Source organism: Bacillus rossius, chromosome 2, assembly GCF_032445375.1.
Source record: "Bacillus rossius redtenbacheri isolate Brsri chromosome 2, Brsri_v3, whole genome shotgun sequence".
NCBI lineage: Eukaryota > Metazoa > Arthropoda > Insecta > Phasmatodea > Bacillidae > Bacillus > Bacillus rossius.
The window spans coordinates 31,056,977-31,201,155 of record NC_086331.1 but is presented as its reverse complement, the minus strand read 5'-3'; positions in this window follow the sequence as shown (position 1 = coordinate 31,201,155).

The window sequence follows — 144,179 nt, the reverse complement described above, 5'->3', positions numbered from 1 at the left end:
TACAAAACCGTTAATTATTTTCTATAAAATTTTGTTGCATGTTGGCTAATAGAAACATGGTTACCAAAAATAAAATGCTGCTGTCCCTGCAAACTATTTGGCATAACAAAAAACCTAAAAACAACTTTTAGCTGGTAAAATCCTATTTTTTTACTGTGTAATACCTTATTACATAAAAAAATACTAAATATATGGTGTAAATACACGTTTTGTCATATTCACAAACTCTATTTTAATGCGTGCTTAGGTGAAGCATTATATTTATAATTTCCGAATAAATTAACTGTAGAGATTTAACTATTTTCTGTAAATGATTATAACGCTTTGACAACACTTTGAAAATTATTTATTTAATTGTAAATTTTTGTGTTTATGCATGCAGTTGGGTTACGAAAAGTTGACATCGCTTACGTAGCCTACATATCGTTATTATTTAGATTGATTTTAGATGTAATAATTGCTCCAGTGACATAACTGCTCGTATTATTAATATTCCTGTTGAATTTACAACGTTGTAACAATAGGTTGTTCAACCGTTTTCATTATATAGATATATATAAAATATCATACGTGTATGAAATATGTGCACTTCTTTGGAACGTGTAAGAACCTGATTATTTCTCCAACAGTTACAAACAATTAATTTGCTCTAAAATGTAAGCATTCGAAAAAATAATAATTACGTCAGTATGCGACTAAGTTGCTTTAACTAATAATATGTAAGGTGCAATACATTTGCGAATATTGAGAAGAACGAATGCGATCTGTGACTATAATCAATCATTATGGAATAAAAAGGATGTTATTTTTAAAAATTAATATTTCCAATAGCTATATAGTAATATCCTAAAGTATTTTTTAAAGAAACAAATATATTTTGACTTAGATAAAAATCAACAGCTTGTGCAAAATGAAATTTTACAAGCTATGTTAGATATAACAGAAGTAGAACTGGAACCGCCCAAAATACCATGTGATAAATTACAAGCCAAAATTAATTTGCTTGATCACATAACTTCGTTGCTAGATATATAAAATAAATCGTATTTTGTATTCATCTCAACTTTCAGAATGTATAAGTAATATTTTCTTTCAAGGAAACGATTTTATTTATACTTTACTTATGATCTCAAAAAAAGAAACGTTTTAGAGCTAGTGAAGTTTAATTAATGGAAAACATTTGCCCCATAAAGATGTACGTATTACAAAGTTCAGAAGCATTTGTAATTGGTTTAATTCCGAGCGAACATTTTTGAAACACGTAATAATTAACCGAAGAATACGGTATACGTATTGATCGGGTGTAAAAGGGGCGGGTGAGGACGGATAAAGAGTGCGGGCGGGAAAAGGAAAAAGGAGTGGCGAAGGTTGGGAGCGAGGAGGTGGGGGGTTGTTTACCGTGGCCGTGGCAAGATGGCGCCCGCGGACTAGAAGAGGAGAAAACTGTAAGGATGCGTAGACGCGTCCTCGGCGCGGGCGTATAAAAGGAGTCGTTCCTTCGTCTTGAGCGGACAGAGCGGAGGGTGGGACCGTCTGGCTCGCACTTCGCTCGTCTCTCGGCGCACTCACCGAGCACTTCGTTCTTCTCTCGGCGCACTCACCGAGCACTTCGCTCGTCTCCCGGCGCACTCACCTAGCACTTCGCTCGTCTCTCGACGAACTCACCGCGCACTTCGCTCGTCTCTCGGCGCACTCATCGAGCACTTCACTCATCTCTCGGCTAACTCACCGCGCATTTTACTCGTCTCTCGACGCACTCACCCAGCACTTCGCTCGTCTCTCGGCTCACTCACCGAGCACTTCGCTCGTCTCTCGGCGCACTCATCGAGCACTTGACTCGTCTCTCGGCGCACTCACCGAGCCCTTCACTCGTCTCTCAGCGCACTCACCGCGCACTTCGCCACAAACAAGCACCTGTCCATCACAGTTTCAGGCGGTTTCACATGCACACAAAAAACACCAAACTCTTCATTTCTTTCTGTAGGGATCAGTGCAGATTTTGTCGTGTCTTCACGAAATTCTTTTACGCCAAGTGAATTAGCAAAATAAAACTTCTTTTCAGATATAAGGTTGGTAGAAAGGTAGTTTACCAAGCGGACCACACGACGGCTCAGTTATCACTAGCTCACCCAGGATAGACACGTGTGTGTTATTGTCGGCCAGAGCCGGTAAGGAGAAAAAAAAACCTGCAGACATGAAGAAAGCATGTTGAAGTCTATAGCAAATAGTAACATTACCTGAGATAATTCGTAGTCTCCAGTGATGAGATAGGGGCCTATTCAATTTTTTTTTGTTCATCAGCATGGCCATTTATTTCTCATTGTACCACAAGCTGTTGGACGTCCACAAACAAAAAATTGAGGGGGGAAACATTTGTCATTTTATTTTGTGATGGACAGTAATAGGATCACATTTACGTTTTCGATGGTTTTGAATAAATCACCCTGCATTTCATGCAGACCCCTAAGAGTCAACGAAAAACTAGAACAGAAAAACCAATAGAATAACGGACGACCCAGTGAAGCCATGTCTCTCGAGATTAGAGATATAAAGGACTGCCCGAATATCCTAGTGGGCAGTGAACTCATGATATTTTCCAGTCCCTGGAAATAAAAAAAAAATAGAAATTATAACCGTAACTGACGCGGCGCCGAATCTGCAAACAATGAACATGTAGCGTTGTTCCGTGAGATAACTCAAATTTCGTAGATCTTGAGTGAACTGCCAGGTTTGAACGATCTTCGGGGAAATTAAAAAAAATCGATGGCCTACATCTCCGGGCTGCTTCAGGTCTTCGGGCCGCATTCATACACGGAGTTGTCCTCCGGTCCACGACAGACTTTGAAACGAAGACGTATCTAACTGCGGCTGACCTTCAGTCAACACGTCCAGAAGACCTTAGACGGAACACCGAGTGTGCTGAACATGGAACGTAAGGAGCGCGTCAAGACCTGGGAATCCCCACTGTCCAAAATAGATGATTGGTTTTTTTCACGGAGAGACGTAATACACACGGGATGAGTCAGAATTCGGCGGACAAACATCAGCTGCAGGTTCATCACGACAAAATAAGTTGAAAACCTCTATACGACTTATCATCTAACGTGCTTCTCATATAGGTACGTCTTTGAACAACATTTTTATTGTAAAAAAAAGAGATAGTATGTATATAAGATGGAACTCCGAGCGTCTGAAATATATATTTTTTTTAATTGAACGAAGTTCTACAACCACCGAGAATTTTTTTTATTTTGCTGCAGGAAAATTGTTTCATTGAAATAATTCTAGGTTGTTGTAGAACATCATTAAAATAAATAATATAATCCCGTTGATAAGTGCTGTAATGTTAAATATATTATTTACAGTAAAAATTTTGTTTGGCCCCAACTTCAAACTTGAACGTGGGAAGAACATTGAACCATATGTCGCATGGCATAGGGGTACTCGATTTTTTTTTTTTCCGTGTTGAACCTGCAGCGGTAGTTCGCGGGTCGGAATTCAGACTCACCCTGTTGGCGTGAGCACAGAGCAGAGACCAGGCGCGCGGACCCTGGGTCGACGGGGGCAACTCCCGGCGCGACGCGGCCCACTGCCGACAACTGCGAGCCGTCGGCGCGGCCACGGGCCAGGCCCGGGGTTGGCAACATTGCGAGGGAGCGCGTGTGTGCAGGGGGTGTGGTCCGGTCGGCCGGACGCGACGGGGGTGTGTGAGGGGCGGTGAAGGAGGGGGGAGGGTGGTATCAGGCGCCACAGGGAAACGGCGGTCAGAGGAGGAATTAGGGCGCCCGGGGTGGGATGCGGGGTTGTTTCAGGGAACCAGCGCGAGCGTAAACGCCCGTGAAATGACCGGAACAGGAAAGAAAAAAAAAACGTATCATCGGCGTTTGTGTTGATGCGATGTACGCAGACATGCAAACGAACCCGCCGATAGCTGTTTGATTCATTTCCTCACTTTCCCCCCTCTTTCGGTGATTAAAACAGTCCAATCCAGTTAATCCGAACACACCAGAACCGTTTTCTTCCCAACAGCATATCCACGCACAAAAGTTCAACTTTAAAACACATGATCCAACTGGAAAACATTTCAGGACCAGTAATTTTATTTTTTTTTCCTTCTCGGCTGAAAGAAAACATTCGGTGATGTATAATAAGCTTTCCAGATTAGCTAAATCGTTTAGCTAGAGAAGTTTTGATTTTAAAGGTTTTTGTTCGGTTGCAAAGTATATTTGTAGCACATCAGGTTGTCCCGTACTCAACGTCAAGACGAGAACAGTTGAAAGGCCAGAATATTACTGTTCTGAATTTAAAAATATATTTATAATTCAATAAGTTTCGTATTTTTCGAAATACAGGGATATATCTTTAAAAGGTTTTAAATTTCTACCCTGCACAAAATAAATAAATACCGTAAGTATTTTTTCTGTAAAATTAAAAATAACACTACCATTGATTAAAATTCAAAATAAAATTAAATACAGTACTTTGACAAGAAAAAAATTGGAAGATTTAATTTGACTAGTCATACTGTAAAACAAAATACTTTACTAACTTAGCGAGTTATTTTAATATGTGGCTAATAAAAACAAATAAATTTCTACATAGGTTAGCAATTTTTTTACAGTGTAAATAGTCATAGTTACCGGTTAAAAGTTTTTTTCTCTATAAGTCGTGAAAAGAAATTTTTTCGCTCAAAAGAAGACCATGTTTAATTTTATTATGAATGAATATCAAAAGTAAAGTTGTTTATTATTGCGTAGGCCTACCATAAAATTTTTAGTCACTGAATATAATAATATGGTGCAGAGCGGGGATTAAAAATATTTTGAAAAAGTTCTTAGAACTTCAAAACCACGACACTTTTATAATTTTGTTTTTTGATTCAAAACCATAATTAATTGGCCTATCAACAACTCTCGTCTTGAAGTTGAGTTATGGAATCCTATACCTATACACCTGTTTCACCTGGAGCGCTCTAAACAATAAACAAAAACATGTGTTGACGCACTCATGTACAACACAGTCCAAGGTAATAAACCAAATGATCTTACAGGGAAATGAACGGAAATTTTTTGACTGATCATTAGAGATCTGTAAAATTCGCGGATTCATTTCGCGATAGGATAGAGTTCAAATACTTTTGACATTATTTTGCTTCAGTCATTGGGCCACAGTTTATCTGAAGGACTCTGGGCCAATGAAAAATCTTTAATAGAAGAATAAGCGAATCACGATCATTCCAGTCAACAGGTGTTACGTGTCGGTAACCAATCAGCAGATGTAATTTGCACGAGTGCATAGAGGATCATGGAGTCTATCCTTTAGGGATTTGAAATCGCGAATTTTAAAGGTCTCTACTGATCATGTACAGAACAGTTAAGTGAAGCCTGGGGCGAAGATAAGAACGCAAAATTCTCGGTTCTAATAATAACTATGGTTTGGTTCCGAAACAATTCACCTTCGATAATTTGCAAATTAATCACATTTTGGTGGAGAAAAATAAAATAACTTCAAACAACTAAGCGTTTACTTAAAAAAAACCATAGCATTTGTATTCAAAGTCAACAAAAGAAAAATGGAAGATCATCGTTTCACTTATATGATTAAAAGTTTCACGTTTTTATATTAGCTTAAGATTCCTGGTGTTGTGTTTAGTGGAGTCAAGGTATTTTCTTCGTATTTAAACCTGCATATCTTTTAAGCTATTTTTGGTCTTGTCTGGTTTGAAAGTCGTCATAAGGGTTTGTTATTAGCTTAAATATTACATTTTTTGATGTTTAAAATCTGTGGCCCGACTGTCAAACATGCAAGTGATTGAGGCACGTAATAATTAACTGAAGACCTATTAAGGGATTTAACGTAATAAAACCGAATTCTCAAAGGTTCAGTGACATTAAAACTATACTTATTTGAAAATTATTCTGGTTCTCTGGCTTATGCTGTCTTAATGAAGCAAGGGAAGACAAGACTTGTCTAGGCTCTGGTACATATCACTGATTTCCAGAGAAAGTAAAGTTAGCTGAATTACAGTAAAATAATCAACTAAAATAGTCGAAAATTTTAAGGTTAGGTCTTTCACGAAATATTTGTGTGGAATCCACCGGTAGCTTGTAATGCTATCCTATCATTAGAGACCAGTGAATTTCGCAGATTCATTTCGTGTTATTCTAAAATTCAAATAATTATACCTTAGTGCTGCTTCTGTCATTGGTTCTCTGTTAATCTGGAGGGCTGAGGGCCACTAGAGACCCTCACTCATAGGAGTGTCGAATCACAGGCCACCCAGTCGAGACGACTCACAAGTCAACAGCTAATGTACAGGTGGCATTTGCCCGAGTGTGTAGAGGATATTGGAGTCTATCCTGGAGGTCATTGAATTTCGCGGATTCATTTAGTGGTATGCTAAAATTCAAATAATTATACCTTAGTGCTGCTTCTGTCATTGGTTCTCTGTTAATCTGGAGGGCTGAGGGCCACTAGAGACCCTCACTCATAGAAGTGTCGAATCACAGGCCACCCAGTCGAGACGACTCACAAGTCAACAGCCAATGAACAGTTGGCATTTGCCCGAGTGTGTAGAGGATATTGGAGTCTATCCTGGAGGTCATTGAATCCGCGAAATTCACGGGTCTCTAGCTATTAATATTAGGATCCGACATCCGAAATTTTTGCCATCGTTTTTATCCGGTAAATATATCAATAATACAATTTTTACTTGCAACGAACATCGCGATCTATAAAGATTCATAGAAAAAAGGTTTTTACTTCTGACTAAGTTAGTGTTAAGAATCTAAATGCCATACAATTAGGGATCTTGTTTATTTGTTCAGAAACTTCGGGAAAAAAAATTTATTATTTCTTTTGAAGTGGTCAAAAATTAAAATTATTTTACAATTTTTGTAGTAAGCTAGAAAAACTAGCCCGATTCATAATCTTCTTTATTTTAACTAACTTATTAAAATAATTTTGTTAAATACATATAAGAACCTTTAAAGAAATTTATTGAATGAACTCTATAATATAGAAGATGTAACCAAAGATTCGGTTAATTATTTTATTACGAAAAAAGAAATGTTCTTACATCAAATTTGAACTAATCACTTTCAAATTCTCTCCTTGGCTAGCGATGCGCACTTATCCTCCTGTTTATTCCACGACTGGAAGCATTTCTGGATGTGGATAGACAGGAACCTTTTGTTTTCGGCCAAAAACTCGCATATAAGAAATGAGGTGTGTCACGGCACTTTGTGAGGAAGTACGGTGCCATGACCCAAATTTCTGGTCTCCGTGTAGCAAAAAAATCTTAAGGTTAACGCATTGTTCTAAAACCATGATGAGAGATATGGAAATTTCGCGCATTCGTTTAGTCGCAAGATAGAATGTAAAACTTCACACTCTCGCGCTGTATTAATGATTGTACAGCAGTTATTTGGACACGCCCCTCTGCGACCGTGAACCAATGACTATGAAGCCCAGCTAGGAGAGACGTAAGCGAATCAGATAGTACCAATTAAATATGATCAAAATATTCTTGCTAAGAAATCAACCAATGGGAACACAAAACATGTTTTGAGCACATCCATGACTTTGAATTCCACCCTGAATGAAGCTTATTAATTGAAATAGATGTAGAGATCACGCATCGTATCTTATTATATCATGCAATAACCAATCACCAATCAATTATATATATAAATTTAAAATTTCGGATAAAATATAGAATTACAATTAAATTTTAATAATAATATTTTACTCACTTTGGAAGCTTAAATATCGGTTTGCGTTTCTGCTTGTGAAATATAATTTTACTACAATTAATTTCTAATGTGATGTTAAATTTTTACTTGAGTATTCTTTATTGTTCTATGAATTCATTCACTACAAGTGTTCCATTCAACCCTCAATAATAAATGGAATTTCCTATAGTGTGACATTATCTCCTAAGTGCCTGAAAAAAGGCTCTAAATTCACTTTTTTCTGTATTCATAACTAGAGTAACGGAAATTTCGCGGATTCATCTGGCCTATGGATAGAATTCAAAGTTATAGGTGTGCTCGACCCATGTTTACTTTCCCATTGGTTGATTTCTTAGCGAGAACATTTTTATCCTTGTTATTTGGCACTACCTGATTCGCTTACTTCTCTCCTAGCTGGACATCGTTGGATCACGGTCGTAGAGGGGCGTGGCCAGATAACTGCAGTCCAATCATGAACACAGTGCGACAGTGTGGAGGTTTGCATTCTAGCTTGCGACTAAATTAATGCGCGAAAACTCCGTGGCTCTAATCATAACACAAGAAAAGATGAATAATAAAATAAGGTAAAGGGACAGATAGAGATAAAGAGAGAGAGAGAGAGAGAGCATTTACACAAACTATTCAGGACTAACCAATTAAAAAGAATTAATCACTAACCTCACGATTCTGTCAGTTATAACATAACATAATCGACTGCTTTCCAGCGCGCCATTAAATATTCGACAAGATGAGTTTTACCAGCAGCATTTTCTATGAATACAAACAAACCTTTTTACAGCTAATATTTCCCTCTCCATTACTGATCTCAGCTCCAGCTGAAACTTATGAACGCATTGATCTCAGGGTCAGAATTGAACCATCCCTGAAATAGTTACCATGACACAATATTTTGGGACGTGTTGATTACATTATTGGTGACACAAATTCGAAGAGGTGCTTTCACACTTGTTAATTCTAGAGCCAAATAAAAAGCACCCATTTTGCATATCTTCGCCAGGTAATGGAGAAACATTTTATGGTACCATCAGGTGTAAACTAGTGTAGAGAAGTTGGTCGTGGTCCCTTCAGGAGACAACCAGCTGCCTTACATTAGTTTACATTTAATGGTACCATAAGATGTTAGCATTTTTAAGTGCTATGAGAACTGATTGTGATTTAGACTAGAAAACCACATCAACACAAATAAATTCCAAACAACAGTAGCCAGATCTGGTACTACGATGTCCATAGTACCCTACCGCATCGCACGGAAACCTATCCTGAGACCAAACTAACATTTTTTATTAAATTTAAGCAAACAATAAGCAGCTAATATGCTACGTCCAAATCAGTTATTTTTCATTTCATTACTCTTCAATATATTGATATGTTTGCCAAACTTGATCTATTAAAATTTATTAAATCCAGTAGCCTAGAATATTCAAAGCTTAAGTATTCCTCGCCCTTGCTTAGCAATACCCAATACGCAGAGACCTGTAAAATTCGCGATTTCAAATCCCTAAAGGATAGACTCCATGATCCTCTATGCACTCGTGCAAATTACATCTGCTAATTGGTTACCGACTTGTAACACCTGTTGACTGGAATGATCGTGATTCGCTAATTCTTCTGTTAAAGATTTTTCATTGGCCCAGATTCCTTCAGATAAACTGTGGCCCAATCACTGAAGTAAAACAATGTCAAAAGTAATTGGACTCTATCCTATCGCGAAATGAATCCGCGAATTTTACAGGTCTCTAGCAATACGTAATACTAATACTATACCATTATCAGTCAAAGCCTCACCAGTCTATTTTGATGGAATTTCTTCTTCTCGAGTTTTGATACCAATAACTTGAAATCTCGGAGTCTGTATCACACACACACACACACACACACACACACACCAGCCTGCAATCACTTAAGTTTACATTATCTCAATTACAGTTTAAAAAGAAAAATACTTTGGCTGATATTTTTGTACACCAGTAACTTAAACACAGTGCAGTTCCATCTTCAGTTGACTATCTTGAGTTTGCAGAAGGATAAATAAGGCTTTAGTTTAGATAAACATGCTCTGAGTTCAGAAGGAGATTGGTCGGGAGAATTATTTACAACACTTTTAGTTTCCAATTCAATTGATTTTTTTTCTATTTTTATGGCTAGATACTGGAAAATTTCACAGATTCATTTCGTGATATGTTTAAATTAAAATAAATATACATTTTTACTGCATTTGCTATTGATTCGCTGTTCATCTGGAGGACTCTGGGCCAATTAGAGACCCTCAGCCAAAGAAGTAACGAATAACAAGTAACTCAGTTGGCATGAATCACAAATAACCGCCAATGAACAGGTGAAGTTTTCCCGAGTAGGTAGAGGATAGTGGGATTTATCCTGGAGGTCATTGAACCCTCGAATTTTTCCAGTCCCTACTTACTGCTTTAGTCACAATTATTTTCCTGAATTTTTTTTCTCTTCAGGCTAGACTTAACCCTGCTGCACGTAATAACTCATTTTAGTGTGTTTATTAGTCACTACTTCGGGCAGTAGCTTTCCATTCTCTGTACTAGGTCGCATACAATTGGGTATATAAATCTTCTCCTTGTTTATTACTGGTAAAAATATGTTCCAGGGGGGTTCAAAACAACTGTTGTCCGAGCAGGTAGGTGAATAGGATCTATAAGTATTTCAAGTCTATTTGGCTGTTTAATGGTTGCACAAAATCCTCGTTGCTCTACTTGTGGTTGCTAAAAGTATTTTTTACGTGGCGAAGCCGGTCCCACGTGACTTTCCCGAGTCGCGCTGGCTAGCGCACAGTCACGTGGATCAGAGGAATTACAACGCAGACTCTTTTTCCTTTGTTCTTTGCTAGACCTGCACATATTTAACGAAATTTAAAAAATATATTACCTATTGTTAGAGACCCGTAAAATTCGCGGGTTCAATGACCTCCAGAATAGACTCCAATATCCTCTACACACTCGGGCAAATGCCAACCGTTCATTGGCTGCTGACTTGTGAGTCGTCTCGACTGGGTGGCCTGTGATTCGACACTCCTATGAGTGAGGGTCTCTAGTGGCCCTCAGTCCTCCAGATTAACAGTGAACCAATGGCAGAAGCAAAACTAAGGTATAATTATTTGAATTCTAGCATAACACGAAATGAACCCGCGAATTTTACGGGTCTCTACCTATTGTTAGGGACACCTGTATTTCGCGATTTCTTTCATGTCAAGGTATTTCACAAAACACTGTAGCTTTTTCTAAGAGTCATGGCAAATTGCGAGGGTGCAGCAGTACGGTGACCACATTCTCATTGGCCCCGTCAAGAGCGGGACGACACCTCTCTCCGACCTCAGACAATAACTAGAGACCCGTGAATTTCGCGGATTCAATGACCTCTAGGATTGACTCCAATATCCTCTACACACTCGGGCAAATGCCAACTGTTCATTGGCTGTTGACTTGTGAGTCGTCTCGACTAGGTGGCCTGTGATTCGACACTTCTATGAGTGAGGGTCTCTAGTGGCCCTCAGTCCTCCAGATTAACAGAGAACCAATGGCAGAAGCAGCACTAAGGTATAATTATTTGAATTTTAGTATAACACGAAATGAATCCGTGAAATTCACGGGTCTCTACCAATAACCACAGGAGAAAAGCTACAGTATTTTGTAAAATACCTTGACACGAAATGTATTCGCGAAATACAGGTGTCCCTACCTATTGTCTATTGTTAGGGACCGGAAAAATTCGCGTCTTCAATGAACTCTAGGATGAACTCCATACTTCTACGCACACTCGTTCAAATGTCACCCACTCATTGGCTGCTGTCTTGTGAGACGTCCCATCGTAGCAGCCTGTGATTCGATAAAGCTTTGATCAGGTGTTTCTCATTGGCCCAGAGTCATCCAGGGGAGTTGTGAGCCAATAGCAGAGGCGGCACTGAGGTATAACTATTTGTATTTTAGCCTATCGCGAAATGAATTCGCGAATTTTTCCGGTCTCTATCTATTGTCATGTTTCAGCTATGGTAGCAAAAATCTAAGACAAACTTAAGTATATGTCTCTTAACTTATGTATGAAATGGTTTTTAAAATTATTTTGCAATACTTCAATAAAAAAATTAATTTTTGTGAATATATTATATAATATGTACCAAATTTTATAAAAATTATTTCATATCTGTTACCTGTTTTACATTAATGGTAGAATTTTTTACTCATACGCGTATGTACCCTTCCATAGAAACTTATATCATCTCAATCAAATCGTTCAGGCATTGAAAAAACTGGCTATATACGTATATAAAATACATTTCAGTTCATACTTAATACTGTATTTTTAATATGTAAATAGCCAATGCCAGTATTCAAACACACAAACATAGTGCACGATACGGCCAGTCCCTTACTATTAGGAAACGGATTTGGGTCTCTTATCCATTGCCGGATTGTATCTTAAATTCCGCGTCTGGCGCCATTGACTCGTATATAGTCATTTTTGTAATCATTGGGGTATTTGTTAGGAGAATTTCTTTTAAAATTAAACGGAAGTCGATGAAACAAAGATGGTGGACCCACGTGTAGAAAATTAAACCTGTATAGAGTCACTTTCGTGTGCCAATGAAACTTTATGATAGTGAAAGTACCCCTGAATATATTTTTTAAACCAAAATACTCATATAAAAAAGTAACTTCAATTTATAAAATACATAAGGAAACTGGAATTACAATTATTGTTATAGGTACATATTCTCCTTAATATCTAAGATGCTTAGGGGCACAGAGGTAGAGCGCACTCTTGGTAACATTAAGGTCCAAGGATCATATTTTTTACAGAAATGTTTTCAAATATCTTTAATAACATTAAAATATAATAATTTAATAATAATGTTGAATAAGCTCAATAAGGTTAAGGTTTGTTTGTGTGTATAACTTAATGATTTCAGTCGTTTGAACAAAAATAAATACAGCCTACATACATATACTTAGTGTTATAAAGTGTGTTTTAAAAAGTTTTAGGTTAATATTTTAGTAAGGCTATAAAAGTATAACTTCTAAAGTTTGTGGAATCTTTATAACATAAACTGTTTAGTGAATTTTAACAAAATGAACCGTATTTTAATAAAATTACTTTTCGTAAATAAGGGCAAAACTTGAATTTAGAATTTTTCAGTCTTTTTCTATTTTATCGGAGCCGTTTCAAATAGTTTAAAATTTCTGTTTGTTTCTTGCTGCCATCTGCGGTTGATGGTGGCAAACGAGGTTTACGATTCAGGCTGTGAATTCTAGCGGTGGGCGCAGAAATTTACTATGTGATTCGTAGCTATAAATTTTGGTACGTACTAGAAAAACTAATGGTTTATTTGTCAGTATATTTGTCAAGCTCGTTATTATTTTAAAGAATTATACTTTATATTTCGTGTCCGAGTTTCGAATTATAAATTATTTGTAACATGAACAACATGAGAACACATGAATTTGCTTGTTACCGAGGTGAGATGTTTACACATCACTGGCGATTACTGTAAGACTAGCACACATTTTGTTTTCAATTGGCAAATATTTTTTGCACATAAAAAATACTGTTTTTAGACGTGAAATATTCATATAAAATAGACATAGTATTTTTGATGTGAACTGGAACTCTCATTAGTGGAACTTATCGAAAACACGCTGCCAAAATTAAATACCGTTTTATAATAATGAAATCTCGGCCGATTAGATACACGCGATGGAAAAATTGGCGGAATTATTTCGTAACAGGGTAGATTTGAAATACATATATTAATGTGCTGCATCTACTATTGGCTCACATATTATGGGAAGTACTGTTGGCCAGTGAGATACCCTTGACCAAAACAGTGTCGAATTAGATAGTAACCAGTAAAGAGTTCTCATTACAAGAGTCAATGAACATGTACCTATTGCTCTATTATGCAGACACCTGTGGAGTCTTTCCTGGTAGTCAATGAAACCGCGAATTTTTCCAGCCCCTACCGAAATATTAATGAGCATTTACAATACAGCCAATCCCGTCCATTGTGGCAAAAAATTAAAAGTGCTCTATGAAAACTTATCTTCCTGACTGTACGGCCTTAACACCAACGCTTAGCTTTCAAAGTACATTCGTAGAGACCTGCAAAATTCGCGGTTTCGATGGCCTTCAGGATAGACTGCACATTCCCCTGTACACTCGGGAAAATAACGCAAGTTCATTGGCTGCCGACTTGTAAGTCGTCTCAGCTGGTTTGTCTGTGATTCGATCCTTCTTTGGTTGAGGGTTTATAACTGGTTGAGATTCGTCCAGATGAACAGTAAGCCAATAGCAAAATTATCTAAGAGGTATATGTGTTTGATTCTAGCCTATCACCGAATGAATCCGCGAATTTTGCAGGTCTCTATACATTCGTTACAGCTAATCTGGGGTCAGAATTGAACCATCAGAATTCTAACTCCACAAATTATCTGGAACTGTGGTGCACTTGCAAAAGGTGATGCAAACACTAGTGCTTGGATTCGAAAATGGATTTTAAAATGTTATTAAAGTTTTCTAACCTATGAACACAGACGCAAAGAAATATTTTTTTTCCATTGCTGGCGATGTACCCATTCATGGTGAATGGTTCTAGACAGCTGGGGACATGTGACTAGAATACCTACTTGGCATGCATAAGTAGAGACCCGTAAAATTCGCGGGTTCATTTCGTGTTATGCTAAAATTCAAATAATTATACCTTAGTGCTGCGTCTGCCATTGGTTCACTGTTAATCTGGAGGGCTGAGGGCCACTAGAGACCCTCACTCATAGAAGTGTCGAATCACAGGCCACCCAGTCGAGACGACTCACAAGTCAGCAGCCAATGAACAGTTGGCATTTGCCCGAGTGTGTAGAGTATATTGGAGTCCATCCTGGAGGTCATTGAACCCGCGAATTTTACGGGTCTCTATGCATAAGCTGTAGAGAATTTCACATCTCATGCCATCACTTACTTCCAGAACGGTCTTCAAACATCAGTTTCTTTTTAAACACAAACTGTGATTTTTTAAGACTATAAAATTTCAAGAATTTATTAAACTACTCAATAAAGTTAAAAAAAAATTAATTTTGATACGCCTTCAAATAGGCCACAGGCCTTACGGAATGACCTGACCGAATGGGTAGAGACCTGCAAAATTCGCGGTTTCGATGGCCTTCAGGATAGACTGCACATACCCCTGTATACTCGGGAAAATAATGCAAGATCATTGGCTGCCGACTTGTAAGTCGTCTCAGCTGGTTTGTCTGTGATTCGATCCTTCTTTGGTTGAGGGTTTATAACTGGTTGAGATTCGTCCAGATGAACAGTAAGCCAATAGAAAAATTATCTAAGAGGTATATGTGTTTGAATTCTAGCCTATCACCGAATGAATCCGCGAATTTTGCATGTCTCTACGAATGGGAACTAATTACGGACGATAACGTCAATAAGCATTAATACAACTTTCTACAAAAAAGTTTTCTTTCGTTTCTAACAATGTATCAAAAAATAGCCTTCATATCGGGAAAATATTTTTCCTCTGGATCCATCCTCTGGAAATGAACCAAATATTAATTAGAATAATCCATCCCTGTATAACTCCCAAAACGCTTTCAACTGTCTCAGACATTTCTGCTGTTTATTTACATCAACAGGCATCACCTGAATGTTCCTCGTAGAATATGTGCATTGGAAAAAAAATTATCGGGTTAAATATACTGTAGGCTAAAGTTCAGAGCTTTCTGCGTGCTGGGTACAGAAGCATCTGTACCCTTGCAGCTGACATTGCGACAACCCTTGTACAGACTGCGCAGATTATGCTTTTTTTGTCGTGGGCTCTTCATCAACCTAAATCATCGTCCAGGGAATGTTATGAAACATACTGTCCATTTGCAGAAGAAAATTGAATGAACAAGCTTTTGAATGTTAGTCCTTCACCAGTTAAGAACACAAGTTATGGTTATTTATTTCTTTTGTTGCGTCGAAATGTGATAGTTTCACGAATTAAGGAAATATACATACATATCAACCTATCCATTTACAACATAGATTAAGAAAATTTTACGACATGAGCTAGACGATTTTTATCTAATTATTTATAAGGGGTGTGGTAATGTCAAACTCAGACTGGGGAAGACAGAGGTTTCTAATGTACAAAAGGAAAAATAAACTGTGGAGTCCCCTTGATGTCAAATTGGTTCGACAAGCACAAAGTTTTCTACTACTGTGAAGTAAGGTTGCCAAGTTGCCGAATTAGCTTTTAGGAAAATTTATACACTACTTTACATGTGATTTTTGTTCATCTGCTTACAATTAAACATGAATGACGTAATGAGTTGACGTATTTTAAATACAGAACAGGATTTTTGAATTTATTGTGACATTAAAACACGTAAGTTTTTTGAACTAAGTTAATACAATTAGGATCAAAGTAAAAAAACCTTAGAGTAAAACACTTTTGAAAAGTGCTGTTGCCACTGACGTTCGTGCGTGCTGGACAGGTGTTGCCTAAGCACCTACTAAACTACTATTCGACGAGTCTCTAAATGCCAAAGAGTTACTGATTTCTTGCTCATTCACCTGTATTTTAGCTGGCAGGTAAACGCTAATAATAATCAACTGTGCTTTGTGCTCTGTGTATCGCACTTACAAAGTTAATATTCGACGTTTATCGGTGCATCATTCACAGTCAAGTCCATTACCATTACCATACAAAGACACAGGAAATATTTGAGGAAAAAATGCGTAAGAAACCAGGCTTTAGATTTTTCCGCCATTTTCAAATAGACTACAATATTTTCTGTGCTCTGGACGTACCTGAACAAATAATACACCTCAAATAACACAATAATGGAATCATTAGTAGAGACCCGTGAATTTCGCGGATTCAATGACCTCCAGGATTGACTCCAATATCCTCTACACATTCGGGCAAATGCCAACTGTTCATTAACTGCTGACTTGTGAGTCGTCTCGACTGGGTGGCCTGTGATTCGACACTTCTATGAGTGAGGGTCTCTAATTGGCCCTCAGTCCTCCAGATTAACAGAGAACAAATGACATTAGCAGCAATAAGGTATAATTATTTGAATTTTAGCATAACACGAAATTAATCCGCGAAATTCACGGGTCTCTAATCATTAGTTATCGATTCAATAGCTTAGTTGTTTGCCGAGTCGCCTTCTAATTAACTTAAGCCCCAGTAAACACTGTACGCATTACACTAAGGTGACTGAAACCGTGAACTTTTCTGGTCCTCAGCCATACATACGGACTTTAAAATTTCGCTGATAAGTGAATTTTTCTGGTTTCCAGCCATTCATACATACTTCAAAAATTTTGTGTGTTCAATATCTCCACGATAGATTACACAGTGATTTGGATGCCCGGTTGAATATGAAATTTCTTATTGGCTGCTGGCTTGTGTGACGTCGTTAGAGGGCTGCCTGTGATTTAGTAAAAAAAATTCTGGGAGTTTACTACTGGTTTACCGTCCTCCAGATTTACTGTAAGTCAGTCACTAAAGTAAGAGAAAGGTTGACATGTTTTAATTTCAGTCTATCGTTTAATGAAATCACAGGATGGATATGCGCATCACTAGAAATACGGAAATTTCTCGCATTCATTTGGTCTCCTAGTTAGAATGCAACACTTCATACTATTGCGCTGTTTTCATGATTTGACCGTAATTCTATTGATACTCCCATCCAAGACAGCGAGTCAAGGATGCCCAGTCAGGTGAACATTAAGCGAATCAGCTATTGCTAGAGACCTGCAAAATTCGCGGATTAATTCGGTGATAAGCTAGAATTCAAACACATATACCTCTTAGATAATTTTGCTATTGGCTTACTGTTCATCTGGACGAATCTCAACCAGTTCTAAAACCTCAACCAAAGAAGGATCGAATCACAGACAAACCAGCTGTGACGACTTACAAGTCGGCAGCCAATGAACTTGCGTTATTTGCCCGAGTGTACATGGGAATGTGCAGTCTATCCTGAAGGCCATCGAAACCGTGAATTTTACAGGTCTCTAGCTATTGCCGATGAACAAGAACAAAAAGGTTCATGCTAAGAAATCAGCCAATGGCTAATAGAGAGGGACTGGAAAAATTTGCTTTTCCAATTACCTCTAGTATAGAATCCACGATCCCCCACATAGTCGGGCATATGCCACATGCTCATTGGCTACTGACTTGTGAGACCTGTCAACTGGGACGCTTCCGATTAGATACTTCTTTGGTTGAAGGTTTTTCATTGTTCGTATACGCAAAATCCCCTGGTCTCTTACGTATCACTAGAGACCCGTAAAATTCGCGGGTTCATTTCGTGTTATGCTAAAATTCAAATAATTATACCTTAGTGCTGCGTCTGTCATTGGTTCACTGTTAATCTGGAGGACTGAGGGCCAATTAGAGACCCTCACTCATAGAAGTGTCGAATCACAGGCCACCCAGTCAAGACGACTCACAAGTCAGCAGCCAATGAACAGTTGGCATTTGCCCGAGTGTGTAGAGTATATTGGAGTCCATCCTGGAGGTCATTGAACCCGCGAATTTTACGGGTCTCTACGTATCACTGCGTGTGTTTTATTGAAACACGTGTTTCAAAGTGTTACAAGCCGGTAGCTCAACGACAGACGCAAACTAATTCAATATCATGAAAACTGAAGTTTTTAAAGATGTAAGTATTACTAGAGACCAGGAAATTTCGTGAATTCATCTAGCATCAGGGTAGAATTCAAAGTCATAGGTGTGCTAAACCCAAGTTTGCTTTCCCATTGGTTGATATCTTAGCGAGAATAGTTTTAGCCTTGTTAATTGGCACTACCTGATTCGGCTGCTTCTCTCCTAGCTGGGCATCGTTGGCTCACGGTCGTAGAGGGGCGTGTCCAAGTAATTGCGGTCCAATCATGAACACAGTGCGAGAGTGTGAAGGTTTGCATTCTAGCTTGCAACTAATTGAATGCGCGAAATTTCCGTATCTCAATGTATTACGTAACATTTTTCATTCAGTTTTAAAGTATAGGAGACCGGAAAAATTCGCGAATTCATTTCGCGATAGGTCAAAATACAAATAGTTATATCTCAGTGCCGCTTCTGCTATTGGCTCACAACTCACCTGGATGACTCTGGGCCAATGAGAAACACCTGACCAAAGCTTTATCGAATCACAGGCTGCTACGATGGGACGTCTCACAAGACAGCAGCCAATGAGTGGGTGACATTTGACCGAGTGTACGTAGAATACGTAGAGTTCATCCTAGAGGTCATTGAACCGGCGAATTTTTCCGGTCCCTAAGTATAGCTTATGATTTTTCAATAAATTCTTCTCGGCACTGGCTGTACGGTTGGATCTCTTTCTAGGTTACTGCAGCAAACTCCGCATGATTCCAGCGCTATTCCGACAGTAGTTTCGTGAAGAGGTGCTGATATAGTAACATTTTTTGTGCCAAACTAGTTTGCAAAACAATGTAATTTCTCCTTACGAATCACGCACGTTCGGTTATTTAGTGCTGCTATTTGGTAAAGTTAGGTGTGTAACGAGCTTCTTTCGACAAGAGCTTGAAACAATTTGGAATCCCCTTACAGCTGTTCATTATCTTCGCATCCAACAGTCGTTACAATGTTTATCCTAAGTGAATTATATTTAAAAACTTACAATACCATAACATAATTTTCAATGTTTTTCACTTTGCACACATTTTTTAAATTTAGACAGAATTAAAGAATTAACTAAAAATATTGATTTAGTTGTTTCACGAATGAAGATTAATTTTTTTTTAATTAAGTGGACTTATTTATGAGATTCTTCACATTTTCTGGCAGAAAACATATTTTTGCCTTCCAACAAAATATTTGCAATGGTAATTACATTGTTTGATATTTATGGCCTTAATTGCGTATTTTAAGGGGCTTGCATAAGAGGAAAGCGAAGTCCACACACAATAACCGGGTCCCAAAAAGCAGAAAGGATACTCGGCGAGTGCTGACTGAGATTCTGCAGCAGACAATTTCATTGTGTGCTCACGAGGAGCAGACAAGAGCTCGTGTATCACTTTGGTGTGTGGAAGCAGACACACTCGCGAAAGAACAGAGAAAATCGGTAAAATGAAGGCAAAAAAGAAATAAAAAAGGCGGTAGAACACTCACTTCCCATTGGCCAAGAGGGTAGCGAAAAACTCTTCCAAAACATTATCTTCTTCTCCCTTGCGTGACCTTTTTCAATACTTCCCCCATTCTTCCCTGCTTCTTCCGTTCGTTCGTTCGTTTCACGTCAGGCCGTTTTCCCGAGCACTTTTACATATTCTTGTCCAGCCGCGGAAGAGCAGCAGGGAATAAAAGCTAAAAACACCCTCCACCCCTACCATGCCAAAACTCCCTTCCTTTTGCGCGAAACTTTCCCATCTCACTTTTACATCTCCGTCCCGCGTATCAGCCGTTCTCTTTTTCACCCCCTCCTTTTTTTCTCGCTGCCCTCTTCGCCGTTTTATTTTCTCCTCCGCGCCCCTCCACTTTTCCCGTTTTTCTGTTCCGCAGTTATTTATTCGCCGGCGCTGCCCCTCCCGGGTGCGGCTGGGCGCTCCGGGTTATTTAAATTCGCCGCCCCTGCTCGCGCGGCAGGGGAGTCGGCGACGGGCAAAAATTTTGCGCCCCGGCTGATGCGCGGAAATGTTTTTCGGGGGATGGAAAGAGAGGGGTTGAAAAACCTTCTCTTTTTCGGGGGGAAAACACAAAAAGAGCTCGCGGCTGGAGCGTGAGGTCTGCGTGGAGGCGGGTGCGGGGAGGGGGGTGCCAGGGCGTCGCCCGCGAGCCAGTGCGCGGCGGGCGTTTTTCCGCGGAGGTCGCGCTGGCCCCGCGAGCCGCTGTCTCGCCGCCGTCTCGCCGCCGTCTCGCCGCCGTCTCGCCGCCGTCTCGCCGCCGTCTCGCCGGGGTCGCGCGGCGCAGAACCGTCCCGCGGCACGCGCGAAGAAACCGGGTTTCTTCCCGCCCGCGCCGGGGGAACTCGTTTCCCGCGAAGACAAAATGGCGGCCGCGGTCTCGGCGAGAGGCGCCTCAAAAATCCATACTTCTTGGACCTTCGCGCACGGACAGGCATTTTAGTTTCGAGGGAAAAAATCACAAATCGTTTGTCGGCTGGGACTTGACACTTTTTATGCAGAGACAAGTCCCAAAACCACTTTTACAATATAGCTGCACTTTAAAATCCCTACATTCATATAAAAATCTTGGACAAGTGTTTCCGGCTCAAATCTTCATAAAATTATATTAAACATAATGATTAAATTTCGTATGATTTAAGTTACTAGCATTTACTGCACTGTGTGTGAATATCTACACTTTTTTTTTATTTCGTAGTGTTGTGATAGACAATAACTTATCATGGTGTTATACTCATTATTGGATTACTTCCTGAAATCCAGGTAAGAGCATCTTTTTTAATAAACCTCAAATATTTTTCATAATTTTTTCAAATAATTCAATATAATAAGCAAAAAATCATAACTACTTAGATATATAGTTATTAGTTAGCTTGAAATTGAATGCTTCGATTTATTTTGTACAGTCATGTCTTAAAAATTCTTTGACAGTGTAATAGCTTATACCTGCTACTTCTATTTAAAAACAAAATTTGGATACGAGTCAAAAAATCTTGGTATTGTTTTATTTAATTAATGTTAAAGATGTGTGGCTGCAAAATAAATTAAAACTCTTTAGAGTGGTTTAAATATAGGTTAAAATTTGTAAATTTAAAACCTTAATGGAAAGTTTAAAAAAATATTATTTCCAATATAACAATCAAGTCACCGAACATTTAAAAAAGGTTCTTTTACTATATTTTGTATACCAAAATGAGCAATAAAAATATAGTTTGCTGTTATGTCTTATGGACTAATTAATTTTAGAATATTTGAAGAAAATTCTTTGGAAAATACGCAATAAATACTTTAGCTTGTGAAAGTGCATATTTATTTACTTTATTTACCTATATTTTAAGAGCAATGTTATTTTGAAAATCAAACATGTGCTTAAAAGTAATCATTCATTTCGGCTTTCACGTTATTATATTAAAACCTTACAAAATAATTCTAGTATTTCAATTCTCTATTAGACCTATTATTTCTTTTGGACTATTCTTAATATTTAACCACTATAAATTTATTTATTTATAGGTAGTTTTAGAGCTGAATCTATAAATAACTCTAAAAGGATTTCGGAAATTGATTCTAACACATTGAGAACTGGGTGTTTACTGAGATGATTGATCACGAATCGTCAAATTCCTATTTTGGTGGTCCTGTTAAGTGTCTGAGTCACAGACTCACAAATTAGTTAAAGCATTAAAATATAAAATACTACTTTTTCCTTTCATTTTGTTAAAAAATAAAATCATTAATTTTAAAATTCATCTACATTATTTTATGCAAGCATTAAGGTACAGGAATTACGAAGTTATTTATGATATAATTTGGCTCATACAGGCTCATCAATTAACTTCATTAAATTAGCTCATTTATATTTCACGTTTTCTTGTGTGAAATAATTTTCCATTTTATTTTTCCTTCTCCGTCCCCTTTCTTATGTTTATAAACATAACTATTTCTGCTCTTATAACTTTCATATTAAAATGTTGATTAAGGCGTTATAATTTTAATATATTGCAAAAGTATCTCAAATAATTTGTTAGATAAATAAAATTATTATATTTTGTGAAAATAAGCCTATCATTCTTTGTTTTTAATCCAAAGAAATACCTATAAATATTTAATGACATCATAAGTGAACAAAATGTTTTTAAATTCTTTGTTATTATTCTGTGCGACAAAGTTTCCGGTAAATTTTTAGAACCTGTTCATTAGCAGTCTACTCAGTACCAAAAACCTTTTTTACGACTCTTGTATAAAAGGAATAAAAACGTTAAATTTCCTCTGAATCATAAGAGTCGCATTTCACGGTCAATATGAAGCTTAAGTTATTTGCGATGCAATATGCCAATTTGTATTTCTTCTAGTGTAATTTTTGTTTCCTATAAACAGCATCGTTCTTCCTTGACGAATGGCGATGACATATTTCAAACTGGCCGTTTACGAACCATCTGTATCTACGCGAAGGAGCTTTTGCGCCTCAGACGGAATTTTTATTTCGTCCACTCGTAATGATGATTTTGCAATTATTTTCCGGCATAGGGCGGCGGCGTGTTCACACTTCACTCAAGTTGAAGGCCTGAATGTTTTTTTTTTCTTTTCCATTTTCGTGTTACCTTCTTTCTTGACGTGAGCTCAGCTATCGGATGTTGAAACTCACGGTTGAAGTTTCCCATCGAGTGTCACTTTGATTCAAGCATCCCACGAGTCATCCAACGTTTCCCAGTCGTTTTGTATTGTATTATAAGTTTTGATTAATTTATTTTTAGTTTCGTTCTTTTGAGGAACTAAAATCAAAGCTTCTTTTTTTCTCGAGATAACAGACTGCTTTAGTTGTAATTCAGGTGTCCGCCCTCCCTGAAGTGCGCTACTCGCGAGTCGAAGGCCATGCGGTGTCTGCTGTGGACGGGTCGCGACTGAGCATGCCGCGAGCCAAGGTCGTAGCGCCCCGACTCACTCGAGCTTCCCGCTGCAGCCGCCAGGGGCGCTGCGCGCGGTGTCTTCTTCTCTCGTCCGCTGTCTCCACTCCACCCCCTCCCCCTCCGTGCGGCTCTTCTCCCCCTCCTTGTTCCTCTCCCTCCCATTCCTCTCATCCGGCTCTTCCTCTTCCGCGCTGTCCAAGGGCGACTGCTTCTCTGTAGCCGGGGCCAGGCATTTTTAGCGCCTGTTAGACTGCAACAAGGTATGCCCGCACCTTGTGATTGGCGGCCGTCTGCTAGAGGTCTGACCGAGCCACTTGCGCACTGGGCTACTGCGATCGGTGTTGAAACGTTGTAACAATCGACACACACCTGAAAGGAACTCACCCAATCAAGAAACACCAAAGATGCGACAGTGTTTTAACTTTCAGCTAGTCCCGGAATCTTTACGCGAAACATGCACACATAGCCTTCCCATCTCACAAGTTAACAACATTTACTAGATTTATAAAATAAAATAAATTGTTGTTTTACGAACCAAACATTAAAAAGAACTAAAACAAACGTAACTATTTTATATACGTAATTTTTCTGGGGATTCACTATAATTAGTGTCAGGAAAAATTCGCGACTTCATTTAGCGACAGGCTAAAATTCAAATACTTCGCACTTATTCTGCTTTTGGTTTACAGTTTATATGAAGGACTCTGGGCAGCCAGCCAATGAACAGGTGGTATTTTTCCGAGTAAGCTAGGGATTTTGGAGGCTAGCCTACAGGTCATTGAACCCGCTAATTTTTCCATTTCCTAACAATAGTTTGTTTGCCCCTAAATATAAACAGAGCATGTAACGAGCAACTGGAAAAATTCGCGAGTTCGATGACCTCTAGGCTAGCTTCCACAATCCTCTACTCGGGAAAATGCTAACGGCTCATAGGCTGCTGACTTGTGAGATGTCTCGTCGGGGTAGCCTGTGATTCGATGGTTAGTTGTTAAATTGTGTCTCATTGGCCAACAGCCCTCCAGATAAACTGTGAACCAATAGAATAATCAGAGCAAAGAAACTATTATTTTAATTTTAGCCTATCGCGAAATGCATTAGCGATTTGTTTTCGGTCTCCATACCTATAGCTAGGGGTATGTAAATATTATTTTTGCGGAAAAAAAAGGTAGTTAATTAGCCTGCTATCAAGCATGACTGCACTAGCGATTGTTTCCTTGTAATTGGCTTAATTCTACTATAGAAGCCATTGCCCTATTGGTAGAGACCCGAAAAATTCGCGGGTTCAATGACCTCCAGGATAGACTCCAATGTCCTTTATACACGTGGGCAAATGCCAACTGTTCATTGGCTGCTGACTTGTGAGTCATCTCGACTGGGTGGCCTGTTATTTGACACTCCTATGAGTGAGGGTCTCTAATTGGCCCTCAGACCTCCAGATTAACAGAGAACCAATGACAGAAGCAGCACTAAGGTATAATTATTTGAATTTTAGCATAACACGAAATGAACCCGCGAATTTTTCGTGTCTCTACCTATTGGTCCGGGCCAGTCAGGACGCGTTTGCTTCTGCACTGGATGGCTGTGATTGGTGTGCTCACAGCAGACATGTACCTGAAAGAGACCCAGCCAACCACGAACACAGACAACGGTTCAAAATTTTAAAGCACATCTGATCTGGAAATCGTTTCGCTAAAAGTGCATGCCCTAATTATAACTATTTACTCTGGACGGAATTTGTTGTACCACGAAACTTAGCATTTCTTAAAAACAATTTCTTACGACAATAATTCTAGGAACATTGGCAAGTGTTGTTTTATCATATTTCGTGATGTTGATGAAGATAGACATCACGAAATATGGTCAACTGTTTATAAGAAGAATCGAATTGCGGGCAACCCAATAAAGACATCACTCAAGTCATTCGTAGAGACCCGGAAATTTCGTGAATTCATGTAGCATCAGGGTAGAATTCAAAGTCATAGGTGTACTAAACCCAAGTTTGCTTTCCCATTGGTTGATATCCAAGCGAGAATAGTTTTAGACTTGTTAATTGGCACTACCTGATTCGCTTACTTCTCCCCTAGCTGGACATCGTTGGCTCACGGTCGTGGAGGGGCGTGTCCAAATAACTGCGGTCCAATCATGAACACAGTGCGAGAGTAGGAAGGTTTGCATTCTAGCTTGCAACTAATTGAATGTGCGAAATTTTCCTTATCTAAAGGCATGCATATTTCGCGAAAAGATTCCGAGACTAGCTGAATGTCAAAACAATGTAGCACCGTCTGTGTTCCGTGATTGGGTGAGTTTCTTTCAGGTATATTTCGATTGTTGCAACACCAATCACAGAGACCTGCAAAATTCGCGGATTGATTCGGTGACAGGCTAGAATTCAAACACATATACCTCTTAGATAATTTCGCTATTGGCTTACTGTTCATCTGGACGAATCTCAACTAGTTTATAAACCCTCAACCAAAAGAAGGATCGAATCACAGACAAACCAGCTGAGACGACTTACAAGTCGGCAGCCAATGAACTTGTGTTATTTTCCCGAGTGTACAGGGGTATGTGCAGTCTATCCTGAAGGCCATCGAAACCGCGAATTTTTCAGGTCTCTACTGATAACAAAGTCAATCCCCTTTACGGGTAACCACATTTGCTCCTTGCTTATAACTGGTTCATAGTCATAAAGGGCGTGTCAAGAGCACTGTAGGCCAATAATGCACGTAAAGTAATCGTATGTATATGAGCTTCAGATCTGCTTTGCCACACAATGAATCTGAGAAATTCTCGAGGCTTTACCAAGCACGCATTCCAAGAATTATCATGACCCAAAAATATGCGACCCGGACAGTAGATAGTAGCCAAAGAACTTTAGACTCAACATTGATGTGTAAACATCTTAGCTCTCGGTCAACGGCATTTGGCAGGAGGAATTTCGTGAAAATGGAAGTTAAGTCGATGAACGAAAATGTGCCACAAAAATGGTGTACCCACGTGTAGCTATATAAACCCGCATAAAGCAAACTTTCGTAAACATTAGGGGACAAAAAAAACGTATTGGTGTGCAAAATTGTTCTTTATGATAGTGAAAATATCCTGGAATATATTTGGTTAACTAAAATAGTCATAGTAAAAAGTAATCACAAGTTTTAAAACACCGAATAAAACTGGCATTACAATGATTATAATAGGTTACATATTCTCCTTATAAATTCCCAAGAGGCTTAGTAGCAATGCGATTGCGCACTCATGGTAACCCAAGGGGCGTGGTTTAGTACACGTTACTGGAAATTTGATTTTTACTTTTAAATAACATTATAATATAATAATTTTTAATCAGCTCAATAATGTTAATAATTGTTTGTAGGAAGTATTTACAGGCAGATTTCTATCGTTTTAGCAAAACATGGAAACATACATATACTTAGTGTTACAATTGGTGTTTTAAAATGTGTCAGGCTAATATTTTAGTAATGCGATATAAGTATAACTTATAACGTGTGCGTTAAATGTATAATATTAACTGTTTAGTGGATTTGAACAAGATGGGCAGTATTTTAATAAAATTCCTTATAGAAAATTATGTCAAAAGCCGAAGTTTTATAGAAGCCATTTCTAATAGTTTAAAATTTCCGGTTGTTTCATGTTGCTATCTGCTTTTGATGTTGGAAAGCAAGTTTACGATTCAGACAGCGAATTCTAGCGGCGGGTGCAGATATCATATGTGTAATTCGTATCCAGAAATGTTGGTATCTGAAAGTGACTTTTATATTAATCAGTTAATTTATCACGCTCGGCGTCATTTAAAATAATTCTACGTTAAATTCCGAGTCCGAGTTTTGTATTTTAAGTTTATTTGCAACATGAACAACACCAGTACACATGAGTTTTGCACGTTACCGAGACTAGATGTTATCATATCACCGGCGAGTACTGAAAGCACGAACAAGAGCTTTGAGTTCGGCTTGGTTCCAAAGAAAAATGACACGGATTTGGCTGTTCGTACAGCATCGGTGCTGCCATTTGAAAACGGCCCATCTGAGAAGTGCTGGGTTAAACCTGGCGTGAAATGAATCCGAGGGATTCGTGGCAATGCCCATTAGACGCCAGGTCGTGCTCGTCTCGGGAGCAGGTGCTGCCGGGGGGAGGGTGGGTGTTAGAGGGGTTGGATTGGAGACTCCCAGATCTCGGGAGCCTCGCCGTGCAAGGAAACCAAGAGGTCCACCCTTCCCATTTTCTCCCCAGGAGGGGCTCTGGCCGGGCTCAAATTGTGTGTGAAAGAACGGATTCGTCCTCAGGGCATCGTTGCGCCCGTGTTTACCCCGCCATCATTCTCGGACCCACGGAGCCGGCTCGTTGGGCCCAATTAGACCCACTGAACGGTTTAATTCTCTGGCGCGAGAAGATTTCGGGCCGCGCAGGGGTGGAATTTCGTTCGGGAAGGGTTCGGCCGGGATTGCGGGGACGGGGCAGGGAGACGAACTGCATTAAGCGCCACTGGAGGGCGTGGCGACGGGGAAGAAGGGGGAAGCGGGGTCGGAGAAGATCTTCCCGCCGTCGGGCCGGGAAGGCCCAAGTAATGTAGCTGAGTGCCCCAAGAGAGGACACGGCCCAGATTTACAGCTGCGAAGACACCCGCAGCGACGAGCGCCACGACTTGGGGGTCCGAAATTGCAGCCACTCTCGCAACACCTCTCGCCTTCAGATTTCGTGGCACATACAAGGCCAGCGCCCCTAAAACCTTGCCAGAAGACAACCATGTGCCTTAGAACCATTCCCTGTTGCTTTGACCATGCTCCAAACATTGACTTAACCGTTCGTCACATTGTCCCTGGCCGAGTCCTATGCCAGACGAGATCAATTTTTTTAATACTGGGTAGCTGGTTATAGTATGGATTCAACACTTTTCTTAGTTCATTATTGGCTCATACTTATATACCCGAAAATGTCGCGAATCCTCAATGTGATATGTTAAAATAAAAATATTTATACCTTTGTGCTGCTTCTGTTATTGTTTATCAGTTGATCCAGATGTTTATTGACCAATAGGAGACCTTAAATAAGTCAAAGAATCACAAGATACACGGTTTAGACTTCTCAAAGTCAGCAGCCAATGAACAGGGAATATTTGCTTAACTATGCAGAGGACTGTGGAGTCCATCCTAGAAGTCATTGAAATTGCGAAATTTTTTTAGTCCCTAATGTAATGATTAGAGACCGAAAAAATTCGCGGGTTCAATGACCTTTAGGAAAGACTCCAATATCCTTTACACACTCGGGCAAATGCCAACTGTTCATGGGCTGCTAACTTGTGTGTCGTCGTGACTGGGTGGCCTGTGATTCGACACTTCTATGAGTGAGGGTCTCTAATTGGCCCTCAGTCCTCCAGATTAACTGTGGACCAATGACAGAAGCAGCACTAAGGTATAATTATTTGAATTTAAGCACGTAATGAACCCGCGAATTTTTCAGGTCTCTACTAATGATATAAAAAGGGTTTCAGAAGTAAAATATAGTGGTGTAGTCAGGCTGTGTGAAAGCCGTGGCGTCTGATTGGTCACAATATGTTGTGGAAGATTTTACATTTGGAATAATTGGTGGATTGTTTCCCCACCAAATTGCTGGCCAGTTGCACCAATCAGTTGGCATGCGCATCTGGAAACTGTAGTTGGCGATGAATAGTGCATTTTCACTTCTGAATGACTGAGTATATCCTGTGCGTTAACTCTGATAGTTTGGAAACACGTGACCAATGTGTGCTCTCTTGTCATATGCGTGAACGTGTGATAGGTTAAATCACGCGGGGCAACTTTGTGGCAGGGGCTAGAAAAATTCGCGGGTTCAATGACCTCTTAGCTAGCATCCACATATATCTGCTTACTCAGGAAAATGCCACCTACTCATTGGTAGATGCAGTGATTTTGCGCGAAACAATCTGTTCAGTTATTAAACTGCAATACGGTATTCCTGTGTTAGTCATTTTCTGCTTTGTGACTGAAACCTGTTTTCAAGAGAAACCATTGCCTTATTTGGCCAGGCCATTCAGAACACTTTCGCTTCCACACTGAATTTTTTGGATTCGTGTTCCGACAGTGGGAATACACGTGAAAGAAACTCAACCGATAACTAGAGACCTGCAAAATTCGCGGATTCATTAGGTGATAGGCTAGAATTCAAACACATATACCTCTTAGATAATTTTTCTATTGGCTTACTGTTCATCTGGACGAATATCAACCAGTTATAAACCCTCAACCAAAGAAGGATCGAATCACCGACAAACCAGCTGAGACGACTTACAAGTCGGCAGTCAATGAACTTGCGCTATTTGCCCGAGTGTACAGGGGTATGTGCAGTCTATCCTGAAGGCCATCGAAACCCCGAATTTTGCAGGTCTCTACCAATTACAAAACACAGACGATGCTACAGTGTTTTAACAACAGCATGTCTCGAAATCTGTTAGCAAAAATTCATTGACCCTACTCATTGGCTGCTAACTTGTGAGATATCTCGACTGGATGGTCTGTGATTCGATGCTTTTGAGGTTGAGGTCTCCAATTGGCCCAGAGTCCTCCAGATAAACCGTGGGCCAGTAGTAGAATCAGTGCAGACTTAGTAATTTGAATTTTAGCTTATTTCGAAATGTATCTGCGAATTTTTCCGGCTTCTACTTTGTGGTGATCCTCGACTTTACAACGTTACTGTAAATCACCAACATCACCTCTCAGTAAAGTCACTATTATTTCTTGGATTGATTCCTCTTTAGGCTAAACGCATTATGCCAGTGCATAATCAAGTTCTTTTAGAGTGCTCATTGCTAGGGACTGGAAAAATTCATAGTTTCGATTAGCTTCAGGATGTACTACACAGTCCTCAGCCAGTTCGTTGGCTGATGACTTGTTAGTCATCTTATTTGGTTTGCCTGTGATTCGATACATCTTTGGTTGAGGGTTTCTTATTCGCAAAGAGTCGTACAGATGAACAGTAAGCCAATAGCAAATGCATCCTAAAGGTATATGTGCCTATTTGAATTTCAGCCTATTGCGAAATGAATCCGTGAATTTTTCCGGTCTCTACTCATTGTTCGATAACAAGGTCACATCCTTTGGTCACACGCGATTGGGTTAACCAATTTTCTCCTTGTATATAACTGGTTCAGGTTCGTCAAGAGCATGTCAATAGAACGGTAGTCCAATCACTAGAAACCGTAAAATTTCGCGGATTCTTTTAGTGTCGGGCTAAAAGATACAAATCGGAAAACCAGTTCGAAAAGGATAGCCCAATTAACTAACTACAGTTTTATATTTTAACTACTTTTTACATTATCAATTAAATTATAACACTAATTGTATGTCCACAAATTAATCACTCTTTTATTTAGTCCACAGTTTACTTTCCCCACTGGAGCTCGGCTCGACAGCAGCTCTCCTTACTGATCATCTCTTACCTCGCACCTCTGTCCCAACACACTAGCTCGCACTACTTACTCGTCCATCGCACACATCACAGTCACGATGCACCAGTCTCCGCACACGAATTCCGTCGCTCGTCGTCCGCTTTCGCTCACCAAGGACTAATTCACTCTCTTCACTTCACTATCTTGGAGGCCGGTGTCGCTATTTTATACACCTCAGCCCCCTTCTGGAATTGTATCACACCCCTTCAAAGTCTCGCCTCATCGGGGTCAAATTTAAATCCGAAGCTCCCAGAACAATGGCGTCCTAATTAAGCCACTTCACGCAGGTGGGGCTCTGGGAACATGCCGAACTATCCAGAGACGCCGATAGTTCAATAAGAAAGTGGTGGGAAAGGGAAAGGGAAAGGGAAAATGGTGGAGGTAGGAGGGTAGCAAGGCGCCGTTGCTAATCCGATTAAGAGTGTAGTGCTATTGGCGGCCCCTCCCTCCCCGAGTAGGCTAACGGGCCAGCTGGTTGGCTAGCCATGCCACTGGGCTGCCTCGTAGCCTCGCCTCTAGTATAATCGTAATAGTTACATATGCTCTACCTACATTAGATTTGCTATTGGCTGGTACGTTTCTGCAGAAACTTCCCCTCTTTGGAGTTGTTAGCTGTGATTCGGACCACTCTACTGCTAGTTGGTTGTTGAGGAGTGTGTCCAAACAATTGTGATCTAATCAATCATAAAAGCAATTTTAAGGTATGAATGTTTGCCGTTTCCCTTGCGACCAAACGTATCCACAAAATCTCCGGTTCTCTACAAATCATGAATGTTAAGCAGATGTAGGTATATGTGTTTGAAGTTATTTTGCTACCAAATAAATCCGGAAAATAATCGTTGCTCCATCTTCTCAGTTTTGTTATTTTAGCACATCCCAGAGAGCCCGAACTGTAGGAGTTTGGCAGGAGAGGGGAGACTCATACTACAGCATCTGCTTTAGATGCTGTATTAATATTTACGTTACGTTAACGGAGGAAACTAGCTGTTAAGATAAACACCACCAAGGTCCTTCACCGCTATCCCTCCTCCATAACCCTCTCCAGCCTCCTGGGGGCAATAACTCTGCACTGTTAATTGAACATTAACAACGTTGCCATGTCGCTCGGATTTACCGACAGTCGCTAACGTCACGGAGCTCGGGAATAAAGCGGCCAGGCTAAAACAACGGTGCCATCACACTGTCCTCCTCATCCGATAGGAACGAGTAAGGACACGTGTGTCTGTGTATTAAGGCTGGTCTACAGTTGCAATGTCCTAAATTGTGTCTGACGGGCACCGATCGCTTATTGGTCCACGTGAATTTTTGACGTCATGGTTGGAGTCCGACTCTCCCTGGTACGAATACAGAGGTCAAGTTGAACGTTTTGACCCTATCTGTGTCCTTTGATAGCGCAGAAGAAGAAGAAGATAACTCATGACTAGGGACTAGAAAAATTCGCGTTTAACTGACCTCTAGGATAGGATCCACAGTCCTCCTCGTTTTTGAGCAAATATTCCTTGCTCATTGGCTGCTGACTTGTGAGATGTCATAACTGGGTAACTTATGATTCGATACTTCTTTGAGCAATTTAATTTAATTGGCCCAGAGTGCTTAAGATTATCTGAGAACCAATAGCAAAAGCAGCACAAAGGTAAGATTATTTGAACTTTAACATACCACGAAATAATACACAAATTTTACCGGTTCATACTCTTGATATTTCCGGTTTACGTTCCCTTTTCAAAAAGTTAACAGAAAATAATGGATGATGTGGTAGGAACAGGAAGCCAATAAGACCGAGGTGAAATATTGATTTGTTTGGGACCGGCAAAATTTGCGCTTTCAATTACATCCACGATCCTATATGCACTTGGGCAAATAACACCTGGTCATTAGCTACGAGCACATTATACCTGTTAACCGAGATGCTTGTGATTCGATACTTCTGTTATTGAAGATTATCCATTGGCTCATAGTTAGAGACCGGAAAAATTCGCGGATTCATTTCGCGATAGGCTGAAATTCAAACATGTGAACAATTCTGCTGGTTCTGCTATTGCCTCGCAGTTTAACTGGAGCTCTCTGGGCCAATGGCAGACTATTGACCAAAGAAGTGTCGAATCACAAGCTACCCAGTGGAGCTGCCTCACAAGTTAGCACCCAATGAACATGCTTGTTTGCTTGAGAAATGCAGAGGATAATGGAGGCTATACTAGAGGTCATTGAATCCGCGAAATTCTCAGGTCTCTACTCATAGTCCTTTGGGTAGATTTTAGTTCAGTCACTTAAGAAACATGAATGTGAACGAGTTTGGACTCTAGCATAATCACGATATGAATCCGCGTTTTTTGGTATATATTTATCAGTGCTGTCCGTTTGCAACCGGCGCGGCGCTTTTCAAAGGTCGAACACACAAAACCATTTGTGGCAGTGTGATTAAAATTCATTTACTTTTGCCTTAACGAATACCTAAATATTATTGAAAACCCACAACATTGTCAACTCAAATGAATATTCAAAACAGCTTAGTACTAATTATTTACATTTAATGAAAAAAGACAACGTATTTTGGCGCTATATATTTACTGCGCTCTGGGGACCTCTTACAAATCAGTAAGATCAGACATCGGACATCGCAATAAGGTAGACAAGGCAGTTTTCCGTGCGAAAATGTGACGTCATTCAATAAGGATAAGAACACGGCCTGCTCACACGGGCTTTTCAACGAAAAATATAACTCAAATAAGCGAAGAGTTCTTCATAATTTCAAATAACTGAATCTTCATGGCAACTACGCCGTTTTTCGACTTAAGAATAGTAGGTATATTTCGTTCTAAACAAAGTTAAACACACGCATGAACAAAGAATTTTCTAACTGTTGAGTTTAAATCTTTTGTTTTGTGTTTTTGGTAATATACCAAGAGTATTCTTTTGGATTCATGTTCAAATTAGGTGAACTCAATGTTAATAAAATCACGAAGATGGCCGTAAATGTACGAAGATCCCTACATAAATTGTAACCAGTATTCTTCGTAAAACGAAGCTGAACCTTTTTGAAAGTCTAGACGGGCCTTTAACGTCGCAAAGTGAAGACTTGCAAGAATTGGGTCGTTAACGACCTTCCTAGACAACAGCGGTGCCTATCAACACACTTGGACACATACCGGACTCGCAAAAAGAGCATAGATTAGCTCTCTACAAAGTAAAGCGATTTCAGTGAGGTGAACTTGCATTCTTAAGGAATTGGGTTTGACTGCGAGTCCAGCCATCTTGGTTCCCGTTGGTCATGGTTTCCCAAAAACACTTAGTGAACATTCTGGAATGGTCCATAACCCTGTGCGTAGGGACTATAAAAAAATTGATTTAGAAAACTTGCATTAGATTACTCTGTGTGCTCCTGATGATTTCTGCCAATATTTATATGGTTTCTCCATGTGTTCCTAATTATTCATCTCAATATTTTGTTGGTTTTCTCCATGTGCTATTGATTATTCCTGACAATATTTTGATGGTTTCTCCAAGTTCTTATGGCCATTCATGGATTCTAGCACAACGCAAAATGAATCCGTGAATTTATTCCTCTGTCTAATAATCGTCAGGGACCTGAAAAATTCGCGAAATCAATTCTCACTAGGCAAGAATCCAAACACGTTAGCCTTTATGCTGCTTCAGTGATTGGGCCACAGTTTATCTGAAGGACTCTGGGCCAATGAAAATCCTTCATCAAAAGTAGTATCGAATCACGAGCATCCCAGTTAACAGGTGTCACGAGTCAGTTATAATCTGCCAGAGTGCATGATTAGAGTCCCGGAAATTTCGCGGATTCCTCTGGCCTCAGGATAAAATTCAAAGTTATAGGTGTGCTCGACCCATGTTTACTTTCCCATTGGTTGATTTCTTAGAGAGAACATTTTTATCCTTGTTATTTGGCACTGCCTGATTCGCTTACTTCTCTCCTAACTGGACATCGTTGGCTCACGGTCGTAGAGGGGCGTGTCCAGATAACTGCGGTCTAATCATGAACACAGTGCGACAGTGTGGAGGTTTGCATTCTAGCTTGCGACTAAATGAATCCGCGAAATTTCCGTGGCTCTATGCATGATGCATGAAGGATCATTAGTAGAGACCTGCAAAATTCGTGGTTTCGATGGCCTTCAGGACAGACTGCACATACCCCTGTACACTCAGGCAAATAAAGCAAGTTCATTGGCTGCCGACTTGTAAGTCGTCACAGCTGGTTTGTCTGTGATTCGATCCTTCTTTGGTTGAGGGTATATAACTGGTTGAGATTCGTCCAGATGAACAGTAAGCCAATAGAAAAATTATCTAAGAGGTATATGTGTTTTAATTCTAGCCTGTCACCGAATGAATCCGCGAATTTTGCAGGTCTCTAATCATTAGGGGCATGCAGATTTCGCGAAAAGATTTCGAGACTAGCTGAAAGTTAAAACACTGTAGCATCGTCTGTGTTTCGTGATTGGGTGAGTTTCTCCCAGATACATATCGATTGTAACAATACCAATCACATTAATTCAGTGCGAAAGCAAACGCGTCCTGAATGGCTCGGTCAAATAAGGCAACGACTTCTCTTGCATACGGACGCCAATCACAAGAAATAAACCACAGGTTCGGGCGTACCTTGTTGCAGTCTATTAAGCGTTCAGATCTTTTCGCGAAAAATGCTTGCCCCTAAAGATCATGAAATCTATCCTATAGGTCATTTAAATCGAGAATATTTCGTACTTTAATCACAGATGCAATATAGAGGTTACATGTATTTGGATTCTAGCATAACACGAAATGAATCCGCAAATTTTTCTTATCTCTACACATCATTAGAGACCTGCAAAATTCTCGGGTTCGATGGCCTTCAGGATAGACTGCACATCCCCCTGTACACTCGGGAAAATAACGCAAGTTCATTGGCTGCCGACTTGTAAGTCGTCTCAGCTGGTTTGTCTGTGATTCGATCCTTCTTTGTGGTTGAGGGTTTATAACTGGTTGAGATTCGTCCAGATGAACAGTAAGCCAATAGTAAAATTATCTAAGAGGTATGTGTGTTTGAATTCTAGCCTATCACCGAACTTGCGTTATTTGTCCGAGTGTACAGGGGTATGTGCAGTCTATCCCGAAGGACATTGAAACTGCGAATTTAGCAGGTCACTAAGAATGAGTTAACCTTTCCAGTGCATGCTCATCTATTCACGTTACCATTCTTGGATCTAGGGTTTGATCCCTCCACTGGAATAATTGTATTTAGAATTATTTTGCCAGCTCTGTCTCCACATATGCCAACGGAAAAAAGCGGGGAAATTAAATTTATGGAAAAGAAAATTAATCACTACAATCTAGCTGTGCTGTAAAAGAAATTACCTAGGGGCCGATTCGATTGCTTGGTGTATTATGTTTAGGATAAGCAATGGTCTTTTGCTTATGAACTTGCATCATCACATCCACCACAACTCAAAATGTTTGTCTCAAAGACGGTGAGTCGTCTTTTGCAGACAGAAGCCAGTGGGAATACAAGTGAATACCACCCTTCAGGTAAGTGAAATTTTCTAATCAGTTTATTTATCCGACGTAAGAGCAAACTTACTAAAAATTTTTTGAAATGCTCTCTTAAAATAAAACATTTCTATGTATGATATCTCTAATTTTTTTTTTCAATCATACAAGTACGGTTTTTGTAAAAGCATGCTCATTTTATTGTAATTTATTTCTTTCCGAGATTATTTTTGCTGTAAATTGCAAGTGACTTAAAAAAAATTGATTGGTACCACGTATCTTTACATGTCTAAGTTGATAGTTTTATTGGAAATGTAGCAATCTACATGATTGTTACATAAACATTAGTCTCGTTGGTGTAAATTAAAAAATATGTGATTTCAGTGTGTCATTGTGGTCTACGTTAAGCTAATTTCCTTGGCTAACTTTTGTTATTCTGTGTTATTATTAAGAAGCAGGAAATGGAAGAATTCGCGGGGTTTCAGTGACTTTTAGGATAGACTCGACGATCCCCTACATATTCGGGCGAATGCCACATGCTCATTGGCTACTGAACTGTGAGACCTGTAAACTGAGACGCTTCCGATTGAATACGTCTTTGGTTGAAGGTTTGTCATTGGCTCAAAGTCCTTCAGAGAAAATTTGAGCTAATCAGATAAGCAATATGAAGTTACATGTGTTTGAATTCTAGCATAACGCGAAATGAATCCACGAATTTTTCCAGTCTATTACGAGTAGTCTCTAATTCGATAGTACTTCTCTGGTCGAGGGACTCTAACTGGCCTTTAGCACTCTGCATAAACTGTGAGCCAATAGCAGATGTGGTACGAATCCGGGAAATTTTCCGAACTCCATTAAAAAATTACAAAGAGAGTTGTTTTTAAAGTGCCAATTTCAAAGGTGTCCATATGAACGCAAACTATCCCAACACATTTTGGCACATGGCAGAGGATGGAAATAGGGAACTTCAAATGACTTTCGTAATAGATTTTTTATTGTAAAACAAGTTGGGAAATTCTTCATTTCACGAAAAATGTTTTCTTGTGAAATTTTTATAGATTTCCGTTTAGCTGTTTTATCAACGCCTGTTTAAAACAGTTTTGATGTTTTGGGTGTATTGCGATTTTAAATTTAAAATCTGAATGTCAGTTTTTTTTTTGCACGCATGTCTGTTTTTTTATTTTATTTATAGCCTCTTCTTTAAGCGCTTTGAGGGGAAAATTAGATTATTATGCAACGGAAATGAAACGATCTACGTGCGCGGAAGTTCAACAGGTAGCCAGACAGCCGACCGCCTGTGGCGGCTTCAACCTGTATGTATTTGCTTTCGGGAACATCGCAGGAAGTGCCAAGCGTATCGCTGTGCCAGCTAAATCTTTGCGATGGTAAAAATATACTGGAATACATTTAATAAACTTTCATAGTCACAAAAATAAAAATAAACTGAACTTTAAAATTACTTTGTAATCATTGGATTACTACCTTAGTAATTCTCAATTATTCCTAATTATTTTTTGTACCTATTAACTGAGTGGTTCAATGCGTGGGAACAAAATTGAGTGTTTCTGGGTATGATTCCCGTTAGTGGATAATGTGTTTTTTTTACTGTTTTTAGAAACTAATATTTAATTTTAAACACTAAATATAAGGAAACTGTAATGTTGCTTATTTATTTAATCAATTTTAATAATTATTGTTGTAATAACTTTAAATACATAGCTCAACCTGTTGGTTTGATTATGTTACAATAATTAGAAATATAACCTTAAGTTTTTATTTCATAAAACTAATCCTTTTAAATATGATCAAAGTAATTGATTAAATATATAAACAAAAACATACAGGCTAGAGTTATTTACCTACAAAACACGAGGAATGTCACTTTCTTTCGAAAAACCACCCCTTTCATCGTTTCCCACCCCATGAAGCAGAATTTAGATACTTACGGATGAAATTTCTCCCAATTAAAATAAATATTAATATTTTCATTTGTTCAAAAAAAGAAGAAAATCTGTCACATGAGATTTATACAAAAACACCGCATTCCGCTTTACCGCACGTTACATCTGAATTTCGGTACTTATTGATGAAATTTTGCAGACTTGATATTTAAAATACGGCAAAAATTACTGTCTACATCTGAATTTAAAAAATAACTTTCTTTCATCCCCCATCCGCTAGTTGTTTGAAATGTCTTAAATAAAATTAAGTACATATTTTGTATTTGAATTATTCTCTCTAAAAATAAAAACATATTTACAGACCGTGTAATATCGAGTAGGGTACTTCAGATTATATATATATATATATATATATATATATATATGTATGTATATATATATATGTGTGTATATATATATATTAATAAATCAATGTCCACTGTGCTGTAAAATATTTCTTCAGGTCCGAAAAATCAATTATTTGATTTTAATGATTTTTTGTAATTCTTAATTTTAAAATTGCTTATTTTCTGAAGTAAAAAATGAGTAGTTATAACATCTCACCCACAAAATGCGCCGCTTTTTAAAATGACTTTTTTGATCAAATTATTTCTACATCACTTAATTCTAAACGTGCAGCAATTTTTCTTATGTATATACAATTATTTTCACATTGTAATTTTTTTTAGTGTATGAAACTGAAAAATTCACGTATACTTACAGAAATATGTAAAATTTTACATTTACATGAAAGCAAATGTATGTATTGTTAGAAAAAAAAATTGGGCAGTAATCCTGGGTACAGATTCTTGCGCGAGCAATTTAGCTTTGTGTTCTACCAGTAACGATATTAGATAAAGTGTTTTTAATCCGTTCCCTTAATGGCTTTCTAGTATTATCTGTGCACATATATAAGAACAATAAAACCAAATAAGTTTTAATTGTTGTATATTTGATTATCTTTAACCATAGTTTTAAAAAAAATTATGTTAGTGTAAACAATCAATCGATATTTTAAATTTTGCGTCGGGTTTCCTAAGCGCGACAAGAAATATTTAGTACTGTTTTCGAAAATGTAGTTCATGTATGCAAAAATAACCATAACATTGTGCTCCACAAATTAAAATTAAATTTATTGTATTTAATACAATTTCTTGGACATACGTCGTTGCAGTTTAGCTCTGTTTGTCAGTGAAAAACTCAAAAATGCAAATTAAGAAAAAAAATTAAAAACACAAACCCACAGAAAACAAACCCAAATCAGCTATGTCAAACAGATAAACCTAACGATGAACCTAAACATAAATTCTGGACAGCACAAGGACGACAGCACAGACGAACCCATTCAATCTTAAGTATCAGAAAGCACAAGAATTACGTGGAAGGAATTTACTCATTAAAAAAAAATAACAGCACAGATGAACACAGTGGGCATATTCAACAATAACAGTAAATGCAGACAGACCTGAAGAACACAGCAAACATACGAGCACAACGATGAAGATGAACTGATACTATGGACAACACCAACGAACACAGTAGGTTTCCTATGACTTGATGTAAGTTTTTGGACATACGCCATTGCTAAGAACTTTTTCTGTTTGAAGAAAAACTAATAAATAAAATAAATAAATAAAAATACTCAAAAAAAGACAAAAAACACACAAAATTAAGCAAACAATTGCTGTTGTCAACAAGGATATGAACACCACAAAATATTCCGAAACAGGAATATGGTCAGCAAACAAACAAAGAAAAACAAAGAAAAATGTACTAAGAGAACGAAAAAATCCCCACAAATGATGACAACACAAAAATATTGAAACCCAAAATAATTCAGCACAACAGTTGAAGCGAGACAAAAAACATGACAAAACGAAAAGACAAACAAATACAATAGTTTTACCTAAACAGAAACAAGCGACGTTTCGGGAACTGCTATCTGCTCCCGTCCTCAGGCAGAGACGCACATGGTACGGAAACACAGGTGTGAAACACGGAAACACAGACCCTCGTCGCACCTGTGTTTCCGTACCATGTGCGTCTCTGCCTGAGGACGGGAGCAGATAGCAGTTCCCGAAACGTCGCTTGTTTCTGTTTAGGTAAAACTATTGTATTTGTTTGTCTTTTCGTTTTGTCATGTTTTTTGTCTCGCTTCAACTGTTGTGCTGAATTATTTTGGGTTTCAATATTTTTGTGTTGTCATCATTTGTGGGGATTTTTTCGTTCTCTTAGTACATTTTTCTTTGTTTTTCTTTGTTTGTTTGCTGACCATATTCCTGTTTCGGAATATTTTGTGGTGTTCATATCCTTGTTGACAACAGCAATTGTTTGCTTAATTTTGTGTGTTTTTTGTCTTTTTTTGAGTATTTTTATTTCTTTATTTTATTTATTAGTTTTTCTTCAAACAGAAAAAGTTCTTAGCAATGGCGTATGTCCAAAAACTTACATCAAGTCATGCACTCCCATTGCACAAATCTTTTAAAGGTTTCCTATGACAAAACAGCTGCAGGTTCATCTGTTTGACATCAGCTGATTTAGGCTTGTTCTCTGTGGGTTTGTGTTTTCATTGTTTTTCTTGATTTGAATATTTGAATTTTTTCCATGACAAACATTGGAAAACTGCAATGGCGTATGTCCAAAGAAAATTGTATTTAATTGAAATTCTCAATTGCATGAATCATTTAAAAAAAAAGTATTTTTCTCTAAGTATTACAAACTTTTCTTGGCAACTGTTTTCGAAAAAAATACTTTTGTAAAAGCACGGAAAACGTTTTCTCCGCACGCCAGCGGCGGGAGGCGAACATTTTTGTGGCGCAGACATGTCGCTGTTTTGCGCGCAGCCGTGCCAGTTCTGTATATACAGGTTATGGAATATTAAACTTGGCTGCTTCGCTAGACGTTCTGTTATAATATTGCGCTTCACGCCAACAGTGGCCTATGTGCTCAGCAGCAGGAGGGCTTCGTGCGCCTTCAGTAGAATATTTCCGACCATGCGACATCCGCAAGCAGATTTTCTTTTCTTCCTGAGAACCATTCAAGCAACATGTATGAAACGAGATTGATAATTTTCACAATCAATCAGTTTAAACAACGTAAATATATTTTATAAACAATTGTGCTGCTGAGATTAACAGAAGTTTATACGTCTGCTAGTTGAGAATCTACAAAACCGTTTCATTATCATAACACAGACATTTTTTAAATTTAGATAGTTAATTTGTATTGATCGGCCACTTCAAAAAGGTAGTTTAGTTTAACTTTTTTTGTTACATAAGAATAGTTTTCTATAAAATTTTCTTTCATACTAATTCTTTATAGCCTTCCATTGGCTTGAATAAAGACACATAGTCTGTGTCCGCAGCTTGGCTCACATTTGACAGTTCTCACATCCCAACTGCAGCCTTCAGAGCGACAACATGATGTTCGAAACCGACAACCAGCACGATGTTGTTTGCGAAGGCCATCGACAGAAAACGGCGGTGGAAAGACGCGCCGACCGCTGACACTGCTTTCGAGAGCTGTCGGTTCCTCGAGCGAGTTTTTATGGCACAGACTGTAGTGTTTATCGTCGCACTGTTTGAGCGCCGACTCATAAACTATGAGCACTCTTGGCCCGTCGCCTTGTTGTTCGGAGACCGGTCCTGTTACCGCGAACCGCAAATTGTGTTTTCAACTGCATTTCTAGATAAGAATCAATAGTAGTTTTCGAACCCCCCTCTAGAACTCGTTGCTGGGGCAGCTACGTCGACTATTTAATCATTTGATTGGAAGGACAACATTTTAAACAATGTGATGAAACGAATCCAATAAAAGCGAAAAATGAATTTTGAAACCCCGGATTTGGACCTGATTTTCGCCAAAGGAATTTGATTTCAAAACTCTCCATTTTGTTAAAATTCATTAAACAGTTAACACTTTAAAATTTTGGTTGGCGCCATCTACCGCAGATGGCAGCACCTATGCATTAGAGAGCTAAGTTGTTACACATAAAAAAAGAAAGAATATGTTTTTGTAATCATAATAAATAATCACAAATGTTAATTTTCATGAAATGTTTCAATTCGCTGGGAAAGTGGTGTTTCACTGTTAGACTCCACTTCCGTGCAGCAAGGCTGGCTTTCTGTCGTGCCTTGTGCCGGCTTTGCACGCGCGCCCTTCCTTCAAGACGTTCTTCCTCCAAGACAGCGTCATCTCTCTGTTCATTTTCCCTGACGTTGTTTGTTTAATAAGCAACATGGCGTCCGGGGCTGGAGGACGGAGATTAATTTCAAGGTGGAAGCAAAGGCTTCATGAAGACATCTCCTCTGTATGTGCGCTATTGCCGCGCCGGCTCTCGCCGCAACAAGCGCTCAAGTGCCAACACAATGCGCCCGGGGGAACTTGCGAACAAAAGCCGCTCGCTGCAGAAGGCTGAACACGGCTCGCTTTTGTCTCCCAACTAATTACTGTACTTAATTAGTTTCTGGATCTTCTGCCATCTTCGCGCCAAGCGATAAGCATTCCGAAGTTCTGCGAATCGGGGGAAAATGAATAATATCTTTAAAATATACCAAAGTCTAGGTTTCTGCAAAAAAAGATACAAGAAAGTACGCTATTATAAATAATTTCGAAACAAAGAATTTTATAGTTTTAAATTATTCGTTTTAAGTGATTTAGGCCTATACATTTTATTTTACAAATATATTAGTATTTTAATTACATTTTATGTGTGTTATTCAACATACATCATTTAAAAAGCCCGTTCGGATTCCAGTTTTTTCTCCATCGAAAATTCAAGTTGCCATTACGTTCCTCGTCGAAGTAAAAGGGCTGAAACGAGAATCGTGTAGGTACAATCGCAAGTGATAACTCCCGTTCACAAATTTTATAAAAATTAAACCAACTTTTTTAATAATCCGCAAATTATGTATTTGAAGACATACAGAATGTAAATTCCCTCCACGATACTTAATGATGCGGATTATGGGCAAAACGTTTCCATAAAAGAGGGTGTTAGGAAATATGAATCTTTGGGGTACATTAGAAACACTTCGAAACTGTACTGCATACGAAGTAAATCCACTTACTTGGTAACGGGAATGGTTGTGACCTTCAAGCAGTCATGCACTCGTGGCAATGCAGCAGAAGTCTGTTCGATACGAACTATCGGTAAATCCGCTTTGACTGTTGGAGTTCCATGTCTTGGATACAACTGCAATAAAGATTTTATTACTTATACTAAAGTTTCTGCAAACGATATACCATTTACTCAACATAAATAGTTAAGAAAAATGGCACACTAGGCCTCACAGGGATCCGAATTTCTTGCTTAACGCCCGCTGCATATTGTTATTGAGGCATTCTGAGTCTTAACACGTTTTAAAGTGAATCATATTAATATATAATAATTAAGAATTCACCCCACCAAAATTTCGTTTTGAAAAAAGTTATGACTTCGAGAGGTTTCAAAATTTGTTGAACTTGAGGTTGGTGGATTGGAGATGAATTTTCAAGAGTACGTCATTCTACTTCCGGCTAATCTCATGTATCGTACTGACAGTACCACAAGTGTTACTACTAAAGCATATTTTACATTACTTTTTTTCTTTCTGGACTAGTACTATAAGATGGTTGGTTTTTTTTTGTTCGCACTTTGCATGAGGTCCTCGCGGCGACAACATGGAGGCGCTCTCTATGAGCGGGTGTTTGTGGCGTCCTCTGTGCGCGGGTACTGACCTTATGACGCGCCCTGGGTTTTGTTTTTAAACATAGCTAGTATGGCGGCGAGGGTATGTGGAGCGCTCTGGTCGTGATTGTTAGCAATAAAGATGGCAGTGCGCTCTGGTGGCTTGTGTTGGCATTGAAGATGGCAGTGCTCCCTAGGAGCTGTATTTAAACATAACAGTATGGCGGCGTTTATTTTAAACATACTCTGTGGCGCTCTCTCGGAGTGGGTTTGGTGTTAAAGATGGCGGCGTTTATTTAAAAATAGCTAGTACTATACTCGGAGTGGTCTTTTGAAATTTAAACATAGCTAGGACTATATTCGGACGGTGTTTATTTTAAACATAGCTAGTAGTGTAGCTTAAATTCCTTATTTCTTTCTCTACCCCTCAACTGGTCTCATGGTCTCGTGGTCTCGTAATTAAGGTCGCTTCTTTCTAACCTCGACGTGCTCACGTCCCCCGGATCAAATCCCAGTCGCCTGGCTTTTTTGTACACTTCTCCTGCCTTCGGAGAGACGGTGGCACGCTCTGGGAGCGAAAGGTGGAATTAAGATGGCGGACGTCAAGATGGCGGCCTCCAGCAGACGACGTCTACTGGGGGCTGCCATCATTGCGTCAGCAATGTTAACACTGTTCCAGAACTGGCTTGTTCCCCTACTCACATATTAATCACATCTTCATTAAGTACACTATTTACTCTACACAATGGAGCTTGGCTAGACAGTGGCTCTCTCTCTACTGCTCGTCTCTTACGACCCACCTCTGTCCCGACAAAATGCCACGCACTACTCACTCGTTCGCCGCACATACAAACCCGTATGCTTCGGTCCCGATGAACCAGTCTTCGCACGCAAGTCCCGTCGTTCACTGACTGCTATAGTTCACCAAGAAGTCACTCACCCTCTTCACTTTGTACATATCCTAGCATCGCTCTGTAAGGGTCTCGTAGCACTTCGAAGCGTCGCGTCATCAGAATCTCCGACTTAACTGTCGAAGCTCCGAGAACAATGGTGTTCTATTTACGCAACTTCACGCAGTAGATACTCTGAAAACTTGCCGAACCCTCAAGGAAGTACAGAAAGGAGCCGCTGTAATCGGATTACCATGCTGCGTGGTGACGGGCGGTACCTATCCGGGAGGTGGGGCCTCCCCTGGACCTTCCGCTGGCCGGCACACCCGGCCGACTGGCCTGCCTCGTTGCCTCGCCTCTAGTATCCTCGTAACAATATTTTATCCTCTTCCACGTTTTTGTGACCAGGGGCATGTCTTTCACTCACCACCCACCCGGAAGTCAATCATTATACCTAAACCCTAAGAAAATAAGATGCAAGTGTAAGTACATTCATACAAACTAGATATACATATCTTAATTTACATATTGCGCATTGCGCCCTGAAATTTTACAAGGTTGAACTTGTTAAAAAAAATAAGCTATTTTTTTGTTTTGTGTTTTATTTCTATAGGTCCAACTAGCTGAATTCCTCCCATCGGAGCCGGAAACGCACGAACCTAAGCGGACGCGAACGAAGTGAACCGACGACGCCTGTCCGAGCGGTGAGCGTGTGAATACTCCCGAGGAAAGACAACACGTAGACGGTCACTTTTACGATCGGGGTATCGGGGTGATCGATGCGCGCGCGTCGGGGAAAGATTCGACAAAAAAATCGGTTACTTCCTCACTTTCCGGCCCCCCACCCCCTCCCCGACATAAAAAAAATGGAACTCACCTTACCGCCTGCATCCCAGTTGGCAGTCACAAGTGTCGCGTCTCTGCGGCGTGTTAATTATCCACGCGACTGCGTGGTCTCTCTCGCGCGTCGTCCTGCTCTTTGCGGCCGCCCCTCCGCCCCTGATCGGGGATCGGAGGTATCGGTAATTGGTAGCCGCAGGGGCGCGCGCCCGTCCATCGCAGCTGGCAGCTGACGGCGTGACGTCACGTCACCGGCACGCTGAAACCTGGGACGTGGCCCCACGGGGGCTGGGCGTGCCACCACACGTACCTACATTTTTACAATCGCATGGCAACAATGGCATCACTACGAAATAGTGTTTGCTTCAATTCTGGGTTCAGATTTTAACCCCGGAATCTATGCTTTTTGCTATACCAGTGTTGCCAGTGGCCCTTGTAATATTTATCTTCAGTTGGTTATTCTGTACTCTAACTGGGCTTCTAAAGTTTTAATTTGTAATTTTATATTTTTTTCTTTAAACGTATTTTTCAATGAATATTTAAAATAAATATTAAAATATATTATTAATTAATACGTCAAATTAAAAAAATTTCAAGTAGTAAAAAACTAGATTACAAATTTTATTTTTAAAAAGCCAGTTAAAACAAAGAATAACCAACTTAAGAGAACTGTTACCAGGGAAACTGGTAAAAAATTGGTTGTCTGTAAAGTCGGTTTACGGACGATAGTTTAACGTGACGTCATAACAAAACATTGATGAAATGAATAAAATGAAATATATTCGGCCTGAGACTGAGCCGTAATAGGTTTTTGCAACCAAACCATTTAGGCATTTAAAATATTATATTCTTTGAGGAAGAAATTTATTTTTAATTTTTATAACTTTTGTATGATAAAATCTACCTCTGCATACTTTTATGAATAAAATTGAATCATTTCTATTGAATTATCACTATTTTGTATGGATACAAAGGAGTGAAACGAAATCTACAATTTAATTGATAAATTTACTTTTATTTGCATTCATTAATTCAAATATATTTATTACTTTTGTAGTGTCGCGCGCGCCGTATATATTTTTACAAATACAAAAAAAAAAAAAAGACACCGCAGCGGCCGGCATTCGATCCGTCAACCTTTTGGATTGATAGCGATGCTAACCTCACGGCCACGAGGCCGTATTGGAAACAGTTGTTTCAGATGTTATATATATATATATATATATATATATATATATATATATATATATATATTTATTTATTTATTTATAAAATTTTTGTTTTGTGTTGTGTAAGTTTTAAAAACGTATGTAGTCCTCCCGTTTTTATAACACGATTTTATAACAAATACGCATCCCAAATACACCAAACTTATTTATAATGTGTTACAATATTTTTTAAAACATAGTGCAAAAGATCCCGGGTGTGATTTGAATTATTATGTGTAACTGTAAAACACCATTGTTCGTTAAAAACGTATTTGAATATTCAAAATTACTTTTAAATAACCGTACCGATTGTGCTGAAAATCGGTGGACGATCGTTAAATTACATAATATTAATAATTCCAACGACGAAAATATGATTGAAAAGTCAAATCGATGGTTGTTACAATCGAGTGGAAGATAGATGCCACGCATGCGTACAATGAGCATAACAGGAAACATCTGTAGTGGTAATCCGTAGTGGGACAATGTGCGTTACGGGACACTTTTTCGTTCGTGCAGCCGGCGTTCATCGATTTATTAGACGTTGTCACGTCAAAAATAAATAAATGTATTTGCTTTAATTAATTAATTTAAACAATTAAATACATAATAAAATATATATTTAGTAAGTTAAATTAACAAAATTAAAATGACTAAACTTCAAAATTACATATTTAAACTTTATAAGTTATTTTAAAATAAAATTAATAATAAATAATTCAAGAGAAATGTTACCAGGGTCACTGGCAACACGAGAACCTCCAATAGTATAATTTATGCATAAACCGTTCTCACTATTAACTGCGCACGTTAATGAGCATCATATAACAAAAAAAAAATGTCAAATTGTTGAATATTCGATTATCTTTTCCATGGTTGAGAAAATTATTCTCTAATGAAACATAATTTACAACATAAACTTTTGCTCCAATGTTCGTAAGAAATGCTCATATTCGAAAAAAGTGTTTCATATATGCAAAAATAACCATGACGATGTGTTGTGTTTACAAATTTACAATATCTTACAGACTATTTCTTGGCAACGGGTTTACAAAGGAATCTTTTATAAATACACACAACATGTTTTTCTGTGCACTGCCGTGTTAAAGCTGTCCTGGCACGCAAATATACAGTCCACTTCAAAGAAAATAACCGGTGGAAACTATATAGTTAAAAGTAATGTTTGTGGGAAATTGCGAATTGTGTACATGTGCAAAATCTCAGGAAATTCCTGGTGAACCAATCTCAGGACCTTTTCGGGACCTTTAAAATAAAATTAATTTTTATGCTGTTTAATCAAAGTACGATTTTTAAATATGAACCCAAACAAAATTAAACATGAGCAAATATAATACTAATTTTTTCACAATTCACGGGAAAGTAACGATTTTTTTTAGTTAAAAATATAAATATTTTTTACCTAGATAGTTTCTTCAGTTTTTTTAATTGGACGATCTCCATATATTTATATTTAACGTACGTCCATAAAAATAAAATTGGGTTACAAAAAAATGAGTTTGCAAAAGGCTGCTGGAAATTAAAGTTTCATGACTCCTAGCACCATTAGGGCCTACTGTTTCTCAAGGGACTATTTTTTTTATTGATTTTTGTTTCCAGTCTTTTATTTTCCTTAATTTTTCGTGACATTTTGGATTTCCGTGACCTGCAGACTACATGAAAACAACATTATTTTTCACACAGCCAGAACCATTTGGATCTCGCTCAAGCAATGAAGACGATTATTTACATCCAGATGTCGTTTAAACAGTTTCGATTACAACTGTGCAAGATGTTTTGCACGGCTTACTGTGAGCAGTGGGTTTTTTACTCACAGTTTAAGACTGTTCCATGGAGAAAACTCCCTCTTTAAATTATAAATCTGATATTTTTTATTCGTGGTTTTATTTAGAACATAATTAATGCTAAGTTATTTTTTTAATTACTACTAAGTAATATATGTTTTATTCAATCATCGCTGATTCGAACTGCAATCTGAAAATTAACGGTATTTGATTTTTTTTAAATAAATTACTTTCATTCAATAAGAGTAAATCACCTTATCACAAAACATTATTTACTTTTCAGCAGCATTTTTTTTTCTCATAAGCACCAAAAAGTAATTCATCCAATTGGGGATTTCATTACAGCTTATCCAGAAGCTCAATTTTATCTTGCGATTGTAAAAGTATGGATGTGAAGTGTAGATTCGATGTTTCTTTTTATAGTTAGAATTAGTAATCCAAGTAGCTTGCATCGTGTGAGAGCATATTCGTATCATTTGCAACGAGACAAGAGACTGTCCATTGGCCTAGCGTGTGGCGCACCTCGTGTCGACACTGCTAACTATGTGAGTCGTGTGGTGAAGACAATAAGCAAATATGTACCTGCAATTGCCTCCTAGTTAGTTTTCTGCATGTTAGGTTTTTGCTTCACCCAAACATGGCAAGAATGATTAAAAATGAAGTTATATATATATTATTATAATTAATGATTCAGTGGCAACACAGTCCACATGAATGTATGGTGTGACGCGTCGGAGAAATTCGAATCACGATTAGTTCTCATCTCGATACCTGTCGAGTGAATTACAAGTTACAGAAATGAAACACTCGTACAGTTAACGCCAAGATCGTTATGCAGCAAGATGAGTACATTGTGCTGGGTGTATTGTACTGGGTACGTGTGCTGGGTACATTGACCTGAGTATATTGTGCTGGGTACATTTTGCTGGGAGTATTGTGCTGAATACATTGTGCTGGATGTATTGTGCTGGGTACATTGTGCTAGTTTATTGTTGGGTACATTGTGCTAGGTATATTGTGTTGGATACATTGTGCTGGGTATATTGTGCTGGATACATTGTACTGGGTGTATTGTGCTGGGTGTATTGTTCTGGGTGTATTTTGTTGGGTCCATTGTGATGGGTTTATTGTACTGGGTACATTGTGCTGGGTGTATTGTGCTGGGTACATTGTGATGGGATGTTCTCAAAAGTTATGAACCCAGAACCATCCGGGTGTCACAGGAACTTGAAATAAAGCTACTTTGCAAAAGATCTTATCTATTTTTTCATTTACTACATTTATTAAGATCCCCATAATGGACTACGCTGCGAGTTAGCTTAGTGGAAAGTTTCACAGGTTTAATGGCCTTGAGGATAGAATGAATAATATCTCCAGACGTCCAAAATAAAGTTATTTTTGATTGCATTTCCTCTTGAGTAAAAAAATCTTTTTTTAATACTCACTTGAGTCCACCAAACCAGCAATTTCCCTTTCAGTTCTTTTTTTTTTTTTTTTTTTTTTTTCAAGCTTAGAACATTACTAAGGATGCGTCAAAATATGTTTGGCCCAATTGAAAAATCTATATCCAACGTGCAAGGTTTCAAATCATGCCCTTAGTTAAATATATTCCCATAAGTTATAATGAAAATCTCCATTGATTTTTTTATACAGGAAATTTTGACTGATAGGCTTCAATGCAGCTTGTGGTTGCAGCATACATTTCCCGATTGGCTCTTAGCTCGTTCCGCACTTAACTCAGCCAATGAGAAAACACATTCTGCAATACAAAAGGTCCGCGAGTCGCCTTAAACACACTACGTAACATATAAAAAAATCCCAAAACAAAAAGAGTACACGAAGATTTGTTTTGGACCGCGAGTTTGCGAAACCTGCCCGCGATGAAGCTGCGCCTCTGTGTGTCACAGGCACGCGTGTTTAAGAGAGTTTGCAGCCGAAGTTTGCGTTCGTCTGCCGCCGCACGCGCGCCGGCGGCGAGATGTTGACGGGCGCCGCGTGATTGGCTGCGGCGAGCCCGCGGCAGCCAGTAGCGACGCCCCTTCGACAAGCACCGCCGGCGAGCAAGTAGTCCGGAGAGGTCGCCGCGCGCTGCTATTGGCACCTGGAGCCCGCAGAACCGGCGCCTCAAAGGATGCAGGCTTGCCAACCACCGCGCAGACGCGCGATCATCGCTGTTGTTTACAGAACCTCCCCCCCCCCTAGCAACCCGCAACAACAGCCCCTAAACGCCAGAACCGAGGGTGCTCCTCAGTTCGTCTTATCCATCCATCCATCTGCCTGCACGCTAACACGTTGCAACGCAAATTCGTTTTGCAAAAAAAAAAAATAATAATAGTTACAGGTCGTTTTCTGGCTACAACAGAATAAAAGTGTTAAGGCCCTTGCCTACACTGTACACACACACACACACACACACAGTGTGCATAACCTCAGGAAAAAACCACGCGATTTGAAAACTGCTCATGATATCACAGTAGCGTCTGTTTGCGAAAAGCATTTAAGAATGCGCAGAGGGCTTTCCGTATTTTGCTTTTAAACTGTATTTTTAGGAGAGTGAAAATGGCTTAAATGCGTGTTTTCATAATCATTTGTAGGCAAGAAACGGCATATAATGTTATGGTCACCGCTCAAAATTTGTAGTATCCCTGTGCGCGATGAGAAGACTGCGCGCCAGTTTAGAGCCTTGCGCATAGAGGCGACACCGCGCTAGAAGATCCAGTGAGCGTCGCACTTATCATCCCGACTCACTAACACAAATTACACCCTTGACAAGGCAAGCCCCTTAATATAGAAGGGTATATTTTTTTCTTTTCTAATTGTTTATAATTCAAGAAAATGTGCAATTTTATCTTAGACGAAGCTTCTTTTGTAATCATTGCGTTATATCATCTGCTGCAACATTAGCCGCGTTGTACGTGAAAATACATTGTTTGGATGTGCAACCTCTCTGTTCAAATATGCTTTTATATTATATGATATTAATTTAATATTTTATTCCATGTACCAAACTATATAAATTACCACGGACTTATGTTTTATTGTTATCTGCCGTTATTTATTTGTTTCCTATTTTCTAGAAACGTATGCTCAATGATAACCAAATTACCAACATTAATTTTGCTTTAAGTATACTTTCTTCTAGTGTTCCAAGATACAATGAAGAACTTATTTTGTGGTTTCAGGGCTTTCTTAAGCAATATAAATAAAGTAATTATTATGATTTACCAGTCAATTTTCCTTTAATTTAAATGGAATTTAAAAAATAAAATAATAATATAGGCTTAAGGAAACATGAAATTTTCAGTAACAAATACAACCTATTTATGTATTATTAAGACACTGAATTTGTTATTTATGTAAGTGAACTAACATTAAAACGTTATGTTTGTAGAAATGTTATGTTAATTGTTTTATCCTCGTGTCTTGAGAGACACCAAGTGAAACAAGAAATTTCTTTTTTGAAATAGTTCCTATTTTTCAGCGAAATGGTTTCAAACAATAATTATGCAAAATTCTGGAACTAAAACACTGTTGTTCTACTTAACTTAAAATAAAATATTTTAAAAATTTACACAATTATTAGTTTTCGCCTGATTGAGTAGAAGGAGATTTATTTGTTGTTATTAAATCTGGGATGTTTCAATTTTAAATAAACTATCAGTAAGACAGATGTAATTTATTGTATATTTTAGAATAAAAATGACCTTTTTAACAAATTTATCAGAATACCTGGAAAAAATAGAGAAAAATATAATATTTTTGTATAAGGTTATATTTATACTCATAAAAAAGCAGTGTGAGTTGATATTTCAATTATTTATTTGCCAAGGACACTCACATAAAATTTTGATGTGCTTGTCTAAGCGTTGTAAAACTAATGTCTAACGTAATTAGCCATAACATTGTCCTGTACTATAACGTACAGTTTAAAGTAATTTCAGCTCAATTAAATCACCCATTTAAGTACGTTACTTAATGCTGATTTCGATAAGCTAAACAAATTATTAATATCAAGCAAACGACGGTATATTTTAAAATGTTGTAACTTTTTAAATAAATTTGGCAAAAAATGGTTGGATTCAGGAAAGTTTTCGTACGTAAAAATCAACACATTATTTTGTGTCTAGTTTGCTTTTCATAATGCACCCTGAGACATAAAGGTGAAAAAAATTTTACAACTTTATAATGGAGTTAAGGCATAGTTATCATCAACATTTTTAACAAAAAGCAATGATTCACTTGTAGAAAATCGGCACTTGATTCACGCATCGTTTGTGTTCATTCTGTTTTGTTTTTTTACGTATAGTTCAATAAGTGAAAGAATTAAGGATTCTCCACAGGTTGATGGAAGGTATAAAATCCATAACTATTAAACAAGTTTAATTTTTTCTAGTAGGCCTATATTAAAATAAAATCGTGTAATATAACATGCAAATGATTTTCCCGTTAAATTTTCTGCTTCCTCTATTGATTTTAAATTTAAGTAGTCATGTTGTCACCAAAGAAATTCATAAGCCACCAGTTTGTGTTTTTTTATTTTAGTTTTTTATAAATCAATTTTAATTACATTATTAAATTCTTTTTTTAAATATGACTGGGTATTATAGAGATAAAACATTTATATCCTAGAATACTGTATACTACAGGATGTCAGAGTTAAGGAAATTATATATTACTTTTGATAATTTGAATATTTATGAATTTTTTTGCTTCCGAAGAAATGGATCTGGTTTCAGAAAATTTCTCCACAACTGTAAAGTAGAAAAATATTAAATCGCGGGTGTATATTTATTCGCACATTTTACTTTATTTTCAGCATTAATGATAGTTGTACGACGAAAATAATACGGAATCGAAACAGAAATACTCTCGTACTTCAAACATTCTTTGTTTTTCAATACTGCAATTATCTTTGCTAACTTTATTATAAGTATTTATAGTTTTTTTAATGTTAAACCAGTAAATAAACTAAAACATATATATTATTTAATTACTAAGCTAAAAGTTTAATAAAACTTACCACATATGCCGAATAAAGATAGACATACATACTGATTTACGACACAATATATAAAAATAAAGTGAAATATTATTTTCAAAAATAATAATTTAGCCTACAAAATATTATGTTAAAATAAATGTACCATAATTAATTTAAATCACCGAGTAAAATATGTTTTTCTTTCACATATGTTAATACATGCCTAAGTTTTTTTTCTGAACATACTATGCAAACACACTGACTCCGATAAGTGTACATCTTATAGAATGTTATAATGATGGATGCCGAATTTTAATGTGTTTATTCAGTCTGAAAAGTGATTATTTTTTTTATTTCTTGAAAACATTAGAAATAAAGTATTAATATCAGTCTGAAATATCTTCTTCTGGTTATAAAGGTTTTCTAGCGAGGAGTAAGTAGTGTTATTATTAGATTGCATATATTGCTAAGGTGTATATTAATCATCTTGACTGAAACATAAAAATAAATGTTATTTTGTAACCACAAAACTGTTTAAGGTACTCGTTTCAACATTAAAACTCATTTAGTTAACTGATCCGACAAAACAATGTACTGTTTAGTTATGATTATTTTTAATTTTTAAACTTTCTTATCATAAGGTACCATCAGAATACATAAAAAAAATAGAATAAAATATTTGCTTTGTTTTTTTTTTTATCAATTATCACTACCATTTTTCTGCGATCGTCTCAGCGTAACTAGATCACGTTGACCGAGTCCAATTAATTAAGTTAATGTGCCATTTTAATTATTGGGACGCGAATAAATGTATAGCTACACTGTATTTTACTGGAAAAGCCCCTTTATAAAAGCTGTTGTCCCCAAAAATATTTAATTAGTAAAAATTGTCTACTAAATTAGTGAGATTCATTGCGATTCAGTTTTATATATATATATATATATATATATATATATATATATATATATATATACAGCAATAGCCTCTTCTTGGCCTATGGGCGTTTTGGTGACAGCTTCCATGAACACAATGGAAAGAGCTAGCTTTAAATAGAAGGATGTAAAGAAATCCTGACAACTGCTAACTTAACAAGCTTACATTACAATAGACGCCAAAACAACGCAAAATTCCCTGTTTGTGTGTGTATGTATGGAAGTATGTATGAATCGATGAATGTACCTATGTTTAAGTGTATAGGGGCCTTTATAGTGCATATATACATACACATGCATACTTCTAATGTGTGTATCTGTGTTCAACTCAATTGCGAAAAGGCACTATAAATACTAGAATAAAGGACAAATTAAAGTATATATATATATATATATATATATATATATATATTTATTTATTTATTTATTTATTCGCCCACCAGATACCTAGAGTATTAAAACTGGCATTATATTATAATGACAGTAGGATACTATAACCCAGTAAAGATATTATAAATATATAGACAAGTTTCGTAAATGGCAAAATAAAAGACAGAGTATTTATAGTGTATTTTAACTGATCTCAGATGATTTTAATTTAAAAAATATATTAACAAATCTCAGAGTTTAAGAAGATGCATGCATTCCCGCAAATTGCATCTCACACTTTCTTATAGTAGATTTAACAAATTATTTTTAAAAAAATGTACTAGGGGCCTATATGTTTTGCTAGAAGAAATGTAACTAACGCACACTTATTCAAGGACAGTGGAGTTAAAATGCACTGATTTCAGAGTGAAATTTTCTTTTTACTGCAATATAATTTTGCAACTGACAGTTTTGAGCAGTTTTCCCAATATAGAAAATCTGTTATATTTACGCAACAAAGAAATTTGTTGGGAAATAATCCCCCCAAAAATTTAGAAGTAGTAACATAATAGTTGCCTAGCGACCTACAGAACTGATCTACAGAGAATTCGCTGATTTTCTATCAACAAAAGAACAATTATGTCATCTTCGAGGAAGTTTTATTTTGCTACCTAAATAAAAAATGTGTACTAATTTTAAAAAAAAATCCCGTCGTTGCTCTACTTAAGTTCATTGTTTTAAGTTAAATAATTTCGACGAAAATTTTAGAACAATACAAAAACATTTTATATTTTTATTTGTTACGTTAGTCATAAAATATTTAGGATAAATTTAAGCCATATTAACATTCACACATAAGACGATTACTTTTGTTTATTTATTTGTTTTCATAAGTGCAGTTTAATATTAACGTAGATTATATTGGACCTCTGCTAACATATCCCATCCTTGTGTTAATCTACATAATTGCGTTGAACAAATTTTCGCTGGTTTTATATAGAGTTAAGACCAGCAAATCAATCGTGTAATGCCGTGAAACAAGCAGCGACCACTTTTTTTTAGCACTTAATGGAGTAATAAACGCAGTTCGTGCATTAATTAACTCGTATTACGTCACATTTTGTGGTAAAAGAGGGGAAATTTTGTTAGCAAACTTTTAACCTAATTTGGTCCAAGCAAGGCACAGGAAAAGTTAGCGTGTGTGTGTGAAAGTGTTACATGGGACAGGCGGTAGAATACAACTTTCCTTCCTGTCGGCATTTCTCTTTATGGTATTAAGATAATCTTTCATTTTTTAACGAACATGTATAAACGGGGTCTAGTTCAGATCAGTTCTTATTTAATTAACTATCCAGATTTTTTTTTTCCTTGCGTGTTTGTAAGGTCTAGAGTAAAAATATTGACGTAAGCATTTGAAAAAAAAAAAACCACAAAATCTCGTCTCATAAATTTTGCTGGCCATATTTAACACATGTCTCTATAAAAACGCAATGATGATAAAGTCGAATCAAATAAAACTCAGATAAAACTCTGCATTCATCAGAAAGTACTTTATTAAGCCTAGTTAGATTTGGTTAGTGTCACGATAACGTTGAAGAAAATCAGAAAATCTTAAGGATGGCAAGCGAATTATTTAAAAATATGGACAATTTAAAATTCAACGCATTCATGCGCATAAAATAATTTCCAGACGTCGTAGTCACATGTATATAACAGCTTTAGCATAGTGCTGATAATAGGTTTTTATTTTCCGGTACCATTTTTTACAGTCACAAGCAACAGAACACAAACAAATAATTATAGAAATTTTACAATTCATTTTCAAAGCTAGAAAGTAAAATTATGTATACCCTGAACGGATAAAAAATTATGAAAACTAAATCACAATAATCATCGGATTCGTTTTAGTAAATCTTCGAATAAAATTTAAAAAAAAAGTTACAAACAATTATTCTGTAAAACTGTTACCAGAATTTTTTTTTAACTTAATGTTTAAAATTATATAAGTACCAAAGTTCACAACATGTGGTAATTTAAAAAGTCAATTTGGTTGTCGAATGTTGCACGTTGGTTTTTTTTAAATAACTATTTCACTGCAGGATTTAATTGATTTTTCCACAAATAAGTACATTTGTCGAACGCCCACTATTTTCATTGTACAGGTACCAAGACGTGTTTGGTAGTGAGTGTAGCATCGCCGTGTAATGTTGGCAATGCGCGCGGTAATGTTTTTCAGCGGCGCAGCTGATGTAGAGTGGCTACGTGCTCAGGCAGTTGGGCCAGTGTTGCACGCGGGCTCCGCGCACTTCGCACAGCAGCCATATTGGATAAGTTTGGCCCGGGGGTTGCTGCCTGCCCTCTTTCCCCCTCCGACCCTAGACTCCTCTTTCTCCTTCCTTTCCGTGGCGTCGAGAGAGGGTAGGCACCCGGGCTAAAAGGGGGAGGTTCTCTAACTTAGTATCCTAGTCTTCCCATTGGTCTAAGGCACGATTCTAAACATTCTATTGGCTGTTTAGCAGAAAACCCTTTTTACAATAGGCGTGGCTTCCTCTTCCACCACCCCCGCCGTCAGCTTCCGCCTTCGCACCGCCAGAAGCCTCCCCTGCGCGTAATTTTGTGTTACTACTTTACCTAGGGCGCTTTCGCAACAAAACTACGCAGATTTTAGTTTCCAATTTTGCAATTAATTTTTTTCTCTCCCTGTCTCTCTCTCTCTCTCTCTCTCTCTCTCTCTCTCCGTTCCCTTCTGGGTTGTGATTTTTTTTCTCCCGCGACCGACCCTTGGCGATGGTGAGCAGGAGGAGTTTGACCACCATTCCACCCGCATCCTCCCTTTCCGCTGACCGCCTTCTTTTCGTCTTGGGCGAGGAAAAGGGCCGGCGGAGAACAAGGAATAACGGTCTTCCCTCTTTATTCGCCGCGGCCGGCGCGGAAAACTGCCCGCTCGGGAGGGGGGAGGGGGAAGCCAGTTGTTGGCCCCACCATCCGCCTGTCTGTCTCCCCCTCTGGCCGGGCCACGCCCTCCAACTTGCCGGGGCTGAAATATACAATTAATGATGTTGGCGGCGCTGGGGGAGGCAGGCAGGTTCTTAGACGCCAGGGCGCGAGGCGCGGTGCGCGGGAAGATAAAACACAACTCGCTTTCTGCGCGGGACGGGCCAAGACGTGGAAGAGAGGATAACCGGCGAGGGGAGGAGAGAGGGAGACGTAAAAAAAAACCAAACGCGGTAGGAAAAAAAAATAGTTCCCCTGGCCGAGCTGGAGTTGAAAGTTGCTCGGGTCTGGCCCGCACGGCGACCTTTTACAAGCGCCGAATTTTAGGAATGGGTGGTAGAGGGTTCATTGCCGGCGAAATAACTGTTGAAACATCATTTGCAAACACCAAAACACTCCCGCCGTGTCTTGGTCCGAGAAACAGCCAGCGGTGTTCTTTTTTCCTTCGTGAAATTACGCAGGTTCATCAGGAACTGATGAAATGATTATTTGACTCAACATAGGTCTACCCAATATTCCTGCGACAACCTCGTTGTAAACTATAGATCAAACTACGTTTAAAAAACTTTTTTTATTATTTATCTACCTTTTCAAATTATTATATTATTTTAAAAACTTAACATGTAAGTAGATATACTCTAGGATGAAATTTGTAATTGACCATCGCGAAGTTTTAGTAGGTACCTAATTGCAAAAATAATATTCTCTAACGCCAAAAATAATCTTTCCTGTCAAGAAATCAAGCGCGCTATTGCCTAGATACAAAATAAATGATTACGATTAATGAATATCAAATTATAATAAAGTGAAAAACATTTGGGTCATGACATTTGTTATTAGTAGTCAGTCCCACGGGAAAAGTTAAAAGTAATATCAGCATAGTTGATTACGTGTAAAAGAAAATATTAGTTATATGCAAATTGACAATGAATATAATATAATATAATGAATATAATTTCGTTAAATATATATTAATAAGAAAAAATATTGAAACATATGTTACAAAAATCATCGCTGTATGTACGAATGATTATTTGTAAGAGAAAAATATATTTAGACTATGGTGATAGAAATAAAGATGACATGTTTTAAAAGTATTTGGGCTTTTATTATAAACCTTAAGAAAGCTCTAACAAAATATTATTTTGAAATGTATTTTTTCTTTAATAACTCTGAGTAAATTTTACTCTAGAAAATTAATTTTAAACAGTCCGTTGACAGAATATATCACTTTATTTAACCGACTGTAATAAACGTGGCATCTTCTGCATTAAAATATCGAAATACTAGTTAACAGCAGAAAAGGAACATACATTTTTAGAACGAAACTTGCATCAATTAGGATTTGGTTTTTCTATGACAATAAGGCTGTAAAAAGGTTATTTAAATTTTTTTAAATATATGTTACATGGAACTAAAAATCTATATGTATTGTTAATTCAGATGGGCGTATTCACTGAACTGTAGTAATTAAATAAAAACAGTTTTTTCAAGCAACACTGTGATTTTCTCCATACATATAGGCTACTTTTTTTTATTTCCGCATTAATTATACGTGCACATTACAAAAGGTAACACAGTTTGCAAACATGATTTCAGAAACAATTAAAAAGAGTTTTTTGTACTCTATTCTATCACAAAAAATTAAAATTTATTTTTACAGTGCTGATTTAAGGCATATTGAATAAAAGATTCTTGCAAATTTACCCCATATCCAACTAAAGGGGATGAGAAACTATGTTTCTATGGTTGTTATTACAAAACAAATACTTCGTTTGGCAAAAGTAATGAAAACATAAGAGCGCAAATAAATACAATATGAAATAAAGATATATTAAGTTCAGAGGAATATGTCAAGGCTATCTGTTATAATCTACACCGACAAGCAGTAGTGTTATTTAAAAAAACAATTGTGATTTTGACAAGCCAAAACCAAAAATTTTTAACCGAGGAGAAAACATTGTTGACATTTAGATTTATTTAAATAATCTGTAAACTTGGCGAAATAGACAATCGTTATAATAATAAACCTATATTTGTTTTATTTTAATTTTTACTAATAAAATTTAATTTTGTTACTGTCTAAGATACTGCATAACTTAATGTCTAAAATGATCAAAGGAAAAAAAACTCTTTAATGCAAAACATGTATATATTTATATACAAAACTGTTCCACTTGTAGTGCTAAAAAAGTTACTAAAACCAAATTTGTGGTAACACTTCTTAAATAAACTGTTTTGCATTGTAGGGGAAAAATGAAGGTGAACACCATTTATTTAAAACTTTTATTTTGTGGATTTGTACATGATAATTTAATGTTTTTTTAGTACAAAATTTATAAGCCTCCTCTTATCACAAAATAGGTCTAAATGTTGTGCTGAAATTGACCAATTTGAACTATGATAGGGTTGCATATAACCATCACACATAAAATTAAAAAGCTTAGGCCTACTTACTATAGTGTGTTTTGCGATTACAGAAGTCCGTATCTAAACATTTAACTTTTTGAACGGGGAGAAGAAAATGTTATTTCCAGAATTTGTTTTTCCTGCCGTTAATATTAAATAAATGCCCAAAATAATCCTTCCGTGATTATACAGCAGAAGCTACTTACAAATTACCGTTCGCAAAATAGTGGGATATGGTAATTTCTTACATCTTAGGTACGTACTACTTAAATTAACGCTACAGGCGTAAAGATCTACATGTTTTAAAGTTAATGATATTCTCACCTGGAATAATGGTTAAGCATACCTACTCATTTATTCATTATCAAATATCAGAAATATAAATAAAATAATATTTTTCAGAGACCTTACACAATAAAAATTAAACTCATAATCGTTATAATCGGCTTTAGTGTTATTTTTAATCAGTGTATTATTGGCTTTGCACTACCCCCAGGCAGCTACTTAGTCTAGCTATGTACCTACTTGGCATTTAATGTGCTTATAGTTTAATATTCAACTATATTGTGCTTTTGTTGAGCCAAATCTTTGGAGAATTATGTTGACAAACCGGTTTTGACGGAAGTATTTTTGCGGAGTACTTACCTTAGTAAGTTAAGTATGTTTATACTTGTATTTTTGTTAAATATTACTAATAATAAATTGTAAAGAACTTTAGAATTTTTTATTGTAGCTTTAAAAGTTAGTGAAGGAAATTGATATTGTTTATAACAAAATATCTTAAAATAATATTTATCTGTTGAATAAAGAATGTATTACTAGCAACGAAATTAAATTTTCACACTGTAAGAAGTTGTAAGAAAATTTATCGTATTAATTTATATGCGTAAAAGTAAACGGCCAATAGTAAAGTTATTTCACATTATATTATGGAAAGGATAAATTCCTAAGAAATTTGAAACGTTAGTATGGCACTCTTCTCGTACAGTTTAGAGGTTAATAACTTCCAGTGTATGTTTAGAAACATTACCAGAACCATTCTTAGTATGTATGTAGGTTATATGAATTCAAATTTGGTGTAAAATTTAAAATAATTGACACTAAGTAAAAGTTTGTTTTCTTGGGTTCTTCACTAATATATAAAATAGGACAGTGACGCAACACTGTGTAGTTTGCCAGCAGCCTCCCTTTAGTTTGGTATGAGACACTGCTCAAGTTTAAGATTTACTAACCAAACTGCTTCTTTTTACTGTGCACATTAATATCAATGCACTGTATACCAGTATGTGCGCGTCTATAAAGGTATCCAGATAGTAAAACAAAGAAGAAAATATAAAAATTTTAAACTTCCCAGTTGGTTGTATAAGTTAACATAAAAAAGAAAATGTCATTCATTCGGTAAAATAATTGACGTCACTTAAAAAAAAGTATATGAATTAAATACGTATATGCTTACTATAATGTAAAACATTCACACTAACTAAATCAGATATTAGTTATTTATTTTTTTCTAATTTCCCATTTTAGGCACAATACCAAGAACATGGCAAAACTTTTATTATGTTATGAATTCACTTAATTGATGAAAACGTAAGATTAAAGCTTCGTGAATTCGTGTGTTAGCTGTTTATCTTAAATGGAAATCAGTCCGAAGACTCACAAATAATAATAATAAATTTTATAAAACAAATAAAACAAATAAAATTTGACAAATGATAAAACTATCTTATTAACTGGTTTGAAAATAGCGCTAAATTTAAATAGGCGTTAAGTAGCAGTGATTTCACTAATAAAAAATTATCTGTGCCACAAAAAAAATATTTTAATATTTTTTATTACCAAATAAATTGTGTTAGTAAAAATGCAGTTATTTTTTTTTTAATTTTAAATAAATTAATTTGTATTCAAGAAATTAATTTAGATACGGCCAAATTAACGTGACTATGTTTCATGGCATGTGAATGTTATTTTTCTCTAATACAACAACATATTCTAAAAAAAAATTACAAATTTCGTCCTTCTGTTGTTTGGATGAAATAGATAATTGTAAATCTCAATTAACACGGCCATATTTATAAGTCTAAGCTTTCGAAACATTCAATTTCATCTTAAAATTTCTACAAGCAGGGAAAAGCTTTACTGGAAACTAAAGAAAAAATTGTTCTTTTTTTTTTTTTGTTATTTCAAGGATTAAATTGCATAGATTTGGTGGTTTTTCAAACTGATTCGCAACCAAGGAATCTGAATTTCTTTCAGGGATAACTATTGGGCTAATAGTAAATAGCCTACATTTACGCTTATTTAAAATTGTAGTGTGATCAAAGAAGTGTAATACAGGAATTAAATACACATATCTAAATAATGCCTTCGAAATATCAAAGACTGGCAATTAAGTCCTCTGAAAGAGGACATTAAAATAATTTTGCAAAAATATTTGATCAAATACTAAGTTGCTTATTTTAGATAACAATATTAAATTTTAATAATTTAAAATAAAGAAATCTTTAAAACATCATCAAAAATATTTACTACAAAATATTCCAAACTTAAACTCTGAACATTATATCGTAAAATCCCGCATTGATTGCAAAGAAATAGTTTCATGTCACAACATACGTTACCAAACATTTCGCAAGAAATGATGCAGTTGCATGAATACGGGATGAAAGTTAACGTCTTTCTACTCCGTTGATCTGAATACAGGTCCAAATGAATCAAATATAAAACCAATAAGCGTTTTTGAACCAAACTAGTTAAATATTTACGTCCGAAATGATCTTAAATCTAGCTCTACTAAGAGAATCTGTAAATTCAGTTGAGTGATACGTATCAGTTACAGTATCAGTCATGAAACAAAAACCGTCCAATAAAAGTGATATGTTATTCTGATTTCCAAGCTAAACCAGGTGACCATAAACAAGAGCAATCAGTGAATATTACTTTTTTGACGTCCATTTTGTAAGTTTATATCAATTTGAATTAAAACAAGTAACAGTCAAAATATTTTTGATACCTGCATGAAAACAATCCTAAATGTAACATTATTATTATTTTTTTTAGATTTTAATGGAATAATGTTTTTAATTAATGGGAAAGACACAAATGAACAGTGCATGATCGCGAGCTTTGCACTGTATGTCAAATACTGAGGCATTTTTAGAGTAACAACATTAAGCCATAAAGTTTTTTGTTTGTTTGGGAAAGTTATGATGACCAATTTCAATCAAAAATAAATATATACATTTTTTACGATGCAGTTCTGTGATAGTATGACATGGCATATCTAAGGCTGTCGTGTGGTTAGAGCCAATCCTTAGAGATTTTGTGATCTTAAAATGAGTCACTGCTCGCTACATGAGTATTACGCCTCAGCGATCACGGGAAATAAAGTTCCCGTTCCTGTTGTGATTCAGTGGTGTGCGTGAGTTTTGTGATTCAGTGTCGCACGTGAGTTTTGTGATTCAGTGGCACACGTGTGTTTTGTGATTCAGAGGCGTTCGTGATTTATGTGATTCCGTGGTGCTCGTGATTTTTTGAGCTATGTTCCATTACGAAATTTAGATTTTTTTCCGAATAAATTTTCACCGAATTAATGACAAAATTTAATCTGGAAATAAAGTGTTACACCGATGGTTTTAAAAACAGAATAGCCTATTTCAGTGTCCTTAAGATAAAAGTTATCTAATCATTTATTGTTAAAGCTTATTGATTTCTTAAGGAAAATGATGGGAAGGGTTACACAATATGTAGTGTGTTATAAACAGTTATTTCATTGGATTTGTACTTTTTAAAATTTTGTTTAGCACTGTGTATACAAAACATTTTGTATTCTTATAAAACATTAACTATTAAATCCGGCTGCACTTATCTTTAATAAAAACTTTTTTAATATTAAATTTTAATATAATAACTTAAAGAAAGATTTCACCTGAAATAAATAATAATTTCGACCAAACAATTTCAAATATTTTTTTGTAAATTTGTAATAGGGAAAGTAGGGGATTATATTTTTTACAAAGCTCTTATTAAATTGCATAAATTAATTGTTGAACAATAGAACGTACTATTTAATTCGTTGTTTAAAACGTATGAGATTGATTTACACATATCATGTTTAAGTATAAAACATTAACTTTTAAATTTAGAAGTATAAATTGTTACCAAGCCGTTTCTAAGAAAAAAAAATTAGCTAATATTGAAATTAATATAAAACTATTAAAAAAATTTGTTTGGTAAAGGATAACTAAATACTTTATGATTTGTTATTTTTAAAAAATTAAAATTATATTTTCATAAAAATATTATTCACACAGATAACCAAATATATTAATAATTTTCTTTAAAAAATAAGCGTTTAGTAGCTATATATTTTCGAAAAAGTTACATAAATTATGGGTGGCAAAAACTATTCTTGAATCTGTAAAAATATATAAATATGTTAGCTAGGAAATGATAACGCAATTAGGTGCATTTATTTTTAGCTGAACACCATACAACTTACTGCAAACATTGTCTACTCTTAGAGTATGAATGTTCAGCTAATAATAAATGCAGTAAATATATTAGATATATTTGTATATATTTATATATAATTTGATACAAATACATGATTGTGCTTCAGTGTAAATTAGCTGCCTTTACAAACGTAGAGTGATCACTGTTAGTGCACATTCATTAAAAACATTTGAAATATTTTGTCTGCATCTGTTCTCAAGAAAATGTAAAAAAAAAGTATTTTTTTAGTATTCAGTATCAAAGAGACATTAATTTTTATAATTATTTAATTGTGAATTCTTTACTTTATCAACCAAAATCCTATATTCTCTTTCAGTGTAAAAGAAATTTTCAACATTATGAAATTTAAATTTTCAAAAATCTTATTCGCATAATCTACAGTTTCTTATAAATATCCGATGTTAACGTAATAACCACTATTCATTAGGAATTTCGTAAGGAAAAACAGTATAGTTAATTCATATCAGTTAACAAAAATTGAAAATTTAACCAATACTTTCAAAATAAATTTTCAAGAAGTGTTAACTGAATATATTAATTTCTAAATAAATGTGTATGAAAGATACGTAAGTCTTGTAATATTCTGTGTCATGAAAAATGTTTTAAATTTGATAGTTAAAAAAATAAGTACCAGTGATACAATTTTCTGTCACATGTAAAGCTTAACATGATGTTTGTTTACGAACACATGGCGTTGTTTACAAATGCATGTTGACAAAAGAACGGCGGCAGCAGGACACGTAGATCATTGGCACGAGGTACTTTGAGAACTGTCAAATTTGTGATAAGTCACATGACACAGACTACTTTACGTTTAAATAGGCGGAATGCGTAATGAATAACGTCCTTTTCAACCCAACGAACTGACCGGTTATATGAGAGTCATACAAGTTGTTTATTTTAATTGAGGTCAGAATGTGTACAAAAACTTTGCACAAGCATAAAATTTATATCTGTTGATTTAATAATAGGTATGTCCTTAATATATATTAGTAAACGTCGTGAAATTTAAGCTGACAATTATGATTTTCAGTTTACTCTTAAGTTTGCATATAAAACCATTTTAATTCTTTTTTTAAGCGTAAAATATATCCCTTGTAAAAGGTAAATTTATGGCAGTCATGCAACTTCATGAACTTATCCGTGAAAAAATTATATTTATCATACAAAAGTAAACTGAAATTTCAATTTTAATTACAATGCTAAACATATTTAAAAATATAGCTAACTGTTGTTTAGTATGCTTCAAAATATTTTATAAGTATTTGATATCCTGGTGCGCACAATACGCACTAGAAATTCGAAAACTTAGTGACACCTAAATTTATTCTTGAACAAGAACAGCAAAATACTGGTTAAGGATTGTATTTCCAGCACGCAAGTTAGGAAAATTTTACTGTTTTAAAATTGAAATATTTAAAATCGAAAGCTAAGGCAATCCTTTTGTGCAGAGGTGGTTACAGCGTTCACCACGCGTATTGAAGTATTTATTTATCATATTATATATTTATTATTTTATTATATATTTAAATATATTATTTATAGTTATTATAAAATAAGAACAATCATGTATAAAATACTAATAATTTCGTATTTCAAGTTTTAAGAAAAATAATAATTCTTTTTTTTTTTTGCCAAGGATATAATTTTTATGGTAGGGGACAAATTAAATTTTTACGGAATTTATGCATAATACATCTAATTGTTAGTTTGAGGACATTAATGATAGATTATAGTTGATGGCGTATGAGTTAATTTTTCAGATAGCAAGTACAATAAATTAAGCATAAATGATTCACTTTTATGTTCAGAAGTATAAATTTTGTATATTTGTATGTAGGTATATAGTATGCTTCCTATAAAAACTATTTCTTAAATTCTGGCATTTAAATTCAAAAATATGTATATTGTTAACACTCAGTCCTGTCCAAATAAAAAAAATGGTAACTCAAAATTTGTTTGAAGACTTTCTTTTCGGTCCACGGCGTTGTTAAAATTATTAATTATATTGAATATTGTTTTCTTTAACGAGCTTACTATTACGTCAAAGAAATGACGGAAATTTATAACTTTATACATGATCCCCTCACAATGACTATGACTCATATTTCACATATTCCTCACACTACCTCCCGGGTAGATGTAGAATGTGTAGCAACCAGTTGCAGAAGTTGTAGTTACGCCCACTAGGAGAAAAATTTGATTGCAGTTAAGTTTATCAAAAAAATTTTAAAAGACGTGTCGTAGAAAAAGTACCACTTAAAAAATGCGTATTACTTACTTCCTTGTTTTCAGTAGCAAATAAACATTTGTAATTATAAATAATTATTTAGTACTGAAATTTTTGCTTGCCAAACAGATTCTTAACACCTGGTCAAACTCTTTTGTTGTAGTTTGGTTTTAGAAGCCGTAGAACCTCCCAAGCTGGGTATGCGGCATTGAATTGAAAAACGTTTGACCGACAGGGAGTGGACCGAAAGTCATTTAACCGAAAAGTAGTTTCAAAGGCAGCGATTAGATAGACGACCCGAATATTTATCTTTTTTTTTAAAAAAAATAACTCTGGCAACAGGCATTTTACCGACAGACACTAGACCGAAATAGTTTGACCGACGGGTAGTAGACCGAAAATCGTTAAACTGTCAGGCAGTAGACGAAAATCGTTTTACCAACAGGCAGTAGATGGAAATCGTTTCACCGACAGGCAGTATATGAAAATCGTTTCACTGACAGGCAGTATACTAAAATAGTTTCACCAACTGGAAGTAGACCTAAAATCGTTTGACTGTCAAGCAGTAGACGGAATCAGTTTGACCGACTGGCAGTAGATCAAAAAATCGTTTGACTGTCAGACAGTAGACGAAAATCGTTTGACCGACCGTCATTTTTCTCCGACATTGCGATGGAAGGACGCTCGGTCCACGGACTGCCCACGCGGACAAACCAGCGAACGGACTCACCGGCAGCTGGCTGGACGGACGCCCAGGAGCGCCGCGCGCGTCCAGGGAACTGAAGGGACGTGCCTCCACGGCGCCGGTCCCGGAATTCCCGAAGGAGCGAGTTCGCTGCGGGCGGCGGGTTTCTCGGGACCTTCGACCCGCTTTCCCTCTCGCCGAAGATCTACCTCGCTACAGTTTTCCCACGCGCCCGCTAGTGTAGCTGCTGCTGACCCGTGGTCACTATCCCCCCCCCCCCCAACCAACCAACCTTCTAATACTTACACTTGGCCCGGGCCTGAACGGGAAACCCTGTTTCGCCCGGAAACCGGCCCCCGCTCAGGGAAACCACTGGTTCACTGGTTGGAGTCGCAAACGTGTCCTTCAGTGGCGACGAGGGACCCAATCTCGCCACACTGGACTCGTCAGTTCTTCGTCACAATTTATCACTTTAATCGTTTATTAAAACGACTAAAACGACTAACACGACAAATCGGAAAAAACTTTGTTAAAAATTATCACATTATATTTACTATGAGAACTGATTAAAATTTAATACAACAATATTAGTAATTTTTTTTACATTATGTCTTTGTAAATATACGGTTCTTTTAAAAGTGAAATAATAGGTAAACTGTTAAAATTAAAGTTTAATGACTAAATAGAGAAATAAAAAAACAATGGGCTTATCTTTAACATTTGATTAAAGAATCATCAAGTAAATTTATTAAATTTAATGTTTAAAATGTGATAAAAAGTTTTTTTAAATATGTAAAAATGTGTATTGACAAGTGACGAGATCCGAACCGGGAATTCAAGAAATGCAACATTAAGCGCTTGTACACTGAGCTAAACTGTCAACTTCTGTATCTACGAAGGATTGTGATTTATTATTGGCGTAATCTTAGGATAACCACTTAATTTTTAAGTTGACATTTTTTTAAATATTATTTTAAACATTAAAACAAAACTATTAAATTTTATGAACTGTATTCCAGTTAAATTTAATCCATCACAAAGATTTATCCGGCACAGCGGTACTCTTGGTGCGACCCGCGAAGTTCACGAAAGCGAATATATACAGGATAATGTCAGCACACGCGCTCGCCTTGTGCGTATAGGAGAAACGCGCAAGCGAATTAGACTTCAACCTGTTGTAATTAATTCTCCGGCGTGGTGCGCGCGCAGATCATTACAATTATGATGCACGCCGACTCAGACTTCACCCTCAGCGCGCCTAGAGAAGTAGCCTATAGCTCCAATACTTATAACTTAATGAAAATTAAACTCTGTTTTTCTTTTCACGCACATGTTTTATCTTTTGACGTGACAAAGTCTAATAAATCGATGAACGCCGGCTGCACGCACGAAAAAGTGTCCCGTTACGCACATTGTCCCGTTATGCTGTGTCCCGTTACGCTCATTGTACGCTTGCGCCGCATCTATCTCTCTTCCAATCGATTGGAACAACCATCGATTTGACTTTTTCGAGGCACATTAAACTTGAAACACTCCCATTAGTTTCCTACTTATCCTATCATCGTCCTATCCTAACAGAATAACACAGATTGGAAGAAGTTAAATAGCAATCATGTATAAAAGTTATAATTAAAATAATCTCTTCGTTAAAGTAATAAACATATTTGAATTAATGAGTAGATACAAATAAAAGTAAATTTATCAATTAAATTGTAGATTACATTTCACTCCTTTGTATCCATACGAAATAGTGATAATTCAATAAAAATGATTCAATTTTATTCATATAAGTATGCAATCATTTCATCAATGTTTTGTTATGACGTTGTCACGTTAAACTATCGTCCGTAAACCGACTTTACAGACAACCAATTGTTTTTTTACATCGGGCAACAGAACTCGGGATTCGGAATTACGTGGTTGTTTCTACGAAGATGCAGTTTTCTGGAACTACTATGATCTCTCCGTAGATCGAAATCGCAAGCTGCGGTTAAAATAAAAATAATACAAATTCCAAGAGCGCTGACCAACATCATAAATGTTAAGTTTATGCCAGATCTGCATCAATCAGCTCATCACGTAATATCTTCGTGATACACAGTGCAGCTTAGTGGAATATTATGTGACATGATTTGCATGTCCATCTCTCATATTTCCGGAGAACTGACTCCAATAAGGGTACAACTGGAGAGAATGAAAAAAACAGGAGCTGTCTCAATAAACGCCCAGTTCAGTTAAAAGTCAGATTATTTTTACAATCAAACCTTCAGTTAAAGTAACTATCTTTTTTTTAAAATTTAAATTTATGTTGTTTACTTTTTCTCTAAAAGAAATCAGGCCACTATTTAAAAGAACATTTTGATAAAAAACTTAGTTAATTATAACTTTCCGTAGTTTAAGTGTAAGCTATTTCTTAGGTTAGTCTAATTATTAAGTGATAACTTATTTTTTTTCTATATAATGTTAATTTTAATTGTTGAATTAATATATATATATTTTTAAACTGTAATTAAAGGTAAGACATGGTGGTGTCTGCATCCTAATTTTGCCACATGTAAAATGGCGAATAAATAAATAAATGGACCGTATAAAGTTTCCCTTATGTATTATTATTATTTAAGTGAAATTTATCGTATTTCATACAATTTTTAAGGCCCCGGTTTCTAGAATGCACAGCAGAATCGGAGGCTTGTGTATTACCAATTTCAGGGTCGATATGGTTGAATAAATAAATAAATAAATAAATAAATATATGTGGCGTGCCGTATCAACGATGGCTGAAGCTTTGGAAACGTGCGAATACTTGAGTCCAGTAACAAAAAAAATTCATTTCTAGCGATCAACGCTATTAGTCTCCACGTAGCAGCCGTATCTTGTGGTCGGTGTGAGAACGGGTATTTGTTGGCGTGGGAAACACAATGCGGACAGTGTCCAGTGCGTTTCGTTTGGGCCGTCTTGTTTGTGGTCTCTGGTCCGGTCACACCTGTTCTCCGCGCCCTTTCCTTACCGTCCCTTGGACAAGTCAGGGAAACAGAAACATACTTCAAGTCCACCACTCGTGCTTTCTAGTGAGTTCCATTGAGTGATCGCTAGGAGGGGGGGGGGGGTTGGCTCTGGACTCTTACAACTGCTAACTGGGCTGAACCAACCAGTCGTCACAGGTGTCGTGTTCTGTCCGAGCGGGTCGTAGTGCAACTACCGTCTCGCCTCAACTTCCAGTTGTCGCGATGGAAAAAAAGACAAAAAAGGATTCCTATTGTCTTCCGGCCATCACCAAATTTCTATTGCATTCAAAATAAGTTTGAATTTTTTTTCTATTTGATAACAGTTTTATTTTTTATTTGATGAGGAACAAATTAATGTAAAATTAATTATTTGCAGTGATTAGTGCGGTTATGTTTATTTTCGGCGTAAATTATTTCTTAATGGGCTACGATTTGGTGGCTGATCAGTTTTGGCTGAGGCTACCAATCGTAAGGATTCGGCCATATTTGGGCACATTCGTCTTCTAAATCCACATTCCTGCTAATTCTCAGCTTGATTAGGCGTACAGGCTTCAGCCTGAGACGCACCTGGGCCCCTCCCTAACCCAGAACCTCCTACAAAATACACCTTAGTTTAAGTTAGGTAAGGGAAAAAAATTCACCTGTCCTATGGTTCGCTGGTTGTAAACTAGAATATGCTAGTGTCACCCATGAGTAGAGACCCGTGAATTTCGCGGATTCAATGACCTCCAGGATAGACTCCAATATCCTTTACACACTTGGGCAAATGCCAACTGTTCATTGGCTGTTGACTTGTTAGTCGTCTTGACTGGGTGGCCTGTGATTCGACATTTCTATGAGTGAGGGCCTCTAATTGGCCCTCAGTCCTCCAGATTAACAGAGAACCAATGACAGAAGCAGCACTAAGGTATAATTATTTGAATTTTAGCATAACACTAAATGAATCCGCGAAATTCACGGGTCTCTACCCATGAGGCACATTCCTGTCACTGACTGTCAATTTTTTTTATTGATATCAGCTACTACAATAATAAAAATATCTTCACGTAGTCCTTATAAAAGTTCATAAAAGTTTTGCATGACATAAAATACCCTTGGAGGAAGGTGGAATCAAACCCACTAACTTTCAGCTTTTTAGACCGCATGTCTAATTAGACAAATTGCTCGAAATAGCTCTTAAAAGTATATAAAACAACAATTTATTTCGGAACTTGTTTAGCAAGTCCAATATATTCCTACATATAGCGATATCCAATATATATCTCGTATGATATTGCTGCTGTAGTTAACTAAATACGGTATTAAATATTTGTATAAACTCATTCTTATTTTGATTGATTTATAAACCATTAATGCTTAACCACCATCGTTAACTGGATACAACCAGCAGTCATTTTGGTGATATGGACTTAACAGACTGATACAAAATTCGACAAATATTGACTCAAATTATATATATAGCGAGAGAGAGAGAGAGAGAGAAAAAAATTCCATAGTTCGAATTAAAATTGTTACGTTTTATTCCCCAAAAATACAGATGGCTAGAAATGTCTGCAAACTAGCTTAAATTTACGCAAAAAAATTCAACCGAATCTGTTGGGAAGTGGTCTCGACGTTGACCATCAACATGACAGTATGTAAATTTTGGCTAAAAAATTCTTAAAGTTATTAAAACATTTGCTTATTCATATTTCTTTGGTTTGATTGATATGCGTCCTTGGTTTGATCTTTGGTCGTTGCAAAAAGTTAATTTTGTTTTAAAAATAATTAATTAAATATTAATCAATTTCTACAAAACGGCTTATAAGTCCCCGTACCAGCCACCACTAAGCTGAAGATGTCAAATTAACCACCATCTTTAAAATCCGTAACTAACAACTAAAAAATTCTAAAAATATTTTAAAACTCATAAAAAAATTACTTATTAATGAGTTGATTTACTAGATCGGTCCCAGTCCTTACTTTTTTCGTTGATCCATTCTAAAAGTAATTATTGTTCAAAATGATTATTAAATTTTTTCGCGTTACCTTGTGAGAAGCTTATCAAAATATGCTCACTAAAAACAATGCATGTATACATGACAACTGTCGATGCAAATTCACGCCCTGGCTTAACCCGGGACCCGCACGTATACGCCTGCAGGAGAACTCAGATCCACTATGGAAGTAAAAGATCAACAAAGTTAAAAACTAGTGTTTTCCATTTAAACTAATCACAATTAAATCGGAGGTATCCATTTCAGATATTTGCTTCCAAAACTTAGTAAAATGTCACATTTTCCAAATCTTGTCATAATTTAAAATCAATATTGAAAAAAAATAATGTTCCATAGCTTTTCCATTACAGCAATATTAAGCCATTTTATTTTAAAAAACCATTCCCTAAAAATAATTTGCTAAAAATAGGTATTCAAATTTTTTCTAAAATTTAAGTTGAAGAGTCAGAAGCAAACATTAAAAAATCTACCATAGAAAGCTTTTCAACTAAGACATTTCTACCTCCTTCACAGAAAGATGATTTAAAATGCCAAACATTTAGCAGGTAGGCTTTCTAAATGCGCAGCTGTAGGACATCCAACTGGACATAATTTACATAAATCACTTCTGTGTTGTACACTGGCACCCACACACAAGGCTTTGGTGCCGTAACCATTCGCGATAGGCCATTAATATTTTGCATGGCTTCATTACGTCATCTTAAAGCATTTTGTCAAAGTTAAACAAACACCGAAAGGTAGATCTGGAACCATTTTAAAAATTGGGTAATTTGAGTGGGAAGTCGACCTGAAGTCGACAAGATCGAAGACAGTGAAGAGGTGCTAACTAACCAAAAGGTGGAAACGACGTAATGAAGTATAAGGAAATTAAATTAATCAATCTTATGAAGACAATGATTATGAATAAGGATGTATTATTTCTAAAATATAAAAAATAACAGGTAAAGGATATAGCAGCAGCAGGAGATATCGAAAACACGTCATGAAAAGCTCCAATCATAAAAATCAAAAGGTTAAAAAATCTAAAGCTTCGCCAAATACAGAAAAAATTATTAATAAACAAATTATAAAATGTGCTTTTGTAGCATCTACCTCCCTGTAATTCCCTATACCATCACCACCACCTAAACATATAAAACGTCTGGCTGCCTCTGTTACAGTAGATTCTGCCTTCCTGCGCTACTGTAGATTATTTATTCCTCCCTGCACTACTGTAGGCTTTGTTTCCCAGCACTACACTATATTCTGCCTCCCTGCGAGACTGTAGTTTCTGCCTCCCTGCGCCCCCCCCCCCCCCCCCCCCCCCCGGTAGGTCGACCGGACCAGAATGTTCGGCGCTACAAGAAATACCGGAATACTCCCGGACCCAACCTCGTGCCTCGTGTTTCTTCGCGAGCCATTCTCGTGTGAACATTTACACTAACCTTTCCCGACGCTTTCCACCTTCCTTCTCGGATCCCGTTCGCTGCCGAGAAATAGCTCTGGGGTCTCTACCGTCACCAACTGCTTATAATTCGACAGGTTTCAATTCACTACCAATGTATAGGGACTGGGTATATTGCTAAATAATTTCATGGCTCATTAAACTGAAATAAGGCATGACCGCGCTGGCGATTGTTTCCCTTGTGATTGGTGGCCCTCTGCAAGAGAAGCCATTAATTATGCGTTTTCTTCAGCACTGGACGTGTCCTGATAGGAAAAATGTGCCTGTAATAATTATATACAACCACGAAACACAGACAATGTTTAACACACAGCTGGTCTCTAAATCCTTCCTCCAAAATTGCATGCCCTACCAATGGTCTATACATAGAAACTTGAAAATTTCGCGGATTAATTTCACGTTATGGTAAAATCCATACTGTTTCTGTGACTGACTTACAGTTCACCTGAAGGACTTTGAGCCAATTAAAACATTCAACTAAAGAAGTATCGGGTTGGAAGCATCCCAGGTGACATGTCTCACTAGTCAGTAGCCAGTGAGCATGTGGCATTTGCCTGAGTATGTAGGGAATGTGGAGTCTATCCTAGAGGTCATTGCAACTGGAAATTTTTCAAAATGCCTATCTATAGAATGTTTTTCATTGACTCAAACCGGGAGTCAATCACAGAAGCATTGTGAAGGTTACATATATTTGGATTCTAGCATAACACGAAATGAATTTTTGAATTTTTTCCGGTCTCTATCTATACATCTAACTGTTGTCCTGTCAACACAATTCGTAAAGAACTCCATGTGGTTTTTCAGTGTTCTTAAACATGTGATCTTTAATTTTTTTTTTTAAATTTATTAGTGAGATAATGTATCTTTTTTTTAGGTTTTTCGGTGGCAGGGAATATATCCCCTTTCCCTACTTGCACCACTATTGACAAGTGTCAGTTGTAAAACTGTTACCATAGTTTTTAATTTTAAAGCTTTTAAATTTGAGACAACTGCATCACACAAACCATACAGGAGCCATATGTACCCATATGTTAACGGTTAACACTCAAAGGTTTTCCTAAAAATCTTTTAATCTCACTGTATTTTCTATCGTCACAATGAAGCTTCTGCATGTTCGGTGCGTAGTAGATTGTTACTTAATAGTAGTACTTCTATAATAGTAGGTCCGTGGACAGGGTGCAGAGTAAGATTTGAGATTGTCGGCCGCCTTCTTGAATTGTGATGTCAAAGCGGCCATCTTGAATGATGACGTCACCGTTGCGCTTTTCAATAATGTCATCATATTGGATTCTGATGCCACAACGGCCATCTTCGATGACCTTGAACTTGGTCTTTGACCTCAGTCGCCATTTTTCAATATCGCCATCTTGAAATCGAGCGCCCAATCCCCGAATGTTGCAATTTTAGAAACGGCCGCCATTTCTAAATTATGACCTAAATGTTGCACTTTTCGTTACGGCCACCATATTGAATATCAGTTTTTAAGTTAGGAAATTAAAAAAAAAAAATTTATAAAAATGCAAAAAAAAAATACAAACAATTAGATTCCGCCATTTTGAAATTCGTCTGCCATCTTGGAAATCCGTATTTTTGATCATAAATTGAGGAAAATTTTAAAATCCACAAAACATTAATTTGATTAAATTTTGATACTTACCTTTTTTTAAAAATGGCAACGGATACATGCTCTATAGAAGCCTCCGGCAAAATGACCTCCGACCACTAATACCAAGGTATATATTACATCGGCCAGCATGACGTCATGGTGGGCATCTTGTTTTCGTCTTCTGGAGGTCACCGTCGGACGTGCTAAAAGCGACACTCACGTGTGTAATCATGTGTCCCGAACACATCTGGACGCAAAAGAAAGTTGGTGCAATATTTATTTTGTGAAGTTTGCAGTCATGGCAAGTTCGATGCTGTTGTTGGGAAGCATGTGCAGCTACTTTAAACGCAGGGTCCTCGGGTAGTTCTGATATTTAGGGACACCTGTATTTCGCGAATACATTTCGTGTCAAGGTATTTCACAAAATACTGTAGCTTTTCTCCTGTTGTTATTGGCTGAGGTCAGGGAGAGGTGTCGTCCCGCTCTTGACGGGGCCAATGAGAATGTGGTCACCGTACTGCTGCACCCTCACAATTTGCCATGACTCTTAGAAAAAGCTACAGTGTTTCGTGAAATACCTTGACACGAAATGTATTCGCGAAATACAGGTGTCTCTACTGATATTGTTTGCGTCATTAAGAAAATAAGGCCGAAATAACAATGGCCAGTCGCCTCCGTCCATCCGTCATCCGTCAGTCAACCACGTGACCTGCAGCCAGTAATATGGCGAGAAAAATACTATTCATCCATCCGTAAAATGTTTGGTAACTACATATTTTTCAAGAACGGACGGGTGAAATTATTAACTTTAAATGTCATTCTAAATTTTTTCGTGTCAAATATTTTTAGATTTGATGGTAATAAAGTTTGTTTAATGGTTTAGCTGTTTCCAAAATAATTATTTTTTATCTTATGTATGAACCCATTTCAATAGCTGTTTTTCAAAACAAAAATGGTCAGTCACTCTTAAAATGTAAAATAAATACCAAAGTATAAAAAATGCAATTTAATGAGTTATAAGTGTTTAGCTTACCTGATTGTTTAACCAAGAGAATTTTTTTTTCAAAAAAATATAAGTATTCTCAACAGTTGTCAGCATTGAAATATAAAACCTGTGAAAACATGACGCTCGGCGGCTGACAGACAGGCGACGGACGGACGCCACGGGCTATTGTAATTCAGCCTTAATGCCCCCACCTACCCGGGCACACATACATTGTGCGGAGCTTCAGGAAAAACAACTTGATTTGAAAACAACTCAAGATATCCTATCGGGGTCTGTTTACGAAAAACATTTAAGAATTCGCTGAGGGCCGAAAAGTACTTTTGTATCCGGACTAAGTTTATAAATTGTGTTTTTAGAAGAGTAAAAATGGCTACAAGGCGTGTTTTCACAGTAATGTTTAGTCATAAAACCACCTTTAAAGATTCTTGTAAGCACTTAAGGCCCTTGCACTACATATTTATCTTAATTTCTAAGCCATATAATGTTACGGTCACCGCTAAAATTTCATAGTTGCCCCCTGCACGACGAGAAGACTGAGCGCCAGTTCAAAGCCTTGCTCTTAGAGGCGATACCGCGCTAGAAGCACCAGCGAGCGTCGCACCTATCACCCCTCCCACATACACTAACACTGGTACAACTTGACCAGGCGGGCCCCTTAACGCCAAATGACGGCGTGAGTGTGGCGAACTGGGATAGCATTCCGGGTTCCCGTCGTCTCCCGGAATCAATCCAGGCGAGTGCTGCGAGGTACCTTTCCACCCCTGGGTTAGATCACTTCCAAGCTAGACTTTACGATCGACTCCATACATCTGCAAGTTCCATTTGTCTTTTAGCTGCTGACTTTGAGAAGTCTTGTGGTTAGAAGATTTTTATTGTCTCTGGGATATCAATGGCTCGAACATCCCTATGGTTGGTCATTGCAGTCAATGGTCCAATTGCAGAAGTAGCACGAAATCACAGGTGTACGGAGTTTAGCATGTTATCAAAGAAAATTGCGAAATTTTCCTTTCCTTAATGGGGTACTCTCAAAAATTATTTCTGCATCTAAAACAATGCCTTATTTGCCAATGATTTCAAATGATTAAATGGTTAAATTCATCAAATAAGTATTATTTCGTGGTTTTGAAAACGTTACAATTATTTGAGAGCATGAAAACGTGTGTTAAACATTTTTAAGTAAACCGTTTGAAGGAATAGCCTGTCTCGTAAAACACTTTATATTTAAAATATCATTCAAATAGAAAATAAATTTGGTTTTTAAAACAAAACTTTAAAAATTTTAGTTCTCTTTCTTTTTTGGAAGACATAGCTAATATTTAACTAATTTACAATGTTTAGTTCAAAGCTGTGTAACTCACAATTACATGCTCCATTTTAATTGTACGATATAAATATATGGATATTGTCTTTCAGGTTTCTCTAAATCATTTAGTAAACACTTATTATATTGATGAAACCATTTATTAATAATTTCCGTCTGTTATTAAGTAATTTTTTTAATCATGACAAAGAAATTAATTTTATAAAAGCATAATAATTTACGAAGCTATAACTGTGAGCAATTTCCAATACCTTCTTCAATCTTTTTTATTTTGATTGTTTTATCATCCCTTATGACCGGTTTGGTGACAATACACTAAGTCCAAACTAGTAAGTGAAATGACACGGATTGTTATAGGCACAGAAACTAGTACTTCGCGGCAATAAATATCTCCAAACAATGTAGCAATTCTCTTGTGTTATGGCGATTCATGCATGCTGAGGACTAAGAAACTGACCTCGTCTAGTTCGGGGAAGCACCTCTCACTGAGCCTTAGCTAGAGACCGGAAAATTTCGCGGATTCATTTCGCGATGGGCTAAACCTCAAAACGTTGTACATACTGATTCCTCTGCTATTGGCTTACAACTCATCTGGCCCTATGAGAAACACTCAACCATGGCTGTATTGAATCACAGGCTACTACGTTGCGATTTCTCACAATACAGCAGCCAATAACTGGGTGACATTTCCTCGACTATACGCCGAACTGTAGAGTCCATCCTGAAAGTCATTGAACCAGCGAATTTTTCCTGTCCCTGGACATAGCCAATAACTGGGGAAAGGAAAAACTCGCAGTTTCAATTACTTCTAGGATAGACTTCACGATCCTATACATATTCGGGCAAATGCGACACGCTCATTGGCTACTGACTTGTGAGACATGTCAACTTAGATGCTTCCGAGTCAATACTTATTTGGTTGAAGTTTTTTCATCGGCTCAAAGTCCTTCCGATAAACTGTGAAACAATTACAGAAACAATATCAAGGTACGTGTATTTGTAGTCTAGCATATCGTGAAATAAATCCGTTTATTTTTCCGGTCTCTACCAATAACATTAGTAATTTATAAAAAATAACACATGGTTTTCATGTTAGGAGAGCAGTAAAACTTTTGCCGCGAAATCCATATTGTTACAAGGTATCTAGTAACGAGCGACGAGGGGTTTCACTGGCATATCTTAAATGGCGAAGGGGGTAGGGGTATCCTGAATATTATTTTTAGATTTTCCCTAAATACTTATCATAGTTTACTAAACCTACTTAAGTATTATTTTACTGAGCACACTAGATAACAGGACGTTTTAAACCCCAAATAAAATATATTTAGGGGCAGGCATTTTTCGCGAAAAGATCTGAATACTTATTAGACTGCAACAATGTATACCCGCACCTGTGGTTTCTTCCTTGTGATTGGCGGCCGTCCGCGAGAGAAGTCGTTGTCTTATTTTACCGAGCCACTCAGGACTCGTTTACTTCCGCACTGAATCACTGTGATTGGTGTTTTTACAATCGATATGTACCTGGGAGAAATTCTCCCAATCACGAAACAAAGACTATGCTATAGTGTTTTAACTTTCATCTAGTTCCGAAATGTTTTCGCGAAATCTGCATGCCCCTAAATATATGAAATATTTCAATGTACGTATATACTAAAATTGTATTGGAAAATGTAATTGGGCCCTCTGGCTGCACCGTAGGGGCGGTTGAGTGGTTGTTCGCCGCGCAGCCCTGCCTGTCTGTCGTCGCCGCGAAAGAGGCTGAGGAAGCGGCCGGGCGGAGCGAGGAGGCAGAGAGAAGACGCAAGATGGCGGGCGCGCCCGCTGTGTATTAATTAGATCGGGCCCCGCGACACGCGCGTGGCGTAAGGGCGAGGAAGACGAAGATGGCGCTGCGGGGTAGGGGGAGTGTTAGCAGGGCCACCCACCTTCCTCGCGGGTTAAGTGTTCCGCTACCACGTTTCCAGGCAATTAATACGTCCCGAGGCCCGCGCCAGCGACGGCGCATCAACTTCTCGTCGCCGAATCCCCGCCGAAGGTGAATATTAATGAGCGCCGGCGCGAGCGACTCGCGAGCTGGGCCCGCGGTGACTGGCAAGCTGGTGGCAGCCTCGCACGGCTGCATCCCGCCTTCCTCGCACGTACAGCCGAAGTCGTTAAATACGGTTGCTGGGCCGGGGACACGAAACTACGCCAACAATCACTAAAGCCACCAGACCAAAAGGCACCAGACGGAGAGGCACTAGACCGAAAAGGCACATTAGAGAAAGGGACTAGACCAAACAGGCACTAGACCGAAAGTTACTAGTTCGAAAGGCACTAGACCGAACAGGCACATTAGAGAAAGGGACTAGACAAAACAGGCACTAGACCGAAAGTCACTAGACCAAACAGGCACTAGGCTGATCAAAACTAGACAAAACAGGCACTAGACCGAAAGGCACTATACCAGTATGCACTAAACCGAACAGGCACTAACCTGAAAGGCAACAGACCACAGGGCACTAGACCGAATTGGCACATGACTGAAAAGCACTAGATCTTATTGGCACTTGACCAAAAGCCATTAGATCGAATAGGCAAAAGACCGAAAAGCACTAGACCAAACAAGAACTAGTTCCAAAAAGCAATTGACCCATAAGACAATAGATCGATCAGACACTAGATCGAAAGTCACTATATCAAACTGGTACAAGACCAAAAGGTACTAAACCGAACAAGCACTAATCTGTAAGGCACTAGACCGAAATGCAATAGACAGAAAAAGCACTATACTGTCATAGTCATCCAAGATGGCGTACGTAACTAATCAAACAATATTTCTATAATCCAAGATGGTGACCGTAACGACATGTGCAACGGTATTTTTCAATATTTATTCTCAACTTTTTGTTAATTTTTTTTTTTTATGAATTTTAGAATCTTTTTCATTAAAATCGGATAATAAATAAAGATTTTCAAGATGGCAGTCGCAACAATAATTGTAACAGTTACATACGTCTTAATACAATATGATGGTTCTGTCTCGAACAGGCGATGCTATTATTACTTAAAACTAAAAAAATTACAAGTTCGAATATGTGTGTTATTTTTATATATAGGTACCTTATTAAATTCTCAGTCTGGTAAATGTCTCGATGGCCGTGCGGTTAAAGGCATATGTTTTCCATCCTGGAGGTCAGAGCTGCGATGGTTCTAATCACAGCGCTTCCAATGTATTTTGCGTAAAACATTAAATTTAATATGTCGATAAAGACCATAACAGCTCTTTTAGGTAATGGAATATCGACCTTATGTGATGATACAGAGCGATGCTGGCACTCTCTAGGAACAAATAGCAGAAATAAAGTCGACGTTATCCGAGATGGTGGCCTGCAGCTGAACAGAGAAATTCAATATGGCGGCTGTGACGTAAATTGCATAATGAGTGAGTGGGGCGCTCTATTTAAAGATGGTGGATCCAAGATGGCGAACCCCAAATGGATACCGAGTCAAATGTCAAGGTCAAAGGTCAAGGTCACGGTAATCGAAGATGGTCGCCGTGACGTCAGAGAAATCGATCATTGACCTCATCCAAAATCCACACCCAGAACCCAGGCGCCAGACCGGCTATCCTACACTACTTGGAGAGTAATAACAAATCCATTCCAGAAATCGGGGCCATTTCGTACAAAATGTAAAATAAATCATTTGGAGTCAAATGCAGATGCCACCATTGTAGTCAGATGGAGTTAATCCTATCATATCCCATTGATTATATCCTACTGATTGGATCGTACACCTACTGATGGTATCGTATCGTACTAATGAGATCGAGTCTCTTTGATAGGATGGTATTCCTTTGATGGTATCATATCGTATCGTGTTGAAAGTTTGATCAAATGTACGTCCTTTTCGTTAAATGTGCGTAGTCAAGTCTGTAGTCAGTTTAATGGTTATGCTTTTCTTGGTCTTGTGGTAAGAGTGAAACATTTTTCATGTATTCTTGGTTCTAAAGTAAGCGTAAAACATATTTAGTTAGTTGGTCTATTTGATTGTAACAGATTAAATCCATACAACAGGTCTGATAGTTCGGAGAGTCTTGTCCTGTCTGCTAGAAATATACCATTTGTTTGAAAGATATATGAGGTATCACCGAAGAAGGCCTCGTGCTTCGGAGATCCTTGGTCTATATGATTGTCGTTGGACATACCTGGTCTAACGGTTCAGATATGATGGTATATATGCCTAACATTGTTCATGACCTTTTTGAAAGGTATTCTATGTATTGAAAAAGAAGGTCTTCATGTAAGGCATAATTATAGTGAGTAACATATTTATTTCGTCGGACAGTTGTATTGTATAGAGTCCTTGCTCGTAGTAAATTCAACGAAAGTTAATTGGAAAATAATTGAAGCAATTATTTTAAACTTTAATTACTCTTAGCACTGACCAAGAATCTAACCAAGAACGGTACTAGTGCTAATAAATCATTACATTAATTAATGATTTTTTAAAAGATTTTTTAAATTTTTCCCGAATTGATATATTAATAAATACAGAATTTCAAGAGGGTGGTCAATGTGACGACAGCGTCTTTCTGGAGTCTGGTAGATTAGGAATTTGAGCTGCTTTTAGGAATTTCCAGAATATTTAATTAAATACAATATGTCTATCTAAGAATGTTCCAGTTATAAATTGTAATAGTATCAACAGTTATAGTTGTAGAGTTTTGGTTCAAGGTCACAAATAAAGAGTAACTCAAACAGTTTTATATAAACGCATTCGTGAGTACTGCTTTGTTGTTTTCTTGATTGCAGCGCCACCTACGCAAAATAACGAATCCTAAGCGAAAAGCGTTTTGTAATCTGCAACTTGCTAAGAGTGAGTCTGTAATTACAGTTCAACATACATTTGGTTTAATGTTCAGTTGTAATCCTCCATGTGGGAAAAACATCCGCATGGTATAGGCATTTCGAAACGACCGGATGTGTTTGTAACTGGGAAAGCTGGCCTACACGTTCACCTGACATAAACCCATGCCATTCTTCATTTTAATGTATGATTTGTTGTAAATAGTCTAAATTAAACTATTATAATGTTCCATTTAAACTGGGACATTCTTTTATGGACATCCCATATTTAATTTTACGCTAAATTTACCTTTTCGCATATACCAGGGATCGAATTAAGGACGGAAATCGATTTAATCAATCATTACATTAATAGATGATTTTTTAATTAATTTTGCAGTTAACTTCTCATTTATATTATAATAATTCCAGACTTTTGACATGGCGGCCAAGATGGCCGACAAATGACCGATGTCACGACAGTTGACATTGTGGTATTACTGCACTCTAGCGGGTAAAAATTAAACTAAGTTGGTGGTAGCACCATCAAGTAGAAGAAAACAAGATGGCGGATCCAAAATGGCTACTATGACGTTATACTGGTTTATGTAATATCTGCCTTGGCATTAGTTGTAGGGGGCATGTCTGCTGGTAGCCTCTGTGGAGGACAGATCCGTCGCCATTTTTTCCGCGCCAGGTTCTAACCGAGTTCATTCTCCATGACGTAAGTACATTTTTATTAACATTTAATTAAAATGGTAATTATTATTTTTTTATCAATTTTATTCAATTTTTCATATAATAATTACGGATTTTCAATATGGTGAATGCCGTCACCAGGTGATGTAAGTGCGTTTTTTATTAAAATTATAATTAAATAATTTGTTCTTGATTTTAACTTTTTCCCATTTTTTTGCTGTTAACTGTTGCGGCTGTAATTTTGAGCCCCGCAACTAGGACAGAAGGAACCCCCTAGTGGCAGACCAACCGTTGAAGTTCTAAGCGTCGTAGGTGGCCTGCCCTCCAGGTAACGCCCAGCGCAGCTAATGTCATGTGACCAGGAGCTTGTCACGTGATGCACAGCAGCCACGTGACCCGGATATAGTTCCTGCTCAATACCCCTCCGCCCGCCTCTCTACCCTCTTGTGGAAGGCGAGGGCGGGTGGCGCCAAGAAGTATAAATATGGGCTGCCCGCGTGCAGTACAGAGCAGACGCCGCCGACGCACCGAGAGTGAGGGAGATCTCCGCCGAAGAACGTCGCTACGTTGCCTTGACAACCGCCACCAGGCCGTCACTCTACCCGACTGCGAGCCGACTGAACTGGGTAAGAAGAATCTCCGTAAGGTTGAGTTCGGACTTAGCTCGATCTCCGGAAGCAGTAGAACACTTCAGGGTGAAAGTGTATCAACAAAATAAGGTCACTCGCCCGAAAACTAATTGACGCAACTCGTCGTGCGAGTTGGGGAACTCGCAAGGGAGAAATTTTTTTGAGAAACTCGCTCTTTGGATTTAGATACTATTGGATGGGTAGAATAGCATCTAGTACCAAAGTAGTATGTAAATGGGCATACTAGATCTGGCGCCGGCGCGTGGTGCCGGTGCCGGTGTCCGCCATCTTGTGTTGTGACGTCACGGCGGCCATCTTGGATGGATGTGACCTTGACCTTTGACCTTGACCTTGACCCCGGCGGCCATTTTGGATCCGCCATCTTGGATCCGCCATATTGGATGACGTCATTGTGTTCTCGAAAATTCCGGCGATGTGTTTTCTGCCATATTGGATGACGTCACCGTTGCATTTTCCGTTACGGCCGCCATCTTTAACTTTGTTATTTATTATCCGATTTTAATTAATTTTTTTTTAAAAATTATAAAATAAATCAAATAATAAAATTTTAATAAAAAATATTTAAAAAACAAACATTTACGACACGGAGTTCGGAGACCTTGGTTCGAACCCGACGAGTGCAAAAAAAAAATTAAAAATGGCGACCGATCCTTCCCTTGTGGTGGGTGCTGGCAGACTGACTCCCACCACTTTTATTCAGAGCATATATAACATCATCTAGTATGACGTCATGACCGCCATCTTGTCTGCGATGCTGGAAGCCACCATCTTGTTTTCGGCCGCTAGAGTACGCTGACGCCATGTTAGTTTAACTCTTACCCGCTAGAGTGCAGTAATCATTTATTATTGCTGTGACACCCGCCATCTTGTCATTCGGCCGCCATCTTGAAAATCCGTAATTATTTAGCTAGAAATTCGGGAAAAGTTCCAAAATTCATTAAATAAATCACTCATTAATTTACATATTGATTCGATGGATTTCTGTCCTCGGTTCGATACCCGATCGATGCAATAATGTTTAATTTTATGAAAAAAAAACAATAACTTCAATAAACCATGTTCAACATTCTTAAAGAGACTTTAAATCCTCTACTACCATCATCCTATAAGCCATCAAGACCAACATATTGGAAATTCGTTATTTTAATGCTAGAGATTCGGGAAAAAGTTCAAAATTCATTAAATAAATTTGTAATCTATATACTGACCGATTAGATCGACTAAGCTCCTTGGTTCGATCCCTGGATGATACAAAACAACTTTAATTTTAAAAAAGTACCACTAATGTGTAAGGTTTGAGAAAATAAAAACACCGCAAGTTCTATTAAAAAATACTTTTATTACATACATACTACACTACTACAAGTACAAAAAAATTACACAGACAAATTACTAAAGCCTTGTGGATTTCTCGACGTCTGCATCTGCCACCCACGAATTGAAGCGAGGTGGAAAGCCCCACCACTTGACGTAGGACAGTCCATTTCTTCGTTTTATAATCTTCTCCACCAAGTACGTATCGGGATACAACGTAGGCTGAATCTCTTCGGCATAGAAGCCGCCATGGATAGGTTTGTGGTCCAAATCTTCGAGGTAGTAGGTCCTAGGCTCTGATTCACGAACATGTGTCACACGGAAAAGTTCGGGACTCCAGTTCGCAGTGAAACCTTTCTCGAAGATACCTATCTGCTTGGAGATTCGCACAATGTCGCCGACGTTAGCTTTACGCTTTCGTGGATCTTTCTTCTTCGTGTTGCGAAAAACTGTTTGAAGCAGGCGATTATCCTTTACGTCCTTTGGCTCCATTTTCGTGGTAGAATGCACAGTGGAATTATACTCGCTTATTAGTTTCGGCAAGATGTCAAGCCACTTGTAATTTCCGTTAGCCGTGAACTGCCGCCACATCTTGGAACGCAAAGTTCTGTTAAACCTTTCGACAACGGAGGCTTTGACGTTACTAAATGTAGAGTAGTGTTTGATGCCATACTTCTTCATCAAAGCCTTGAAGGTCGCATTGTAGAATTCTTTCCCGAGGTCCGTTTGCAGGTGCGACGGTACACGTCCATCACGCAAAATATTGTTCATGGCCTTGGCTACGTCAGTTGCAATCTTTGATTTGACAGGTCTAGCCCAAGCGAACTTGCTATAAACATCGATGACTGTCAACATGTACTTGAAACCTGTATTCAATCGGGAATACGGTATCATCTCAACAAGGTCCGCCTGGAATAAATCATCAATTCCACGAACTATGACTTTGCGACGAAGGTATTTCCGTCTAGCAGGAGCATGAAGTTCGCGAGCGATTCCGGTTCGACTCATTGTATGTAGCCGGCTTCCTTCAGTTCTTCAAGTATGGAGACTATTTCGTTGATGTGCGAATAGTTTCCTACACTAAGCGATGCATGTAGAATTCTAAGGCGATCAACTAATTCATTAGGGTCGTCCCAATATACATAGTCAAATGTCTGACCACTTTCTAGCTTTTTTAAACCTTCGCCATGTATTGTTAGTTCACTGAAGAGATTAGCGAGAATGTCGATTTTTTCATGATCTACGTCTTTATATACACCACTATCTGGATCGTTATCGCGAAAATGTGCATTGGTTAGCTCTAGCAGTTTTTTGTACTCTTGTAAGTCGTTGTGAGAATATCCTTTAGGCTCCCTGCGAAACAGCAATTCGTACAGACCCGGAGTCCCGCGCGTTTTGAACTCTGCTACGCGCACGATATTTCCTGGTAGAAAGTCTATTTCTTTAGCACCGAGGAACCATTTATTATGTTTTCTGTACACTCCGTAGGTCGTGTCATTATTCCGGCTCGTAAACGATATCAGGTATGGTCGGACCATTGCATTAACGTGATGTCCCTTTTTCGGTATTTTTTTCTTGTGCATGGACTCTGTACTTGTTAAGTCCTCTTCTTCTCGATCTGGTTCATAGTTTCTCTTCTTTACAGTCGGCATTTCATCTTCAACTTCTGTCTTCACAATGAAGGCTGGTTCTTCCTTGTTTTTAAGTTCGTCGAGGCGACTAGTGATTGGTTTAAATATCTCCTCATTTTCCATCTCACGTGCAAGTCTGGTTCGTCTAGCAAGTAAATATTTTTCGCGAACAGACTGTATAGCTCGATGAAGGTCACTGGCCAGGTCCGACATTGTACTGGCTGAAAACTTTTTGCAAGACCTCCTTTTATACTTTTCTATTCGTTCGCAGAAACTTCTTTCTTGTGTTTGGCCAAATCTGAATTTGTTGACGATTGAGATAGTGATGCTTTCAGACTACTTTGAAAAGTCCTCAGATCGTCCCGTCTTTGTGCATTCGAAACTTCGATCATGTCGCGAATGCGAGAATCCGAAGCTTCCACGCGCTGGTCTATGGCTACGAGGTACTCAAGTAATTCCTTTTTCACCCCGTCTATTTTTTGAGCCAGTAGCGAAATGTATTTGCGGATAACGTCGTCATGAGACTTGAGAGCAGTACGTAAGTCTCGACTGCTACGACCGAATTTCTAAATGCTATGACTCAGGTTTGGTGATAAACTGATCGAAACCTCGTCTGTACCTGCCCTTATATAGACGCCAGTCTTTGACTATAACTAGGAATCCGTGTTCTTCTTTCCAACACAAGGAGCATATGTCTTTGAATTCCTGGAATGTCATGTCGGTGTTTACGTGATCGTCGTAAGCGTGGCGTAAATTAAGTTCGTCCATGCGAAACAAAACTATGACATTTGCGTTGTCTCGTAGGAGATGTTTTGGAATACGACTGTACGTCTGACACAGGTAAACGCAGTCTACCTTGGCGTGTCTGCCCATGGAAAAGTACTCTTGTATTATGCCTTGTTTCTCGCACATTACATCGTCGAAAACAAACACGGAATTGGCTTTTGCTTCGCTTGGAGGTACAACATCGGTATTATCGCTAAACGGAAAATACTCCAGACCATCCACGGATCGTAGAACAGTTGCTAGGCGCTGGTACTTTGGCTGTTGCAACGACTTGGAATACAAGTAAACGTTCTCGAACCGAAGACCATTTGGTTCCTCCAGTAAACTCAGTAAAACACACGTTTTACCGCAGTTGGACGGACCCGCCATTATGCAACGTACGGCAGAAGGCAACAGTAAGCCATGTCGTGATTCACGCGCACTAAATACATCGTCTTGCGTAATGCGCACGGGCAAACACACGTCTTGCTTGACGACCTGCATTGTACTAAAGTAATTGTATAAAATCAAACACATTTATACTTTCTGGTCAGTTGTGCGTAATGACTCGAAGAGGTAAGAACAAAAAACACATCGGCGCGGGACTCGTGAACTCTCTGATAACCAATCTACCATTCGAGCTACACATTCCCGGCTACAGATTTTGCGGCCCCGGCACGAAACTAGCGAAAAGATTAGCTCGCGGTGACGTGGGCATTAATTCTCTCGACGAAAAGTGCAAGCAGCACGATATCGCATATTCATTAAGCAAGGATCTGAAATCCAGGCACCGGGCCGACGAGATATTGGCACAGGAAGCCAAAGATATAAGTAAATCGTCGAACGCGGGACTAGGAGAGAAAATCGCAGCGTGGGGCGTATCTAAGATCATGAAGGCAAAGACGAAATTAGGACTGGGTGCTCGTCGAACCAGCTACATCAAGTCAAAGACTAACTCACGCAAGACCAAGAAGCGCAAGATCGGTGCAGGCGTGCAAAAAGCCAAGCAAAAACTACAGACTCTCGACAAGAAGATTATAGGAGGATTTCTTCCTTTGCTTTTGCCTGCATTGGGTGCTCTCGGAGGCCTTATCGGTGCAACGAGCGGTATAGTGCGGGCAGTCAACACTTCGAAGAATGAGCGCAAGCAGTTAAAAGAAGCACAGTGACACAATGCCAGCATGGAAGCCATTGCCATCGGTAAAAAAAACGGCGCAGGACTGTACTTGCATCCTCACAAGACAGGACGAGGCATGAGAAAGAAACGTGTAAAGAGAAAATCCTAAGTTCCCTACCGAAACGACCGCTCACCAACGTAGATTTAATAAAGTACGCACGCAAACTGAAAATACCAAATTTCCGCGGCGTGTTTATGCGAGACACTTTGCCCAGCAAGCCAAAGACACGTGAGTGCGCCATAATTAATTTAGACACGTCGGCGGGTCGCGGCACGCACTGGGTGGCGTACATAAAGTCTGGAAAAAAAGCTACTTACTACGACAGTTTTGGAAATTTACGACCTCCGCCCGAACTGCGACAGTACCTGGGCCGGTCCACTACGTTGTTTTACAATTACGAAACGGAACAGAAGCCTAATCAAACAAACTGCGGACACTTGTGTCTTCGCTTTTTAACAAACAAAAATTAGCTGACAAATAAAAATTGCTACTTAAAGGTTGTGCAGTGATGTTAATTTATTAGTCATGTCGATAACACTTACCCTGACAGGTCACGCATCTGAGCTGCGGGCGGTTCATTTCCCGCCTCTGGATTTAGACGGAGAATGGAGCATCGGACTCGTAGATTTTCAAACGTATAATGCCATACCTAATATCGACGAAGAAAATTGCAAGATCTGCTTCCTGAAAAGTGATGGGACCGCTCATGAAATACGGTTACCTGTTGGCTCTTACGAAATTGACGACATTGCAAATTACATCAGGGATATGTTACCACAGGATGTAGACTTTCAACTGCGTGGAAATCCAAACACTCAAAAAAGCATTCTAACATGCAGTGAAAATGTCGACTTTACGAAACCTGGCACCATAGGTACCATGCTCGGATTCGAATCAAAGGTTTATGATACGGGAAGAACGTACGAATCTACACGCGCAGTAAACATTTTGCCTGTGAATGTCATAAGAATAAACTGTAATTTGGCAAGTGGAACGTATCTCAACGGAAGACTAAGCAACATGCTGCACGAGTTTTCGCCGATGGTCCCGCCAGGATATAAACTGGTCGAAGTACCGCAAAGTATCATTTACGTTCCAGTCGTCGTGAAGTGCGCACACGAAGTCGTCGTCCGAATCGTTGACCAGCGAGGACGATTGGTGAATTTTCAAGACGAAGAAATTACATTACGTCTGCACTTGAAGCGATGGGCATAAAGTTCGTAACACCGAACAGTTATAAAAGAAATCGTATTGGCGTGAACAAGAACAGTTCTCTACCAGACATCGGTGCATTAACACCTGACAACATAAAGTATCTTCTCAGTATTGGACAAGTGCCGAATAAATATGGAAGACGAAATCCTCAACGTGGAAGATCCAGTCATTTTTGATGACAGCATTACGAAAATGGAATTGCACGAGTACCAGCCTTTCCTGCTCGGACCGTACGCACTACCATCGGAAGTACGCATTGCAGTACAGCACCAAGATATTTGTACTTTACCTTCGCAGTCATTTCTACGTATAAGAGGCACGCTTACAAAAGCGGATGGTACGCATCCGACAACGACGTCAGTATCCTGCAATGGTATTCTTCACCTAATCGAGCGCATTACTTATGTACTCAATGGTGTCAAGGTAGACCAGACGAGAGATGTAGGCATAACATCTGCTATGAAAAATTACCTTTCGCTCACGCCAAATGAACTGTCTGCTGCAAAGATGGCCGGTTGGGCTCTCGAGGATGAATATAAGCTTCCGGTTTATGCCGAAGGGAAGTTCGAAGTTTGTGTTCCTCTGTCCATGCTTCTTGGATTCGCTGAGGACTACAAGCATATAATCATTAATTCGAAACAAGAGCTCGTACTGCTTCTAGCCAACACGCACATTAATGCAATTGTCACCGCTGCAGAAAACCCTCAAGATGTCTCCCTAACACTACAGTCTATCGAGTGGATGCTGCCCCACATCCAAGTGAGCACCGTTGAACGAGTCAAGATGTTGAAGAACATAGAAAATGGCAAGAATTTCGATGTGCCATTCCGATCCTGGAGCCTGGAAACTTATCCTGGCTTGCCTCATAGTCAGCGTATCAATTGGATAGTAAAGTCCAGCTTCGCTACGGAAAAACCAAGATACATCATCGTCGGGCTTCAGACCGGAAGACAGCTCAATGCAGGAGTAAGTCGCTCCGTATTCGACAACTGTCAAATACGTAATGTAAAAATATTTTTAAACAGCGAAAGTTATCCGTACGTTGACATGAACATGGACTTTGAAAGTGGAAGATTTCTTCTAGCATATCAAATGTATGCCAAGTTTCAGCAAGCTTACTATGGGCGGAGACAGTCACCGATACTGAGTCCCGACAGTTTCAAGAACAAGGCACCGTTAATGGTGTTTGACGTTTCCAAACAGGATGATCGAATAAATTCAAACATCATCGACTGTAGGATCGAGATAACGACTAGCGGAAATATTCCGCCAAACACCTATGCTTTTTGTCTGATACTTCACGATCGGCTTGCATCGTACAATTGTCGAGACAAACTTGTGAAAATCCTGACATAAATACTGTTTCGTTTTCGATAATAATTTAGTTACGACCGAGCATTGCTAGCGACAACATGTACTGCAACCTGCAAGGTTTCCAGAGCCAAAATGGGTTCGTGCTCAAGGAAATTGCCGTCACTCACGACGGCCGGACTCGAACCCGCAGCTTCCGACCCCCGTATCCGTGGAAACTACTAGACGAAAAAAGTAAACGGTCGAACGAATGGCTATGTAAATATTATCACGGATTAGAGTGGGACGAAGGAAAAATTCCGTACCACCAAGTGAAAAACACTATTGGAGATTTACTAGTTCAAAACGAAATAATCTACGTTGCCGGACCCGAACAGAAGAAATGGCTACGAGAACTGTGCGACGTTGGAGCAGCTGAAATCGTAGATATACAGACCGACTACGGCTGTCCTTCCCTGCGCAAGCTTAGTGCAATATACGACATGCAGCCATGTGACAAGTTTGAACGTGTCTCTGCCTGTACAAACTCGCAGCTAATGCAGAAATGGCACACACAATGTTAGTAGGAGCCTGCATATATAAATGGCGTACATACGTACGTGCCTTCAGTTGACGTTCGACCTGCAAGAAGATGTTTACATTTCATCCTGCTAACGTGTACGTGAGCGCAAGACCTAGCTTCAGCAGTGTCGAGTACAGCTACTGGGATTCCGGATATCTACGTACATATACAGAAACCTGTGATGGAAGTGCTCAGCATTGGCGGTTTGCGCACTTTCCTGTGTCCTACGAACCGACTCAGCAGCTGGTAGCTTGTTGCGAACCTGGAAACTGTGCCGTCTATCACATGAGACCACACACAATCCTTCCTGCTAGCATCGTTGAGGTAGTCGCCTCGTCTGCATGTGCAACACCAAACATGAGCGTGTTGCAACCTGTTGCGACCTGTGATGCTTCTACGCAGACGCCCAAACGGTGTGTGTCTCGTCGCAGTTCCGGCAGTGAATCTGTCCCAACTAGCACTGAGCCAAAGCCCAGGCGTAGACGTGGTCACAGACGTCATCGACCATGTCTTGTCGGAGTTGTCAACGTCACAGAAGATGACCAGCTGGAAACCTGTGTTCCTGATCCTGTGGCCTGCAAACCAGTTGGAACCGGAGTCAACGAACCAGTTGGAACCGGAGTCAACGAACCAGTTGGGACCGGAGTCGACGTGTCAGTTCGTGCGGCATTAAAGACTTTGCTTGTGAAAATGCTTGATTCCTTAACCTAATATGTATTTGTGTAATTTTTATAAATAAATGTGTAAAACTTGAACTCGTATGCTTTTTATTTCTACAATTTTTAGGTACCTAATAGGAAAAAAAAAATTTTAAATACAGACATTATTTTGACTCATGAGGTATACCAGTAGACCACGGGTATATAAGCGAGGTTCAGACGACTGGACCCGCAGTTCACCTCTGGTCGCGGTGCAGTACGGACGTGCTCTCTCCATTAAGTTTCGTGAGATTTAGTTATGTCGAGCGGAATAGAATGTTTACCGACAGCAGCTGGGACCTCGATGGCAGCAACGATGATGGAGTCGGAGATCCCGATACCGACTGCAGAGGAGACCACGGCGGCGGTGGAGATCCCGATATCTGCTGCAGAGGAGACAACGATACGTGCTGTTCCATCATCAGCTGATGTTTCACCATCTGCATTCCAGACTTCAATTCATGAAGAGCATACATCGCATCAATGCAAATATTGTGACGCATCATTTACTTTCACTTCAAATGCGCGCAGACATGAAAGAAGCAGCTGTCAGAATAATGCTCAAAGAATACTGTTTCAGTGCAAAAAGTGCAATAAACTAATTTCACGTCTCGATAGCTTACATCGTCATTATAAAAAATGCTCCGAGACGTATAATGAACATGGTTATTGATTTGACTCATGTGTTGTACCGGCTAATGAGACTATATAAGTGAGACCCCAGGTGATATGGACTTCAGTCCGTCTCTGGCTGCGGTGATGAACGGCTCGGATAGTTAGACTTGTATAACATAATGGACCAGTATCTATCTATTCTTGAGAACTCGATGGCATCATTACCAGTATCAACACCAACCTGGATCAAAGGTCTACCATCATCAGTGCAGAGCCCGATGACAACGATGTCTACAGCTACACCTGCTCTCTCAGCACAGCGGGAGATTTCGACGCGTGCAACATCTTCTGCAGAGCAGACCTCAACGGCTTCAGAAGTTAACATGTCAGCAGTGTTACAATGGTTGCCAACAGTTCCAGTGGCATTGATGAAGGAAGGTGGATCCAACGGTGTTCCATCATCCGGCTGCACGTACTGCGAGAAGATCAAAAACTTGAAATTACGTGATTATGTAATACACAATTGTAGTGATAACTCTGAACGCATTAAATATCAGTGCAACAGATGTTTAAGCAAGTTTGTACAATATGGAAGATTAAAACGGCACCTCAGGAATTGTGATAGACTGGCTGTACATTCATCGGAATCAAGCTGTATATTTTGTAACAAAACATTGGCAAATATTCAAAGTGCACAACGACACGAAATATATCACTGTCCTTTTAATGAAGTCGATAATTCTGCTTTGTGTGCAAATTGTGGTGTACCAATATGTCGACCTGATAAACTGAATAGACATTTAAAGTCATGTAAAGGACTTAGTCTGTATAGTAAGAAGACTGTTTCAATCGAGAAATCCACAAGGCTTTAGTAATTTGTCTGTGTAATTTTTTTGTACTTGTAGTAGTGTAGTATGTATGTAATAAAAGTATTTTTTAATAGAACTTGCGGTGTTTTTATTTTCTCAAACCTTACACATTAGTGGTACTTTTTTAAAATTAAAGTTGTTTTGTATCATCCAGGGATCTAACCAAGGAGCTTAGTCGATCTAATCGGTCAGTATATAGATTACAAATTTATTTAATGAATTTTGAACTTTTTCCCGAATCTCTAGCATTAAAATAACGAATTTCCAATATGTTGGTCTTGATGGCTTATAGGATGATGGTAGTAGAGGATTTAAAGTCTCTTTAAGAATGTTGAACATGGTTTATTGAAGTTATTGTTTTTTTTTCATAAAATTAAACATTATTGCATCGATCGGGTATCGAAACGAGGACAGGAATCCATCGAATCAATATGTAAATTAATGAGTGATTTATTTAATGAATTTTGGAACTTTTCCCGAATTTCTAGCTAAATAATTACGGATTTTCAAGATGGCGGCCGAATGACAAGATGGCGGGTGTCACCGCAATAATAAATGATTACTGCACTCTAGCGGGTAAGAGTTAAACTAACATGGCGTCAGCGTACTCTAGCGGCCGAAAACAAGATGGTGGCTTCCAGCATCGCAGACAAGATGGCGGTCATGACGTCATACTAGATGATGTTATATATGCTCTGAATAAAAGTGGTGGGAGTCAGTCTGCCAGCACCCACCACGAGGGAAGGATCGGTCGCCATTTTTAATTTTTTTTTTTGCACTCGTCGGGTTCGAACCAAGGTCTCCGAACTACGTGTCGTAAATGTTTGTTTTTTAAATATTTTTTATTAAAATTTTATTATTTGATTTATTTTATAATTTTTAAAAAAAATTTCATTAAAACCGGATAATAAATAACAAAGTTAAAGATGGCGGCCGTAACGGAAAATGCAACGGTGACGTCATCCAATATGGCAGAAAACACATCGCCGGAATTTTCGAGAACACAATGACGTCATCCAATATGGCGGATCCAAGATGGCGGATCCAAAATGGCCGCCGGGGTCAAGGTCAAGGTCAAAGGTCAAGGTCACATCCATCCAAGATGGCCGCCGTGACGTCACAACACAAGATGGCGGACACCGGCACCGGCACCACGCGCCGGCGCCAGATCTAGTATTCCCATTTACATACTACTTACCAAAAATGTATCGCCGGTGATGTCACCATTTTAACTCGCCGGGCGAGTGAAGAGGAAGCGATCAGAACCAGGTTATTTGTGCTAGAAGGGCATATCTAACAGGGAGCAGGCGGCAACGAACGGAAGTGCCGGACTGGCCTAAGGCAGGCTGGTATGTGACGGTGTGTGACAATTACCCAATCAGCGACAAGTGACATGTGTGTTGGTCCCGAGGAATGACTTGTAGTGTTCCTGATACGTAATCGGGAGCGCCGGCGTGTATTTGGTAAGACAACGGCAGTGAAGGACCTTGCTACGAGTGTAGTGTCACTGGCCAAAGAGTGTGGCCTCTCTTTCGCCCACGAGCTGAAGTCAACACAGGAGGAGTCCTGTGGGTGTTCCTCGCCGTCGTCAGCGAACACCGAGTGGAGTGCCACTGTACGTACCTCGAGGCGAGTGACCGCTGGGACTAGTCCGTACACTTCCAGAGGGGTTTTCAGTTTTCATGTTCTAATAGTGTTTCTGTTGTAAGTTTATCTGGTCTATATGAAACAGTATGTTATAAAGTAAAATAGTTTTGGTCATGTCTCATATTTATTGTGTGTCGCAAGCGCAATATTTTTCCAATTACTAATGCGTAGAGACCTGCAAAATTCGCAGATTCATTCGGTGATAGGCTAGAATTCAAACACATATAACTCTTAGATAATTTTGCTATTGGCTTACTGTTCATCTGGATGAATCTCAACCAGTTATAAACCCTCAACCAATGAAGGATCGAAATCACAGACAAACCAGCTGAGACGACTTAAAAGTCGGCAGCCAATAAACTTGCGTTATTTGCCCGAGTGTACAGGGGTATGTGCAGTCTATCCTGAAGGCCATCGAAACCGCGAATTTGGCACGTCTCTACTAATGCGCAATGCTGTAAGAATAAGCCCCATTTATATACCTATTGTGTGAATTATTATTTAATTTTGACGAGTAGGGCTCCTTAAGCATCTAATGATCATAGTTTTCGGAGCAAGCTCTATTATATCTTGTACAAAGAACTCCAGTAGAGTTTTCAGGGCTCATATATTGTATGGTAAAGTCTTTCATAATTTAATTTTTTTTTCTTAGCTAATGTTTGTCTTTCATTGCACACTCTATTGTTGGCAGTTTGGTACCGAAAAAAATCGTTGATGGTATATACATGACTGTTCACCGAAGCAAGAGAACATGTGCTGTTTTTTAACATATTTTTTTGTGAAATCAATTCAGTTGCAAATACCTGTTAATTAATGCGTGTGTCTCTCATCACAGTTTTTGTGTTCACTTTGTTTAAACACCTTCTTGTTGTCCCTCTCGGATTTTCGATATGGCCGACATGACATCATCATTTAAAATGAAGGAAACAAAATGGTGGAATTTTGGTAGAAAATAAAATGTGGACATGATATAATTCAAAATGAAGGAAACAAAATTGTAGAATTCTGTAGAAAAGAAAATGGCGGACATGACATCATAATTCAAAATGAAGGAAACTTCTAGCATAAAAGATGGCGAAATCCAAAATGTAAATTTCAAATTGGCGGCTGGGATCGAGGTCAAAGTCATCTCAAATGGTCACCGTGATGCCACAATTCAAAATGGCAGTCGGCACCAAGCACCACTAACCAGCACCAGGGCTCGGACCTACCAATATATACTACTTCAAGTTTTCCTGTTTAGAAAATAAGTATAAACCATTGTGACATGTGGCAAATAATCATCGCAATTTTTGTAAGATGTATTTACACGATAAGATGACATCTTAAGTTGATATTACATTTAGGTTTTCACACAGTCTCTTCGTTTTTGGTATGTAGCCACAGGTTATAACTTATTCCCCTGAATGTCCACGCATTTCAATATTTCCACTACCATCTTCCAACAAATATTTTCCATTTATATTTTTTTGTATTTAATATGTAACTGAGTGCCGACGAATGATTGTATGGAACAAAAAGTTTTCTAATCCTGCGGCATTGCTAACAAGGATTGCCTTTGTTTCCACCCACCTGGTATCACAATCAACAACAGTATACCTAATAGTATAATGTAAGTACTTATAATCAGACTTTTTTTAGGAAATTGACCCAAAATACCCACTCCATTACTCTCAAACTGTTGACATAACGGTAATGTCTGTAACATTTTTATTAGTAAATGTTTCTTACTCTGACAACCCCTTCAGCTGTATACAGTAAGGTTGGATTTATTTTAACGTGTTCGTCCAATGGTAACTTTCGAGTGATTTTGTCGTAGTATGTACAAAACTTTCAGTGGCCTCCAAAAGTATGGTTATTGTGACATTTAATCTTTTACACTCCCAAGTACTACCATCAATTTGTCTCTGCCACCTGGACTTAAATTATTTAGATAAACTACGCCCAGAACTATGGAATAATTTAAGCATGAAAACTTTTCTTATAATTAAGTTCTGATGGTTGATGGATGTCACTGCTTCGAGGTTAAATAACACTACCTGTTGCATTTTGGCTAAATCAACATCCTACATGACAAAAAATAAGTTATCCCAAAAACTTTACTAAGTCATTTACCATCCTAGTTTTTACCGCATTACCACTCAATCTGTCCATATGACAATTATCTTTATCACTATTGAAATAAAAAGGTGAATACGTGCACCACAATTTAATATCAAACGTTGGCAATCACCTTGCACTATGCACATTAAAATTCAACTTATTAAGGCAGCACAAATTGTGGTGATCAGTAAAATTTTTTAAATGTTATAAGTATATATAATGTTGAAACTGATACAATAAACATATTAAAGACTAACAAAGAAGAAGAAAGTTAGGATATATTGTCTCAGCTGGGGTCAGAATATGACTAGCAAAAACGATTTGCTGCACATTTCCATCAATTATTTGCAAAAAAATTTCAAATTTTCCATTGCTCTGGCATCAGTATTCTATTGAATTGTTTAATTCTATTGAAAATGAGGCAAAACCTAAGCTTAAGTTAATTTTTATTTCAAACTTTTAATTGTCTGCTTTTTTGTCTTCTTCCCAAATGACTTTATGAGGTTTATATAGTGGCTTCTCTGCCGAAGGTCGGCGTCGTCTTATGTTCGTTAGAAGTTCCGCCTTGGAAAGGTATCGTAGCCCTCCGAAGTGACGGGTAATAACTCCAATATTAGAAGTTGATTTATTTACAAAGTTACACGTATTGTAAGTTTATTTTATATGTAAATTATTTACTTGAAAAGTCAGGATGCCACGTCCATGCTTAAACAAAATTAACGATTTTTGTTATATAGGTGTGCGTCTGTGTGTGAAATTTGTGACAAGACAATAAATATTGGCTACGATTCTTGTTCTGTGAATTTAAAAATTACAAATTTCTCTACTTTGAAGGTAAAATTCCCTATCTGAGGGAAAATAACCAGTTTTAGTTCTCAAAATTCCAATGGCTTGAAAATTCCTTAAAGTGGCTTAAATTCCCTGGCGACAAACCGTTTTAAAACGCCGACGACATTACCTTGTCAATTAGGATGCCATGACCGCCATCTTAAATTATGACGGAACTGTGGCAATTATCGTTACGACCGCCATCTTAAAAATCCGTATTTGTTATGCTACAAAATCGGGAAAAATTTTTAAATTTATAAAAAACACTTAATTAATAAAATTTTAATAAAAAATTGCGTCGTTTTGAATTAAGACACCACCGTTGAACATTTCGTTACGGTCGCCATCTTAGATTCTAGAAATGTCGCATCTTTCGTTACACTCGCCATCTTGAATGTAGGTATATGATGTCATCGTTGCACATTTATTTACTGATGCCATTTTGGATTCTAGAATATTGCAATTTTCGTTACGGCCGATATCTTGAAAATCTGTATTTTTTGTGCTAGTAAGTCGGGAAAAATTATAAATATTATAAAAAATTCATAAAAATTTAAATAAAAAACCTCACAATCTTGGATTATGCCGTCACGGTCACCATCTTGAAAACCCGTAATTATTATAAGAAAAACTTAGAAAAATGTTAAAATTTAGAAAAAAATTATTATTCAAAGTTTAATAAAATATTATTTTTAAAACGCACTTATATGTGGAGTCCCCAGTTCAAACCCGAGGAGGAAAAAAATGACGAAAGATCCTTCCTCCACGCAAGCCACCGACAGAAAAACCTCCCACCACTAATGCCAAGTTATATATTTCCAGCCAGTATGACGTCAGTCCGCCATCTTGTTTTCGTCTGCTGGAGACTACCATCTAGTTTTCGTCTGCTAGAGTGCGCTATTACAATGTTAGTTTAATTTTTACCTACTAGAATTCTACCAACCTTTCCCAGCCTGGTTAGGTTTGACCATTCAGAGAAAGGCTCGCAGTGGAAGTTGCCCTGAACCTTAGGCTCAATGATGTCTTACCTCAAGGTTGAAAAATAGTTAGGCACAAAGGTAGGCCGACTGAACAACCAGCTCACAAAATTATAAGAAATATTTTCTTTTAGGTTAACTTGAGGGTAATATTTAAAAATAGAAACTAACTCATTTTCAGACCATCATTTATATTTGATATTTAAAACAAACTTTATGAGTATTACAGTATTACTTAGTTATTTATAAAACTTCATAAACAATAAATAGAATATCATGAGTTACATTTGTTACTTGTTACATTTGTTACTTAAATTAAAAAAAAATATATGGGGCCCCAAAACATTAAATAAATTATTAACGTTACTTTAATTCATAAATTTATGTTAGCAAAACAAAATAAAAAAAAACAATGAAAAATTTATAAAATGAATTTAGGTAGGTTGTCCACATTTATTGCAGAACACATGCTTCATGCGAAGTATGAAAACGAAGAATCACTTTCCTGAATTCATGAGTGAGTGAATCCCGTAGCCGTCAGAAAAGAGAGGAGAACATCCTCTACTCCAAACAAAGGGTTACAAGTAGTTCATAGCATGGCCGGCATAGGGAAGCACTCCAGATCCATTACTCGTGGGCCGCTATAAAAACATTTCAAAAACTAATTACATGGTGAAATATTTAAAAATAAATGTCCAGCATGATTTCCAGAGAAATCTGCGAAAACTCACCCAATTGGCGGCTACCCAAACTTGAAACTACCGCATCGATGCGGTGGATAAATTAAGAGCAGAAAATTAATACAGTTTTTCACATGATGGTCACCAAGAAGAAGGAAGTGACCATAGATGGCATAACACAGTTAGCCAAACATAGTTACAAATGCACAATTTAAAGAATAGTTCCGAAAACTGAATAGCACACTGCCTTGACGAAAATATAATAATTAATTAAACTTTAAAATAATTAAATTTGTTCAGAGTTCTTTTCTTTGATTCTTGATGCACTTAAATTGGATAATAATTATGTGATAATAAAATACAATACAAATGGTCAGAACAAAACATACCTTCACTTAAAGACAAAATTACAAATAAATTACCCCCATAACAGAAATTCTTAAAAAAAATAAACCAGCGTTCAGTTTGCCGAAACAAAAAACAACACACAAAGAGTTAAGCAAAAACGAGTGTACGCCCAGCTGAATGCTGCAATGGCACACACTCCCTCCCTCAAACCACAACATAGCAGGTGCGTGACAACAATCACTAAAATCCCCAAAACATTACTAAGTACCTGACAATTAAAACAAAACAAAATTACATACACACAGCAAAAACTTATTCCACCGAGGAGGATGAAGCTAGGGGAATGAGGATAGTAGGGGAGACCGGGGCTGGTTGTAAAAGTTTCGCTATTTTATTTTTTATCTGATCATGGATAACATAAACGGCACTTCTGACTGAGCTAACTTATTCAGTAGTTATTCTACTTTTACAAAACAATTTTTACATAAATTTTCCTCTAGCATATTTTTCTGTACAAATCTAAAACCTCGGAAGTGTAAAGTGTTACAACCTGCCCCGAGGCGGGGCTGGTTGTAACACACATTGGGGTAGGTTGTAACAACATTACTACAAGGTAAAATATAATTTTTACTAGGATTACTTATAACAAATTACTACTTATACAATATATTTCAACAAAAAATTATTATTTTTTCACTTGTTTAACTTCAGTTTGTCAAATATTAAATGAACAGTGGTTCTCACTCAGAGATTTCATCTGATTGGCAATTATGACAAATATACATTTTAGATTTTTTTGCACAAGAAAAATGCGACCATAACTGGCAGTTTAGACAACGAACCCACTCCTCTCCTGGTTTGCTTGTAGAGAATGATTCCAAACACACTAAACAAAAGCACTCGCTTTCTTCATCTGATGAGCTGCACTCTGCTGATCTTCGTTTTAGAGAACATTTGGGCGTGGATTTTGCAGGCATGCGCGTTTGTGATACATTCCCTTTTTTCTTAATCAAGCCTGGTGTTCCTCGTTTCGCAAATTCTTCTTCAATGGCTTTCTTCTCTGGAGTATCCGTCAAAATGGCACTTTTCCTGGTCTTTCTTCCTCCTTTCCTTTTCCTTGGAGCGACTTTAGGAAGAGGTAGAACCACTTCTGGAGAAAACTTCTCTGGTGTGTGGGAACAGTTAGAAAATGATTGAACTGGTGTTCCTTGTGAATCCCTGGACACATCGTGTGAACAACTTGGTGCTAAGTCTGGATCAGGCCTGTCTGTCACAAACGAAGGAGCGAAATCGGCATCCTGAAATATTTCCCTATTATAAGGATGTATTCCACATTTCTCAAATCCTTGTTGGATATTTCTTGGCGTTGTGGCAGTGGGAAAAGCTATCTTTAAGATTGAGGGAATATCATAGATTGACATAGGCTTAACTGTGCTCTCTGGTGTTTTGTTGTTCCTCAACCATGCATCCATTGCCGTATTGATCTGTTTTTTGAGTGGGGCAAAAACACTTCGATCAAGTGGCTGAAGGCGATGAGTGCAGTGAGGTGGGAACGATAACATTACAATGCCATTTTCTTTGGCAAAATCTAAACAGTCAGGAGCTAAATGCGACTGATGATTGTCTAGAAGGAGGAGGATAGGTTTCTCTGGGCTCGAACGAATACAAGAAACAAAATGCTTAAGAAAAAGCAATAACTCTACCTCCGTAGTCCAGCCAGACTTATTTGCAGCACCTATACATCCAGTTGGACCATCTCTGATGAAGTGATCATAATACCTTACCCTAGGAAAAATAAACATAGGAGGGATAGCATTTCCAGCAGCATTTACTGCTACAGTTAGAGTAACTAACTGCCCTCGTTCAGATGATGTCATTGCTCCAATTTGTTTTACCCCCTTTCTTGCTACGATTTTTGAAGGATTCTGGACAGTAGTGACCCCGGTCTCATCTACATTCCAAATGTCATTAGCTGTGAAAGAATGGCGATCATAAACTTCAGAGAGTTTGTCAAAAAATTTGGAAACGTTGGCACGATTAAAACTAGAAGCCCTTCCCAAACTAGTTGCCTCTGGAGTCCGAATGGAAAGGTCTGGGTGGCGCTTTAAAAAGGAAGAGAGCCAATCTGCACCTGCTAGTTCTTTGTCACTCCATGTGTTTGGCATGGTAACATTATACTTCTTCCCACATAAGAATGCAAGATGACGTACATCACGTGGAGTGAGTCCAAAATATATGTCAGAACATGTTTTTATGTAGGAAACAAGAGCGATCTCTTGCAAAGGTGTAAATACCTGTCTGTTCCCATAATAACCAGCCAAAGGTTTCCACTCCTCTCGAAAATTAATATCGACTGCATTTAAACCTGAAACAATAGAAAAACCATACAGGCCTATGTTAATTTTGCTCCTGTTTTCACATAAGAAAATCTAAACTACGCAAAACCATATTTTTGTACTAATACAATAAAAAACGTTTACAACCCATTGTTGAGACGTATTTATGTTAGAAATCAAGCAGATGTAATTAAGAAAATTCATTAATGAATGCAACTTACGTTTGTTTTTCTTTTTTATGTACCTCCCAAGTGTCACATGGCAGATGTTGTACGTTTTCGCAGCATGCCTAACAGATCGTCCTTCTCTTACAACTTCAGCTGCTTTCTCCAACATGTCAATAGAATATTTTCCTTTGTCGGTTTTTCTTTTGTAGTTATGCATCTGAAATTAAAATTTGACTGGAAGTTATTAATTACATCTACAAGATAAAACCGTTTAAAATGTATTTTTTTCTTTCATAAAAGACTTAAAAGGAACAATAAATTAGGTAAACGTGGTCACGGGGTAGGTTGTAACAGTACATGGGGCAGGTTGTAACAGATTAATTTCGCTGTTACAACCTACCCCATGTGACATCATTATAGAACACATTTAATTTTACCATATAGTTTGTATTTGTTTCCAATGCCAACAAAACATATCAGAACCTAAAGCTTAGGAGATTATTTTGCCCCGAAGACATTTTCTAAACTCCCTATACATTACGTACAATACGAATGTCAGTCAAACAAACAATATTTACTTACCTCGTCCAAAAACAAATTTTTCCTTCTTGTCGCCAGTGAAATCGTCCGACTGCCACAGTGTTACCACTCGCACTGAAGGCATCATAATGTGCCTTGATGGCTGAAACGATGATACGCTCTTGTGGCTGGTCGTGGAACTATTCGCCCTGTTACAACCTGCCCCTGTTACAACCAGCCCCGGTCTCCCCTACCTGAAGGAATGGTTGGAGTAGTATTAGGTGGGGTTGTCGCATTGGTCCGCGATTTACACCAAATAAACAAACTGAGAATAAAAAACCTACCAAAACTAGGCAAGAGAAGGCTATAGCAATAGAACTTATATAAAACGATGACTCAACAACCGTGTGAGGACGCAATAGGTTAGCGACATCTTTAAAAGAAACACCACTGGGTTGAGAAATTAGTAAATTATTTATGCCCTTAACCAAGGAGGTATTTAATGTTAGGTTAGGCAAAATGGGAAAACTTAAGTGACTTAAATTAAAGTTAAATTTTGGAACGTGTACAGAAGGTAGTGATAAATTCAAATGTAGGGATGAGCTAACAGATCCAAAGGTTCGAAAGAACGGACTTACAATATCACAGTGTGAAGCATTGCTGATATAACCACTGCCCATTATGGACATGGTGAAAGGCTCAAAATACATGGTAGAAGTTCTACACAGAAATGTAACATCAATAGAGTGGTTGGTAGTGAAGATCCATAAGGAATTAGTTTTTTGAAAAAAGGGAAGGTCCAACGGGACAATGGACTTATCACAAAATTCCATAAACGATCTGCCGAGGAAAAGATTAAATTCACAGTTATCCATGTGGGAATCAAAAAACGGAAAAGTAGGAGGGCACAGGATGATACCATGTTCCTTACAGTCAGCGAGTAACTTAAAGTTAATTGGTGCGAAAAGTTTCCTATCAGGACTAACCAGTAAAATATCATGAACTTTAAGAAGTATATAATGATGTAATTTAGAAAAGAAAAAGGGAAAACTAAAAACATTATAGAATTCAAAGCTGCTGTCTTTAGTAGCCAAGGGTACATTAACAATAACTTCCAAAGAATGATTATAGATCACCGCTTGAACATGACAAAGACCATAAAATAAGTGAAGATTTTCAATAGAAACTGGGGCCAACATATACAATGGCAAAGAAATCAAGTGCTGAATCTTATCTAATAGCTGAAGGAAAACATTGGGTACTACTAAGGTTGAGCTTAACTTTCCATGCACACTATTTTCAATGGCTAGACATAAGTCACACAGCTCAAGTCGTGCGCTCGAGAGAGTTTTACTGACTCTAAACAGAAGGGTATTTAAATCAATTCTGAGACTTATCATCATCATCTTATCCCAAACTTCATGAACGGTGCTGTTAAACAACTTAAAAAATTCATTGTAGTTGTCCAAATAATGTACTGCTAAATTTTTAATGAGTTTAGTATTATTAAGCACTCTCGCTTCCAAATCCTTGACAACAATCATATGGTGGAAAACACTGGTAGCAATATCTTCTTGATTTGCTGTTACTGATTTTAAACGTTTTTCTAACATCACTAGGTCATTATTATCTAGAGTTCCAAAAACTGTTTTGAGCACTGTACCTCCAAAATTAAATAAACCACGTCTTTCGCGTGTGTCCCTTCGGGGCAAAAGTGAAGTTAATGCTAAAATTTCTGTTTTGTATGCTAAAAAGTTCTCCCGGAGCTGCGGAATGACAAAAGCAAAATCTTGATTCATAGAAGATTTTTTGGAAGACTGTTCGTTATTAAGTAGAAGAACTTGATTCAATGTTGTTTCCAACTGTGCACTTTCATCGTGTAAATTAAGTAGATCAAAACTCAGCACAACAGAATAGTAACTATCCGAAAAATGTAGCTCTTGACCTTTCTCAAACAGAACACCAGATTGTAATTGTTTTACCGTGATGTTGGCAACCAAGGCGTGGATGCATGTGAGAATGCACAACCGCCCAATCATGGCGCAGAAGCACAACGTTGTGAGTCAGACGGGAAAGAAACACAGGGACACTGGAACATGAAACCAAAAGGGTCCAAGGTGGTAAATAGATGACAAAAAAAATTACTTAACATAACATCTACTATCAAACCAAATTCATTACCCTTATACCATTAAAAAAAACTAACCAAAAAAAACTTTATTCTCTTAAACTACATAACAAATATATCAAAGGTTGCAACCGACTTAAAATTAGTACCATGGGTTTTTTACTTATCTCTTCTTGTTACTTTATTAACTAACAAAGTGAATAGTATAGGCCTATAACATGTAAATTAAAGTTTCCTGGGTTGTCAAGACTAGGATCGGTGGGTGATCAGACCACGATCAACTGAGTCACAGACCCGAATGAAATGCAAACCAACAGTGAGCACAAGGTTAGGTTCTGCAGCACCTAAACAATGTCTATTCAAACTGAAGGTGGAGAATAACATCTCTTTAAATGTGAAATGTGTGCTCTAGTCACATATGCTCCTGATTCAGGGATAACTAGGCTTACTGTGACTGGCGTGAGAAAGCGTTGGATTTGAAAAGGACCTGACCAACGAAATGACAATTTTGCCATTTTTTTATCCACTGCTTTGCTTGTGGGATGAGCCTTGCAAAGAACTAGATCACCTCGTCGAAAAGGATTGTCCATTCTATTCTTATTATATTTTAAGCGGCTCCTTTCGTGAGACCGTTTGAGATTTTTAAGGGCAGAGGCCCAAACTTCCTTAATATTTTTAGGGTTTTCTGGCAATAACTCTTTCAGACACCAAAGATTAGATAATGGGTTGTTTGGAGCAAAAGTGAACATTAAATTGAACGGTGTAGTTTTGTGAGATTCATGGCGGGAGTACTTGAATGCCATTTGAAGCCAAACTAAATTTTTGTCCCAACTACACTGATCTTGCGCATGGAAAGCGATTAACGCTGATCGGAGGTTACGATTGAACCTTTCCGCATGCGAAGGTGGAAGGTAGTAGGGTGACAAGGTAATATGGCGTATGCCATGGGTGAAACACATGCTCTTAAATAATTTAGAAGTGAATTGGTTACCATTATCAGAGACGATAGATGTCGGAACGCCAAAGTTTTGGAAAATACAAGTCTGAAGAGCTCGAATTGTAGATGGTGCATCTGCCTTTCTTAAGGGAATGAGCCAAACAAATTTTGAAAAAGCATCAACACAGACCAATAACATATTGTTTCCATTTTTACTTCTGGGCAATGGACCTACAAAGTCAATGAATAATTTTTCCATAGGTTTCTCAGATACTTCAGACGACAAGAATCCCAATTGTGTGTTTTGAGCAGGTTTGCTGAGGGCACAAAGACGACATTGCTTAACTCTGTTGGAAATTTCACCATGCATACCTTTCCAGACAAAATGCTTTCTTATAGATTCGATAGTTTTGTAAATACCAAGGTGGGCTCCAATAGGTGAAGAATGAAAGTATTCAAACACCACAGGTTTCAAGACTTTAGGTAGCACAATACGTTTCTGATTATGGCGAATTTTAGAATAAAGGATGTCTTTAGATAAAAAATAAGGTTTCTGTGGAATTCCAGATTTAATTTTTTTAACAATATTACTCAATTCCTCATCTTCTTCCTGGTAAGACTGGATGTTTTTGAATGCCAATAGAAAATCAGTCACGAGGACTTTACAAAAGTTTTCGCTTGAAGGTTTGTTAGATTGGTTTGTATCAAACATACGTGAAAGGGCATCCGCCACAACATTTTGCGTTCCTCGGATATGCTGCACCTTGAATTTTAAAGAGGATATTCTCATGACCCAACGACCAATTTTACCTAACTGTCGGGGATGAGCCAAAAGCCAAGACAAAGCCTGGTTATCAGTTTCCAACAAAAACTCTGCATGCTCTAAATAAGGCCTAAATTTGTCGATACCAAAAACAACAGCTAAACATTCAAGTTCATAAATCGTAGATTTCTTTTCCTGTTGAGTGAGAGTCCGGGATGCAAATGCAATAGGTTGGCGACAACCATCAAATTCTTGCGCCAAGACTGCTCCTACTGCTGAACCTGAAGCGTCGGTTTGTAAGATGAAAGGTTTTGAGAAATCTGCCATACGAAGAATTGGTGGACTTATAATGTCATTTTTTAAAGATTCAAAAGCCTTTTGCTGTTCCTTTCCCCATTCGAACTTAACATTTTTCTTTCGTAAACTGTTAAGGGGAACTGCCTTTTCAGCTAAATTTGGAATGAACTTGCCAAAAAACTGAATCATGCCAATAAATCGGGCTATGCCCTTAACATCCTGTGGTGGAGGAAATTCTCTGATAGCTCTAGTGCGCTCTGGATCAATAGATATGCCTTTAGATGAAATATTGTGGCCAAGAAATGAGATTTCATGAACGGCAAATTTAACCTTTTGTGGATTCACTGTTAAACCAGCCTTTTCAAGGCGAGACAAGACTTCTTTGAGATGCTGAAGATGCTCTTCGAAATTTTCTGAATACACAACCAGGTCGTCCAAATAGTTGTACACAAACTTAAATTTTACATCATGGAAAATTTGATCTAATAAACGTGTGAGAACTTGTGCACCCGTGGCGAGACCAAAAGGTACACGTGTAAACTGATAAAGGTTCCATGGTACACAGAAACTTGTGATTGGCTTAGACTCATTTTTTAGAGGAATTTGATGATACGCTGAATTTAAGTCAATGGTAGTAAAATATTTTGCTTTAGAAAACCAATGAAATGCTGAATGTAAATATGGCAAAGGCACTGACTCAATCTCAATTTTCTGATTAACACGACGAAAATCAACAACCATTCTTTGTTTACCATTGGGTTTCGGGACCAAGAAAGCAGGACTAGCATATTGTGAGGTAGATTGCTCAATGACTCCTTTGTCTAAAAGTTGTTGTACCTCATTTCTTAAGATATCCATTTGGGGAGGTGCCAGACGATAAGGATGACTTTTAACATAGCTTTTATCATGGAGTTTTATTTCATATTCCAGAAGTTTAGTAAGTCCTAAATCTGAAGTTAAAACTTTGGGAAACTGTTCACATAAACTTTTAAGTGCTTGACGCTGTTCATCATTTAAATGGCTCAAAGGATCACAAGTATTACTACCGTTTTGGTCAACACTGATTTCGGCAAGATTATCCTGACTCTGATTACTATCTGTAAAACATATCAGTAGTATAGGATAGCCGGTCCGAGGACACGGGTTCTGGGTGTGGTGCCGGTGCCGGTGTCCGCCATCTTGGATTGTGACGTCACGGCGGCCATCTTGGATGGTTGTGACCTTGACCTTTGTCCTTGACCTTGAATTTGATCCTCAAAAATCGCCAAAATCCTCCAAAATTGGGCAAAATTTGCCCAAAATTCCTCAAAAATCGCCAAAATTTCCATTTCTGTGGAAAAAAGTTCCGCCAAAAATTCGCAAAAAATTCCTCAATTCGAAAATCAGGATTTCGAAAATCCTCAAAAGTCGTTTTGCCCTAGAAAGAACCCTAATTCCTAAAACTGGCTTAAAACTCCTAAGAGATAGCCGCTTATAAGCCATTTCTAGGAATAAGGATACCATGACCGCCATCTTGGATGATGACGTCACCGTTGCAATTTCCGTTACGGCCGCCATCTTTAACTTTTTTATTTATTATCCGATTTAAACGATTTTTTTTTAAATTTATAAAAAAATTCAAATAATAAAATTTTAATAAAATATTTATAAAAATCATACATTAACGACACGGAGTTTGGAGTCCTCGGTTCGAACACGTCGAGGTCAAAAAAAAATTAAAAATGGCGACAGGCTCCTTCCTTAATGGTGGCTGCAGGCAGACTGACTCCCACCACTTTTCTTAAAGCAGATATATCGTCACCTAGTATGACGTCATGTCCGCCATCTTGTCTTCGTTGCTGGAGACCACCATCTTGTTTTCGTCGGCGAGAGTGCGCTGACGTCATGTTAGTTTAGTTCTTATCCGCTAGAGTGCAGTAATCATTTATTACTAAGGTGCCCGCCATCTTGAAATTTGGACGCCATATTGAAAATCCGTAATTATTTAGCTAGAAATTCGGGAAAAATTTCTAAATTCGTTAAATAAATCACTCATTAATTTACATATTGATTCGATCCGCTCCTGTCCTTGGTTCGATACCCGATCGATGCAATAATGTTTAATTTTATGTAAAAAATAATAATTTCAATAAACCATGTTCAACATTCGTAAAGAGACTCTAAATCCTCTACGACCACCATCCTATCAGACATCAAGACCACCATATTGTAAATGCGTAATTTTAATGCTAGAGATCCGGGAAAAAGTTCAGAAATCATTAAATAAATTTCCGATCAATAAACTGATTAATTAGATCGACTAAGGTCCTTGGTACGATCCCAGGCCGATACAAAACAACTTTAATATTTTAAAAAAGCACCACTAAAGTGTAAGGTTCGAGGAATTAAACACCGCAAGTTCTTTTACAAACATAATATTTATTACATAATTTCTATTCTACTACAGGATCACTTACGAAAGCCAGCAATCTTATAATCATTTAGTTCCGCAGCGGTGTGAAATGACTAATTCTTAGCTCCAATCGGTTATTACTTGACAGAGTCCAGCCAGAACCTTTACAGACATAGTCCACCTCTTCTTGACAGAGTTTCTGGATACCGTTTTTAACAGTTTGCTTCACATCATTAGAACTGTAAATTACTGCAGCCGATGTCTTGAATGCACACTTCTTCACTTTGTCATCGAACGGATATGGCTTTCCATATATACAGTCCAACCACAAGTTATATTTCAAAGGTCCGTTTGTTGCTACATCATCAGTAAGCTGATTGATTATCTTCTGTCTGATATCATCAAGAAAATTACAAATGTCCTTCGACTCACCGAACGTATTTAGATAATAGTAGTCTTTCAAAGTTCCACGAAATGCAGACTGCGCCAAGTAGAAGCCATTATCGTTCACTTGTAATGCTCCGAACACAGTCTTAGGTTTAGTTCCATGTTCAGACGTCATAACAATCGGTTGCTGGGCATCTGTTTTTTTGGTTGTACGCTTTCGTGTCTCCAATCTAAAGCGAGGAGCCGAAATGTCGGCAGGTAGTTCAGCAGTAGGAGCACAGACTCCACCTTTACATTTTTTCGCATGATGTCGCAAACTGTCAATTCGAGTAAACCATTTAAGGCACTCATCACATCGAAACTTCATGCGAGAAGGATTCTTCGTGCATTTGCTCCGCTCATGTCTTCGTGCATCATGGGAAAATGCGAACGACGTATCACAGTAGCTGCAAGGATACCGTGGTGATGAAGACGATCCCTTCAGACCCGATCCAGATACAGACGTTGCAACAGTAGTACCATTTCCAGGCATTCTCTTATGCACATCGATGCATCGTTGTTGCGCCGAAACCTTTACTTTCTGCCGCACAGCAGGACCTTTGCATGCCTTCATGTGCGTTTTCATATTATCTTTTCTGGCAAACTGCTTATGACATTTCTCACAAACAAACATTTTACGATATAGGTTCTTGGCACATTCGCTCCTCTCGTGTCGCCGGGCATTGCTGTTGTTTGAGAAAATCTTGTCGCAGTAACAGCACCGATGTTCGCTAGTTGTCAAATCAGCATCCATTGAAGTCTCCATCGAGGTCGTATCGTCGATCGTCGTGGTTTCCTGCACATCCAGCTCAGTAGTCATTAAGCTATCTTCTGCTGGTGGTATCACATCTGTTGAAATCTCCTCCAATGTCGACGTCGTCGTCGTTGCCAACGGGATCTGCTCCACCATTGTCGTCGCTGACGTCAAGGTTCCCGTAGACGATGGTACAACGTCCATCGAGTTCGGCGTTAAAGTCGGTAAAGATGCCATCGAGTTCTCAAGAACAGGTAATTACACGACTTATGCACCAGATGAAATAATCTAGGTGATCCTTACACCGTCGACGACAGTAACAAACTGAGCGACCTGCTGTCTAGGACTCGCTTATATACATGCACCGGATGGAATAATACGCAAGTCAAATCAAGAACCATTTACTATAATACTAGAGTCAAAACAACATTAAAAATAGAAGGACCATCAACGAAAAGGCAGCACATTTGGAAGCACCGACAACGAAAAGGCAGCACATTTGGAAGCACCGACAACGAAAAGGCAGCACATTTGGAAGCACCGACTACGAAAAGGCAGCACATTTGGAAGCACCGACTACGAAAAGGCAGCACATTTGGAAGCACCGACTACGAAAAGGCAGCACATTTGGAAGCACCGACAACGAAAAGGCAGCACATTTGGAAGCACCGACAACGAAAAGGCAGCACATTTGGAAGCTCCATCAACAAAAAAAAAACAGGCAAAAAGGAAGCACAAGTTACGAGATCTATGTCTTAGTTAGAAATCAGAATACAAGAAATAAAAACATTAAATTCTTATAATTTAAATTATTTATTTTATTGCTTTACACTATACAAACGCAAGTAAAACAAGCCATTATTGTATGTAGCCAGCATTCCTCAGTTCCTTGAGTATGAAGGATATTTCTTTGATGCACGAATAGTTTCCTGCACAAAGCGAACCATGTAGAAGTCTTAGCCGGTCAACCAATATGTTTGGATCTTTCCATGATGTGTAATCATTCTCTTCTACCACCATCTTCCTTGCACCTTTATAATTATTATGATCTCTGGTGTCTTCCGTTTTACCACCAACCGCAGGGTAACTTTCATGTTTGAGACGGTGATCATCACAAGCTTGATCAGATTTATTTAATATATCACGTCGTTTCCATCGTTTCGGTCTCAGGACACCGCCACATTCTTCAATCTTGGCAGCTTTAGGTGCTTCATCATAGTCTATGTCTTTGTAAACAGCCTCAGAGTCACTGTAGCAATCACCGTAGAAGGAATCGTCTTCACCCAATTTACCGTAATAATAATTCGATGTTGATGATGTTGAAGTGTCTTCATCGTCTTCATGCTTCCTTTTTAGGAGTCCATCATTTTTACAAAGTAGGAAAGATCTACTTGAATTCGGCTGGAATATATTCTCACTTTTCACGTTAAGGATTCTTCCATTGTCTTCATTCTTCCGTAAATCATCAACCTCCTTCAATTTAAGTTCGTTGTCGAGATCGGAAGAGCCAAGAATATTATTGGCGTAATGCAGATCACTCTTCCTTAGGCTAGTAGATTCATCGTTGTCCTCTAGCCTGTACGCAGGCTTGGCGCTACAAGTTCTGCCATGTCTTTTTAGGCTCTCTCTCCGCGTAAACGACTTGCTACATCTAACACAACTTATCATATTGCGCAGTGGATTTTTAACACAGTCATTCTTCTCGTGTTGTCTTTTATTCTTTCTCAAGATAAACTCTTTACTGCAAAACTTACACCTATGTTCTTTCGATACAGCGTCAGATCCCAAATCGGAATTCATATTAGTTACTGAGACTAACGTCAGATACCAATTGAGTGTTTTAAATTAGATCCAATACTTAAATAGAAATATTTTCATATTTCATCAGCGAGAATTAATATATCTCATGCAAAAGTACTTTATGCATGTAGTTCTGCTTTTCAACAACAGATGTCGCCACATGTTGCTTGCAGGTAAATAATATTTAGTTCTTTTATGCGGGATGCGAAATGCTCACTAACGATCGCAAAAGAAGGATGGCTTCGCTAGACTCCAAGGAAAAGGAAGTTCGTCTTGCATGTTGGTGCTCCACAGATGTCTCATGGCGTAATATTAATTTGACTGAGTAATGATATTTTTTAATTCCACCTGATAAAAATATTGCAAGTTTTGATTTAGTAGCAGAAATTATCGAATTTAATGTAACTCCAAATAAAATGACATGTCTCATTAGTCATTAGTCAAAAAAAAAAATCCATGCAGACAGCGGTTTCTCAGAATAGTCAGAAACACTTGAAGAAACCACAGGAATGATTGCAAGAACACGGGAAAAACCATCAAAATACTGACAAGAATAATCAGGAGCACACGGGAAAAACCATCAAAATACTGACAAGAATAATCAGGAGCACACGGAGAAAACTATCATAATATTAACAAGAATAATCAGGAGCACACGGAGAAAACCATCATAATATTGACCAGATTAATCAGAAGTACTCGGAGAAAACCACCACATGTTTTCTTTGATATCATAAAATTACAGGAAAAAATATTTAAAAATAAAAATAAATTAATAAAAAAAATGCATAAACAGTTTCTGCTAGCTTGTAAACTTATCATTGTTGAGCAAAGATAGAGTTCTTGTACAAGCCAGAAATTTATGTATTTATTTTATATATTATTTTTATTTTTAAATATTTTTTCATTAAAATCGGATAATAATGTATTTAAAGATGGTGGGCATAACAAAAATTGCAACTGTGACATAATTATCCATGATAACGTCAGAGGCTTATCGGAGGCTGTAGACATGTATGTTTAATTCTACATATGGACATTTCTAGCTGCTGGTATTTTTAAGGACTAAAACGGGAAATTTTCCCTCGAAACGGGAATTTTCCCTCGAAAACTGGAAATTTTTTCTTAAAATGGGAATTTTTGAGTAATTTTAGCCATTTTTGAGGAATTTTGAGGAATGTTTGCCACCGTGAAGTCACAAATCCAAGATGGTGGACCGACAATCACAATCCACGCGCCAGCGCCTGTTTCAGTAGCCCCCAATATACATTACTGTTTAAGTTCTACATCTAAAAGACTCTAGTAAGCCGATGATGACATAGTGATCGCAATTTTGAAATTTGGATGCCATCTTGGAAAACCGTAATTATTTATCTAGAAATTATGGAAAAGTTCCAAAATTCACCAAAAAAATCTTTCATTTAAATAATGACTGAATCTATCGATTCCAGTCTTTGGTTTATTTCTCGGACCGTGATAAGTGTATTTTAATATTAAATATGTGTTATATTCTGTTTCTCATTTCCTTTCACGAAGTTTATTATTCATTCACTTTACGAAAAGCGACTTTATATAAGATACCTGTCCAACGAATTTAATACGTTGCCGACAAGCCTAAAATGTAAGTCTAATTTTCAACACTTAGAATAAATTCTCAACCATTCATGTACAAAATCATACATAGGTATTGTTACAGCATTTGTTTTTAATCTCTCTTAACCAAAGCAGACAGAAAGTTAACCATGCTCAATGCTACCATTTTTGTTACAGCAGGTAAACATGCTCTGTGTACCATTTTTGTACAGACTTGTTTATTAATTACCATTTTTGTTACATTGAGGCATTATAGGTAAATCAGATTAAGTATATAAATAATAGTATTAACAATAAACTCTGCTGTAACGGTGGATCTTTATGTTTTACAAGGATATGAGAAATGAACAGAAACAATGTGTGATTCCATCTGAATATAATTATTACTCTATATTTGTTTAAGGAAACTTATGACAGATATTAAAATGTGTTAAAATACATTTTTCAATTACATAGTTAAAGAGCTCTCAGATATATTAAAAAACGTATGGGCCGGCCCTTAATTAATTATTTAAGGTTTCACTTATTATAAATAAACAAACTCAATGAAATTAAAGAAAAAAGAAATACAAAGCATTGTAACAATCCCAATGTATATTCTTAAAGTCCAGAAATTAAGTTTTATATAATTAATTTCTTTGAACGTAGTAATTTAAAGAATGTTCCAAAAATGGTCTATAGATACTGTAGCACCGGAGGTCGGTGGTTCGCTTCCCGGAGTTTAGTAGTCATCCTGGTGCCAGGGCGCCTGTTTGTTGACGGGGAAGAGTGTGAAAATGCTAAGCCTGCATCCAAGCTCTTGGACCCTGTCTGTAAACAGTCAGAATCAAACATGATCAGAACTAGTACACAGACAGTTAGCAAACTTGACAGAAAATGCCCGCAAAAGATAAGGGGAGGTTGGGGAATACAGTTGATAGTAACTTACCAGACAGAGAAGTTGGCTTCTAGTTACTGAAGCGTCGCAAGTCCGGATCTGGAGCTCGCGAAAACGCGGGAGGCTCGAACGTTTCCATTATATCAAAAAACATTTTTAAAAGAAATAACTATTATGCTGAGTACTGTACAGACGGACAAAACTACTTAAAGAAATTTACAGGGATAGCATCCCTTGTCTAATCGACTACATTGTCGGTTGCGGCCGGATGGAAGTCTTGTAGTGCGTCTCGTCGATCCGCCAATAATCTCAAACAGTCCGTCTAGAATCGCGACGCGAAGTGTCCGCGGAAGGGCCGCGTCTCGTAATTAAAAGTAATGCTCAATCAAAGTTGGTGGGGGAGGCTAGGGCGTCCAGACCGAAAGGTTCTGAAGTTCCCCGAGTGGGAATCACAAAAACTCTGACTTCGATATCTCGAAGTTGGTAGCACTGGCCGAGTTTAGTGCTACCTGTTTGAGGGGTGTCTGAAACAAAAAGGGATCGACTCGCCCGAGACGTTGGCTACAGCCTGGGGCTAATGGCGCAGTCGGTGCTGCTCTCTGGCGGCCTACAGGGGAAGGTAGCTGGGACGTTAGCAAAGTCGCCACCAGATGTCGCGGGCGTCAGCTCCACCAGCTGATAACAAGAGAATAAGTTACTATTTCTGCTGCTAGATGTCGTGTGTGGTCCATCTTTGCACATATTTTTTCTATGGCAAATCGTCCTTGAAGTCGGCCAATGCCTGGCGTGGTTCACATCAGGTCAATGATCCTGGGCTAAATTCTGAGAATCAAGGGGGGTGGAGGTGGACAAAAAAATGCATCGAGGCTGGGAACGAGCATCATAACATGACTTTCTATGAGTGAACCTAAGACGTATGCGTGACGGTAATCGCTGTTCTAAGCTCGTCTCTGAGAAATGGTAACAACTCGTCCAGAGCTGTTGTAGGCAAATTTTGTCATGCAGAGAAATAAGGTTACAGGCCCCGGACGTGACTGTAAGCAGGAGAAATGTCAAACGGGCTGCTAACGTCTTCATTAGACTAGCAAAAGATCAGATTGGTTCCTGAGAAAGGGTGCCTCAGATCACTGGCACAAAGTTTAACTAAGTAGCGTACACCAGCCTAACAAAGTGTAAATCACCCTTCTGTAACCAAATTATATAGAAAATAAAATTTCCAAAAATAATTTAAAATTATAATAACAATTTTTAAAAAAACGTGCCGAAATACCTCATTTCCGGCACAGTATAGACCAAGCGTCTTCGGAACAGAAGACCGGGTCATGAACAATGTCAGATGTATAGACCAGACATTTCTGAACCTCATAACCTTCTTCATCGTCAGTTAATATATCATATTTCGACCAGTCAAGACAAAGTCTTCGAACTTTCAGACCTAATGTATCATAAAATCAATTACAATTGTCAATTAGACCAACGTAACACGTATTATGCTTACAAGAGGACCAAGAATCCCTGATAAATTATTTATCAAGACAAAGAGGTTTTGGACTAGTAAATATTCAGAGCTACTACAGAGCTACTACAGATTTGACATTGCACATTTAACTAAATGTCACACATTCATTAAAAGAAAAGAACAAACCTAACCCACAGTACACACTGTACACACAGAAAACGGAATGAACACGCAGTATACATAGGAAACGGAATGAACACACAGTACACACAGGAAACGGATTGAACACACAGTACACACAGGAAACGGAATGAACACACAGTACACACAGTAATTGATTTTATGATACATTAGGTCTGACAGTTCGTATACTTTGCCTTGACTAGTCGAAATATGTTATATTACCTGACGACGAAGAAGGTTATGACTTTCGTAAATGTCTGGTTTATACATCTGACATTGATCATGACCCGGTCTCGTGGTCCGAAGACACTTTGTCTATACCTATGTATGGTTTTGTACATGAATGGTTTAGAAGTTATTCTAAGTGTTGAAAATTAGACTTACATTTTAGGCTTGTCGGCAACGTATTGAATTAGTCCAACAGGTGTCTTATATAAAGTCGTTTTTCGTAAAGTGAATGATTAATAAACTCCACGAAAGGAAATGAGAAACAGAATATAACACATATTTAATATTTAGTTACACTTATCACGGTCCGAGAAATAAACCAAAGACAGGAATCGATCGATTCAGTCGTTATTTAAATAAGTGAATTTGTTTGGTGAATTTTGGAACCGTTCCCGAATTTCTAGATAAATAATTACGGATTTCCAAGATGGCGTCCAAAATTCAAAATTGCGATCAATATGTCATCATCGGCTTACTAGAGTCTTGTAGATGTAGAACTTAAACCTTTTTTAGGACTTTGAAATTGATTTATTAAATAAGTATATTTTTTTACATAAAATAACTTTTTTTTGCATCACCCCAAAAACCGAAACGAGGACTGGAATCGATCGAATTAATAATTATATTGATTGCATATTTATTTAATGAATTTTGGAATTCTTCCCGAATTTCTAGCTAAATAATTACGGATTTCCAAGAAAACGTCCCAATTTCAAGTTGGTGAACTCCTCAGTAAGAATAAATGATTACTGCACTCTATCGAGTAAAACTTAACTAATATGATGGTAGCGCACTCTAGTAGACGTAAACAAGATGTCGGCCTCCAGCAAACGAAAACAAGATGGCGGGCATGACATCATACTGTCTGACTCTCTCTCTCTATATATATATATATATATATATATATATATATATATATATATATTGTTACCGTGGTGCTGTGCTCAGGATAAAACCATAATTATTAATAATAAATGTCCGGTGGAAGCGTCAGGTTAATTATCTAAAAGGACTTGCCAGAGGGGCACAGCCTACTTACAAACACAATTTAAAATTAACCTCCCTGACAGTAGGAAAGGTTACGTGGATTGTGGTTTCAAGTAGCAGCAAATGAAAACAATCGTATGGTTTGGTTTCATTAGAGGCTTTTACTGTTGATTAGTAGTTTAGTATTTTCATTGCCGGTTTCTTACATTTGAAAATATATTACGGCATTACAGCCATTACAAACAAAACTGGTAACAATGTCAGATTCTTATTTTTGATACATTACATTGAGTACACTAATGAATAAAATAAAAAAAATGGGGGGGGCGGGGGAACACCATTTCATGCTATACTAAGTTCAACTGTTTAGGAACATTGAGCTCGCAGGCTCAAAAAAACAAATATATGTGTTTAAAATACAATGTTTTATAATAATAAGGAAAACGTCCTAAAACTGGCGGAGTTATAAAGCTGTTCTTCACTTCTTTTTGAGGGGTGCCGAAAGATGGAGGGAGACTCCGTTATAGAGGCTCACGAGTTACATTTTAAGGTGCAAAATGTGGCGCCGGAACTGGGCCGCCATCTTGAACTGGTCTGGGGTCCTTGAAGCACTCTGGAATTCTTGAGTACTCTGGGATTCTGGACGCTAACTTAAAATTAAGTCTGGTCGTCTGTTCCTCTGGAGGAGGGGATCGAGAAACCCGAAGTGCTCCGAAGGGCTCCGAAAGGAAAAAAAAAGGCTCCGGCGACCTATCGACTGAGTGTGAGGTCGACTGTTTCTCCTGGTGGGGATAGGGTGGTCAGTAGTGCCTTTGAATATATATACTGTATAGAAGTCGCCAGCCCAGGTTAAAATTTCTAATACGGTTTTGAGGTAGTTGGTTAATTCACCGCTGCAATCGCCACCATCTCTAGGGCATCGACTTGTGGTGGTCCCTAGCGGACAAGTGTCTAACTCTTCAAACACCCCTTCCCCCTTCCCCAGAACGACGTTGAGCTGCAGTGAATGATGGATGAGGGGTGCGGGGAATGACAGCGGGCGACAGCGCTGCGCTCTAACGTGTAAATAACAACTAAGACGATACGGGGCGTTACGGCAGCGCACTGCAGCGGTGAAGTTCCCAAGCTGCTCATCATACGATTCTGAAAAACGTAGAGTAAATCCTATCCACTCGCGACTTCTATACAGTATATATATTCAAAGGTAGTGCGCTCTCGCTCTCAGCTGGTTCGTCCTTTCGCCGATAGATGGTGTGGGCATGCAGATCGGAGTCGCAGAGACCATCGCGGCACTTGGTGGCCGCCATTTTGCAAGGGGGGGGGATTTTGGCCTTGAGGATGGTCATTGCCGTGGCTGGCCGATGACTGCTGTGGACCAGGACGGGGTGGGGGGTATGTCCGGTGAATGACCTGCCCTGGAAGAGTTCGCCGGCCAGACGTCGGGACGTGCGGCGGAGCTTGAAAAAAGGACACCAAAACGTGTTAGAGACCGCAAACTTCAGCACACCTCCGAGAAGGGGTGGAGGTGACCATGGGAAGCTTAGGGCGGCTACTTTCGTCACGCGTAGCGCTAAACTCGTGACGAAACGCGACGGCCAGCGGATACCGTTGCTGATGATAGCCCTGTAGTCGGCTAGACCCAGCAAATTTGGTGGGAAACGGCGGTGAGAGCACTATACTGCTCAACAAGCTAACCTGCCGGTACACTCGACCGAACAAGTTTGGATGGGGCGAAAGCAGCGGGCGAAGGAGGAAAATTGAAGTTATAAAAAAAATTTAAAATTTTGTAAAACTAAGAAAATAAAAAAATCGTGCCTAAAGTAGCACTGATTCGGCACAATATATATATATATATATATATATATATATATATATATATATATATATATATAGTGGAATCTGTTTATAATGCCATCGAAGGGAATTGACAAACTCGTTATATCTAATAAGCGGACGTCATACTAAGCGTTTTGTAAAAAAAACCTTTTTTAGGTGAATACTGATGTATTTTAATAGAGATACTTAGCATATAAACACGTGTACAAACATGATACTTATATGTACAAATTTTTCATTTTTAAATTAAAAAATCTGTAAGTTTTGTCTGCTTTTGTTTTATTTTATTTTATTGTAATAACAGTCTCTAATACTATTGTGAATAGAGGACGTCGCCATGGTCAAATTACTATCATTTTCAATTTTGCTATGAACAAATCGTGATAATAATTCTGCAGCCTTTAATGCCTCTTCTGCGGTAGGCAATGGTGCTTCCTCGACTTCCTCTTCCCTTTCCCCATCACTTTCGAGGTGTTCCCTAGCATTAATGTTCTGTACGATATTTTCATCGGTGGGTTCTTCGGATTTGAGAAGAGCACTATCTATGTCAATATAATCTTCCCACATTTTCGGTGCTGCTAAAGAATCTGAATTTAGGATTCGTGACCATAAAGATAAAGGGACGTCATCTTCTTCATAAAATTCATGTTTTACTGTTTGAACAGGTAAACCGTCGTGGTTTCCAATGAATGAAACAGTTGTGAATGGTATTTTGTCACATTTTATTCCAGGCATCATTAACCATCAGAATTGAGTCCACCAATATTTTCGTAGAAGAGTTGTTTTCATTATAATCAAGACCATTAATAATTTTGAGCACAAGGCTTTTTCTAAAATTAGTTTTGAGTGATTGTATTATTCCCTGATCCATTGGCTGTAGTATTGATGTTGTATTCAGCGGAAGGAAAGCAAGTGCTATAGACTTTAAGTCAGTAACTTTTGATGCGCCGGGCAATTATCAACCTGCAATAAAATCTTTTTCTTCTTCATCACCAAATCACGATCCCAATTTCCAAGCCATTTTTCATAAAGCTCTGACGTCATCCAAGCTCTAGGATTGTAAGCATAATCGACAGGTAACGATTTGACACTGCTAAAACATTTTGGTTTTTGTGACTTTCCAATAACGAGCAATTTCTTTTTCTCTGTGCCACACATATTTGATGCGATCATGACAGTTATTCTGTCTTTCGACAACTTGCCTCCACTACAATTCTCACCTTTAAATTTCAAAGTTTTGTCCGGCATTAATTTGTAAAACAGTCCAGTTTCATCAGCATTAAAAATCTCATCATCAGAAAATTGTCTTCGTAGATTCGGCCACAGAGACGTCAACCAGTTTGTTGTTGAATTTTGATCAACAGACGAAGATTCACCGTCAATTTTTCCCGCCACAATGTTATGTCGAACTTTAAAACGACTGATCCAGCTTGCAGAACAATTGAAGTCGAGAATACCAAAACGCATGGCAAAAATATTTTGCATAGGGCCGCTGACAGGTATTCCCTTGTTTTTCGTGATTTTAAACCACTGAATTAATGCTTGATTAACATTTTCTTGTCGCGATTTTCAAAGCCTCTTCGGTTTCAAAACATTTGAATTGAACGATTGCTTAATCCGGTACTTGTTTTTGAAAATCATTGAGATTGTTGAATGACCCACGCCAAATTCCTTTGCGAGAGAAGAGTTCGATTCTCCATTAATTGCACCTTTCTCCTCAATCGTAAATGCTTTACGGCGTCGAGATGACATTTTTTCCAAAGGATATCACAAACAACAATGCGTGCCCTTCAAGTGTCAATCACACACTGAGATTCAAAACAAAAACGAGCCACGTGCCACGTCATCGGGAATTAACGAACATTGCCGAAGGTGTAAAGAATCATGCCGGTCATTATAACCGGACATAATTTATTTAAAATGGGTCACAATAAGCGACATGTCACTGTAAGCAAAGTCATTATATCCTACTTATTTACAAATAATTTTATATTAAAACCACATTTCGTTGTGTTATTACGTCATAATAGGCGGTTCGTCAATATAAGCGGAGTCATAATAAACGGATTCTACTGTACCTTGGAATTAGTGGTGGGAGATAAGTGCCGGCGGCTTCCGTGGAGGTTGTCTCTATCGATTTTTTTTTTTTTTACTTTTGATCTTATCTGGTTCGAACCGAGGACTGCATGACGAAAGTGCGTTTAAAAATATATTTTATTAAATTTTAATTAGTACATTTTTTATAATTTTTACATTTTTTCTCGATTTTTCAGCATAAAAATTAAGGTTTTCAAGATGACGGACGTAACGAAAATTGCAACGTTCTAGAGTCCAATATGGCGGCAATAACGTAAAGTGTAACAGTAGTATGTATTGGTTCCTCCGGGGACAGGCTTCAGGCTGTGGTGTCTGTGGTGTTTTCCGCCATATTGGATTGTGACGTCACGGCAGCCATCTTGGATGGTTGTGACCTTGACCTTTGACCTTGACCTTGACCCCGGCGGCCATTTTGGATCCGCCATCTTGGATCCGCCATTTTGGATGACGTCATTGTGTTCTCGAAAATTCCGGCATTGTGTTTTCCGCCATATTGGATGATGACGTCACCGTTGCATTTTCCGTTACGGTCGCCATCTTTAACTTTTTTATTTATTATCCGATTTTAACGAAATTTTTTTTAAAAAATATAAAAAAATTCAAATAATAAAATTTTAATAAAATACTTATAAAAATGATACTTTTACGACACGGAGGTCAGAGTCCTCGGTTCGAACCCGGTGGGTGCAAAAGAAATTAAAAATGGCGACCGATCCTTCCCCCTAGGTGGGTGCTAGCAGACTGACCCCCACCACTTATGTCAAAGTATATATATCTTCACCTAGTAAGACGTCATGACCGCCATCTTGAAAATCCGTAATTTTTATGTTAGAAAAACCGGAAAAATTTTAAAAATCATTAAAAAATTCAAATAATAAAAATTTAATAAAAAAATAAAAAACTAGAAATGTTCCCCATAGTGGCTTAAATTCCCCATGGTCAAGCCGCTCTAAGCCGCATGCTGTGGGGAGCTTCGATCGTGACCTTGACGGCCATATTGGATTCTAGATCATCGCCCATTTTGTTACGATCACCATCTTTAACTTTTTTATTTATTATCCGATTTTAATGAAATTTCTTTTTAAAATTCATAAAAAAATTAATGTATTTGAATTCTGTTTGATTATATCGATGTACGTCTTTGGTTCGATTCCCGACGAGAGTAAACGGTCGATCCTTCCTCCATGAAAGCTACCTAGACTGATCTACCACCACCAGTACCAAGGTATATATCATCAACTGGTATGACATCATGTCCGCCATCTTGTCTTCATCCGCTGGAGACCACCATATTGTTTTCGTCTGCTAGAGTGTGCCGATACCATGTAGTATAATTATCTGGTCACCATACTTTTGTCCTCAACTGTTGACATTGAACATTGACCTTGGCCTTTGACATTGACCTTGAACTTTGACCTTGACCTTGAAATTTGACCTTGACCTTGAAATTTGACCTTGACCTTGAACATTGACCTTGGCCTTGTACATTGCCCTTGGCCTTTGACTTTGACCTTGACATTTGACCTTGACCTAGAAATTTGACCGTGACCTTGAAATTTGACCTTGATCTTGAAATTTGACCTTGACCTTGAAATTTAACTTTGTCCTTGTCGACCATCATGGATACGACATTTTATGTTCAGTACATGCTACCAGGAGCGACCACATGCTGGAGTACACCATCTTGTGCGTGTACTTGTATTATAGACTACATTTCCATCTGGTTAATTTTATTATAACCCGCTACAGTGCAGTAATCATTTATTATGGAGGTGCCCCCCGCCATCTTGAAATTCGGCCGCCATCTTGAAATCATGTAATAATGTAGCTAGAAAAGCGGGAAAAAATCCAAAATTCATCAAAAAAATCACTCATTAACTTACATATTGATTTGATCCGCTCCAGTCCTTGGTTCGATACCCGAACGATGCAATAATGTTTAATTTTAAAAAAATAATAATAATTTCAATAAACCATGTTCAACATTCTTAAAGAGACTTTAAATCCTCTACTACCATCATCCTATCCGACATCAAGACCATCATCTTGGAATTTTCGTAATATTAAACTAAAAATTCAGGAAAAAGTTAAAAATTCATTAAATAAATTTGCAAACAATATACTGATTAATTAGGTCGTCTAAGGTCCTTGGCACGATCCTGGACGAAGCTAAAATAAATTTAATTTAAATACCAGAAAAGCGTAAGGTTCGAGAAATAAAACACCACAAAGTCGTTTACAAACATAATATTTATAACACAATTTCTATCCTACTACAGAATCACTTGCGAAAGCCAGCAAACTTATAAACATTTAGCTTTGCATAGACGTGCAACGACTACTTCTTAGCTCCAAATGCTCCAGCAGCTCCAAATGCTCCAACAGCCTCCAAATGCTCCAACAGCCTCCAAATGGCTCCAACAGCCCCAAATGCTCCAACTACCTTTTCTTTCAACAGCTCCAATGATATTGGGCCACAATGCTACGAGTCTAAGAGACTACGAGGCTACAAGGCTACGAGTCTGAAAGGATCTAGCTGGTTCCGAGTTAAACATGGCTGAGAGACTGCATGACTAAAAGACCGCATGGCTACGAAACTACATGTCTATGAAGCTACATGGATAGAAGTCTACTCGGCTCCAACACGCAATGTACACACAGTACACACAGGAAAACGTAATGTACACACAGGAAAACGGAATTTACACACAGGAAAACGAAAAGTACACACAGGAAAACGAAATGTACAAACAGGAAAACGAAATGTACAAACAGGAAAACGAAATGTACAAACAGGAAAACGAAATGTACACACAGGAAAACGAAATGTACAAACAGGAAAACGAAATGTACAAACAGGAAAACGAAATGTACAAACAGGAAAACGAAATGTACAAACAGGAAAACGAAATGTACAAACAGGAAAACGAAATGTACAAACAGGAAAACGAAATGTACAAACAGGAAAACGAAATGTACAAACAGGAAAACGGAACGTACACACAGGAAATCGGAACGTACACACAGTACACACAGGAAACGGAATGATCACACATACAGTAGCGGAAACACAGGCTTATTTGGAAATCAGGATACAAGAAATAAATCATACTTTTTTAAAATATAGATAATTCATTTTATTTTTCATTAGTACACACATGACAGTTAATCAAATGATTATTGTATGTAGCCAGCGTTCCGAAGTTCTTACAGTATGGACGATACTTCCACGATATGCGAGTAGTTTCCTCTACGAACAGATGCCACCATCAGTCTTAGCCGGTCAACCAATATTCTTGGATCTTTCCATGATGTGGAATCAATCTCTTCTGCCACCATCTTCATTGCTTGTTTATTATAAATATTATGATCTCTGGTGTCTTCCGTTTTAACACCATCCTCAGGGTTACTGTCATCATCTAGCCAGCGATCATCACAAGTTTGATCAGATTTATCTATTATAACACGGCGTTTCCATCGTTTCGGTCTCAGTACACCATCACAGTCTTCGATCTTGTCAGCTTTAGGTTCTGCATCACAGTCTATGCCTTTGTAAACAGCCTCAGAGTCACTGTAGCAATCACCGTAGAAGACAACGTCTTCACCCAGATTACTGCAAGAACTCAATATCGTTGATGTCGAAGTGTCTTCATCGCCTGTATGCTTCCTTTTCAGGAGTCCACCATTTATACAAAGTATGGAGGATCTGCTAAATATAGGCTTGAATGTATTCTCACTTTTCACAGTGTTGATACCTTCATTAGTTTCAGTCTTCCCGATACCATCAACATCCTTCAATATTTGTTTCTCGTCACGATCGGCGTGCTAAGGCTTCCATCTTTTCTATATTAATAAAACTATTTGTCTTAAAATCTCCGCGTCTGTGTCACTATCACAGATGTAAATCATCATCATAGCTGTCATCAATATTGTCATGAGCTGCATCAATATAACTCATTTTATGATATCGTTTCCACATTTCAGTTGTCAGTGATTTACCACAATCTATGATCTTGTGAGCTCCATTCTCATTTTCTGTAAAAGCCTATGAGTCCAGTTTTATTATTTAATCCTTCAACCCATCATCACAAACTCAATTAAATAAATGTAGTATATAGAAAAAAAATCATCAAAGTTCCTTTCATTTAATCTTGGAAACCGTATCATCCTTTCCACCTATAGTAGGTATAGTTTCTTGAGCCCAAGAGTCTTTCATTATATATATATACCATGCAGTGTTCTTCAAGAGATGTAGTATACCACCATTTCTACATACAAATTCATTCTATCATTAATTTGTTTACACATTAGAAAAACCTTCATGTTAATTTTTACATGTTTTATTAAATTATCACTTCGACTAAAATAATTACCACACATAGTAATTTCTACAAAGGACACTTTGTCCAAGACATTTTAACCATAATCTGTCTGAAAACAACCATGTCCCATCTATATCACAAAGTAAACGAGGGTTAGTGGAGATAGGTCAAACAAGTGCTAGTCACTCATAGGGTAAGAACCATGTGTTCGATACCTATCTCAGTCAATGTAGCATCTATGTATTTTTATTACCTCATGTAGAAAAATATGTTCCAATGCATACGAATTTAAACTTATTCACGTACGACTAGTCAAAAGTACATAAATTCAAGCACGCCAATCGCAAAAAAAAAATTCTCAAGGATAGAGGCAGAGACTTCTCGATCGAGACACGCCTACCATCACCTGCAAATGAACATTGACCCCTCACGCAGGAGTTGCAAGTTTGCAGAATGCTGCGACACTCATATGTTTTGCTCAAGACATGCATACATCACATCACTAGCCTTCCAACTCAGTACACGTAAAACTCCAGTGAAATCATAATCCAGCATACGTAAAGTACTTGCTGGAACCACTTCAAAGTATACATCACCGAACCAGAGCAGAAAATCAGCCTACGAATGTATATCTTGCTACCTACAAAAATAAATGTGTAGCACATATACGAGAGGAGTCGAACTTTACATACCATACTCAATACTCTGATAATTATAAGCGTCAAAATATTTTTTTAATCAAGACCTTAGCCAGTATACATTTTTTTTTTCATGTTGTAAAAATTCATGTTAGTAATCAGCAACGAAGGAGTGAGTAACTTGGACGAAGAACCGCTTACCAAGTATCCAGAATCTTACAGATACAGCCCATCCAGTGCACCAGCTTACTCCGAAGTCTGGTCAATTGATTAACATTCATTAATTTTTTAATATCACCACCATAGTATACACCAATATATGACAGGTTACGATTTAAGACCATAAATTGCCCACAAGTCTGTTAGTTTTATTTCGGGAAGTAATAAATTATTTCTCAAAAATAATAAATCAAGTTCCTAGTCAGATTTGCTCTAATGTTGCGGTATTACCTGTACCAGCACTTTACCAAAACATCTCCCATAAAAAAAAAATCTTAAGAATGCAGATGACATACTCAGACAAAAATAATTTTAGGAAAAAAATAACAGTCTTCATCATTATTGGTAAAACAAAATAATACACACAAACAAGACAAAACGGACATTACAAACCCGACCTAAATTACGTGTCACATGTAGTTTATTACATTAAGATGAGTGAAGTAGGTTAGGGAAAAATAAATAAAAAATTCTTTAATTCTATAATTTATTTAAAATTGTACATTTATACACAATAAAATCTGACACTGTATATATTTTTTACATTTCTCAGTCCATGCGACATTCAATTTTATTAAAATAAATTATTATAGTTCGTATTAAGAGTGAAAAAATACAAATAATTAATACAGATCACGATACATCAGTTCAGGAGTGTAACACCTTAGAGGACCAGAAATTATGCAAGAAACCCGTCTTTACAAAATTTATAATGTTTTTTCAAGTAATATTTTCGTGTAACCTGTATACCGCACTTCTCACACTAAAATTTTTACACGATCAAGATTTCTTCTGCAGCCATGCTTTTAATGGATGCGTGTACTTCGTAGTCGTTCAAATCGTTTACCACAGTAGCAGCACTGATACAGATATTCATCACAAGTACCATCGCTTCCCCGCTTTACAACCTGCAAATGAACTTTGCTTTTACAATGCCTAATCAAATTACTTTTTTTTTGTGAAATGTACACCACACGGGTCACACGGAAATGTCACACAATTAGCGTTTCTTCTACAGACATGATTTTCATGTCTTCTTGCATGTTGACGGTATTTAAAACTTTTGCCACAGTACGTACACATATGTCTCGTCGTTAGACCTTGAGTCACCGACGGCTCGGAAAGTATCTTACCCTCAATGTGCACTGCTGTTGTAGGCGACGAAGTCCCGTATGTTGCATGAGCTGGAGATTTCCCAGTCGACATTGACAGATCATCTGTACTGGATGCCAAAGAATCTGATGTATACACGACTGATGCAGAAGCTGGGAATTGCTCACAAAATGTTGTATTTACCAAATGCGATGTAGTTACAGGTATCGGAGTCTCCTTTGCGTTCGATAATGCACACATTGAAGTCTCTTGGAGTGAAGAGACAGTAGATACAGCCATCGTCGGGATCTCTGGAGATGGTAGCCTCGTTACCATCGGAATCTCTGGAGCTGCCCTCATCGTTGTCATCGAGATCTGCTTCGTCATCATCACCTCCGTCGTCAGGGACCCCGGTGAAGACGCGAGACCCTCCGTCAAGATCTATGCAGTCGTTGACCCCGCCACCATTGGGATTTGTACCGATGTCGACGTTGCTACCATTGAGTTCGGATACACATCAATATTCATATACAAGACTTATATGCAGACGAGCCAATCCATCAGATCTGCACTGCACCACTACAAGAGGTAGACTGAAAGACCTGCTGTCTAAGTCTCGCTTAAATAACCATGTTCGCTTGTATAATACGCAAGTAAATACATCATCCATTGTTATTACTTAAAAAAAATTAGGAATTTAAAAGAGTACAAGTTTAAATTATATATTCAAACAACTAATCACACATCCTACATACACGGTTAATTTAGACTTAATAGAGGAGCAAGAGTCTGTAATCAATGGAACTTTCACAACCCAAACAAAATTTAAAGTAGGTACCCAAATTTAAATATTATGTAGAGCTACACATAACATCCAACTGACTCCAAATGACTACAACACATGACTAAAATAATTTATACGATACCAGGCTAGGTCCAAAGTCAATTTTTTTTGTACCTCTCATCTACAGTTCAGAGTACCTTCAGTGTTGATATAGCTACAGACAAGACATGTCCAGTACCATACATCTTCAAAGCCTTCAAAGTCGATCCTTGTTAAGCCTAACGACAAAAGTCTCCGAAACAAGAGACCTACTCTACAAGTTTACTAGACATTTTAAGCTTGTCATAGCACACATCGATAAAAATCTTCGTAAATAACTCAAAATATTATCAGACCACTAGCATTCGATTTATGCACATACAGTACTTCACCAACATATTCGTCAACACATGACCATTCTACATTAAGCTCCCCACTTACTTCCATCAGCCTACTAGGCTCCACGCAGCACACATAAACTAAAAGAAGTCAAATAACATCCTATTATTTATTTACATTCGAATATTTAACAGCATGCCGACTGCTAATTAAATAAGCCTGACAGTGAACATGTTAGCAAAGTTTACTTTTATATAGGACCAGGAATCCATTGAACCTTCAGAACCTAGCTACACATACACAGTGCTGGATGCAAGGAATTCTACACTTATTTGTCATCACTGACACTCATATTACATCATAGGCACTTGAGTCAACACTCATTTTCCATCATTAACATTCACACAAATGCAAATTAACCACCATCGACACTCAATTCAACACTCACTTACCATAATCTAAACTCAATTCGGCACTCATTTTCCATCATCGACTCTCAATTCAACACTCACTTTCCATAATCTAAACTCAATTCGGCACTCATTTTCCATAGTCGACACTCAATTCAACACTCATTTTCCATCATCGAAACTCAATTCGACACTCATTTTCCATCATCGTCACTCAATTCCTCACTCATTTTCCATCATCGACACTCAATTCAACACTCATTTTCCATCAACTACATTCAATTCGACACTCATTTTCCATCATAGACACTCAATTCGACACTCATTTTCCATAATCGACACTCAATTTCCATAATCGACACTCAATTCGACACTCAATTTCCATCATCGACACTCAATTCGACACTCATTTTCCATCGATAACACTCAATTCAACACTCATTTTCCGTCATCGATACTTAATTCTACATACTCCTTCCTTCTTCGACACTCATTTTCCATCATCTACATACAGTAAAATGGAAACTTTCCACACACACACACAGAGATATATATTAATATATTCATACTCAACTCAATTCTTTAAAGTAGCAAACACATGAACTTTATTAGGGCATGAATAACGACACATTTTAATAACAATTTTTAAAATTATATTTATATCAAAAAATACAAAAGTATAAAAATCCGTCAGTCAATAAACATTACTAACTTATTATATATACCCTGAAATTCTAAGTTCATCAAGAATAGCCCACGTTTCTTTGATAACTGATAAAATTTCGTCATCTTGCGAAACAAGTAAAAGTCGCAACCTGTTCACCAACACGTTCGGGTCTTTCCACGATATATAATCAATTTCACTTGATCACACCATCTTCTTCGATTCTTTGCTGAACATATTCTGAAAATCGTTGTAATAATGATTATGATAATTTGTATCATCATCATCGCTGCTGTCCACATCTTTATCAAACACACTGACATATTCATCTTGCATATCCCAATATTTCGAATTTTCTGACATTGGAGTACCGTCATTGGCATCAAGCTTACTTGCTAATTTTCCAAAAAAATATTCCAAAGTCCGCAGAAGTCTACTATAAGACGTCTTGTCACTTTTTCTGGAGATGTTACTTCCATTATCTTCTACCTTACTTATATCCCCAACACCATTTAAACTATATCCTTTCTCAAGACCTGGAGAGATTTTAACACAATCGCTTTTAAGACTAGGTCGATCAATTTCATTGTAAGACATACTGTCCCCGAGCATATCATCTCCATCTATGTACTTTATCTCCTGAACGAGCTTGGCTATACAAGTTTTATAGTGTCTTTTTAAATTCTCTCTTCGTGTCATCCGCCTACCACACTTGCCACAACTTAGTATTTGAAGGAATGGACTTTTAACGCAATCGTTCTTTTCATGTCTACATGTCCTTCAGATCGAGATCGATATTTGAGTATCGTACCTTCACTAGACTGTACGTACTTCATAATGGTTGAATAGCCACTAAAAGTATTATTTAGGTACTTCGTATTTTTATGTATGAACATTCATCAATTATTTACGAAAAAAGATTTTTTTTTCTCATTTTGACTAAAAAACTCATGTTCCACGTAGTTTTACTACCCACCTTCATATTTCCTCATATGTTATGTTGTAAAAGCAGCCAAAGTTGGTTGTAGGTTACGGAATGCTCACTCACGATCTGTTGAAAAAGGTGTGCTTCCCTAGATCTCAAGAGGAAGAACATTGACCTTATTTAAAAATTAGTGAATAATATCATGGCCTACCAAGAATCACAAGATAATCTATTCACATATTAGCAACCATCATGTATCAGTTGTCTGTATATGCAGTCTCAGTTGTCTGTATAAGTAGACAATGTTTTGTGTGGGATGCGGGATGCTCCCTAACGATCGCAACAGAAGGAGGGCTTCGCTAGAACTCAAGGGGAAGGGAAATCTTCGTGTGTGATAGCTTTTCCCATTTGTTTCAAGACATAGTAATCGTCTGATTAATTAACTTTGGTTTTTGTGTGATTTCCACCTGTTAAAATTCTTTTTTAAGTGTTGATTTGATAATATGACTTCGGAAATTTATACGAAACTCTGAATAAAATTACCTGTCTTAGACAACAAGGACAATACAGTTTGTCTTTCATGTTAATGCTTCTCAGCTGTCTCAAAGCATATTATTTGTCTGAGTAAAGTTATTATTTTTTAAATCCACCTTGATAAAAATATTGTAAGTGCTGATTTATTGACAGAATTTCACTGATTAAATGTAACTCTGAATAGAAATGACATGACTCAGTAAGTAAAAAATTCTTCATGCAGAGATAGATCTCTCACAAATAATCTGAAGCACTCGGTGAAAACCATCAGATGTCTAGTTAGGTATAATCAGAAACACTTGGAGAAAGCCATCAATATAATAACAAGAATAATCTGAAGCACTCGGAGAAATACATCAGATGTCTAGTTAGGTATAATCAGAAGCACTCGGAGAAAACCATCATAATATTGTCAAGAATAATCAGGAACACACGGAGAAAACCACCATAATATTAACAAGAATAATCAGGAGCACATGGAGAAAACCACCATAATATTAACAATAATCGGAAGCACACGGAGAAAACCACCATAATATTGACAAGAATAATCGGAAGCACACAGAGAAAACCACCACAAGTTTTCTTTGATATCATAAAAATACAGAAAGAAAATATTTAAAAATAAAAATAAATTAATAAAAAATTTTAAATGACAAAAAAAAATAAAAAAAAAATAAACAGATTCTGCTAGCTTGTGAACTTCTGATTGTTGAGTAAAGATATAGTTCTAGTACAAGCCAGAATTTTATTTATTTTTTAATTTTTTTTTGTCATTTAAAATTTTTTATTAATTTATTTTTATTTTTAAATATTTTCTTTCTGTATTTTTATGATATCAAAGAAAACTTGTGGTGGTTTTCTCTGTGTGCTTCCGATTATTCTTGTCAATATTATGGTGGTTTTCTCCGTGTGCTTCCGATTATTGTTAATATTATGGTGGTTTTCTCCATGTGCTCCTGATTATTCTTGTTAATATTATGGTGGTTTTCTCCGTGTGTTCCTGATTATTCTTGACAATATTATGATGGTTTTCTCCGAGTGCTTCTGATTATACCTAACTAGACATCTGATGTATTTCTCCGAGTGCTTCAGATTATTCTTGTTATTATATTGATGGCTTTCTCCAAGTGTTTCTGATTATACCTAACTAGACATCTGATGGTTTTCACCGAGTGCTTCAGATTATTTGTGAGAGATCTATCTCTGCATGAAGAATTTTTTACTTACTGAGTCATGTCATTTCTATTCAGAGTTACATTTAATCAGTGAAATTCTGTCAATAAATCAGCACTTACAATATTTTTATCAAGGTGGATTTAAAAAATAATAACTTTACTCAGACAAATAATATGCTTTGAGACAGCTGAGAAGCATTAACATGAAAGACAAACTGTATTGTCCTTGTTGTCTAAGACAGGTAATTTTATTCAGAGTTTCGTATAAATTTCCGAAGTCATATTATCAAATCAACACTTAAAAAAGAATTTTAACAGGTGGAAATCACACAAAAACCAAAGTTAATTAATCAGACGATTACTATGTCTTGAAACAAATGGGAAAAGCTATCACACACGAAGATTTCCCTTCCCCTTGAGTTCTAGCGAAGCCCTCCTTCTGTTGCGATCGTTAGGGAGCATCCCGCATCCCACACAAAACATTGTCTACTTATACAGACAACTGAGACTGCATATACAGACAACTGATACATGATGGTTGCTAATATGTGAATAGATTATCTTGTAATTCTTGGTAGGCCATGATATTATTCACTAATTTTTAAATAAGGTCAATGTTCTTCCTCTTGAGATCTAGGGAAGCACACCTTTTTCAACAGATCGTGAGTGAGCATTCCGTAACCTACAACCAACTTTGGCTGCTTTTACAACATAACATATGAGGAAATATGAAGGTGGGTAGTAAAACTACGTGGAACATGAGTTTTTTAGTCAAAATGAGAAAAAAAAATCTTTTTTCGTAAATAATTGATGAATGTTCATACATAAAAATACGAAGTACCTAAATAATACTTTTAGTGGCTATTCAACCATTATGAAGTACGTACAGTCTAGTGAAGGTACGATACTCAAATATCGATCTCGATCTGAAGGACATGTAGACATGAAAAGAACGATTGCGTTAAAAGTCCATTCCTTCAAATACTAAGTTGTGGCAAGTGTGGTAGGCGGATGACACGAAGAGAGAATTTAAAAAGACACTATAAAACTTGTATAGCCAAGCTCGTTCAGGAGATAAAGTACATAGATGGAGATGATATGCTCGGGGACAGTATGTCTTACAATGAAATTGATCGACCTAGTCTTAAAAGCGATTGTGTTAAAATCTCTCCAGGTCTTGAGAAAGGATATAGCTTAAATGGTGTTGGGGATATAAGTAAGGTAGAAGATAATGGAAGTAACATCTCCAGAAAAAGTGACAAGACGTCTTATAGTAGACTTCTACGGACTTTGGAATATTTTTTTGGAAAATTAGCAAGTAAGCTTGATGCCAATGACGGTACTCCAATGTCAGAAAATTCGAAATATTGGGATATGCAAGATGAATATGTCAGTGTGTTTGATAAAGATGTGGACAGCAGCGATGATGATGATACAAATTATCATAATCATTATTACAACGATTTTCAGAATATGTTCAGCAAAGAATCGAAGAAGATGGTGTGATCAAGTGAAATTGATTATATATCGTGGAAAGACCCGAACGTGTTGGTGAACAGGTTGCGACTTTTACTTGTTTCGCAAGATGACGAAATTTTATCAGTTATCAAAGAAACGTGGGCTATTCTTGATGAACTTAGAATTTCAGGGTATATATAATAAGTTAGTAATGTTTATTGACTGACGGATTTTTATACTTTTGTATTTTTTGATATAAATATAATTTTAAAAATTGTTATTAAAATGTGTCGTTATTCATGCCCTAATAAAGTTCATGTGTTTGCTACTTTAAAGAATTGAGTTGAGTATGAATATATTAATATATATCTCTGTGTGTGTGTGTGGAAAGTTTCCATTTTACTGTATGTAGATGATGGAAAATGAGTGTCGAAGAAGGAAGGAGTATGTAGAATTAAGTATCGATGACGGAAAATGAGTGTTGAATTGAGTGTTATCGATGGAAAATGAGTGTCGAATTGAGTGTCGATGATGGAAATTGAGTGTCGAATTGAGTGTCGATTATGGAAATTGAGTGTCGATTATGGAAAATGAGTGTCGAATTGAGTGTCTATGATGGAAAATGAGTGTCGAATTGAATGTAGTTGATGGAAAATGAGTGTTGAATTGAGTGTCGATGATGGAAAATGAGTGAGGAATTGAGTGACGATGATGGAAAATGAGTGTCGAATTGAGTTTCGATGATGGAAAATGAGTGTTGAATTGAGTGTCGACTATGGAAAATGAGTGCCGAATTGAGTTTAGATTATGGAAAGTGAGTGTTGAATTGAGTGTCGATGATGGAAAATGAGTGCCGAATTGAGTTTAGATTATGGTAAGTGAGTGTTGAATTGAGTGTCGATGGTGGTTAATTTGCATTTGTGTGAATGTTAATGATGGAAAATGAGTGTTGACTCAAGTGCCTATGATGTAATATGAGTGTCAGTGATGACAAATAAGTGTAGAATTCCTTGCATCCAGCACTGTGTATGTGTAGCTAGGTTCTGAAGGTTCAATGGATTCCTGGTCCTATATAAAAGTAAACTTTGCTAACATGTTCACTGTCAGGCTTATTTAATTAGCAGTCGGCATGCTGTTAAATATTCGAATGTAAATAAATAATAGGATGTTATTTGACTTCTTTTAGTTTATGTGTGCTGCGTGGAGCCTAGTAGGCTGATGGAAGTAAGTGGGGAGCTTAATGTAGAATGGTCATGTGTTGACGAATATGTTGGTGAAGTACTGTATGTGCATAAATCGAATGCTAGTGGTCTGATAATATTTTGAGTTATTTACGAAGATTTTTATCGATGTGTGCTATGACAAGCTTAAAATGTCTAGTAAACTTGTAGAGTAGGTCTCTTGTTTCGGAGACTTTTGTCGTTAGGCTTAACAAGGATCGACTTTGAAGGCTTTGAAGATGTATGGTACTGGACATGTCTTGTCTGTAGCTATATCAACACTGAAGGTCCTCTGAACTGTAGATGAGAGGTACAAAAAAAATTGACTTTGGACCTAGCCTGGTATCGTATAAATTATTTTAGTCATGTGTTGTAGTCATTTGGAGTCAGTTGGATGTTATGTGTAGCTCTACATAATATTTAAATTTGGGTACCTACTTTAAATTTTGTTTGGGTTGTGAAAGTTCCATTGATTACAGACTCTTGCTCCTCTATTAAGTCTAAATTAACCGTGTATGTAGGATGTGTGATTAGTTGTTTGAATATATAATTTAAACTTGTACTCTTTTAAATTCCTAATTTTTTTTAAGTAATAACAATGGATGATGTATTTACTTGCGTATTATACAAGCGAACATGGTTATTTAAGCGAGACTTAGACAGCAGGTCTTTCAGTCTACCTCTTGTAGTGGTGCAGTGCAGATCTGATGGATTGGCTCGTCTGCATATAAGTCTTGTATATGAATATTGATGTGTATCCGAACTCAATGGTAGCAACGTCGACATCGGTACAAATCCCAATGGTGGCGGGGTCAACGACTGCATAGATCTTGACGGAGGGTCTCGCGTCTTCACCGGGGTCCCTGACGACGGAGGTGATGATGACGAAGCAGATCTCGATGACAACGATGAGGGCAGCTCCAGAGATTCCGATGGTAACGAGGCTACCATCTCCAGAGATCCCGACGATGGCTGTATCTACTGTCTCTTCACTCCAAGAGACTTCAATGTGTGCATTATCGAACGCAAAGGAGACTCCGATACCTGTAACTACATCGCATTTGGTAAATACAACATTTTGTGAGCAATTCCCAGCTTCTGCATCAGTCGTGTATACATCAGATTCTTTGGCATCCAGTACAGATGATCTGTCAATGTCGACTGGGAAATCTCCAGCTCATGCAACATACGGGACTTCGTCGCCTACAACAGCAGTGCACATTGAGGGTAAGATACTTTCCGAGCCGTCGGTGACTCAAGGTCTAACGACGAGACATATGTGTACGTACTGTGGCAAAAGTTTTAAATACCGTCAACATGCAAGAAGACATGAAAATCATGTCTGTAGAGGAAACGCTAATTGTGTGACATTTCCGTGTGACCCGTGTGGTGTACATTTCACAAAAAAAAGTAATTTGATTAGGCATTGTAAAAGCAAAGTTCATTTGCAGGTTGTAAAGCGGGGAAGCGATGGTACTTGTGATGAATATCTGTATCAGTGCTGCTACTGTGGTAAACGATTTGAACGACTACGAAGTACACGCATCCATTAAAAGCATGGCTGCAGAAGAAATCTTGATCGTGTAAAAATTTTAGTGTGAGAAGTGCGGTATACAGGTTACACGAAAATATTACTTGAAAAAACATTATAAATTTTGTAAAGACGGGTTTCTTGCATAATTTCTGGTCCTCTAAGGTGTTACACTCCTGAACTGATGTATCGTGATCTGTATTAATTATTTGTATTTTTTCACTCTTAATACGAACTATAATAATTTATTTTAATAAAATTGAATGTCGCATGGACTGAGAAATGTAAAAAATATATACAGTGTCAGATTTTATTGTGTATAAATGTACAATTTTAAATAAATTATAGAATTAAAGAATTTTTTATTTATTTTTCCCTAACCTACTTCACTCATCTTAATGTAATAAACTACATGTGACACGTAATTTAGGTCGGGTTTGTAATGTCCGTTTTGTCTTGTTTGTGTGTATTATTTTGTTTTACCAATAATGATGAAGACTGTTATTTTTTTCCTAAAATTATTTTTGTCTGAGTATGTCATCTGCATTCTTAAGATTTTTTTTTTATGGGAGATGTTTTGGTAAAGTGCTGGTACAGGTAATACCGCAACATTAGAGCAAATCTGACTAGGAACTTGATTTATTATTTTTGAGAAATAATTTATTACTTCCCGAAATAAAACTAACAGACTTGTGGGCAATTTATGGTCTTAAATCGTAACCTGTCATATATTGGTGTATACTATGGTGGTGATATTAAAAAATTAATGAATGTTAATCAATTGACCAGACTTCGGAGTAAGCTGGTGCACTGGATGGGCTGTATCTGTAAGATTCTGGATACTTGGTAAGCGGTTCTTCGTCCAAGTTACTCACTCCTTCGTTGCTGATTACTAACATGAATTTTTACAACATGAAAAAAAAAAATGTATACTGGCTAAGGTCTTGATTAAAAAAATATTTTGACGCTTATAATTATCAGAGTATTGAGTATGGTATGTAAAGTTCGACTCCTCTCGTATATGTGCTACACATTTATTTTTGTAGGTAGCAAGATATACATTCGTAGGCTGATTTTCTGCTCTGGTTCGGTGATGTATACTTTGAAGTGGTTCCAGCAAGTACTTTACGTATGCTGGATTATGATTTCACTGGAGTTTTACGTGTACTGAGTTGGAAGGCTAGTGATGTGATGTATGCATGTCTTGAGCAAAACATATGAGTGTCGCAGCATTCTGCAAACTTGCAACTCCTGCGTGAGGGGTCAATGTTCATTTGCAGGTGATGGTAGGCGTGTCTCGATCGAGAAGTCTCTGCCTCTATCCTTGAGAATTTTTTTTTTGCGATTGGCGTGCTTGAATTTATGTACTTTTGACTAGTCGTACGTGAATAAGTTTAAATTCGTATGCATTGGAACATATTTTTCTACATGAGGTAATAAAAATACATAGATGCTACATTGACTGAGATAGGTATCGAACACATGGTTCTTACCCTATGAGTGACTAGCACTTGTTTGACCTATCTCCACTAACCCTCGTTTACTTTGTGATATAGATGGGACATGGTTGTTTTCAGACAGATTATGGTTAAAATGTCTTGGACAAAGTGTCCTTTGTAGAAATTACTATGTGTGGTAATTATTTTAGTCGAAGTGATAATTTAATAAAACATGTAAAAATTAACATGAAGGTTTTTCTAATGTGTAAACAAATTAATGATAGAATGAATTTGTATGTAGAAATGGTGGTATACTACATCTCTTGAAGAACACTGCATGGTATATATATATAATGAAAGACTCTTGGGCTCAAGAAACTATACCTACTATAGGTGGAAAGGATGATACGGTTTCCAAGATTAAATGAAAGGAACTTTGATGATTTTTTTTCTATATACTACATTTATTTAATTGAGTTTGTGATGATGGGTTGAAGGATTAAATAATAAAACTGGACTCATAGGCTTTTACAGAAAATGAGAATGGAGCTCACAAGATCATAGATTGTGGTAAATCACTGACAACTGAAATGTGGAAACGATATCATAAAATGAGTTATATTGATGCAGCTCATGACAATATTGATGACAGCTATGATGATGATTTACATCTGTGATAGTGACACAGACGCGGAGATTTTAAGACAAATAGTTTTATTAATATAGAAAAGATGGAAGCCTTAGCACGCCGATCGTGACGAGAAACAAATATTGAAGGATGTTGATGGTATCGGGAAGACTGAAACTAATGAAGGTATCAACACTGTGAAAAGTGAGAATACATTCAAGCCTATATTTAGCAGATCCTCCATACTTTGTATAAATGGTGGACTCCTGAAAAGGAAGCATACAGGCGATGAAGACACTTCGACATCAACGATATTGAGTTCTTGCAGTAATCTGGGTGAAGACGTTGTCTTCTACGGTGATTGCTACAGTGACTCTGAGGCTGTTTACAAAGGCATAGACTGTGATGCAGAACCTAAAGCTGACAAGATCGAAGACTGTGATGGTGTACTGAGACCGAAACGATGGAAACGCCGTGTTATAATAGATAAATCTGATCAAACTTGTGATGATCGCTGGCTAGATGATGACAGTAACCCTGAGGATGGTGTTAAAACGGAAGACACCAGAGATCATAATATTTATAATAAACAAGCAATGAAGATGGTGGCAGAAGAGATTGATTCCACATCATGGAAAGATCCAAGAATATTGGTTGACCGGCTAAGACTGATGGTGGCATCTGTTCGTAGAGGAAACTACTCGCATATCGTGGAAGTATCGTCCATACTGTAAGAACTTCGGAACGCTGGCTACATACAATAATCATTTGATTAACTGTCATGTGTGTACTAATGAAAAATAAAATGAATTATCTATATTTTAAAAAAGTATGATTTATTTCTTGTATCCTGATTTCCAAATAAGCCTGTGTTTCCGCTACTGTATGTGTGATCATTCCGTTTCCTGTGTGTACTGTGTGTACGTTCCGATTTCCTGTGTGTACGTTCCGTTTTCCTGTTTGTACATTTCGTTTTCCTGTTTGTACATTTCGTTTTCCTGTTTGTACATTTCGTTTTCCTGTTTGTACATTTCGTTTTCCTGTTTGTACATTTCGTTTTCCTGTTTGTACATTTCGTTTTCCTGTTTGTACATTTCGTTTTCCTGTTTGTACATTTCGTTTTCCTGTGTGTACATTTCGTTTTCCTGTTTGTACATTTCGTTTTCCTGTTTGTACATTTCGTTTTCCTGTTTGTACATTTCGTTTTCCTGTGTGTACTTTTCGTTTTCCTGTGTGTAAATTCCGTTTTCCTGTGTGTACATTACGTTTTCCTGTGTGTACTGTGTGTACATTGCGTGTTGGAGCCGAGTAGACTTCTATCCATGTAGCTTCATAGACATGTAGTTTCGTAGCCATGCGGTCTTTTAGTCATGCAGTCTCTCAGCCATGTTTAACTCGGAACCAGCTAGATCCTTTCAGACTCGTAGCCTTGTAGCCTCGTAGTCTCTTAGACTCGTAGCATTGTGGCCCAATATCATTGGAGCTGTTGAAAGAAAAGGTAGTTGGAGCATTTGGGGCTGTTGGAGCCATTTGGAGGCTGTTGGAGCATTTGGAGGCTGTTGGAGCATTTGGAGCTGCTGGAGCATTTGGAGCTAAGAAGTAGTCGTTGCACGTCTATGCAAAGCTAAATGTTTATAAGTTTGCTGGCTTTCGCAAGTGATTCTGTAGTAGGATAGAAATTGTGTTATAAATATTATGTTTGTAAACGACTTTGTGGTGTTTTATTTCTCGAACCTTACGCTTTTCTGGTATTTAAATTAAATTTATTTTAGCTTCGTCCAGGATCGTGCCAAGGACCTTAGACGACCTAATTAATCAGTATATTGTTTGCAAATTTATTTAATGAATTTTTAACTTTTTCCTGAATTTTTAGTTTAATATTACGAAAATTCCAAGATGATGGTCTTGATGTCGGATAGGATGATGGTAGTAGAGGATTTAAAGTCTCTTTAAGAATGTTGAACATGGTTTATTGAAATTATTATTATTTTTTTAAAATTAAACATTATTGCATCGTTCGGGTATCGAACCAAGGACTGGAGCGGATCAAATCAATATGTAAGTTAATGAGTGATTTTTTTGATGAATTTTGGATTTTTTCCCGCTTTTCTAGCTACATTATTACATGATTTCAAGATGGCGGCCGAATTTCAAGATGGCGGGGGGCACCTCCATAATAAATGATTACTGCACTGTAGCGGGTTATAATAAAATTAACCAGATGGAAATGTAGTCTATAATACAAGTACATGCACAAGATGGTGTACTCCAGCATGTGGTCGCTCCTGGTAGCATGTACTGAACATAAAATGTCGTATCCATGATGGTCGACAAGGACAAAGTTAAATTTCAAGGTCAAGGTCAAATTTCAAGATCAAGGTCAAATTTCAAGGTCACGGTCAAATTTCTAGGTCAAGGTCAAATGTCAAGGTCAAAGTCAAAGGCCAAGGGCAATGTACAAGGCCAAGGTCAATGTTCAAGGTCAAGGTCAAATTTCAAGGTCAAGGTCAAATTTCAAGGTCAAGGTCAAAGTTCAAGGTCAATGTCAAAGGCCAAGGTCAATGTTCAATGTCAACAGTTGAGGACAAAAGTATGGTGACCAGATAATTATACTACATGGTATCGGCACACTCTAGCAGACGAAAACAATATGGTGGTCTCCAACGGATGAAGACAAGATGGCGGACATGATGTCATACCAGTTGATGATATATACCTTGGTACTGGTGGTGGTAGATCAGTCTAGGTAGCTTTCATGGAGGAAGGATCGACCGTTTACTCTCGTCGGGAATCGAACCAAAGACGTACATCGATATAATCAAACAGAATTCAAATACATTAATTTTTTTATGAATTTTAAAAAGAAATTTCATTAAAATCGGATAATAAATAAAAAAGTTAAAGATGGTGATCGTAACAAAATGGGCGATGATCTAGAATCCAATATGGCCGTCAAGGTCACGATCGAAGCTCCCCACAGCATGCGGCTTAGAGCGGCTTGACCATGGGGAATTTAAGCCACTATGGGGAACATTTCTAGTTTTTTATTTTTTTATTAAATTTTTATTATTTGAATTTTTTAATGATTTTTAAAATTTTTCCGGTTTTTCTAACATAAAAATTACGGATTTTCAAGATGGCGGTCATGACGTCTTACTAGGTGAAGATATATATACTTTGACATAAGTGGTGGGGGTCAGTCTGCTAGCACCCACCTAGGGGGAAGGATCGGTCGCCATTTTTAATTTCTTTTGCACCCACCGGGTTCGAACCGAGGACTCTGACCTCCGTGTCGTAAAAGTATCATTTTTATAAGTATTTTATTAAAATTTTATTATTTGAATTTTTTTATATTTTTTAAAAAAAATTTCGTTAAAATCGGATAATAAATAAAAAAGTTAAAGATGGCGACCGTAACGGAAAATGCAACGGTGACGTCATCATCCAATATGGCGGAAAACACAATGCCGGAATTTTCGAGAACACAATGACGTCATCCAAAATGGCGGATCCAAGATGGCGGATCCAAAATGGCCGCCGGGGTCAAGGTCAAGGTCAAAGGTCAAGGTCACAACCATCCAAGATGGCTGCCGTGACGTCACAATCCAATATGGCGGAAAACACCACAGACACCACAGCCTGAAGCCTGTCCCCGGAGGAACCAATACATACTACTTGTAACAATAACTTCATACACATCCAAGATGGAGGGCATAACGAATGTTGCAACATTTCTAGAATCCAAGATGGCGGCCATAACGATATGTTAAACGATGTCTTTTGAAGATTTTTATTAAAATTGATTAATTAATTTTTTTTATTAATTTTAACTTTTTTATTAAAATCGGATAATAAATAAAAAATTCAATATGGTGCCCCGTAACGAAAAGTGCAACGGTTACGTCATAATCTTAGATGACGTCAGAGGCTTATCGGAGGCTGTACACAT